General features: G+C 45.3%; 1 protein-coding gene across 1 annotated transcript; it reads right to left on the bottom strand.

Annotated features, from left to right (window-relative positions):
* Positions 1–44,885: 44,885 nt before the first annotated feature.
* Positions 44,886–136,431, bottom strand: LOC111141837 (breast carcinoma amplified sequence 1). Its single transcript, XM_022494673.1, has 12 exons — positions 136,241–136,431; positions 126,430–126,506; positions 124,031–124,109; positions 103,556–104,127; positions 83,139–83,297; positions 82,133–82,177; positions 74,994–75,170; positions 68,718–68,759; positions 60,825–60,998; positions 54,246–54,311; positions 48,843–49,112; positions 44,886–44,960 (listed from the first exon to the last, which is right to left on the bottom strand). The coding sequence occupies exons 2-12, from the start codon at positions 126,499–126,501 to the stop codon at positions 44,886–44,888; spliced, it is 1,731 nt and encodes a 576-aa protein (XP_022350381.1). The 5' UTR covers positions 126,502–126,506; positions 136,241–136,431.
* Between the last annotated feature and the right edge of the window lie 7,748 nt (positions 136,432–144,179).

Below are 144,179 nucleotides of genomic sequence, written 5' to 3'. Positions count from 1 at the left end.
TACTACACTGTCTCTAGGAGTTTGCCCATTCTGGGTGCTTCCTATAAGTGGAATCGTACAATATTTGTCCTTTTGTATCTGGCCTATTTCACTCAGCATAATGTTTTCAGGGTTCATCCACATAGTAGCGTGAATCAATTTCATTCTTTCTCCTTTTTATGCCTGAATAATATTCCGGTGTGTGGATAGTCATCTGCTGATGGAAATTTGGTTTGCGTCCATCTCTGGGCTCTTGTGAATAGTGCTGCTGCCGGCATTCATGTACCTGCATCTGTGAGTCCCGGCTTTCAGTCCCTTGGGCCAATGCCTAGAAGGGGAACTGCTGAGTCATATGTTAATTCTATGTTTAACTTTCTACCGTTTTCCACAGAGGCTACACCATTTTACATTCCAATAGCAGTAGACACACATTTCAATTTCTCAACATTTTCACCAACACTTGTTTCCTTTTCTTTCTTTTCTGTTCTTCTTCTTCTTCTTCTTTTTTTTAATAATAGCCATCCTAATGGGTGTGAAGTGGTATTTCATTGTGGTTTAGCTATAATTCCTTTTGATCTCATCCAAAGTAGATTATCCACTGCCTCTCACTCACTCTCCCACAGAACGCGGATCTTTACTTTCATGCTGTTATCACAGTGTGTCCTTCTGTTTGTTGAACGCTTGTCTTGCTGAGTGGCCCAGGACTTGGCAAACTCTGGCTTGAGGCTGTAGGTCAGAGCCAGCTGCTGTCTGTTTTTGTATGGCCCACAAGCTAAAAATGATTTGTTGCATTTTTGAACTGGTTTAAGGAATCAGAAGAATACTATGCCGTGAAATTTGGAAATCATATGAAATTCAGGCTTCGCTGTGCGTGCATGCCGCCGTTGGCACCCAGCCTTGGTGTCTACATATCGTCTGTCGTTGCTTTTGCACCACGAAAGCAAAGTTAAGAAGTTGCATCAGGACCTATGTGTTCTGTAAAGCCGAAAATATTCACTACCTGGCCTGTTTCTATGTAAAGAAAAGATTTGCCGACTCCTGAACTAGAGCCTGAGTGTAAGAACACTCACCCTACTCTGTCTACAACACTGGCCATGAATGTGATCTATATGGTCTACAACACGTGGTCCATCCTTCCACACCGACTCCAGACACAAAAATAAATTTGAGATGGGGCAGAGAACTGAATGTAAAAGCTGGAACTGGGAATCTTCTAGAAAACCTAGAAGGATATTTTGTAAACTCAGCTTAGACAAAGGTTTCTTAGGACACAAAAAGTACTAAGCATAAAATGAGAAAACTGGACAATATTAACATTTTAAAGTTCTGCTCATCCAAAGATACCACTAAGAAAATGGACAAGCCACAGATTGGGAAAAAAATTTGCCATCCATATATGTGATAAAGAAATATGCAGAATATACAAAGAACCCCTCAAATAATAAAAATATAAACACAGGGATGCCTGGGTGGCTCAGTCGGTTAAGCTTCTGTTTTCGGCTCAGGTCAGGATCCCAGGGTCCCGAGACTGAGTTCCACATTGGGCTCCTTGCTCGGCGAAGAGCCTGCTTCTCCCTCTCCCACTCCCCCTGCTTGTGAGCGCTCTCTCTCTCTGACAAATAAATAAAATCTCTTTAAAAAATACAACCTCTCCCATAAACACACACTTTTTTTTTTTTTAATGGGCAAAAGACTCAGTTCACAAAAGATGTAAGAATGGCCAATGAGTACATGAAAAGGTGTTTGACATCATTAGTCAACAGGGAAATTCAATTTAAAACCACAACAAAAACAATTTCACACACCTGAGAGGAGACAAAAAAGAAAAAGAAAAAGAAGAAAGAGTCAATATTGGTACTGGGGAAGCAACCCAAGACTTTACTGTGGTTCAGTTCTGTAATTCCTGAAGGGGAGAATTCTACTTTAGGTATTCCCCAGGAGGAATGAAAACAAAAGTCCACACAAAGACTTACACATGAATGTATACAGTGCCTTTATTCATAACAGCCACAAACTGGAAACAACCCAAATGCCATTAACAACAAAAAAGATTTTTTAAAATTAGGTAAATCCATATGATGGAATACTATTCAGTAATAAAATGAAATGAACGACGGATAGACCCAATGTGAATGGATCTCAGTTATGCAAAGTGGAAGAAAGCAGACCCAAACGAGCACATGCTGTCTGGGGCCATTTAGATGAAACTTTAGAAAAAAAAAAAATCAATCTAATCTATCAAGACCAGAAGCAGATCAGGACTTGCCTCATGGGCAGGATGGAGGGAGGTGCTTGGTATTGCCTAGAACAAGGCAGGGGAACTTTCTGGAATAATGAAACTATTCCCTACTTTGTTTTGGGTGGATGGTAATTACAGGGGTGCCTCTCATTGCCAAAACTCAGAACTAAACGCTTAAGATCATTGTATTGTATGTAGATGATGCTGCCATTTAAATAATGAGAGGGGAACAGAAGAAAAGTGGGAAGAGACCCCTTCGTAGATGCCCGGGTTCTGGGAGTCAGCCTCGCCTGCCCTCCCAGAGCCCAGTCCGATTTGCAAAGGAATATGAGAAACCACGGTGCCCCGATGTCTGTGAGTTAGAAATGCCCCGACGACTCATTTCCTGTTTTAACCAGAGCTCTCCCCTGAAGGAAGTAACAGCAATCATTCCTCCTCTGAGCCCTGAAGCTTGGAGTCCAGAAAGCCATTTCCCGGCTGCACAAAATGACAGCACCGTCCACTCAGCAGGGAACGGCTTCTGCTCTCCGTGGAAGCCCCTGGGGCCTCGGATCCACCACTTGTCTGTCTGACCGGCCGGAAGCCCGCTCCCTCCAGCATGCTGTGTAGAACCCCTGGAGTGAGCACAGGGGTCCCCACAAGAGGGGGAGGTGGAGAAGCAGAGGCAGAGGTGTCTCTAGTTTTATTCTCTAGAGGGCAAGTGAGGGAAAGCTGTCTTCACGAGGCAAGTTAAGACCCTTGAATTCCTTTGACTCCGAGGCCAGGGTCAGAATGTGCTTGCTCTGGGAGTTTCCGAGGCTGCGGTAGCACGTTATCTCCAAATGAGTGTCGTAAACAGTAACAACTTACCTTCCGGTGCTGGAGGTCAGGTGTCCAACCCAGGCCCCATCGGGCCAAAACCAAGGTGTCGGTAGGGCTGCGTTCCTTCTGGAGGTTCCAGGGGAGAATCCATCGCCTGGGCTTTTCCAGTTCAGAGGCTGCCTACCTTCTATGGCTCGCGGCCCTCTTCCCCATCTTACTGCCCTTGGAGCTCCTTGTGTCTTTCTTCTACAGTCACCACTGACCCCCATCCCCCGCCTGCTCTCCTGACCTCTCTCCCCCTTCTAAGGACCCTTACCACGATATGGAGCTCACCCGGATAATCCAGGGGATCATCTCCTTGCTTTAAAATCAGCTGAGAGCAAGCTTAGTTCCTTAATCTCAATTCCCCTTGCCGTTCCAGGTCACCGATGCCCAGGCTCTCTGGTTAGGAGAGCAACTGCCTCAAGGGAGCCATTATGCTGCCATCGAGTCTCCCTGATGTCCCAGCCCAACATTAACTCACAACCTCCTTTACTTTGTAAAATGGACCTGGACTGATAGTTTGGTTCTGAGATTTACAAGGTATATGGATAATGATAGCATCAACAACAGAGCGATAATAATGCTGACCACACGTGGTCACCACACATGGAGAAAATGCCATAAAACAGGCACAGGAGACACGGTCTCACTTGATCCTTCTAGCACCCCGAAGGAGTAGGCTGATATCATTATCCCCATTATAGATGGGGAAGCAGACCTGGGCAGTATAAATAACCAGCCCAAGATTGCCCCGCTTTTCATGGTGGACCCAAGTTTGGAACCCTGGTTTGTCTGACTCTAGAGTCTTTGGTCTAAATAGCAAATGTCTTAAGAGCAAACCTGTACTACGTCTCCAAGTTATTTATTTATTTTTTTCTGAGCAGAGATTTTATATGAGGATTAAAGAGAACATCTGTCCAATGCTGAGCCCATCAGAGAACCCCAACCATGGAACTTTTATAAGTAGCTCAAAGATGGTCTTGTTGCCTCTTTATGCCTTTCCTGTTCTTTCCTTCCTTCTTTCCTTCCTTCCTTCCATCCATCCATCCACCAATCCATCCATGGCATCTTTTAAAGAGGATGCAATCTGGTGTAATAGTGAAGATCTAGGCTTGACATTTAGGCTATTTGGGTTCAACTTGTAGTTTCAGCTGCTTCTGCATGGGCCCATGTCACCTCTATAAACCTTTCCCATTGTTAGAAATCGACATGGAATTATATCTACCTTACCAAGCTGTTGGGAGCATCCAACAATCAGGGATGCACACCACACAAGGTAAACTATCATGACTGAGCCACTCCTTCGAGTCCATTACTGAAGCAGGTGGTGCGAGTGGGGAAAGTATAACCTTTGTTCACAAGGATCTCTCTTTCTCTCTCTCTCTCTCTCTCTCACACACACACACACCCCAGTTAATGACATAAAGTGGGAAATTAGGAAGGATTCCAAACTGGAGCCTGAGACAGTAGATAACATGGTTCTAATTCATGGTTAGGAAATCCATGAAGGACGAGGTCAGCGTGTACTCAGAGAAAGGCAGGGCTCAGAAATAAAGAGCGCGGGGGTGAATCACTCATCCCATCGCTGCCTGCAGCCCTGGAAGAGGCCCTCGGCGTCCTGCGGGGCTATTTCCGTCACCAGATGTGGTCTAGCAGAGCACGTCTCCCACACAGCTGTCCACATATGAACTTTGCCATTTGCACCATATCTGGCCCCGGCTCGTCTAGTATTCCCTTCGCGTTTTTCTTTAAAACAATCTACTACCTATACTTAACCACGTTTATATAAAATGGAAACTTTGTGTCACTGTGTTAATGGAAAACTGATTTGCTGGCCAGGGATAGAAAGAAACTAAGAATGGATACATTGACTATTAAAAGTAATACATGATTTGTCCATACACCTCTTCCTGTTATTCTGTATCCTTCCTGTGGTTGGCATCAAACACTTCGGGAGACATCATTCTCGTGGAAGGAATGGAGGATTCTGCAGGATTGGATGCTTGGTGCCTAAGCTCTTGGCTTTGCCGTTTCTGACCGTTGAGATGGGCTGCTCATACAAAAAGTCACTATGACTGAGAAATGCCTGAGCCCAGCAGGAGCTCATTTAGTTCCCACAAAGTTCCCATAATGATGTATCGTTATTGAGGTTGTATCTATGAGGAAACCAAGTCACAGAGAGAGGAAGTGGCTTTGCCCAGTCACCCGTCCCCTGCCTGGAAGAGCAGGAATGTGAGCCTGAGCCCATCTGAGTACAAACTCTTGACTGGGGCACAAAACTGTGCACAACTCTGTGGGCTAGCCTCCATCCATGGGGTCGAGAACAATCAAAGTAGCAAACGCTTAAGAAGATGCACTGGGGGAAAGGAAGGGAGGATATTAAATCGGCACTTAGCATGGACCAGACTCCCTCCAAACACTCTTTCTGTGTTAATTCATCTCCTCTTCATAGCTGACTTGTGATGGAGGTCTTATTACGGTTCCCATTTTACAAATGAGAATGTTGAGGCACAGAACCTTTGATTGACTTGGAACTGGTAAATGGTGAAGCTGGATTGGAACCCAACAGGTCTGGCTGCGGAGCCTGCGTCTGCACAACCGATAAAGGCATCGTACAGATGGCATGGCGGTTTATGTCATCACCTTTGATGGTTTCCCCACTGCAACTGAACACTTACCAATCGGCCCCAGGTCTTATCTAGCCTCTGCCAAGCCACACCTTGCTTTATTTCCTCTTTGAGATGGAATTCAGATGACCCTCGCCTTCTAAGAAATTAACCTCATTTCTGCAAGGTGCTCATTCATTCAGTCCTCTAACCGACATCTTGGAAGCATCATGCCCGCTCTATGCCAGGAGCTGGGCCATGAGTCCAGAAACAAGAAAGCGGTCATGCGTGATGCTCAGATGGGCTCAGTCACGCAGACCTGGGACCAACGTCCACGGCCAGAGTGCTTCAGCCGTGGGACTTTTGGTATAAAACCTTCTGAGAATCTGTTTCCTCATCTGTAAAATAAATTACTACAACTACCCATAACTTCTTTTTCCCCATCATTTACTTTTTGGAGAAAAATTTTTGGGTGAGGGTTTATGTAAGAATACCTCCTTAATTCATTTCATTCCGTTGAGTAGAGGGTGTTGTGATCATTTTCATATGTTTCTGTTTGTTTGCTGATTGTAAAAGTAACCCAGGCTCGAAATCTTATGTCTCAAAGCTTAAGGGCCAGTTGCATTTTGCAAGCCAGATTTTTTTTTTTTCAGATTTTAGAAGTGTTTTATTTATACTGAATATAAAATTAACCGTTTAATACTTCAGAGAATTGCATGAATATTCTCAACATCTGAGATCATTAAGAGCCTCACATACACCCAGAGGAGTCCAGATTTACCATCAAATAAGCCTTGTGGATTCTGAAATTGCGGGTGAGGGATTATGAATGAGACCCATACATGGTGTAGTAGAAAATTTGGAAAAACACAGTCAAGTACTAAAAATAATCATGTTTATAAGAGATAACTACTGAAATTTCCATGTACCTTTTCTTTTTTTTTTTAAATTAATTTATTTATTTTAGAGAGAGAGAGAAAACACACATGGGCGGGGGGATGGAACAGAGGGAAAGGGAGAGAGAAAGCAGAAGTTTTCCCCCACTGAGTTCAAAGCCTGACCCAGACCTGGATCTCCAGACCTTGAGATCACAACCTGAGCGGAAATCAAGAGTTAAAAGTTTAACCAACCGAGACATCCAGGTGTCCTTCCACGGATCTTTTCTAATTTATTGAATTATTCAAGAGTATTATCAAACACCTATTAGATGCTCCCGGCTAATGGTTCTCAGTTAGAGGTGACTTTGTCACCCAAGGGTCATTTGGCAATAACTGGAGACATTTTGGTTGTCATAACTGGGGAGTGGGCGGGGGGAGGGGCACCACTGGCATCTCTTGAGGAGAAGTCCTCCCTAGAAGTCCTCCCTAGCAGAGGCTGCCACATACCCTGCAATGAACAGGACCCCGCAACAGAGAATGCCCCAAGCCCAAATGTCAGTAGGGCCATGACTGAGAAGCCCTGGTCCAGGTTCTGGGCATAGAGCAATAAACAAAACAATAAAAAAATTAATGTTTACTTTGCATTTATAAAATATATACACACAAGCAGATATATGTGATTTAAAAATTTGGTATTTTTCACTATACAGCTTTTTACTTAAAATTGCTTCATAAACAGTTTGCGATATTATCAAAAATTCTTCAAACACATGAGTTTTATGCCTGTAATACATTCTTTGAGAAAGAGGTAAACATTTTTTTTTAGCAATTTCTTTCTTTTTTATTTTTTTAAAAGATTTATTTATTTATCAGAGGGGAGCGGCAGGCAGAGGGAGAAGGAAAAGCAGGCTCCCCACTGAACAAGGAACCAGTTCTGGGGCTTGATCCCAGGACCCCGGGATCATGACCTGAGCAGAAGGCAGACACTTAACCACCTGAGTCACCCAGGTGTCCCTAGCCATTCCTTTCTATTAAAATAGATTTCCCCCCATTTTTTCCTGTTATTTAAAAAAAATACCATGATGGATAGCCTTGCATCAACATGTCTGATTAGTCCATTAGATTCTAAGGCTTGGGGCTCATTCTAGAGGCAAGGAGATCGAATCAAAGGGGTACACACTTAAAAGTCAGCCTTGACGTACATGGTGAAATTTCTTTGCAAAGAGGCTGTCCCAGTCGTACTTGGTGTAAACGTTTACATTTAAAAATCAGGCGTCTTAAGGTGTTGAATAACAGAGCTAGTTCAAGCTAGCAATAACACTTCTAGAAAATTCTGTAACTGGAAGAGGCCTTCAGAAAGTGGAGAATATAGTTGGTTGGGTTCAACTTCTATTTGCCATTTGAACCTGAGTGGATCAGACGTACTTCCTCTCAGTCAGTCCCATGGTACTCATTGTATTTTAATCATCCCAGAATGCAAACAGATTGGATACCGTTCAAAGACTGAGTGGCAAAACATAATTAAGAAGTGACTGACTTATGGGAAAAGGTGAAAAGAGCTCCGGGTCTGAAAGCCATGCTGTAGAAACCCCTGGAAGGTGGGGGTGGGGGTGGGGAATCACCATTTCCAAGCATGGACATTCAGTAAATAAAAGGGGAGGAGAGGAACTTCTGGTGAGGGGCAGGGGTTCACAGGGTAATGAGATCTACTTGAACAATGCGAATTCCACAGTGAAATCTCCAGAGGAAACTTCCCTGTGATTCTCAAGAAGAATAATCTGTCAAGGAAATGATAGAATTCCTTTACAAGAGTTAGTAGGTAAACCGGCAAGGGAATGCCGGCCCATCAGATAATGGGATTTCGTTCTCTGGAGGGTGTTGCATGAGAACTCAGCAAACCCGGTAAGATTCTCCCTTCCTCGGGAGGTGAATGAGGGCACACAGCGTCCGTCGGCTGTAAGTCGCAGTTGAGCGGAGAACCTGGATTTGAAGGGAAGAAGACTCACATTTTTATCTGAGACTGAACACCAGCCCAGCACCAACAAAAAGCTCATCTTTTTTTTTTTTTTTTTTCTTCTGTGAAGAGACGGATCATAAATGTTTTTGGCTGTGTGGCCCTCCAGGCTGCGCCAACTGCTGAGCTCCGCCTTAGTTGGCCGAAAGCAGTCATTCACAGTGCGTAAATAAAGTGCACGGCTGTGTTTCAACAAAACTTTATTTACAAAACCAGACAGTGCTCAGGGATTGTGACTTGCCTACCCCTGAAGCAGCGTTAAGAAATAAGGAGATGTGGGTTCGAATCCCGTTTCTACCCCCTACAGGCCGTGTAACCCCAGGCAAGTTAATTGACTTTTTCGAACGCGGCTTTTCCTGACCCTGAAAAGCAGTTAATTGGAGTATGTACCTTATGAATTTGTTCTCGGAATACAATAGAACAATGCCTGAATAATGTTGAGTGTGGGCCTAAGCACACAGAAGTTTTGTAATCAGCGCAGGAGAAGAAAAAATAATTTTGCTAAGGTCTTTATTCCCTGGTATTTAAGTTTGTGTAAATGTTTTCTCCAAAAGCCACCACCTCCTGAAGTTCATTTTATTTATTTATTCAGATTTTATTTATTAATTCATCAGAGAGAGAGAGAGAGAGAGAGCACAAGCAGGGGGAGAAGCAGAGGCAGAGGGAGAAGCAGACTCCCCCGTGAGCAGGGAGCACGATGAGGGCCTCGATCCCGGGACCCGGGAATCATGAGCTGAGCCGAAGGCAGACGCTTGACAGATGGAGTCACTCGGGCACCCCAGTTCATTTCATTTAATACGTGTCCCAGTTGCCTACACATGTGGTGGGTGATTGTCCTGTGGGATCCCGGTGCCCGTGCCTTGGCACCTCGTGGGGGACTGCCTTGTAGGGTCTCTCAGAGCAGGAGTGGGGACGAGGATTGGGGATCCATGGTTTAGCCAGGGAAAGCAGCCAGGAGAAGGGGAGCCGGAGAAGCAGGACAGGGCAGGGAGGATGCTATGCGGGGCTTTTTCTCAAGTGGAGTCCAGCTTCGGCCTGACCCCACGGGGAGCCCTGGAACATATATGGTGCCACAGCGTTAGTCTTACCTGTAGGCCAAGGGGCCGGCCTTGCACACTCAGGACAGTGGGGTACTGGCTGTCCTCATGAAGGGTGAGGAGCTCAGGTTACGTAGAAGTCTGTGTGTTCTGAGGTCATGCCCTAAGCCACCCAGGAAGCATCGCTGGCTTATAGAAAGAGGGAGGAGGGCAGGGCCAGGCTGGCTAAGTCATCATCTGTCACTGCAGAGACAAATTGTTTAGCTTAGAGGCTGAGCCCAGGAATGGTAAGGACCTTGACGGTGATGTTCTCATTCTGTAGGCACAGGAAATGGCTGCTTTCCCGGTGACCTGTGGCATTTCCTTTGCCCAGAGGAGCGAGTGGCCTCATGCAGATGACCCAGCGCTGGGCTTGGCACGGTGGCCCTAACGTCACAGTTAGCACCTGCTGGGGGTTTTGGCCTCTCGTGGGAGTGGCGTCCGATTCTGGCTCTGCCACTTGACCCATGAGACCCTGAGCCGATGACTCAGCCGCCCTCAGCTTTTAGTTTCCTCATCTATAAAATGGGAATGGGATTGTGTCTTGATTCATAGGGGTTTTGTGAGGATTAGAGTTCATGTTTGTAAAATAGTTCAAATTAATGTTTACTACAGGGTAACTTTTTTTTTTTCCTTTTTCACCTTGTTGTGGTGGTGTGTTTTGTTTGTTTCATTTTTGTTTCTGGTTTTTTGGTTTTTGTTTTTCAAGAAGCAGCATGTTCTGGTGGGCTCCCTGTCCAGTGTGTGACTTCGGATTTTTGCCATATCTGTTACCACCTGTCCTATTACGCATTAAATATACATGAACTGTCTCTTAAAAAAATAAAAACCCTTTAAACACTATACACTTGTACAGAAGACCCGTGTGACAATGGTTCAGGTGAACTAGTGCCTGGCACGCGTCAGGTTTGCGGTAAATGAGACCTATTAACACCATTAACACTGACATTGAATGGCTGCTAGTTCTGTATCCTACCCGAGAACTTGCATTAACCCGTTTCATTCCTTCCTTTTAGAATCAACTTTTTGGCATTCCCTCCGCTGAATGAGGTCCTATTTTTGCTCCTGCGTGAGCTCATGGCGTGTTCCTATAGTGGCTTTCTTGGCTAGGAATTTCATACATAATATCAGGGGATTTTTCCCCCCCTTTTAAATATCTCAGGCTCTGACAGATTACAAGGAAGTGGTTACTCAGAGCGGAGTGCTCACGACTGATTACAGGGAGCAGTGGAAATCCCCCTTCCTTGCCTAAAATAACTGGACCTGGAACACGACAATATAAGCTTTGTCCAGGCTTGAAACAATATCCTTTCCAAGTGGATTTTGTACGGAAATACTCACCAGTCTATGGTGGTAGTTCTCACTGACGGGCTAGAAAAAGGTTAGTCATTCTGTGTTCCATAGCTAAAAGGGCCATTGTTAGTAACGATGAGTCCCAGAGGAGTGAAATTCAAGTAAGTGGACATGGTCATATTGGATTCACCCGTCTTCTCCCTGCCCCTCATCTCATTCGATCTCTTTACTCTCACAAAAATCTAATTCCAGAAATAGACACGCTCTCCGTTTATTCAATTACTTTTATTGCAAGTCTGTTGGTGACAACCTTCCCCTGGACACTCCCAGGCAGATTCTGGGAAAACGAGAGAAGGAAATGCCCAGGTCCTGGTGGCAGAGCAGAGTTCAGAGTGGCTGAGTCAGGACGAATGTCTGTGAGTTCAAATTCCACAGCGATTTTGAAGCCATGCCTCGCGTTGGGTCAGAAAGCCCGTAACTAGAATGAGGGCAGGTGTCCAGCCTGCATCTGACTCAGGGTGAAGAGATGTGGGATTTGCTTTGGAGGAACAGCCTAACTTTGCAAGGCTATTCTGACTCTTGTAGGTTAAAAAAAAAGAGAGAGAGAGACGGGGCAAGATCTTGAGGAATGCTTCACTGTCTGCTTTTTAGAAGTTGTATGTGTTATCGCTTACTAAAATTCATTTGAGGCTAAGAGGAAAAGGGGGCAAGAATCAAAATGGGAAGCCATAAAAAAACGCTTTTTTGTTTTTTTAAGTTCCAAGAAATTTTATGATTGCTGGTCATATTAGCCAGTGTTAAGATTTTTCTCCAGGCCTGAACTCGTGGCCTGTGATTTATGGAGACGGAGAACCCACGTCAGTGGAGATTTCCTTCTAAAGGAAGAAAGGGGGCAGAGTGTAAAGGTCATTTGGGCTCCCTGCTCCCATCCTGGCTGAGGTCTCTATAGGTCGACACTCTCCACGCAACTCAGGGAGGGTCCCCCTCCCACAGGCTGGGGGTGGGGGTGGGGTGGGGGGGGCCGGGAATGTGGATTTACTCCTTCCACCACGTGAGGTCCAGCGACTGGGGTGGTGGTGGGGTGACTTTGGAGCTCACTCAAGACTTTTCTCTTTTTTGCCTCTCCTCTCAATTTTTCTCACCAGTGTCTCATTTGCACATTGAATTTACATGACACCCAACTCTGCAGTCCCAGGCTTGGCCAGGGGTAGGAACAGGAGAGAGAGAAAAACAGTCATGTTGGAGATGCTGGCAATGCTTGTCAGTTCTCCAAGGAGCTTGAGCTGCGAGGACATGCCTGCTCCTTCCTTAGGAGGGAGAACCCTCTTGTTCCCTAGTGCGGAAACACGGTCTACAAATTCATGTTTTTTTCAGACCAGGGTGCCTAAATGTACACCCACTAGTGTACCTGGTGTTCAAAGTAATAGTCATCTCTGCGGTCCAGAATGACCTGACACGAATGCCTAGGGAAACATGGAGAAGAGCTGTCACGGCAGCCTGGTTTGTAGTCACAGAATGCGTTCTGGGTTGCGTATGGACCCCAAGCATAGTCAGTGGCATTCGTACCTGGGACTTTTGTTCGGACCAAAGGGAAAAACTGTGTTTGTGTGTATGTGTGTTTCCTTTGGACTCAGAGTCCATGAGATTCATCTCCGCCTGAAGCTACAGATGACAGCTTCGCTGTACTCACATGGAGAGAGCGTACCTGGAAATAATGCCAACATAAAGGAAAAGAAAGCCAAGAAGTGGAGAACGGTGTGCTCCTGGATCCAGCTATGCCTGAAGTCAGCAGTAAATTTGGATGCTTCGGTTACATAAGATGATAATTTCCTTTGTAATTCTTCTTTTTTTTCTAAAGATTTTATTTATTTATTCGACAGAGAGAGATATCACAAGTAGGCAGAGAGGCAGGCAGAGAGATAGGGGGAAGCAGGCTCCCCGCTGAGCAGAGAGCCCGATGCAGGGCTCGATCCCAGTACCCTGAGACCATGACCTGAGCTGAAGGCAGAGCCTTAACCCACTGAGCCACCCAGGTGCCCCCCTTTGTAATTCTTAAACCAAGTTGAGTTACATCGCTGTCACTTGCCACGAAGGTAGTCTTGGCTATGACGTCAACCCTCTTCCGATGTGAACTCTAAGTAGACAGGTAAATACTCATCTCGGTTAATGACCACACTTTGCGCGAGACAAATCCTCTAATCCAAGACTCAAGTGCTTACTCTCATCTATGCTCAAGGGTAGACTTTGATTTTAAGGAATCGGTCTGCTTCAGCGGTCGATGCTTTTTCCAAGGGGAATCAAAAATCTATTCTAATTGCTATTGAAGAAGCATTTATGGCATAATTTGGGATCAGTCCATGCTACCAAGCGTTGGTATCTGTGATGAGTTCCAAGCATTTCTTTAATCATTAGTTTTTATACAGAAGTGGAAACCCACCCTCTCCCTCTGAGTCACTGGTTGGCTAATCGTTCTTCCCCCCTCCCTTTGAGATGGCCCCTGGCTTGCATGCTAAGTTTATGACAAGCACCTACTCCCAGACCTCTGTCCTTAATGAGCCTCTGTGTAAGGCTCTGGTGTGTGGGCTGTGGTCCCCGGAGTCCCGTGATCTCTGGTATCCCCAGGTACCCATTTCTCGTGGCTGCCCACTGAGTGAGCGGGGATTTCGCCATCAGGGGCAGAAGCCCGGGACTTGTTTTGCTCGCAGCGCTGATGCTGCTTGCCAAGTCATATCCGGAACGGCGTGCAACCAGGGACAGAGCTGAGCTGCCTAGAGATGCAAAAGGAAAAGTTTGTAAAGCTCGTTGCATCCCCTTCCTCCTGTTAGAGCTTGTGCCTCACAGGACTCTCCCTCTCTCGGTCTTCCAGAGAGCTGTGTGCCTCCAGACAGGAGGCGGGTGGGGGATCTATCTGGAAGAATGCAGACACTAAACAGGGAGAGGGCCCAGGACCGCACAGAAGCAGAGAGAGACCCGGGTGGTGCCTGGTTGATGAGGTTTCTGGCATCTCAGGAAATAAAAATGAAGAATTGCCAAAAAAGAGGGTTACCAAAAAGTGTGGGATTTTTTTTTCAGCATTTGCATTGAATGAAATGAGACCTTGAACACACACGCATGCGCGCACACACACACACGCATTACCGGTCACTGTAATGATATCACGCTTTATACAGGATTGTAAGATTTATAAGGCATATATTACCTTAAGTGCCCCACAGGCAACATGATCTGTGGATGGGACTGAGAGGCCTGTGATCTTCTTAGAGACGGCATCAGAAGGGCAACACAAGGATTAGGCCAAATCCCCCCGAGCCCCTCATTGCCAGCCCCACTGCATGACATTAAAATTAATTTAAAAAAATGATTAAGTTGTGTCTTGTGTCTCCTGTCTTCTTAGACCTGGGAGTGAAGGTCATAGAACCATTACTTGACATTCAATGCCTGCTCTGTGGCTTTGCTGGGACCCGCTGTGGGGTCTTGGGGAAGTCACTACCTCTCTGGATTTCCCCATCTATAAAAATGCAAGTGTTGGTTGATGACCTTGCAAGTTCCTCCTAAAACTGCATGCTTATACCAGTTCCATGTGGACAGTCTATGTCCTCGCAGTATAGTGGCGGGCACCAAAAAAATAGCAAAAATGACTCCACCCAGCTCTCTGTCGTTTCGGAAAGGGAGCTTACATACTCTATGGGGCTGGGTAGTGGATGGAAATAGGGAGGTGGGAAGTGTACGTGTGTGTGTGTGTGTGTGTGTGTGTGTGTGTGTGTTGACAGTCAGCGAAAATGACAAGTGTACAATGCTACGGTGAATGCCTGGAGCATGACAGAGTGATGAAAAGGGAGAGCGAGTGGACTGGAAGTCTCTGGACACTAATAGAGGATGTGTGCAGAGGTGGGTCGGGGGCTCAGGGGCAGAAAGGCCCAGTGGAAACAGGAACTGACCCCCTGGCGGGTCAAGAATAAGAGAAAGGAGAGACGAGGAAGGAGAGAATACCAACCAATGACCAGAAGTGCCATCAGCCAGGTCTAGATTTGAATCCAGACTCAAACCACTTACCAGCTGGGGGACCTCACGTCCTCCCGCCAGTGTAATCCTTAGCCTCCTCATCTAGAGCGGGGGAGGGGCATAAGAAGCTCTGCCCTGTGGAGTGAAATGGAATAATGTCTCCAAAAGGCCCCGCCCAGAACCTGCCCCACTGCTAAACGTCTCACCTGTCATTAGCACAGTGCTTGCTCATACCAACGGAGCACCTGCCCAGTGCTGCTTCCTGTGGGTGACTTCCCCTCTCACCTCCTCCAGACAAGCCCAGGAGGCAGGCACTAGTATGATCCCATTTGATGGAGGAAGAGGCTGAGATAAGGCATCAAGCCGAGGTATGAAGGTTAGTCATCATTACTTCTCCCCTGGTAACACCGGAGGGGGTTACGATGAGCGAGCCCTATAACAGGGAGGTCAGCCTCGACAGGCAACCGTACTGAGGCTGGGACTTACTTGGCGGTGCAAAGAGAAGAAATACTACCTTTGACAAAAGTGCATCCTGTTTCATCCAACACGCAGAGTATCGTATGGGCGTGTAATTTACACACGACGCAATCGACCAATGGATCTTGTTTTGAATTCTGACAAATACATATACAGCCTTGCAACCATTACCAAAACCATGACAATTACTGATTGGCTTTGCCTCTGTAATTCTGCCCTGCCTAGAATTTCACATAAATGGAATCGTATCCTTCCTTCACTGAACGTGTTTTTGAGATTCACCCATGTTCTTGAGGCTATTAGTAACCCCTTCCCTTATACTGCTGAGTAATATTCCGTCACAGGAATGGACCACAATTTGTTTATTTACTTACCAGTTGATAAACATTTGGGTTACTTCTAGTTTTTTAGCTTTTATGAACACAGCTGACATGAATGATTGAACACAAGATACTGTGTAGACGTGTGTTTTAATTCTCCCGGGTAACGCCTCCGAGGGCGATTGGGGGTTGTATGCTGCACGTTTCACTTGGGAACGCACCAGATTGTTTGACCAAGTGGCTACACCATTTTGCGTTCCCACCAGCATTGCACGAAAGTTCCAATTGCTCCACATCCTTGCCAGCAGCTGTATTATCAATTTTTAAAATTTTAGCCATCTTAGTGGGTGTGTGGTAATAATTCATCGTGGTTTTACTGGGCATTTCCCTAGTGGCTGACAATCCTGAGTACCCGTGCGTGTCCTTATTTGATATCCTTATGTCTCTCTTTGTGAAGCGGTCTGTTTAAATATTTTGCCCATTTAAAAAAATTGTTTGTCTTCTTACTGAGTCATAAGGTGTTCTTTATATATTCTAGACACAAGTTTTCTATCAGATATATGCTTTGCAAATATTTTGCCCATTTTTGACTTGCTTGTTCATTTTCTTAAGTGTCTTTTGAAAATTTAATGGTTTTAATTTTATGAGAACTAATTTATCCATTTTTTTTCTTTCATATGGATGATCTTGTATCTTAAATATTTGCCTACCCCAAAGTCACGAAGATTTTTTTTGCCTGTGTTCCTCTAGGAGTCTTAGAGGTTTAGCTCTCTCATCTAGGTCTGTTAGCTCTATAGCCCATTTCAAATTAATATTTTAGGTCTACTGTGAGGAAATGGTCACGTTTCATTATTTTTGCATATGGATATCCAGTTGTTCCAGATCATTTATGGAAAAGACGACCATTTTCCCATTAAATTAACTCGGTAGCTGTTTACAAAATCAACTGATCATTTTTGTGTGGGTATATTTCTGGATGTTCCATTGACTATATATCGATCTTTACAGCAATCATGCCCCGTCCTGATTACTGTAGATCTGTGGAAAGTCTTGAACTCTGGTAGCTGAAGTCTTCCACCTTTTTTTCCCCCAACATTCATTTATAGAGCACCAACTATGTTTCCAGTCCTGCTCATTTGTTCTGATTCATTCAAGAAATAGTTCTGGAGCATTTATTAGGCGCCAGGCTTGGCTTTAGGTGCTGGGGCTCCGTAGTGATAAAAATAGATACATTCCTCACTCTCGTGGAGTTTATAATCTATTGGGGGTTGAGGGTGGGGGATTTTGAATGATAATCAGAACAATACACATTTCATTTTTCAAATTCATCTATTCATACATATATTAGTCAGATACTCTGTGTGTGTGTGTGTGTGTGTGTGTGTGTGTGTGTGAGATCAGACAGCAGCAAATACCATCAACAAAAATAAAGCAAAGGAAGGAGGGGCGTGGGGAGGGGAGGCTGTCTGAGGACAAGAGTTGACCATAACCCCACAGCAGCGAGAACTTGAGCCAAACCACACATGCTCCTGGGGGCAGAAGGGTAAAGACATGCCCAGAGCCTGAAACAGAGCGGGAAACGCTCACATGAGGTTTCTGCATTCTGCAGAGAAGAAACAACCTAAGTTAAAAAAAAAAAAAAAATCCACTTCGTGGTCATTTCTATGAACAAAATAAATGGAATGAGCCAGATGGCAGTTGAGTTGAGATTGAAACAAGGAGGGGCAGGCAGTGATGGGAGGCCCAGGACAACAGCTTTCAGGAGAGAGAAGAGCAGGAGTGAGTCATTCAGAAGAAGTCCGACAGATAAACAGACACTGAGTGCCTGCAGGGAAAAGCTTCCATTCTGTTCTAAGGGGCACGGGACACCAGTGGGAAGCTTTCAGGTTGGCATGGACAAGATGGATTTTTGTTTGGAGAGAGTTGTGACTTGGTGGCCCGAGTCTCGTACATTTCTTCAGTCCTGCGAACCTGTTGGGGTGTGGCTGTGCCGTCTGGTGGCTTCCTGGAAAGCCCCTAAACTGGGAGAATTCATGAAAGGTGTTCAAGGATAGATGTACTTCACAGTGTGACTGTTGCATTGCCCCAGGTGCAGACAGGAACTCTTCATTTTATTAGAATGAGGAGTGAATTTTGACAGGTGCCGTGTGTGTGTGTGTGTGTGTGTGTGTGTGTGTGTGTGTGTGTTTGGAATTCTTAATCTTGATGAGTCATGAAGTATATTTCCACATTCGGTTCCTGTTTACTGTTTATATTCTCTCTCTGTCCCCAGCTTTCAAAACGTTTTTTATTTGAAAATAATTCCAAATGTACCCAAAAAACTGCAATATGGAACGATATGAAGACCTACTTGCACACCCTTTACCAGATGTGCCTGCTAATGTTTTACCCCGTTTGCTTGACTGTCTGCATGCTCTCCTCCATTCCAGACACACATACACAAACACGAATAATTTATCTGTTTTCAGAATCCCCTGTGGTTGTTATACACATCATGGTCCTCGACCCTCAAACACCCCGGGTTGAGTTCCTATTTGCTAAGCATGGAGATAGTCCCCTACCCACCCCAGGACAGTTAACTTCACACATTTATTCTGATGTACAACTGATCTTTGATCTAATTTATCATCCATATTCCCATTTTATCTGTTAACCTTACGATTTTTTTTTTTTTTTTGACAGAGCAAGAGAGAACACAAGTAGGCAGAAAGGCAGGCAGAGAAAGCGGGGGAAGCAAGCTCCCTGCTGAGCAGAGAGGCCAATGCGGGCCTCGATCCCAGGACGCTGAGATCATGACCTGAGCAGAAGACAGAGGCTTAACCCACTGAGCCACCCAGGCGCCCCTTACATGATTTTTTTTTAAAAAAAGATTATTTATTTATTTATTTGACAAAGAGAGATCACAAGTAGGCAGAGAGAGGGGGAAGCAGGCTCCCTGCCATGCAGAGAGGCCAATGCGGGGCTCGATCCCAGGACCCTGGGATGATGACCTGAGCTGAAGGCAGAGGCTTTAACCCACTGAGCCACCCAGGCGCCCCCCCCTTACATGATTTTTAATAGCATTCTCCCCTCCGGCATAGGTACAGTCCATACACAAGATTTAGGTTTTATTTTTATTTTATTTTTTTAGCCTTCTTTAAACCTGGAACATTTCCACAGCTTTTCTGTGTCTTTTTGGTGACATTAGCATTTTTGAAAAGAAGACCCCCCCCTCCTCTGTCCCTTGCCCCGTTATAATAGAATGTTCCTCATTTTGTGTTTGTCTAATGGTTCCTCGTGGTTAGGTACAGGCTACGCATTCCGGTCTTGCAATGTGAGGCCTACGGGATGTCATCTACTTCTTAGTTTATCACCTCCAGAGGCAAACGATGTCTCTCTGTCTGTCACTAGGAACGTTAAATACCTCCAGCCTTTTATCCAGTGTTTGTGAGTGACATGGAGTGGGAGGGAAGAAGAAAGTTTAAAAAAAACAAGGAGGCTTATGACTCAGCGCTAGTTAAGTTCCTGTATCATCTGTGTCGCTGACTTAACTACCCAGAGCAAGGTTTTGTATAATCACGAGGGGCGAGCATGCGCGTGCACACACACGCAAATGCACACATGCACACGTATGTGCGCACACATCGAAGCTGAGTTCTAGCTTTGCCTTTTTTTTTTTTTTTTTAGCTGACCAACAAAATTCTGTTGTCAGCCCATGGAGCACTGGGAGAAATAATGGGGAGAGATTTTGAAATTCTGAATTAAGGCTTCACCTATAATTATGGCTTCTTAATTCTTTGGCGCTTAAAGGATTCAGTGCTATGGTGAGGACGTTCGTAGGTACCAGCTAAGCATATGCATTCGCTTAAAGCAGTGGTTTTCAGCCCTGGCGCTTCATTAAATTCTCCTGGGTGCACTTACCACCCACTGCTGCTTGGACCCTGCCCCAGATCCACTGAATCAGAATCCCGAGGGTAGGGTGCAGGGAAGGAAGGATTTTTCAAGCTCTGTAGGAGTTTTTAGTGTCCTATCAAGGTGAAGAACTGCCAGCTTGAAGGTCCGACGCCAGTGCTTTGGTGATCCCCAGTCTTTGATTTTTGGTTAACTGCTCCCTTAAATAGCCAAAGGACATCGAGCACTTACCCACATCAGGGACAGTCACAGATTCCGTGCTCATCGCGTCCGTTTTCTCTTCCATAGGTGAAAAGCTCCCTGACTTTCCTTCGGCTAACTACCATCCCCACTTCGAGCTCCTTTGGTTGTGGGGGTGGACCCTGAATCCTGACTTCAGGAATGGCCACTGATTTCTAGGCTTGGCAAATCGGATCGATTCACAAATGGTCCTAGTCGGTCTGATGGGGCTGGAGTGAGACTTTTGCTGGAATTATCGATAAGGAAGTGTTCTAGTTCTGCTGGTGTGTAAAAGTGAGAGATTGTAAATGTGAAGTCACCAGGGACTGCTACAGAAAAAGAACCCACCCAAGAGTGAAGCCAACACAGAAGAAAGCAGGAAGAGACCACCCTGGTGAGTATATGGCTCCGACCTCCCAGTCTGGATCAAGCCATGCCTGAAGCTATCAATCCTCATTCTTTAAGTTCTCTGAGTCAACAAATTCCTATTTTGCTTAAGTCAGTTTGAGGTTTAAGAAGCAGGTGAGAAAAATCTCAGCTATAAAGACATGGTAACTTGCCCTGAGAGTGAAAGTTATCAGAGGCAAGAAAGCCTTATAGAAGGAAAGCTCAGATCCTGGTTCTCCCGCCTGGGACAGTGGGATGTCCCAATCACAGACTCCCCAGGCTCCAGCTTCCTCCTCAGTGGGGCAGAGGTGGGATAATGGGGTTGGCTCCACAGTGTTGCCTCAGAATTCAATGGCATAGCTTGCCATGGTCCTGTGCGGTGGATGCCGGTTGATGCCAGTTTTAGAAGCCTGTGTAAAATTCGAGAAGACATTTGGGAAGTTGCTGGAGCAGGAGATATGGGTTTCTCAAATGAAAACTGCCTCTTTTGGCCATTGCCTCATCCGCTCTGTTTGGGTCATGTGTGAGCAGGACGTGGGCAGGAGGATTGAGCCCTTCCTGGCAAGGCCATTTTCTGGACTCTGTGTTCCCCACCCTTCTCCCATCCCCCAATTTAGGCAGAAGCCTATTCTCCTTCATTGCTGTCCTTGTCACATGGTGCATACCCTCTGTCCTAGCCCTTCCCCACCTGTCCTGCTGTGGACCTAGAGCGATAGGGTGATGCATAATCCAATACCTGGTGGCAGCTTGAGCCCTAACAATTGGCAGAGCTCCCTAAGAAGCCCTAATGTCCCAGTGGGGTCCTCTTCCTAGTCGCAATGATGTTCCAGAGAAAAAAGTATGAAACCATAAAATGGAAATACAGTTTTTGAAATGATACCCAACATTATAGGCTCTGATGAAATTATTTTCTTTGGAGATGCTCCCTTTCTTTCTTGGGGAGGTGAAGCCCTTCTCTGCTAGTGCCTCAATGGGGCGATCAGTCGTGGATGGAGAACCCCCACGCTGGCTTGTGCACCCAGCACGGCCAACACACCTGCCACCTCATCAGCTTAGTAACCCCGCAGGCGGGGGCCACTCCGCGACCTGTTTTCCAGATGAAGAAGTGGAGACTCTCTTAATCTTCTTTCGAACTGTATCCATCGATCCGTCCACCCATCTATCCATCTGTCCTTCTGTCCACCCATCCATTTATCTATCTATCATCTATATTATCTATGTATCTTTGTCTCTTACCCCTGACTTTGAACTTACTCAGGTCTGTTGTGTTTTCTGTAGAGTGACCTTATTTATCACCCATCTCGACACTTTGGGGAAGGAAAGGAGGCACGGTTCGTATTTAGGCTTACCCTGGCGATGCCTGGGCACCCTGGGATGTGCGGGGTGGGGCGAGGGGTGGTGGTCGGGCATTTCTCCCCAGTCCTTGTCTCATCACAAGGGCCCTATAAAGGCGTGTTGAGTGTGTTTTATCAACGGTCTCAGAAGGGGTGATAAGGAGAGCTCGCCTGTTTCATTCAAAGAGAAACTGACCTACGGAACAATGGCGTACAAAAGTCACAGAGAGGAAGTCACAGGTGAGAGGGGGCCAACCCTCTCCCACAGGATTCCTGGGTTCAGGTGACACAAAGCTCCACCAGCAAGCATTGGTGTGCAGAAGGTGAGCTCCAGGCCTCCTAGAGGGAGCTTGTGGCAAAGAAATAATAGAATAGTAGTAGCTGGTGTTCGCGGAACCCATGCCATGTGCCTTCTTCAGGCCTTGTCTTACTCACTCCTTAAGGAGCGTGCGGTGATTACAGAAAAGGAAAATGCAGGTGGCCAGGACAAACGGCCGCTGTGTCCCAGCCACGGAGCTGAGAGCCCGCACGTGCTTGTCTGTTTCCCAAAAGGTACCCCGGAGTCACGCAGGCGTTTGCCACTTAGACAGCCCTTCATAAAGTTTCCTGAAAATCTGAAGAGCCATGAACACCCATTTAGGAATGAGCTTTCGGATCTCATAAGCCATGTTCGGTGCACCAAGACAGGCAAAGGAAGTAACCCAAACCGGTACCTTGGCTCAGCACCTCACCCCTCGGCTACACACAAACGCATCCCGGATTCTGCGCAGTGAGGAGTTCGCAGCCCTGAAGAGCAGGAGCGGGAACGGAACCAGCTGGGACTTCAACCCCCTTCCGTAGGGGCAGGGACTGCAGCAGGAGGAGGAGGGGCAGCGAGGGGAGGAGGAGGAAGGGGAGGAGGAAGAAGGGGATGAATGGGAGGAGGGGGAGGGGGAGAAGGAGGAGGGGGCAGGGGGAGAGAGAAAGAGAGAAGGAAACAGACTAAGAGAGAAAGGGTGAGACAGGCATGGGGTGCCGACTGAGGGCGAGGAGAGGGGAGGCTGAGCCAGCGGTGGGAGAGCCCCTGCTGCTCCCTGCAGACACCCCTGCGCAGCCACCACCATTTTGTGGCCTGGCAGGTGTTTGAGATGCAGGGCAGTGTCAGGGCCCCGCGAAGAGCAAGGCCCCTATCGGGGTGCTCCTCCGGGGGCGGCCCTCTAGCAGGGCAGGCCTGACCCGCTGGGCGGCACAGATCGTGTCTGACACAGTTTAGACCTCCCTTCTGGAGAGTTCTGCAAAATGGTGTCTGCCGTGTTGACACTGGCTGCGGCTGCGTCCCCAACCCCCTGTCCGGGAGCGTGTGAATCCCTAACGAGCTGGCTGCATGCCCGAGCGGCTCTGATCTCCCAGTTTGGACGACTTATCCTTAAGGTGACCTGTATGAGCTGGCACCTCGGATTGCTGCTCACCAAAAAAAAAAAAATTAAATAAATAAATAAATAAATAAAAATAAAGTCTCACTGGAAGAAGAAGAAAAAAATCCCTAATGATTGTGTAAATATTCCTCACCCAGAACATTAAGCTGCGGCGCCCTCTGCTGGGCGAGGCGGGCAGGGGCGCACCGGACCGAGGGGAGCAGGCTCGGAGGGAAAGCCTTATCCTTTTCTGGACCCGTGGGCATCCTTCGGGGCACAGGGGCCAATCCGAACGCCTTCAGGCAGGCGAAATCAGAAACAAAACTGAAACTGCTTTCAAGTAAATCACTCGCTTGAGGAGAACTGACCATTTCTTCTCCTGCACTCTCCCCCCTCCCCCTTTACTAATACTGGTGGATTTGACGGGTGGGAAGGGAAAAATAATGAAAAAAGGCAGGGGGATTGCTGACACTGCCAGCTTTTCCGGCAAGACACAGGGTTCTGGATCTCAGAGAAGTCCTTGCAAGCACAGTGGCCAAGTTCATTGTCATTGTTCAATTTCTCTTTCCAGCCAGGTCCCTCTGGGTGTGAAAGAGGGAGCTATTCATGCTACGCGTCATTCAAGAATGTTCAAGGCAAGTCCGATGATCAGTTCAGTGCTGTGCACAAAAGAACTTTCCACAATGACAAAAATGTCGTAGATGTCTGCTGTCCGATATGGTAACCACTAGCCTCAGAGATGTGGCCAGTGCGAACGAGGAGATGAATTTGCAGCTTCTTTTTAAATAGTTGCATGTGTCTAGTGGCTAGTGTGTTGGATAGTAGAGCTCCAATTGTATTATTCCTAGGCCGAGACACTGGATGACAGCAGAAAAGGTCCTCAAGGCACAAGACTTGCTGAGAGAGACCCTCAATAAAAATTTCTTGAATAAATGAAAACTCAGTAATCAAGTCATTTGTGATTTGTGGAGCTATCTTGAGTGTATGAAGGAAACAAAGATTCAGAAAGAATCCAGAATGTCCATGGGAGTGCATTCACACTCAGTCAATAAGAATTTGTTGGACAAATAAAAAGTCGATAATCAAAGTCCCTGAGCTCCGTCTCCACGGTGGTGAAAATTCAGACCACTTTTTGGAGTCTTCCGGGAACTTCAAGAAACACAGCTTCTCTGGAGAGAGCCAAGGCATGTGGCCTTGGGATCAGCTGTTGGGAAGATTATTTGCTACTTGCTTCCAGTGTTTTCCCAGTAGTATCCTGAAAGCCAGCAAGTGTCTTCCTGGTCAGAAAAAGACCTCTTTCATTTGGGGTTTCACCGGCAACTTTTGAAATTTCTCCAGTTGTCTCCTGGTGCTATAGATTTGGAAAGAGACATTTTTGTTTCTAATTATAAATGCCTGGGTGATGTCATTCAGTCCCCAAACACCCAGTGGGGCTCTGCTGAATACAGAGAGACAGTACGCTAACAAGTTATCTGGAGGTGTCAGGAAGAAATGATGAAAAACAGTACAGTTTGGGGAAAGGTTTTCCAGCCTGCTTTCTGGTTTTAGCAACTGCACTGGAAAAGATAAGATACATATGGCTTTTATAAGGAGGCAGTGGGATCTCCAGGGGACATGAGGTAGGAGAACAGAATCAGGCTGAAAACATCCAATCATCACATATTCACTGAGAAACAGATTACAGTATAGCAAAGGAAGCTCTTTAAGGAAGGGCTCCTACACGGACCGTTGGGGCAAAGATTCAACGGGCTCTGGGACAACTTGACTTCAGCTGGATGGTATTTGAATAATCTGCCAGAGCGAAAACAGATATAGAACACACTGTCACATTTAGCGTTGAAACTCTCGGTTTGACTGAGTAATGCTCAGCCATGCCCGGAGGTCAGGCCTACACTCACTCAGAAACAAGTGGGGAATTGAAGCAATTACGCCGATATCCACAGACAGAGCTACTGGCCAGGGCTGCATCCCTGCTATCGCCCGGAAACAGTAACGCTATTATGAGCCTTTTGCGAATTGCAGAGTTATCTTGAATTTATTAAGGAAAGGAGATTACAGAAAACTCCAGAATGTCAATGGGAGTGCTTTCAAGTTGAGTCACCCAGAGTGAAGTGGGAAATTGAGGGCCTCCCACCACCGAAAGGAACATCTTGCTTTCAGCCAAAGTGGAAATCTACATTTGGGTTTAAATTTTTCAGTTGGCTCAGTTCTCCACGATCACTGCTTATTATATGCACAGTTGATAAATTTCATGTTGAATTGCATCTGGGCCAGGAGACAAAAAATGGTAAAAGCACATAAAAGTTTCAAGGTACTATGAATAAAGTAATATTATATACAGTTATCGCTGAATCGGACCCTGCCTGTGATTTTTGGTGGGCTAGCCAGTGGGAGAAATTGCTCACCCCTCAGCTGGTTCAAAATAGTTGTTTTTTTTTTTTTTTTTTTAAGATTTTATTTATTTATTTGACAGAGATCACAGGTAGGCAGAGAGGCAGGCAGAGAGAGAGGAGGAAGCAGGCTCCCTGCTGAGCAGAGAACCCGATGCGGGGCTCGATCCCAGGACCCTGGGATCATGACCTGAGCCAAAGGCAGAGGCTTTAACCCACTGAGCCACCCAGGCGCCCCTCAAAATAGTTTTGAATGGAATATCGTTTACCTACCTGAAGGAGTAAACTTAATGCCAGCTGCTTAAATAAGATTATTTTTCCCATTCAGTATGACACCCAGAGGTAGGTGGCTGCTGGTGTTGGTGTGGTATGGATTTTAAGACCAAACTTTTTGGTCTTTTTCTAATGGTCACATGGCTTTTCAGGGAGCAGAAAAGAGATCACCTGAGTCTCCACCTCCCCTCAGCTTTAAGGAGCTTCTTGGGAAGGCCGCGGGATGGCTGACGGCATCTCATGGGCCAGAGGCATGTTAAATGGCTAAGTCCAGGCACAGAAGAGTCTGGGAAATGTAGTTTTTAAAGCTGATGTTTTTAAAGCCCTCCTCCCACCCCTCGCATTAAAGTCGGTAAAAAGAAGGGAGAACGCATGTGGGGTAGGCTTGACAGCTTCAAAGAATCTTAAAACAAAATGAACAAATTAAAAAAAAATTTTTTTTCCAGTTTTACAAAAATAATCCTAACTCCACAGTCTTTATGAAAGATTTTTATTTATAATTACCAGGTAGCAAAATGACGACCGTGCTATTATTAGCTATGTACACCAAGAAAGGAAGTGAGTGAGTTCAGGGGTGTGTGTGTGTGTGTGTGTGTGTGTGTGTGTGTGTGCCTGTTCTCCATGAGGGCAAGCAGCTTTCTTCCTGCACGATCGTCCACACTGTTCTCCTGGGAGGTAAATGAATTAGGTGTGACTTTGTCCATCAGCAGCCCAGTCTTCCTCCATTAGAATCCGAGGCTGAGTGGGGATACCCCTGAGAACTATAAAGAGCTTCAGGAGGAGTTTCTTAAACCTGAAACACACTGTCTAGGGCAAGTTCAACTTCATTAGTGATTTGAAGAGAGATTTATTGAGCTAAAGGGAAGCCCTCTCTGAACAGAGTGTGTCTATCTTGATTTAAGTAACTAAAGCTGTCACACCATTGAGCGGCAGTTAGGTTCAGGTCTGAAACAATTTCTTGGTGAGTCAGCCGTTATTAGTGGTGGGAAAAAGAAAGGGGGTGAAGGGTAGGGCTGAGAGGTGAGGCTGGGGGTGGGCAGAGGGGCCAGACATGCCAGGTCCGATGTGCCCATTAACAGTTGAATTTTAGCCTGTGGCTCGGGGGTTGCAAACTCCTTCCGGGACAGGTAGTACATGGGTGCCTGAGGCTGGCTGCGGAAATGGGAAGGGAGCAAAGCTGTCCCACCGCAACGGTCACTACTGGGCTCCGACCAGTTGCTTCCGTGGGAGGCGGCAGACCCAGCTCTGCCAGCCAGTCAGATCTTTCAGGAAAAGCCCAATATCTGAATATTTATATGAACTTGAATTTGATAGTGCTGGGTCACATTTCATGATGCTGGGGCAAGGGTGGACAAAATGTGGCCTCAGTGAGCAACTTGGCTTTATGGGCATTATGGCCTCAGTCGGGTTGTCTGAGCAGAGAGGAGACCTCTTCCTCCTCCTATCTTTCCATTAGCCATGCTGAGAATGTTCTAGAATGCAGAGGAGGGTTTGTGCAAAGGCAGGGGCAGGGAGATATCAACTGAAGGCAGGAGAGCTAGCTAGATGCTCTAGTCACAGCTGAGATGTGACTTGGCGAGTGTTGGAATTAAGGGACTGGCAGTGAGGACAGAGGGGTAGGCTAAATTCTGGAACAATTTCTCAGGCAGCCTCAGAGCATTTAGTGACTGAGTGGGTAAGGGACAGGCCCCAGACAGGAAAGGGGGGATTTGTGGAACAGAGTGATTTTGTTAAAGGCAGAAGTTGCGTCTGGCATTTTGACAGCAGAATGTGTCCCACAGGTATGTTTTGTGGGCCACACGGGCTTAAAATTTCTTTTATATTAATTTCCAGCTCGTAGAAAATAAGAGTATTTACATACGAATCTAGATTTCTGATTTCTCTTGAAAAAAAAAAAAAAACACCTGAGATTATTCAACGTAGATTCCAATAACACAACCACCACTGGCACTGGGCTGGAGTTGGGGCTGGTCGGGGGAGCTGCATGGACTCCCCCATGTTTGTTTTACCTGCCTGGCACCTCGAAGTGTTTGAGTCTGTGACCCCTGAGGGACGGAGCTGTGCAATTTGTAGAACATACAAGGTCACTCAGGGAGAGCGAGAGGTGATGCGTTCCAGGCCACGAGCACATTTCAGGACAGCCAAACGAACATCGCGAAGGGTATTTAGAAAACATAGACAGGGAGGACGAGGATGCACAGGGAAGAAGTGGGATAAGGAACCGAAGAGGCATCTTGGCTACACAATGTCACCTAAGAGCCTATAGTAGAGGAGCGCCTGGGTGGCTCAGCCTTCAGCTCGGGTCATGATCTCAGGGTCCTGAGATCGAGCCCCATGTTGGGCTCTCTGCTCAGTGGGGAGCCTGCTTCCCCCTCTCCCTCTGCCTGCCACTCCCCCTTGCTCTCTCTCTCTCTCAAATAATTAAATAAAACCTTAAAAAAAGAAAGAGTAGAAGGCTTGAAACAGGGTCTTGCTAAAAGGTGTGCTGCCAACTTGGAGAGGTCATTTGTCAACACCTAGTAATGTTGAAAGGGAAACGGGCACACTCCATGGCCTGGGGGTCTAATTCCCTGTCCCAGAGTCACAAAATTCCCACACAAGTGTACAGAGAGATGGTAGAAGCTCTCAGTTGCGTCGTTGTTTGTTATAGTGAAGAACCAGGAACAACTTCAGTGACCATCAGTACACTTCCAGGGAAATAAACCACAGTCCGTGGTGACCCAAGGAATAATTAAAAAGATAAGATGTGTTAGAAAAACAATCCACAGTGTGTACTCTCTCTGGGTCTGTGGATAGAAGTAAGATCTGAAGCCTCTGGTCACACTGATGTTCCCAGATGTCCTTGTTGAAGGAAAAAGCTTCCAAGATCGGAGATAAGTACTTAAAGGGAATCTCCCTTTATCTTGAAGTTGTTAATTATTTTCACCAGAAACATGCATTTCTGTATCACTCACACAATTAAAAATTAGTTGAGAGCACAAGACAATGCTGCGGCATTTTGCAAGGACTGTCTTAGCAGAGCAGTAGAAGTGGAAAAAATGACAACATCTTGAGGAGTAAATGGGGGGTACAGGGGCAGAAACTGCCACAGAGGGCTACCGAAATGCTCGGATCGGGGAAAGGAGCAAGGGAACGTTTTGTTGGTTCGCGTTTAAGTGGGATGACCAAAAAGCTTGATAAAAGGACATTTTAGCTTCTCCTTCTGGGGCCTGGCCACTACAGGAGAGCATGGTGTTTACTTCTGAGCAAAGATCACACCTGGAATTTGCATCTTGACTCTTCCGATTAGAAAGGTCTAGAAGGATTGTGATGGGAAATCAAAATGGTTTCATTGTGTAGGATCACAATACCCATATAAAGGCAAAATATTCATATGGGGATAAAGTTGCTTGAAATAGGATACAAAAGAATGTCCATTTGATTAAATGTTACAGTCATCAGTGGGGGCAGACTATTAGGTAGTCATTAAAAATCGTCTTTTCTGGGCACCTGGGTGGCTCAGTCTGGTAAGTGTCTGCCTTTGGCTCAGGTCATGATCTTGCCGTCCTGGGATCGAGCCCCCCCATCGGGCTCCCTGCTCAGCAGGGGGAATCTGCTTCTGCCTCTCCCTCTGTGATCTCTTTCGCTCTCACTCTCTTTCAAAAAATAGATAATATCTTTATAAAAAATCATATTTTCTATGTTTTTAATTTTTAAAACATTGGGCAATGCTGGTCATGCAATGTTTGATTTAAAAAATGCATGCTACAGAACTTTCTGTCCAGTCGCCCTTACAAAACTAAGGATATAGGCATAAGGAAAAAAGAAGGAAAACATTCAGTTGTCAACAGTGCTCTTCTCTAGGTGAAGGGGAAGTGGGTGATTTTAATTTTTGTGCATTTCTGTGGATAGGACCATTTTCTCCCCCAAAACATGATTGCTTGCCTAATTCCCCAAAGGAACTGCTTTTAAAACTGTGGTTTGAAAATCATTTAAAGGGAAGAGAGCCAAGGAAGGATTCCTGTTTGGCAAGGGATCAGGCAAGCAGGCCCTAAGCAGGCTTTTGGAGACATTTTTTTTCCCCTTTTACCCAAATGTCAAATGTCAAGCTTCCACATAGTGTGAGAGGACCTAAAACGATCAACTTCCCCAACGTGGGACGACAAATGTCAACTCCTCCCCACTCCCAACCAAAGGCCTGTTGTGTGTTCTTAACCCTCAAAGAGAAAACACAGAGCTCAGTGGGCTGGGATGCGAGCTGGCAACCGAGGGCTGACCCTGAGCCAGTTCTGTGAAGAGAGAAGAAGGCCGGTCCTCTCCCTCACGCTGGGCCCCCTCACGTCCCCCAACATGGCAGGAAGCAGCAGGGCCCCATGATGAATCTTGCAAACGCCACACATCTGACACACCCCTATGCAATCCCTGCTCTCTCTGAACAGCTCTGTGGCTTCCAGAAAATTCTATAACTTCTTTGTACTTCAGTTTTCTCCCATGTGGGAAGGGGATGAAGATTCCCCACCTCAGTGGGTTCCTCTGAAGACGCACTGGAACTCGGGGCAACTGTGTAGCGATCACTGAGTCGGTGGTTTTATTCTCAGGGTTATCTGATTTTATGTTCTTCTCACGCTACCTTAGGGCCCTAATTCAGGGGATAGAGTCAAAAAAGGCCAGTTTGGGGAGAAAGACCCTCTTTTTAACCCTCTGGTGTTTCTGTGACAATCCCAGACTGGTATCCATTTGGGGGCAATGAGCACATCGGTGAAGCACCATTGCCTTCAGGTAAGTGTGTCCACGCTGCCTTTCAGGCGCGTGCCTGGAGGTCACATAGAAGAGATCATCCTGTCATGTTTCCTTCAAGTAAGTCCTGCAAACAGCCATTTCTCACCTCCTCTCCAGCAACCATGCTGATTGAAGCTGACATCTTCTTTCCAGAAGCCATGGCAATGGCCTGCTCCATGGCTCTCTGCATTCATTCTTACTATTTCCAGTGAACTTTGGGATCAACCAAAATAAGAGAAGAACCAATCTGGAGAGAGGACTGGTACTCGTGGAGCCAGGGGTTTTGGAGGCTGGAACCCTTGGGCCTGAGGCCTGCCCGGGTCAGTTAGTTACTAACTTACGTACCAGCCAAGGAGCAGAGCTGCTTTCACACCCATGGCTGCCTGGAGACCCCATGAAGGACCCCACAGAGGACCACCAAGCTTGCAGTCGCCCATCACTGCTCTGAGACGGGAGCCCCTATGGCTGTCTCTGCCTTATGAGGTGAGTGCCTCTAAGTCAAATCGAGGGTTGCGATTCACCTAACCACCGCCCCCCCACGCTTCCCCAGCACAAGGAGGGAGACATTTGTCACCCAACACGCCATCTGATGTTGGAGCTGCTGCTTCAGGAGACATGTGCCTACCTGAAAATCTTTTTCTGCCGCTTTCTAAAGCCAATTTTTGGATGCACCAGAGGTCCGATGAGATTTCTTCTGACGTATATCTACAAAGGGTGAGTTTGTTACTATTATTTGACAAAAACATCCAAATATTCATATCTTCTATTGATATGCTGGCAGAGTTGTGGGTTTTGTATCTTTTTTTTTTTTTTTTTGGAAAGAGCGAAAAGTGGTTCTTCAAAATGGTAACAGGGTCACCACAAGATTTCATCATCTCAAGGAATTCATTTTATTACCACCGAAACTTATGGAAGGAATCCCATTTTGGTTTCATCTTTGGGGGCTCCTTTCTTAGTTAACTCAAAGGGTGAGTTTGGAATGTTCAACTCGGTATGCTGTGATTCTCTGAAGACATTTTTACCAAAAACGGCAAAATGCTATATAGAGAGCTGGTCACTGGGGTGATGTCTGAAGAGTGTGGTCTGCAGTAATTCTCCAAACAGGACAGAGAAAGAGAAGTGGCTTATCCAGCACTTGCCCATGGAGGGGATGAAAGTTCTAGGAGCCATAAAGACTGCAGCTTATGAAAAAAACTTAAAAGAATGTATATGATATAATTACAATCATTATCTTATGTACTAAATTAGGTATGCAAAGCATAAAACAAAGTAGTTGGCTTTGACTTGAACAGTCAGACAATCTGTATCCAATATTGATCATCTGCTGTAAGCCAGACACTTTCAAAACAATGACATAATCGGGACGCCTGGGTGGCTCAGTGGGTTTAAAGCCTCTGCCTTCAGCTCAGGTCGTGATCTCAGGGTCCTGGAATCGAGCCCCACATCGGGCTCTCTGCTCACCAGGGAGCCTGCTTCCTCCTCTCTCTCTCTCTGCCTGCCTCTCTGCCTACTTGTGATCTCTGTCTATCAAATAAATAAATAAAAATCTTTAAAAAAATGACATAATCAATATAAAAAAATATTTGAAGCTACCATGATTGAGTTGGGGAGATGGGATTATGACAGACTCTTTCACTATTATTCTCTCCTAACATTTTTTTAAAATGCTGTGATTTCATAATTTCAAAAAAGGAAAGGAATATTTGAAACAGCAGAATGACGAAGTTGCAAATGCTAATTTTGTGAGCTTAATCCCAAGAACTGCTCTGAGCAGGCTGTGAATAGTATCTGTTTTACCTCTGTAATGATGGTATTATCAGTAACATCACTCCCACTTTACAGTAAAGAAATTGAGACACAATGTTTCATATCCGGTCCAATGTCTTGAAGCTAATTGGAAGGAGAACTGAGTTCCAGAATGTTCTTAATTACTACTTCAAATATATCACACGAGGCTACATAATGCAATTATGTGTGGGATTTCCCAAAGTATATCCTTGATACTTGGCTTTTGGAGAGAGTGCCTCCTCACCTATACCGGAGTGTTCTCTGCTTTTCTTCTTTATCTCTTTCCCAGACCCAGACTCACAGATGATACTCAATCAGCAGATGCATAAACCAATCCATCTCTGATAAGAGAGGCCAGGAATTGGGCTGTCCACTTCATTTCTCAGAAGCGTCTGTCAACCTTGTGGGATTTTTATGGAGTTTTTTCTGTACGTCTGACATTCCAAACTGAAACAGATGATGCCAGCCCAGTTCCTAAGAGAAGCAAACACTTAAACTGAGAAGACAGTGATAAAAACAGGAAATAACTTCACCCTGGGAATATTCCAGAAACCAAGTTTGAATAATTCCTTCATGTTCAGTTGAATACAGGTTGACTCCCAGGTTGACTCACTCATATAAATACTCCTGACTATGTTATGACTGTTAAACACACACACACACACACACACACACACACACACACACACGCACACCCTTGTCTTTCCAAAATGCTAACTATGCCGCATGAATCAGTCATTCTGGACTTTAGAGCACTGGGTTCTTCATCATCAACCTTAACTCCTCTCTTGTCATCCTCACATCCAGTCCAGCAGCAAACCCTGCCCCAGCCACCCACCTTCTAAATTTGAGACCTACTCTACAGGCCAGCACATGTCCACTTGGGTAAATGTTCCATGTACACTTGAAAAAGAATATATATTCTGCAGTCATCAGTTGCTTTGTTCTGTAAGTGTCAGTTAAGTGTGTTAAATAGTATTGGTCAAAATCTTTCTATTCCTACTGATTTATTGTTGTTGGCTTGTCCGTTAGTTACTGATAGAAGAATGTCAAAGCCCACCACTATGATTGTGAATTTCTCTATTTCTCCTTTTAGATCTGGTGGTTTCTGCCTTATACACATTGAAGCTGTATTAGCAAGTGTTTCTAGACTTAAAATTGTTCTATCTTCCAGTGGGACTGACCCTTTTCATTATAAAATTCATTTTCTTTATTGTACTGCTCTCACCTTAAAATCAATTTCATCTGATAGTAGAGTAACTAGTCAACTTTCTTTTGATTACTGTGTGCATACAGTATCTTTTCCCATCTTTTATTTTTATCCTGTCTGTATGCTCATATTTAAAGATTATCTCTTGGAAGCAGAAAATAGTTGGGTTTTGTTTTGTTTTGTTTTGTTTTGTTTGTTCATTTAGTATGACAATCTCTTTTCATGTGAACATTTAGTCCATTTACATTTAATGTAATTATTAACACATTACTAACATAATACTAATGCATTACTAGCTGTTTCATTCAGTTCCATCTGTTGTGAGTTCCATTTTCTTTATTATGAACTTTTACATTAATGACATCTTTTTAAGGTCATTCTCCTCTCTATTAGCTTGTTACTTGTATATTTTCTTTTGTTGCTATCTTGCAGATTACAGGGATGATCTTTGTCTTATTGTAGTTTAATAAAATTCCTGCTTTTAACACTTCTCTGGCAATGCAAGAAAATTAGGACCTGTTTAATTCCCTTTTCCTACTGCAAATATCAATTCTAGTTATATTTTAAACCTGGCAAGACATGATTATTATCTTTTAATGCAGTCAGTATTCATTTAGATTTGCCAACAATTTCTTCTGTTGCTGCTCTTTATCCTTTCTTAAAATTTTAGTCTTCCTTCTGAGATTTTCTTCTTTTTTCCTAAAGGACTTTCCTTTGTCTTTCTTTTAGGTAAAGTCTGCTGGTAATGTATTCACTCAGTTTTTGTCTGAAAATATGTTTATTTCATCTTAAATTTTGATGGATATTTTTACTAGGTGTAGGATTATAGGTTGGTAGTTATTTTCTTTCAGCTCTTAATTTTTTTTTAAAGGGTTTTATCTTTTGGCTTCCATCAGTTCTACTGAAAAGTCAACTGCCAGTCTCCTTGTTGTTTTCCATTGAAGTGGAGCACTGTGTCTCCATTTTTGGATGCCTTCGTACCATTTTTTTTTTTTTTTTTTGGTCTAGCTTTTGTAGTTGTTCTAATAGGTGAGATAGGTCTGCAACTAACTATCTGGACATTTTTCCAGAAAGAAATTTTACATATTAAATGGCTATGGCCTTCCCGAGATAATGCTAAAGCTAGCAGCTGGAGGTTGAGGGAATGAGAGGTGATCAGAGAGAGAGAGAAGTTAATATAGAAGGAGTAATTCTACTTAAGAGGAGTGGACCCCAGGAGATTAGCAGGAGTCTGGGAGCAAAGGACATTTATAGGGGACAGAATGGTACTTTCTGAGAATAAACGGCCCCAGAGCCTGAGAGAGTATAATATCCAATATTACATTTTATATTTTTCTTTATTATGTTGTACTTCCCTGAAATAACTGAGATTTAGAGAATTTAATCAACATGTCTAATCTCAGGCAGCTAGTACACTACTAAGATCTGAACCCATGCCAGCAGACTCCAGAGCTCATGGGCTTTTAACCAATAAACTACACTAAAGACCAGAGACTTCTAAACTCTTCTGATTATAAACCATAGTAAGAAACACATCATGAATTTATATGCACATATTCATAATAAAAACTAACCTTTCACTAATCAATATTATCCATATTACCTGTAATACATCATGAAATACTCTATCCTCTCCTCTCCTATCTTATTCTTTCCCATTCCATTCTACTCTGTGCCATTCCATTTCATCCCATCCCGTTCTGTTTACTGGATTGATGTTAATGGGTTGGTCTTCCATTTCGGATAAAAATCACTGCTAAAGACAATGACTTTTACTTTAAGAATTAATAAAGTACACAGCTCTGATTTGCTGGGGAAAGTCCCAAGAGCGAGAAGGAAGCACAAAGAAGCCACCTACATTATCGTTGCAGAGATTTTAACAACAGAACAACTTTGGGGGTCATCCATTTCAAATTCTCTGGTGGGCAGCCTCCAATAGGTATGTTAACTCTCAGCTAGCATTGAGCAAGTGGGATGTTATTTTGCCTGTTCGGGAGCCCATCTTAGTCCTTTCTACACAGCACAGGGCAGAACAGGCGCTCAGCAAATGTTTGTTGCCTGAGTCAAATAAAGGGTCACGGGGGATGCATCTCAGAGTTTTCTCTGTTCTCATGTTCCCTATTCATCCCTGAATGAAGAGGCCTATGACATCTCACTCTGGGTCGGAGTCAACAGTAAAAGAATCTCCTAGAAAGATCACTTCCCCCAACTTGCTGTCTTAGTCGGCTGTGGCACCAAGGGATTAAAGAAACATTCCCCACCCCCTTTCCCCTCCAGAATTTCCTGTCCTGTCTTGTGGTTGATTTAAAATATTTCAACTCCCACCTCCCTCTTTCTCACCATTTCTTCTTCACGGCTAAAGAGGCTATACATTTGCAAAGGAAATGATTAAGCAAATCCAAAGATCTTGGCCAGGGACCTGGTTTTTCAAGGCCCTCGTTTTGGAGAGCTGAAGAAATCTGTGTGAGGAAGGGTTTGCACATAAGTTTTTAGCCTTAGTCAGGACTGGTGCATAATTTCCTGTTTTTATATCCTCAAAACTGCTAAGCTCCTTGTGAACAACTGGCCAGCACAGATAGGGAGGCGGGTGTGGGGGTTGCGGGGAGAGGGCTGGGAGGGGAGGAGAGAGCTATTCCTCCTTCAGTTCTGGCACAACTTCAGTGAAAGTGGAAAGTTTTGGGTTTTTATTTTTTTGGTTTTTTTTTTTTTTAAGGCAATGAAATAGAGACTAGAGGCAGATTCTAGGCATTGAAGTCAAGCCTTTGAGTGGTAAAGAGGGGAAGAAACAAGTTTGAGCAGGAATTTTAATGGGCTGCCAGGTACTCAAGGAGCAGTTGAATCTCAAAATGTCCCGTTGAGCACAAGCATGTTGTAGGCACTCATGTGCCAGGCACAGTGCTAACTGCTTTGCGTGGAATATATCGTTAGACCCGCCTCGCGACGCCGTGTGGTAGATTCCGTTGTCATCCTCCATTGTATGGACACCACAGTGACGTTGAAGAAGTTAGGTGACTTCATGTCGCTGGGACCATCACATACATGTTCACTTGTCTAATTCCAGGGTTGGCTTGGGGCCCTGACAACGTTGCTTTCTGATGTTAGTTTTCTCTCTAAGCCAGGCTTTAGGCTGTGTTGGGCATTTAGTTGCCCATTGGTTTTTAGTGTTCCCCTTCCAATTTCATTTCCCAGGTTCCATTGCCAACTGGCTTCGGGTTAGGTTCAGAGAGCAGGGGGCGCTGCCACCAAGCTATTTTTCCTATACTCTCCCATCAGCGGAGAGGTAGTGCTTCCCCCCCTCTGGACCCCAGGTCCCCTCTGGACCCCAGCTACCCTCGGGCAGGCTCCCCCAGCCCCATGTGGTGCTCCACTTTCCACACGGTGTCCACCTCCCCTGGCACTGGTAACATGACCTCTTTTTGTCTGTCTGGCCCCGTTGGTATTGCCGTTTCCTTCTGTGTCCCGTCTCTTGGGTGGTCTCCTCGTTGTGTGCCTACTTTTTTCCCTCACCCAGCACCTATGAATTCCCCTCTATTAAACTACTTGGCATAAGGACCCTAAGTGAGATACAGATGTTTGTGCGGTAGACACAGACCCTGAGACGAGAACTTGGATGCAGGTAGTTTGTTTGGGACGTGATCCCAGGAAGCGCAAAGGAGGGAGAGTGTGTTCATAAGAATGTCACTGCTGCGGGCAGCTAGGATTCAGTCGTGCCGGGGACCGTGTGGGAGCATTTAGAAGACACCTCAAAATCGTCCCTCTGAGGGGTGGGGGAGCTGAGATATTTATCTGCCATCTCCTCCTTGGTTGAAGGTTGTCCCTAGGGGCGTAAAATTTTAGGTATTTCCAGAACGCCCTACATGTGGGCTGAATGAGTTCCCACAGCCCCTGGAGAAAGCCACTGAGAAGAAAAGCCAATAGTGGAGGGATCTTTGAGGTGGGAGCTCTCAGTGCTGTATGTGACCTCTGGAGTGAGCGGAAGAGAAATGAGGTGGGGCATCCACAGCATCCGCTACGGTGGCCAACTGGTTAATATATATTTTTTAAAGATTTTATTTATTTATTTGTCAGAGAGAGGGGGAGCACACAAGCAGGGGGAGCGGCAGGCAGGGGGAGAAGCAGGCTCCCGCTGAGCAAGGAGCCCGATGTGGGACTCGATCCCAGGACCCCAGGATCATGACCTGAGCTGAAGGCAGTCGTCCAACAGACTGAACCACCCAGGAGTCCCCAAACTGCTTAATATTACAAGATAGAACCGAGGGAAACCAAAGGCATACTCGAGTCTATTCCCCAGGAACTTCACTTTAGAATGAGAGGACATCAAGGAAAATCAACATTTTCTTTTTCTTCTGTCTTCCTTCTTATCTTTTTTCTTGGATGAGCCAGTCAGCTAACTGGTTGCCAGAATGGAGAGGGCCTGGCACACAGTTTAATCCTAAAGACTGGGTGGCCCTTGGGCCCATGAAAGTGAAGACATGTGTTCCACCTCGGGCAGATGTCCGTGTCCTCAGCCCCTTCTACTTACCAGGCACTATCCTTACAAGCTATAAATGCGTTGTCTCGCTCACTCTTCTCAGCAACGCTCTGAATTAAGTTCTGTTATTATTCCCATTCTGCAGAGGAACAAATTAAGGCTTTCTACGTGAAATATCTCGCTCATGATCTCCCAGCCTTGGGTCATAGGTGTGGATCGTCTGGGTGGATCGGGGGCCAGATTCCAAACCTACATTTGTGACACTTGGAAATGGGCGTTTAAACATTCTCGTAGGGACCAGTGCCAGTTAGAGGTTTTATCTGAGTGGGTATTTCTTATACTTTTAAAAGAGGCTTAAGAAGAAAATGATTATACTTTGTATTACCTACTAGATAGTTCAGCTCACTCAATGAGAATTAGTTGAATTGAGTTTATGTTAGATCTTACCTGCAGCCGAAATACAGATGGGACTCTGCCACCCTTCGGCTCAGATCTTTTTTTTCCTACTTCTCAGGAGAAGTTCGAACTTCTTACTGTGGGCTCCTTACTTCATGTCCTTGATGATCTGGTCTGCGCCTCCTTTCCAGCCTCCACCATCTTTTCTGTCCTCCCCATAGCCTCCCTCTGACCATGTTGAACAACTTGCCATTCTCTCGGTAGACCCTGGGCTTTGGCACTTCCTATTCTGCTGGGAACAACTTTGGCCAACTCTTCATCATTCCTTATGAGTTAGCTCAACTGTCACCACCTCCAATGGCCAGCCTCCATCCCCTGTAGTCTTGTAGCAGTGCCTTCCTCTGAGTTCCACAACACCCTACATTCACTTATCATACGTTATATTATTATTGTCCTTTTGCCTGCCCGTCTTTCCCACAGGCAAGAAAACATGCCAGTAAGAGCTTAGGTTGGGTTTCAGCCTTGGCTCTTGAACAACATTGCCCTTGAACAACATTGCTTCTCCTCTCTGAACCTTAATTTCCTCATCTGTAGAATGGGCAGTAAGCAAGGTAATTTACGTGGCGCACAATGGCTGGCTTGTAGTAGGTCCAGTGCTGGCTATGTATCTTCAGGGCTGGTCTTCTTCAACGGATCATCAGGGGAGTGATAGCTCTACCTAGACCAGTGCTTTTCAAATTGTCTGCCTCAGAACCACCTGGAGGGTTTGCTAAAACACACATTACTGGGCTCCACCTTGAGTTTTTGATCCAGTGGGTCTGGAGTCGGGCTTGAGAATTCTCATGTCTTAATTAGTTCTCAGGTGATGCCAATGCTGATTGGCCACACCCTGAGAACCACTAGGCGAGGCAGCTGGGGAGGGTGGGTGTCTGATTAAAGTGACTGAACACTTACTTGGTGCTGAGATAAACTCATACTAGAGCATAAGGCGACCCCTCACCAGTGGATGTGGCCACAGAGTTTCTACTAATACAACCATTCAGCCAAGATTTGTTGAGCATCTACTGTGTCCAGACATTGTGCTAAATATTCATGACAGAGCAGTGAGGGACACAGACAAGAAAGTCCCCGACGTTGATGAGCTCAGTCTAAGGGCCCTGTTTTGGAGAGGGGGGCTTCCACAGCTGGTCTGAGGAACTGCTAACTTTAAAGACACTGATGTCAAAAATTGCCTTGCTATTTATTGCATCATTGTAGTTGCCTCTAAATAATTGATTTTGCCAAAAGGATACATCAAAACTGATTATGGTAATCCCATAATCCCCTTGTCTGGAACTGTAGCCATCCACTGGCACTGGTCTTAGGGTGAAGTCAGCCCACAGAACATGGCAGGGCAGAGTCTGGAGAATCAGAGCCAGGCTGTGATATAACATCTGTTCAATGACATGATAAATCTCCCTATAGTTATTACGATTTTTACTAGCCAATTGGAGTAGGAGTTTTCTGCTATGGTGCTGAAGTTTCCCTATGACATAACAGCTCTCCTTTACGAAGTGCTTATGATGTGCCAGCCACTGGTTCCACGAAGTAGGCACAATTACTGTCCCGTTGTTTAGGAGGAAACTGAGAGCAACGTTAAGTCGCTTGCCTGCTAGTTGGGTGCAGAGACGTGAGAGGTAAGGCTAAGTTATGGAGCATGAAGAGCCGGTGAGGGGAACGTAAATCAATGCTTGGCCGTGATACCAACCTAAATAGTTTACAATCACACTGTCCTTCCTTAAGCTTCTTCCAAGCCTAAGCTGATAAGAATGGAAGAACCAACCAACTGACTTTGTCTTGGGCGGGCAGACTGGGAATTGTGGAAGGCAGTTGACTTGCCCAGGCTGACCCCCTCTTGTTCTAGTTCTCCTCATTAAACTTGACTACTTTCTACAAGTCAATCAACAAACACATTCTTAAGAGCTTTTTTGGCCTAACCTCCCGGTTAGGGAGTGAGGAAATAGGGCTTGGCTGGAGATGGGAGTGGCACCCTAGGTCCTAGAACTCCCCCATGTGGCCAGATTTCAACAAAACATCCTCCAAGGAGAGTCAATCCCTTAAGCCATGAACTCCTTCAATGGCAACCATTGCCAGAAATGCAGCTGGGGGCCATTTTGTCAAGAAGTGCTCCTTTGGAGAGAGAGAGAGAAAAAAAAGGCATACAGGTGCGTGAGTGCCTGTGCCCTCGTAATAAAATACAACAAAGGCGGTAATTAAGTTCAGTTAGAGGTACACAGCTTTGAATTAGACGACGTATTCAGAAAGTGTTCTATAAATTGCTAAGGGCGAGAATGTGAGGCATATTATAGTTATCCTTACATCTGTGAAATCCGCACCCGATGTCTGCTTTGGCCAATTAAAGGGCCAGGGGAGGGGGATGCTAAAATGAGCAGCTTTCTGGGGGGCGGGGTGGGGGGGGGGAAAGGAAACAGAGCCGCAAGGGTTAAGCTCTCCAGAACACCGATTTATGCAAAGGGCTGGATCCCAACCGGCTTTCAGGCCTGCGCTAAGATCTGAATTACAAATTTACAGAATTTGCTGCTCAGTAAGTAATTTCTTTTCTCCCTAATGGAGCCCGTAATTTCCAGTGGGCCAGGGGCACCGTGTGTTCAGTGATGGAGTGAGGAAGATCTAGACTGTGGAGAAGCCTGATTGCTACTCACGGTGCAACGGCCTTTTAAGAAGGCTTCAAAAGGGAGCTTGGGAGGCTGGTTAAAACCAGCCCTTACCTTCCTTACCATTCTGCAAAGCGCATGCCCTCTGCCTGCAACTTGGGTGAGTCGATCCCTGAAATTGTTCTCCTTTCCAAAATGTTCTTTACAGCAGGAAGGCTAGTTGATTTTCTTGTTTAGGGTTTAAGATCCACATGGGAGTGTTTGACATAAGAAATGACATTTGTCAGGCCCGGGTTGTGGAAATGAGCTCCCTTCTGGGGGGGGGAGTGCGGCGGGGGCGGGGGGAAGCACTGTGCGAAGGAACTAACAGGCCATAAATTCCAGGCTCTTGGAGTCTCATTTAATGGGGCCCCCTTGCATCTGGACCGTTTGCAAACAAATAAGGGCAGTCCAGCTCAAGTGTGTGTGTGTGTGTGTGTGTGTGTGTGTGTGTGTGTGTGTGTTGAAATCCCAGATAATTTGCTTAAAGAGCAGGGGATGCAACAAAAGCTGAAGAACTTAACTTTCTTTCTCCTTTTCCCTTCCTTTTGGGCATTTCTGGAGGTATGCCTCCCCTTCCCTAGACGATGAATTCGCGAGGGACCTCATGGGCTGCTGAGTACAAGCGCGCTTTTGAATGGATGCTTTTATGGATATCAGTCCAAAAGTCACCATCGGCTGGAACTGGAAAGCAGAGTTTTGTTTTTGCTTCTCCCCCCAGGGGCGGCCGGTTCAGCTCAAAAGCTCAATTCTTGGAAGGGCCACTTCTTCTTGACACCGGAGAAGACACCTCTTCCTGTGCACCTAAAAATAAAAAATAAATGAATAAATGAGTTTGTAAATTTTTAACGAGACCCCCCCGGCCCCCTCCCGCAGGCCATAATTCCCTTTCAGCTGCAAGGCCGGCTTCGTGTTTCCGTGTACTCGGCCTTGCCATCCAAGTGGCCTTTCTGGGCTCCATATTTGGAGGAACTTCAGTCCCTGGACACTTTTGAGACTCAAGAGCTTTGTAGAGCTCACTCGGGGGGAGTTTCTGCTCTTTTTTTTTTTTTTGACAGGAGTTCAGCGGGAGACATGGAAATTAGTATTGACTGTAAATGCATCAGGAATGAGCTCCCAGCTAAAAAACAAAAACAAACAAACAAAAAAACCCCAAAAAACAAAATCAAACAACAAACCCTCAAAACTTGAAGATGAGGGTTTATCGTGGTTCTGAGGCTACAGCTAGCTTTCCAATCCCCCAGATAAGTCATTGTCTGAGTCTGCTCAGGCTTAAGTTTTCTTGCCTTTAAAAACATCGACAACAACGACAACCCCAAGCAATTTCATTCAAAGCTTGCTCTCTTTTTTGGCCAGGGCACTATGGAACCGTTACAGAAAGTGTTGGCTGTGCAGAGAGGTTCTCAGCAAAGAACATCATTGAAAATATTTTTTAAAATATTTTTTTTCCGGGGAGTTGGGGGATGGGAGGGCTTCTTCTGCATTTAGTGACTCAGTCCTGCCTGGAGGCGTTTCTCATCAGGGCCAAAAGCCCCTGTGCCCAGTGAGGTGAAACTTGCAAATGAAACTGTCACCTTTCTCAATGGACTAGTATGGCCCAGAGCTCACCAAAGGTCACACAAGGCGACCCCCCCTGGTGCTCGGGGACAAAGGAATGAGCAGCTGCCTGGTTTTCTTGAATCCGTCCCCTGCTCCCTGATGGTGTTGGTGGAGGAAAGTCACCCGGCCAGTAAGGGCTTCCCCAAAGGATTTTTTCCCTGATGCATGCCAAGTTAAGCATTCAGACCGGAAGTGGCATGAAGTCATTCTCAGCTGAGTGAGCCACAGACACTGATCTCCAGGTTTGAGCAGCAGGTCTGAAGCAGCTAAGGAAAGGGCCTCTGATCTTTATCTGAAACCTAGCATTGGGCCATCCAAGCTGGGAGCTAGCAGACCCCCGCCACAACGGGCCCCCCACATCTGGTTTTTCAGGGATACCATCGTTTTCCTGAACACCTTTTCCAAATGTCTTTTTGTTTCTTTTGCCAAAGCCATGGTTTTATTTACTTAATGTGAAAACTTGTCAGAAGACCGAATTCAGTGTTTATGTCAGATCATTGTGTGATGGATTTTTACAAGCTAGCGTGTATGTGCGGATCTATTTGTATGCGTATGCATTTGAATGTGCATGCATTTATTCTCGTATGTAATATGTTGAGTATGGATGTGTAAATACATTTCTCCACTTCTACATGTAAAGTACATTTATATGTATGGACGTGTTCCTTACGTCGGTGTAAACACATTAGCTGCATATCATGTGTCTATCTATCGTGGACATGACCCAGGCACACATTCTCTAGCTACCCACCTCCCAGCGCAGTGGGAGCACCTTGCCTGTCCCACCACTTCCCAGGGTGTGCGGGAACTCAGCAACAGGGGTACAAGGGCCGGCTCCCCTTGGCTCAAGGTCCACCCGAGTGGAAGGTGCAAGTCCTGCTCCAGCGCCACCTAGGGGCTCACGATGAAACTCAACTCCCCTGAGGCCAATCCTCATTCAGCAACCTCCCTGCCCTGTGGGTCGATTCCTCTCTCCACCCGAAGTCCTCCTCCGGCTTATCACAGGCTCCAGAATCTCTGCCTCAGGCTCTGCCCTAGGCAGCCTGGGCTCAGGCAGTACTTTTATATAAGTGCCCGTGTAGCTATGCAAATATACGTGCACCCATTTCTAGGGCACGTGCCCATATACACGGAAATCTAGGAGCATCTGGGAGGGAGGCCAAGATGGAGGAAGAAGACTGATGTTATTCTGTGGACAATAAAGCTGTCTCAGAGAGTACAAGAGCCCTGCTTTAAAAGTTGAAAATTAAAAGATGCTTTAGATGTAAATGTATTTTTTTTATTAAATCGGAAAAAGAAAGATACAGCATACATGGTATCAGTCAATCATATGCTACTTTGAATTACATTTTAATAGACTCAAGGTCCTATTTACTCCTCTGTACACGTATTAAGAAAACCTCGGGTATTTGAATAATCTTCCAGAAATTTTTATTAACTGGGGTTATGGGGAGGGTTTTATCAGAAAACATCCTGAGAACATTAGGAAATTACAGACAGACTTGAGATAAGTGTCAGACAGAACAGAGGAAGCAAGCCCCTCCGCCATCTGAGAAGCATTAATAATGTGAGATCGCAGAGACCAAATCTTTGTTAGGGCTACGGGATGCAGGATTAAAATGGAGACCTCAGTGCCCCCTTGTGTTGCAAAGTAGACTTGCAACTTCGTTCACTCGTTCTGCTTTTTTTTTTTTTTTTTCTTTTTTTGAAGTTGTAATCCTTGCCCTCCTCACTGAGTTTCAAACAGCAATTGTTTCCCCAAATCATTTCAAACCCTCTGCGGTCAATCTTTTCCTTTCTCATCAATAACTTTCAAAGACCCTATTCGACAAGCAAAGTTATTCATTCCTTTTTCATTTCCCACACGTTCCATTCCAGGAAATTGGCAACCCCCCCCCGCTCCAGAGCCCATGCTGTCCCTCCTCGAAATGTGAACTTAAACGGATTTTTGTCTCTCCTCTTTGAGTGTAGAGGATGAGCGTGTATTTCCTACAAAGCTTAATTCCTTCCAGCCGGCATCCTTCTTCTGCAACTTACTTGCCCCTGCCATTTCACATAACTTACTGAGAATGCCTCCCTCCGCCTGCTCCACCCCTGCCTGGCAACCATCAAGTCTCCCGACCTGACTGGTTCACCGGCTAAACCATCTTGACGACTCTTTCCCGGAAAAGATTGGACCAGAGACGTAAATAATACACCTCAATATACAACAGCTCAGGCTTAATTTGTAGGCAGAATTTCATTGGATGGCCATTAAAAGAAAACTATGTACACGGAGTGGGCTCGGGGAGGAAATGGAGTAGGGAGCAGACTTCTCGCTGGCAGGACAACTTGGTGGGAACTGTAGTGATTTGTTTACTTGGATTTGCCAACCGGTCCGATGGATACGGGGTCTGTTTGCACTTGGGCGTCCGACATCCGCTTTGGTCCCTGGAGAAAAATATAAAGAAGTTGCACCCTAATGAAAGTCTGAAATATCATGAGCGGTGACGCCATTTATCTCGCACTTACTCCGTGCCAGGTCCTATGTTAAACAAACAGACCCTTCTGCATGAGTGGGGGATGAAAGAAAGGTCTCCCACCAGATGTGGGATGCAATGCCCAGTTCTATCGCTTTCTGGCTCTGTGACAACTTGGAGGAATGACTTAACTCTTTGAACTCAGTTTCTTCATCTTTCCAGTGGGGGAGATACAACTTATCTCAGAGGCCTGCTCCAAGGTAAAGCGAGTCCCCCTTCTGGCCCCCATGAGGCATGGATTTTGGTGATCAGAGGCATTGAGGTCACCTCCGTCCTGCCTACGGTCTCAGGACTGCCCTTCGCCAGGCCAAGCTCACCCTCGTCTGGTCCTCTCGCCGGCCCAGTGAGACAGGCAGTGATGATTAGCTCAGTTGTACAGATGTGCAAACAGGCTCTAAGAGAAGTCAGGACCGGCTTATGGAGCGTAGGACGGGACCCCCTGACTTAGAATCGGAACCTCAGAGCACCTGCTCTCCAGGCTCCAGCCTGGGCCTTGTCCACTCTTTCCAAGCCCTGCCTCGGGTCAGCCTGTGCCCAGTGGACAGGGCCAAAGGTGACAGGCAGGGGAATAAAGAATAGGCCCTATCTTCTTTCTGATCTCCGTTCCTCTGTAAAACGGACTCCTAGCACTACTTGAGCGCGTCAGGGATCCACGGCAGTGGGACAGATGAGGGCACCATCGAGTGGGTGATTCTTGGGCAAAAGAGGGGGTGGGGAAAATACTCCTCCACCAATCAGAGCCCCATGTTGATCAAATAGCTGTTTCCATAGACACATTTATGTGTATGTCTATACACACATGCACATACACACGAGACGTTCTGACATTTCCTTTGTCAATCGAGTCCCTCTGCTCAAAAGCCAAATGCTTGCAAACAGTGCCCCTTGATGAGTTCTAAAGGTTTCCTTCCAGTTCTTTTCAGACGCAGCACGAAATGCCAAGGAGGCTGCCCCCATTAGAATCCAGGCAGCACGACGAAGGAGCGGAGAAGGAAGGAGCCGAGCAGAGAGGACCGCTCCTGGAGGGCAAAGATGAAGCAGGGATGGGCAGGCAGTGAATCTGGGAACCGACTGGGGCAGACGGCCTTGGGCAGGGAGAAAGGGAGGTGGCATGCAGACAGAGGGAGGATGAATTGCAGGGAGAGGAGTCCCACATGGGTTTAGGTGATAGCAATGTGGGCCAATGTCCCAACTGGGGACAACTGCTGGGGGTCAGGCTCCAGTCCAAACGCAAGGTCCCGGAGTATTTGCCGGGGAAATGGTAGCGTGTACTACGGAATTCCTGCTTCATGTCTGGTACTGGACCCCTGAGGACACACATTCACTTGATTTCCCAGGAACCCTAGACTGGTTGCTGTCCTTATCACCTCAGCTTTGCACAGGGGCAACCTGAGGCTCCGAGGGGTTAAGTGACTAACCCAAGGTCACACAGCTAGGAAGTGGTAGGTCCAGGACTCCAGGGAAGCTGTCCAAATTCACAGCACAGGCTCCTGGGCACTGCTCTGTTCTTTCTACTGCCCTAGGTGCTATGTGGTCACCTCTGGGCTTCTCAGCTCTGGCCCCACTGACACTCTGGGCTCCCCCACCCCCATCTATCAAAGGTCACTGATACCCATAGATATTCAGGGACAGGGACAATCAGGAATGCCCCATTAGTTTAGGGCAGTTTGCCTCATGTACCTGCCCCAGGACTATCACACTGAAGGTTAACTACAGCCCCATGGCTGTTCTGTGCACTGTGGGACATTTATCAACACCCCTGGTCTCTACCCACAATGTCCCCACAGCACCTACTCCCCGTAGTGACCATCAGAATGGTCTCTGGACATTGCCGAGTGTCTCCTGCATAGAAAATCACGGGTTCAGAACTACTGGATGAGAGCCATCCTGTTTGCTCCAGGGATTTCGTGGGTAAAGAGATATACAGAGAACATTCCATGAGCCTCTGACCAAAAAATTAAATAAAACAAATAAAATAAAACCCAGAAAACAACAAAAAACCACCATGAAAGTGGGGAACTCACTGGGCCCATGAGCTCAGCATCTTTCCAGAACAGCACCCTCCCCACGCGGTACACCACCCCAGACACTGTGGCTTGGCAGGGAATGGTTTGACCAGAACTTTGGGCAAAAAAAAAAAAAAATGCACAGTCAGTTTGGAACTGTCTAGAAAAGGATTTACACTCCTCTCCAAGGAATTAGAGCAGAGAATGGGGACAAATTTTCCAACTAAACCACTCAAAGCATGATCGGTCTTTTAGGCTCCCTCTTCCCCCTCACTGCCTTGATGGTCGGTCTCCGGTCTTCATCATCTCTTAAAACCCGGAGAGGGCTTAAAACCTAGAGCCTTGGGAGTGGGAGAGGGGCTCTGTACCAGTGCTTCCCATTTCCAAACAGCCTCAAACTATGACTTCAAGCACTGTCTTACCCTGAGGTTCCATACCCGTACTCAGACACGCAGATGAGATGGACTACGATGCCGTCCATCCATAACATAAACACGGACCCCAAGAGCCTGCATTTCTAACAGGTTCCCATAGATGCTGTCTGGAGACCAGCCTTGGGCCCAGGGGAACCATCGTACTCCCCCGCCTCCATCCATCAGAGTCACTAATACCTACAGGTGTTCAGTGACGGGGACAATCAGGGAGCGATCAATTGCTTTACGGTCGCTCGCTTCGTGTTCCTGCCTCAGTGTTCCTGCCTCAGCTCCATCACAGCCTGCCGCTAACCCCAGCTAACCCCAGTCCCGTGGCGACTGTCCCTGTGATTTCCTTGTCCTGCGCTATGGGTCAAGCCACCTCCCCCGGGGCCTAGGTATGACTTGACCCGTTTCTCCTAGTGGAGACTTGACCTCCTTGCTTAAGTTTTGATTAATGACCTTCAGACTCTCCTCATTTGCTAGGATCGATACTATCCCAAATATAAGAAGACAGTTTCCGGTGCCGTATTTCACTCCATCCACTCCTTTCTTCATTCAACAGACCCTGCTTTGCTGTCAGTTACGCTCCAGCCCCGCACTGGGGAGGACAGCACGTCTGCTCATGGCACTATGGTTGGTCGCTGCGCTCCCAAAGCTGCCAGTCCAGGGGAGGAGACAGAGAAGAACCCCCCCCCACACACACACATAACCCGGAGGTTAATTAACTGTTGAATGTCTGGGCTCCCCTCACCCTGGACCAGGCCTCTCTGGAAGGCAGGAGCTAATTTTTAGTAACCTCTGTATACCCACCACCCAAGGTCATGTTCAGAGCAGCTTCCTGATTTAAACACTTCAAGGCTCCCTTTGGCCACAGACAAACACGGATGTTCCCTATCTTCACCTGTTCTTGCCACCTTGCCTCTGTCCTCCTGTGCTCTCTTCCCGCTGGATGATTTCACTTCTGTGCTGTCTCTCCACTGCTGGGACTCACTGGGCCTTCAGGCCTCCCCTTGCCTCCTCCTCCACAGGCTCATTTGAGGCCTCACCTTGGACGTGATCTCTGCGGAGAAGCTTCCCCCCGATACTCCTTTCAACCCCCCCTGGGGGCTCCCTCACACCTGCCTTCTGCCTCCCTGCTCTTGGTCCACTCAGTATCCCTGCCCCCAGCCATCCGCACCTGAGTGCCCCCCTCCCCCCGCCAGTGGCGAGTTCTCTGCCCACGCTGCTCTCTGAGCCTAGCCCAGGCCCTGCCAGACAGCCCGAGCTCCATCAGTATTTCCTTGACCAAGGTCCAGGCCAGTCCCACCTTGAAGGCGGGAACCACATTCCTGGCCCAAGAGCCCAGAAAGAAGAGACCAACAATCCACCTACCAGGCCCTTGAAGAAGCCCCCGAGGGACTGTCGCCGCTTCTCCTGCCTCTTATGGGGCTTGTCCCCATTCTGCAGCGAGTTCGCCTCGCCCGCGGCCGGTGCCGCACACTGGGCCGGTTCTTTGGCTTCCTGCTTGTGGCTCTTCTGCTTGTTCCCCTCAGCCGCCACCTTCTTGTCCTTGGAGGAACCCTCTTTGCCCTTCTGGCCTGCTCCCGCCGGCTCCGGCTCCGGCTCCGGGGGTGTGACAGCCTTCCCCGGTGAGTCCGAGGTCTGCGGCAAAGTCAAACAAAATGTGTGTTTAGGGGCTGGAAGACCACGCTCGATAGCAGGGGACTAAGTATGTCAGAACGGAGGCATTCAAATGTTGGATGGGGTCTACCTTCATGAGTCTTGGATGGAATGAAAAAAAAAATAAGAAAAAGGTGCAAATACTTACGATGGTTCAAGGTCCCAGTAGGAGACATTTATATGTTTATCTAATAATTAATTTATTTATGTTTTCCTACTCAACATTCTTCTCTCCTTCTTCTAGGACTAGAACTTGGGTTTTCCTTGGAGAATTACACTTTTCTCTCCTTTATTCACCGTGGGTTCAGACAAATTAATTCCGCCCCTGGACAAAGGCACAGGACTCAGACCTGGCCGGTCAGAGCTGTGCACGTGATCGGGCTGCTGTGATGGGTTCAGGCTGGCTGGACACAGATAAAAACTGAGCTAATGCCAGAACCTTGCTAAACCACCCGAGAGAGATCTGTCCACCCTCCACTGGATTCCAAACCATGAAGATAAAAGCCTGGAGCTTCCAGAGCCAGCACCATTTTCAGGAAAAACCTGCTTGAAAAGGAAGATATTAGAGAGAAAAGCAGAGCTGAGAGATGAGAGAGAGAGGGAGAAAGAACCCAGATGCTGATAGCCTCACATATGCCCCTGGATCTAGCTGTTCCTGAAGCCCTTTTGTGCTTAAGCCAGCTTCAAGAGGGTTTCTCCCGCTTAACAACCACATGTGATTCTTTTCCTGGGGATGCTTAGTCTTTTTTTCATGGTTATGTCTACCTTAGATTCTGGTGTGAAACTCTTCTTTTGTCTGTAAAACAGTGGTGAGAGAACATAAGTGTTTTAAGTTTTGAATGTACATCTTTCACGCTGAAGAGAGATTTTTGCAATCCTACCTGGTTCCTACAGTTTGGAAGGATGAAGCTATACAATCCAAAATTCTAGAAAATTCTAGGTAAATTACAGATAACAAAATCTGTAAAAGCCTTTCCTCCATAATTTACTTGAACTGAAATTATGGTAGGGGCCAGAGACAGATTAAATAAAAACATGACCAAGGCCAGGGGTAAAAATAATCACAGAGACTTATTTCCCCAGTCGGAAAAGCAATGTAAGACATATGTCCCTCGTGTAAGAAAAACACCAGTTCAAGCAATTCTGGCTTTGATGTTGGGGAGAAAACTGGAGTGGCGGGGAGAATTGTGGTGAACTGTCACCTGCCCTGTCCAAAGGGGTAACAGCTGCTCAGGGCCAGCCAAGACCCTGTGTAGGATTACAACCCCAGTGCCGTCCAGTCTTCTATTTTTCGCATAGAAACATGAAAACAGCCACAACACCAGTAGCCCCATGGGCCACATTTGACCCACCGAATATATGTTTATAACTTCTGATTTGTAAAAGTGATAGATTGTTCCTGAGTGAAAAAGTTCCTCAGATAAAGTTGCAGTCTGATGGAGAAAACAATACGCAAAGAACTATCATTTCTCATCAGTATCAATATAACCCTTAGAAATAAGCAAGAAGACAGAAGATTCCCCAGTCCCAAGAGTCTCCTGAGGGCAGAATTCCTTGGAGAAAGGAAACATCCGAAACCGAGTCACCCCAAGAAGCTGTCCTGTCACCGCCCGCTGAATATTTCCATCAGACCCTGGCTGCCAAAGTTGTAGCAAATGCGAAGTAAGATACAGAAGCCCAAATGCTACAGAGAGCGGAGAGTAGATATCCCTGTACAGTGAGACAGAAACCCCCACCATTATGCTCTTCAGAAAGACCACAGGCCATTTGAACATCCTGTTGACTGTTCTTTTTTACATAGAAGATGGTAAGATCTAGTTATTTGTTAAGGGCTTTTTGTTTGTGGTCAAAAGAGCAGGGCGTGGCTCTGGTTCCATCACATCCTTGCTGTATGATCTGGAATAAGTCATTTGCTCTCTCAGCTTCCTCATCTGTGTGGACGCAACAAAGACATCGTACCTCATGGTGGTCTGAGGATAAAAGTAGCCAATCACGGAAAGCCTGTATCACATGGTGTCTGGCCCATGGGAAAGACCAAACATCGGGAGACCTGTCTTCTAGTTGGGTCTGGGAGAGAGGGGGTTCCACGACATGCAACTTAACTTTAAAACAACAAAGTCTCAGGCAAACTGGGAAGAGTTGGTCATCCTGCCCCAACATTGTCCACAGCGAATCTTTCTGACAGATTCTTTCTGTGTGGAGCTGAGAGCCAGGTACAGACGAAGGGCTCAGGTAATACTTGTTAAATCGAGTGTCCCTGTTCCTCTCCAACCTTATCTTTTATCCCTTTCCACTCTGTTCCTTCTGCTCTAGACACATGGCCTCCCCTTCTTCCACGAACAAGCTTATTCTCAAAAAAAGGGGCTTCACATTCACTGTTAACTTCTCAGTGTGCTCACAGGGTTTGACAGGATTGCTGCTTTTTTCTTTCAAGTCTCAGCTCCGATGTTGCCTCCTTGGAGACTCAGTCCCTGGTTAGACGGTCTAAAGAAGCCCGACTCCTCTCTGACAAAACACCGCTGTGTTTTCTTTATGTTTGCCTTAATCTTGGGGATTTCTTGGCTCACTTGAGAGTGTTCCGCCCGCCTCCCTCTGCTGGAGGGGGAGCTCCGGAGAACAAAACTCTTCTGTCTTCCGTGGCTTCATTCCCAGCACCTCATCTGACACATAGTAAGTCTCCACCTAAATGGGCTGAATGAATGGCCAGCAACTCGCCTTCCAGATGTTTCTACACTATTTTCCTCAGCAAATCACTGTGAGGTGGGGAGGGAGAAGGGCCCACACATCAATAGCTTTCACAGGACATTGATTTTTTTTTTTTTTCCCCAGGAGGAGAGCTTTCAATGGATCAGCTCCATTTACCACAGGGTTACGCCATGCTATTAGGCTTAAATGTTCTTCTTAATGGCTTAGAAACTAACTTCTGAGAATAACAGATGGCTGGTTCCTTATATTCAGAGTAAGCTAAGAATCTAAAACTGTGTGATGATTGCTTTATCATGAAATGTAGATGATTTAAAAATATTTGCTTAAGATTTGACTCTGTCTCAGAATTTATAACAAAAATTATTCTCATCCAAATCATCTGAGTGTATCCTCCCCTAGAACCCAGTGATGCTGGCAGAAAGCTGGAGGACAAGGTCATGGGAACATCCTGTTTGATTCAGACCTTGGAAGCATACCTTAGACCAGGGGGTGCCCGAGGCTGCTTCTCCTGGAATCATCAACCAAGATTTTTATAACCCTGAGAGGGCGAATTAGAAAGGAACAGAGACTGTCTCTTCCCACCCCCAAAATGAAAATAAACATTTATCGTATCTCCAAGATTACACACCCATCTCAAGTCTGGATCCAGGGCTCTCTAATGGATTCTCAGAACACTCCTCGGTAAGTGTAAATGGAATGAAATTTCTAGCTCAATCAGATTTTCACTGACTTCACTTCCATTTCAGAATCGCTAAGGTGACTGGCATCCCTGTTTCACATTCAGATCCCAGACAAAATGTACAATGATATTTAGATGTTTCGTACTGAATAAAGTAAATTTATCTTATTTCCAAGGTAGTGAACTTCAGGATTTTGGGTTCAGAAGTGGTCGAGAGAATGGGTTGGGGGGTGAGCATAGTCAGAAGTTGAAAAAGAAAAACAAAAATAATTTGAATGTAGCAAAAAGCAACATATTCCCTGTTGAAATATATGGTCTAATTCAATTATTATAGAAATAGAAATATAATAAATTATTTATAATCATTGCTGTCCATTTGTGTGCTATGAACAATACACTAGTGTGGTAATTTCCTATCAGTAGCATAACAGTAATAGTAACAAACTAATAGCCACCTCTATGGCTTCCTATGTGGAAGCCCCAAACCGTAGTGTGAAAGTATTTGGAGTAAGAAAGTAATTACGGTAAATTGAGGTCATAGGTTGGGATCCTCATCCAATAGGATTAGTGTCCTTATAAGAGCCGCCATGGGAAGACATAACAGAAAGCAGCTGTAGGAAAACCAGGAAGAGAGCTCTCCTTGCCAGGAACCACGCTAGCATCCTTAGAAAACTGTGAGAAAATAAATTTCTGTTGTTAAACCATTGAGTCTGTGGTCGTTTGTACGGCGGCCCGTGTGGCTTCCATAGCAACTAACATTTACTGCGGTACTAGGGTCTGCGGTACAGGACTGTTCCAGGGGGCTTTACATGTGTTGACATATAAAGTAGGACAATGCCACGAAGCAGTACTTTTCCTAGCTCCATTGTAGAGATGAGGAAACTGAGGCATAGAGAGATTTGGTCAGCTGCTTTTAATCACACAGATAAAAAGGAGTGGAGCCAGGGTTCGAATACGGGTGGTCTGAGCCTGCAACTCATGTTCTTAACCAGTTCTCTGTATCGCAAACATCAGTAGAAGAATATTTGAGGACACTTTTGTGAAGCTATATTTCTAAGTTAAGAAAGCACGCAGGTTATAAAATAGGGTGTTGGGCATGAGATGATCCCATTAAAAAAAAGATTTGTGTCGTTATAACAATGTCATAGCTGGGTTTCTTTAGAATGGAGAAAATAATGGAAAAAAAACCCATGGGATCCCATATCTTTCACCCCCCTCCTTTTTTTTTTTTTTTTTTCAAGAAAGAGCTCCAACTGTATGCCAGGCACTATGCAATGTGATAGAAAAATCAAAGAGCCTCCTCCCTTGCTCCACAGATGCCCCAGACACGGAAAGGAATGGGGTAAAGGAAGCATAATTAATAGACAAATGACTTGTTACAATGTATGATCAATTCCACAAAGTAAAAGAACAAGATGCACTGATGATGGACAGAAGTAGAACATCTGTTGGAGGAGGTGACATTTAGCCCAAGACCTGAAGGATAGGAAGGGATTTGCCAGGTGGAGAAGAGGGAAAAACATTTGTTAAATATGAAAAAGCCAAGAAACTCAAGCTTGTTCATGCATATATCTGCAGAGTCCAAGATAGTGCCTAGCATACAGCAGGTGCTTAACCCAGAGATGGTAAATGATTGTCTGTGGCTGAGAATTGCACTGGCAACTAAGCTGGAAAGAAGTGAGAACATGCAAGCTCAACCCACCACCGAACAGATCTCACAGGTCACTTACTTGATAGCTGGAGTCCTTCCCATTTACTTCTTCTGAGTGGGTGATCCCTCCATCCCCTTTCACTGACTAAAATAACAAACAGACAATGGCCTTTCAGCTACCATGAGCACAGCAACATGGAGAACGCACAGGGAATTCTGAAATGGATGACCTCAGTCATTCATGATTGAGATTCAGGGTCGAGACAAATGGAAGACCAGCTAGAAACATATTACTCACGAGATACACAATTTCCATGTGGTTTGTAACCAGAGTCCGATTATAGTCAAGTGTTGGCTTCCCCAAATAACAGCAACAATGGAACTCTTAAACCCTGGGATTAGGTAATCCTGGGATAAAGAAATGGTGACCAAAATGCCAATGTTGGAACCAGGAGGTGGTGGGATGTGTTGAATGCATGAATAGTTAAACCATTGGTAGACTTCCATTGGTAACATTTAAGGTGGTGGATGTTTCCTTGTATTTTTTTTTCTCCTCACAGAGAGGTGGGGTTTGTTGAATATCCCATATTTTTCTTTTTAGTGACTGCTGTGGCCCATGGCATCAGTGATAGGGCTGGAAGGGTTGAAATCACAGCTTTGGCTCCTGAAAGCATACGCTCAGCAAAGGGTTCTTAAATTGTGATCCCAGGGCCATAGCCTCAGCATCACTTGGGAGTTTGTTAGAAATACCATTTCTTGAGAACCACGCCAGATCCACTGAATCAGAAACTCCCAGGGGCGGCTGGGGAGCGAGGCTGAGCAACAAGCCCTCCAGGTGATTCTGAAGCACACTTGAGTTGAAGCATCACTTTTTAAAGCTAATCGGCATAGACAAAGGCAGACCAATATTGGGGTCTGCTGTCTCAACTGTCAATTCAGTAATGCTCTGTGCCCGATGCTTGATAAAGTACCTGAGAAATTTGGCAATTAATTGTCCAGTTCTTAGCAACAATGTTGCCTCGGGTTTAATTCCCACGTATTTGGTCATTGTTTATCGTCTCCTCCTCACTAGCTGGCCTCTGGGTAGTGCTGAGGGGCAAAACCAGCCAAACAAACATACAAAATGGTTTTTTAAGCTAAACCTGAATGGAGATCAAGGGGCATGCATGGCCCCTGGGGCCACCTTCCTGTCCCAGAGAGAGAGAGATTTTTAACTTCCCTTTAGTGGTTTCAATTTGATATCCGTTAGGTCCTCTGCCCGTTTAAGGTTGCAGTCTGTTTTCTTCCCCTCCCTGTCTTTTCGAGCCCTTGGAGAAGAATTTGGATTGAATCAGAGGCTTTCTTGGCAGTGGTGATCTAGGTTAGTTTCCTGAAAACAGCCCCTCCGGCTACCAGGGAGATCAATGCAAAGAAGTTCAACTTCTTCTTTAAAAAAGAGACTATCTCAAGCTTTTCTAGGATTTTCCTCTGTTACTCATTTTGAGGTACAAAAAGCTGTATGTGTGCAAAGATAACTGCGAGCTGAGTTTAGACTAAGGCTCTTATAAAGTCCCTCCCTCCCTTCCTCTCTTTGTTTTCTTTCGATCACTCTCTCGTCTTTGCGTCTTTGCGGAGTCCTCTTTCAGAAACCAAGTCAAATAGTTCATGTTGGGCTTTGTATTCAAAGGACCAAAACCACAGAAGCTCATTTTCTCCAGCTGTCAAAAATCAAGTTCCTGTTTAAAGAAACCCAGATTTTTTTTTTTCAGGGACTACCTAATACCCTAAAGAATAATCTGAAGGCTACAAGGAAGGAATTTCAGAGGTTTTCTAGTTCAATACTGAGCAACTTACTTCCAAGGGCTTATTTTTATTCAGGAGAGCAAAAGGTGAAGCATCTCAGGGCATCCAGCCGGCAGTGCTGGGTTGGAATCCGGTTGTGACATCTAAGCTTTGCGTGTTTCTAAAGCCATTTTTATTTCTTTTATTGTGTCACGTATTCCGATAGCTTGATACTCTGAGGAGCATTTGAACCCTCTCCAACGTGTATCACTTAGATATTCAAAGTTCTGGTGGAAATGTTGGGTGGGCATTCGCATTCCTTTGAAAGGACTGCAGGGTATTTTTGGCGGAGATCTAATCCAACCGAAGTTGCGATTTAAAAGAAGAATTGGGAAGATACTTTCAATTATCTTTCTTTCTTCCTCTGGGTCTTCTGCGTTGTTCTACATGGGCCAGCCTTGCTTGAGAACATTTAGAAAAAGAAAGTGCAGGGTTGTTTACTAGGTCAGCCTCACTGTTACACAAATCCAAGGAAATGGACCTGCTAGAAATTTCCAGAATCAACCAAGGCTATGGGTCCAACCTTTGTGTTTTACCAAGATGCCCAACTGAAACAGAACTGGACCGTCAGACAAAACGACACAATCAAGGCAAATCTCATTTTAGTGACAAGTAAATTCAGAAAACATCCCTCCCAGCTTTACGTAAGTCATGTATTAATTCTCCTCTCTCTTGCCTCGTTGTAATTTCAGGGACTTCAGCTGAGCACCGGAAACACTACCAGGAGAATCACAAAAATGGAGTTTGGGCTGTTCTACCTCCACGTACCCTCAAGGAAAACCAGCTGCTGGGAGCCCAGAAAGGCACAGTCACGTCTAAGTACAGGCGTGAGCTTTAACAGCAAAACGCACCGGAGTCTGAGTGATGGTGCTGCCATTTACCAGCTCTGTGACCCTGAGCGGGTCACTTCAGTACCCTGAGTCTTCATGCCCTCTCTGCACGGTGGGGGCAGGGATGTGTTGTTGGGGTTTTTAGGCTAATAAATGAGCTAAGGCATGCACTAGGCTAGCACGGTGCTGGCCAGGCCACTGGCACGTGATACATAAACACTAGCTATTATCATCATTACTGTAATTATTAACTGAGAGTGCCAAGTGACCACAGAATCCCCTGCCAGGGTAGAAAGGAAAGCAAATTGCTCTGGAGACCGGAATTGCTCAAAGAAATGTGATTTTCAGAAACCTTCTGAAGAGCAACTCTGCGTTCATAGTCAGGACTCGGGGCAGAACAGGAGATGGAGAACTTGAGCTAGAAGATCCCTGTTCTTGTTTTTTTCTTTTACGATCACCATAATAAACCATCCTCCTTTTTCCTCCAGATGGCACATATCAATCGGTTTTATTAGATTTATAGATTGAAGGTAAGCAACGGAAGACTCTGATTTCCTGGCTCCATCCTCATTTGGATCTTATATTTGCCCAATATTAAAGCTCACAGTCCTTTTCTGTGCCTGAGAACATTATTCCAACAAAAAGCTTCTTACAAAATGAATGGTCTAAGGAAAGAGACAGGAGGAGGATTAAATGAAACAGTAGGCAACAATGGTTCGGAGGAGGAAAGCACTTTTTAAGTACAGGGTGTTATTAATATTGACAAATTATAAACCTATATCTGTATTTCTATCTACCACCGTACGGTTTCATCTGCCTACCTGGTTTGTGGGCACATGAATAGAGTTCTCCACCTACTCACTTGATAAAAATACACTAGCACTTCAAATATCCAATTTCTTGACATACACTTGAATTAATACATATAAGAATCTTTTTCTATTTAGGGCATGACAGATGCCTTAGCAATTATTTTGAAGATCTATAGAAGCCCATAGCATTTTTGTGAAGTGGTAGATCTATGTGTGTCCGATGCCATATGAGGATGTGGGGACTCTATTTTTTTCCTGAAATACACTTATTTTTCCTGAAAGGAGATTATTTGCAAAATGACAATCTTTCCACTTCTATTTTTTATGAGAGGTTAATTTCTGGAAAGAAAAAGATCTCTTTGGAAATAAATTGGGCAATGCATTTATTATTTTTTTAAAATATGCAACTGTGAGTCATATTGCCATGGGACAGCAAAATATGTTTTCGGAGAGAAATTTAAGAGAGACCAAGGTGAAGAGGAAGGAAATCAATGATGATGAATGGAGACATTGATCCCAAAACAAGGTTAATGCATTTGCAGTTGAGTTTCCTCTTCTATTAAGTTGATTATTTTGAAAAGAACTATATTTTGCTAACAATATCTAAAATCAATTTGGAACGTCCACTTATTTGGCTCAAAAAATAAAAAAGGAAAAGCTCAGTGATGAGTTGGATGTTGTCTCAAGTTTCAAGCTCTGAGAGGAGGATTTGGTTTGGTTTGATCTTCTCCCGCATAAATCCAGACTTTAAATTCTTTTGGAAGTCATGGTATGTGACTCGAAGTGTTTCCTGAAGACAAAGGTTGCAGCCGACTCCAGGATCGCACACTGGGGAATGGTAGCACGTGTGCGCAAAGGCAGGTGTGCAAGAATGTTCGTCAGGTTCGCGAGTGAAGGACCTGAGATCCTGCGCTTGGGACCCATGGTGTGTGCTCACTGCATATGGCCTAGAGTTAAAAGTAAACATGTTTTCCTCATTGAGTTTTATTTTCTGTGAAGACAGGGCCACATCTACTTATTGTTATATCCCAATGTATGGAATACAACGGGTATTCAGTAATCATTTGTTGAAAAAACGACCAAATGAAGTGCAACGGGTTGGAAACAAATCCAGTTTCCATCAATCCCAGTATGATAAATCCAGAGGATGTGATTCCATGGTTGTTAAAAAGAATGGGGTGGGCCGTATCAGGGATACACCACCACCAAATGCCCACAGGCATAGGGCCAGTGACATAAACAAGTGAGCTGGGTGTGACAACATGGAGTCGTGGGATCAGTGATGAAATGGAAGACCCACGTTTTCTGTGTATTTGAACTATTCACAATGGTAATATATTGTTATAATGAAAACAAAACAGACTGCAAGACAAGAATCACGACGGTATCTGGAATTTTTAGGGAAAATCCTCTACATCATGGGAGCTTTAGAGTTTGAACATTAATAGAGGGCAATCATGGTCAAGCTCCCAGGCGCAACCCTTTCTATGGATGGTACATAATTAGAATGATGGCCATTGTAGACCTGATGCTACGAATGCACTGAGGATTGCTTCAGAAAGATGTGTCCCCTTGCACCTCCATCCCTATCCCATGGAGATTCAATTATAAAGGACTCTTTTGTTTCCAACTCATTCCCCTAACTGTTCAGAGGAACCTGTTTCTATTGCTAGAAAATATCCCCCAGAAGCCTCTAAAGGATAGCTCTGGAGGTGAACTGAAGTAATCTGGGACCTCATTAGAATTCAAGGATTTGAATTGAAAGGATGCAGTGGGTCGTTTAGACTTCGTTCGTGCTTTATTTGGAGGCTCTTGCATTCTCTTGTCTTTAAGTGAAGAAGTCTCAGGTTGGTTATTTGGAAGAGAAAGTCGTACTATTTGCTAGGTTGCTGGGGAGGGGGGTGGTACTCTCAGCTCCAGCCAGAAATGGGGAAGTTGGATCACTCTCACTGTCATGATGAGTTATTTGGGGATGCCATTTGTAATGTAGTTGGGTTGCCAGAAAGAGGCCAAATGTTCTTTTCTTTCCTGACATTGTGTAAAAATTGGTTGAAAAATCTCAGATCTTGATCCCCATTTTCGGTGCCAAATGGCAGAGTTAAGGACCAGGAACATAGATGGGGCCCCAGCCATGCAGGCTGCTCACTACTGACTCTACACTTTCTACTCCCCGAGAGTCCAATGACAAAAGAAAATGATTCCTGTTGACAGTGTCTAAGAGAGTCATTTCTTATATGCCTCAGCTCCCACTGGCAAGGGTTTTATGTTATGTTGTGTGGTGGACTAGAAAGAATTCCTTACCGGGCAGAGCCTGTGAAACCAGAGGGCTGCTTTCTCAAAGGATTAAATTCCCAAATACTCCTGAAAATAATGGTGCACTATAATGAAATTCTTGTTTTTCATTAAAAGAGAATTAAACCGATGACCTTTTGCATGGGCTTTTGCTTTTTGTCTTCCAACCACGTTGGGTTTTGTTGCATTATATTATTTAAGTTCTTGGATGCTTTGTTATTTAATGTACATGACACTTCAGAGACACCAAAAAACATCTGCCCACATTCTTTACATTTTATGCAAGCTAAAAGCATGGCAAATTCACCAACTGACTTATACACAATTAGAAAATTATGTTGTCACTTTATAATTGGAATTATTTTTAGATTGGCTTTGTCCAAGTTTGTGTCACTCACACATCACTTCCAGAATTTTTCCAACATCAATATATATAACTTGGCCTATTTCTTACCTAGTCCTTTAAACAATGCCTTATGTTCTTTATGTAAATAAATGTATTCTCAAAGGAAACTGCATGTCATTACCATAATGAGAAAAACAATATCATTTGCCATACACAGAAGGAAACTTTAAAAATAAATTAAATTGAAAGCGAGCAATATTAACTTCTGCGTGGATGCTGCTGTGTGCCACAGCTCAGGACCTAAGATCAGCTCTTTCCTTGTTAAAAAGGGAGTTAGCAGGAGTTAAGGAAAGATTAAGGAGCATTAGCAATAAATTGAGACTTGCACTGTGAACGAGTCAGGAGGAGGAAAGGGAATAATCTCCCTGCACAGGACTGATGACCCATGCATCCCTCTACCCCCTACAGTTACATCTCACCCCACCTGACACAGGTCCTTCACTCTCAGAAGCTGATCTGGGGATTCCAGCTTTCCCTGCTGGGAGCAGAGGGCTTACCATTTGTCTGAGAAACGTCATCAGGAGGGTTCTTGGTGGTTTGCATTCTTCTCTTTTGAGTCTTACTTCTGTGGGTTCGGGGGTGGCATCTCCTCCTTCGTTGAGATCCACCGTTTGTAAGGTTGAGTCTACTTCCTCCGACTTTACAACCTCTACTGGTGATTCACACACCACCTGGATTATTTTGCCAGGTAATAAGACAGTGAAAAGAAAAACACACACGTTCCCCAAAACAGGCTTTATAAAGTAGGGGGAGTCCTGGTGGCCCCCGTGTCCATGTGCTACAGGTGTGACCCAATGATCATTTCTACACAGGCACATCTTTGAGAAGGATGCAAAGTGTGCTTTCAAACAGCCAATTTCTAAAAAAAAATGCCAAATATGCTGACTTGGAAGTAGCAAAAACCGTGCTCCACAAGGTACAAGGCTGAAATAGGAAGTCCTTCCAGGGGACAGCAGGCTCCTCCCATTTCCGTTCCAGGAGCCCCGCCTCTTTGGCCTGCCATCAAGGCGACTTACCCCAGGCCTGTATAAAAATCAGGAGTCGTTATTTCCTTAAAGGTCCAGCCTTAGAGTCGGTGACAACGACACCTTCTGCTGCATGCCCTAAGATCCCCCACAACTGGGAAGACCTGTCCTCTTTGTGGAAAAGATAGTGTGAAGTCCACGCTGAATTTCACAGACGGGACCTCCTCCTTGACTTACTTCCCACCCCACCCCAGGGCCAGTGTTTTGCCTTTGTTTCTTAATTGAAGTTCAGAGGAAAACGGCACTTGGCAAGAAAACCATGGCGAAGTTCCTGACGGCCCCCAGCAACATACCTGGTGAGCTTAGAACCCGCTAAAGGTCTGTCAGGGAGAAGGGATGGCCAGTAATGGGGGGTTTGGATGGAAGGGTCCAGTTCACCTGCACTCTGATTTCAAATTCTGTTCTTTTGCATTGCCTCCCTCCATTTGTGCTGTGCCCCAGTCACATCTGGACTGGTTCCTGCTTTGCACTGATTTCTGCAACAGATTTAATTGGCCTGGAGAAGGCTCCAAAATTTGTTTCCTCAGACAAGGGCTGGCAAACGACAACCAAATCTGTCCCAGACTCTGTTTTAGCACAACCCCGAGCAAAGAATGGATTTTACATTTTTTTTAAAGGGCTGCAAAATGTTTTTAAAAGATGAAAGACAGGCAACGGAGACAACGTGTGGCCTGTTAAGTCTGAAACATTTACTACCCAGCTCTTTGGATGATACGTTTGTCATCCTCTGCCTCAGATGAAGGCACTCTAGAGCCAAAGGCATCTTTGCATTTGTCTTTGCTGGTGCCAGACCCCCCAGCTTCCTCTGCATCTCGTTCTTGCCAACAGGGAGTGGGGGAAGGGAGCTTAGGTATTTCCAGAAACACCTGTAGGCCTGTGGAGAAATTATTTTCCTTTCCTTCATGCAGAATATGCCATTGGCTTGCACATGATCCCAGTGATCAAAATCGAGAAGGACCCTTGATTTCTGTATTGTCAAGCAAAGCAGGAAGGTGCCCATTAACAAATCAATGTAAGGGATCACATCAAAATATGGCAACTAAATCACAGCCGTCTCTCCCCACCTTCCATTTTATAACCTATTGACAGGACTTCTAGCATCTTCCCTTTGACGATAAAGACCTAGGCTGGGGAGTCATTCACTCAAAAGTCCAAAGGCGGCGAAGAAGGCATGTAAGATCAGCAGAGACTGACCAGAAGACCCAAAGGAGTGGTAGCGGCTATAGTGGACAAGTGGAGTTGTCCCATCTAAAGAAGAAAAACACTGGACCGCAGGTGTTTGTGGGAGGGCTTCTCCTGCTGTGGGCTGCCAGGCTCTGACCCAGCCCATCTTGGGAAACCAGGCTGAGACTGAAGCCAGGTGACATACTGGGGACTGGTGGTCATACACGATCATGGATTCCCACATGTGGGCCTGATTCAGTTCAGTTGCATTTCTGAAAAAAGGTTTCTGCCCCCAGAATCCAGGGGTCAGCCTGAAATGCAGGCAAATCTGACATAGAGTTCATGAGAGCAGCCTGCAGCTCTAGCCTGCCTGGCCCTGTGTCTCCACTCCAGCCCTTACGGAGGCTCTAGACCAAGGTCTCTACTCAACATCTCTGTACGTGGGTGTTCTCAATTCTCGATCCAGACAGTGTACATATCAGAAGGTTGTTTGCAGAATTAAATCAGGCAGTGCACATAAAGTTCTTAGAACAGTGTCTGACCCATAACAATGACTCAGTTAATACCAGTGTTGTTAATTGTGCTATTATGAGAGCTGTTTTTTCCCATGGGCCTGAATTATGAGGAATCACCTGACATGAGCATGCCCACTTTTTAGAGATTCTATTAATAACTACCTCTTGCTATGTCTGACCTCATGCAAGGTATTTTTAATATGTTATCTCAGGGAATAGTTACTGAATTATTAAAGAGTTCAGAGTAATTAACATTATCCCTATTCTAGAGACAAAAAATCTGAATGAGTGAATGACTTGGCCAAAGTCATAGCACAGGTAAGTAGCCATTTCAGGGAGGATGGAGTTGTGTACCAGTAACTGAATACTTAATAGTGACTTTACTAGTAATGATACAGAACAACAAGTTTGCGAGTAGGAAGTTTTAGGATTGGTTCAATGGCTCCACAATGTCCTTAAGAACCCGGGCTCCTTCTATCCTTTGGCTCTGGGAATGATGGGCTTTCATCCTTTTATTTGTTACCTCATGGATATAAAATAGCTGCCATGGTTCCAGGCATCACATCCTCAACCTAATGTCTTAAAAAAGGGAGGTTGGCCATAGCAAAAAGTTTGTTTCAAATGAAATTCTGTATTTTGATTTCCTACCTCAGCATACATCTCACAGGCCAGAAGTGGTCACATCCTTACTCCCCAATTATTGTTGAAAAAAATGGGATATTTACTTTAGACTAATCATGGTCAGATACTTTGGGGGGTGTGGTAGTTGCCAACCTTGCCTAAGATCAAGGGGAGAAGGGTGGAGAAACAGAAAATAGCCCTTAGGTAGGTAAATGGCCAGAGTCTGACTCATTGAATCTAGGTTCAGAATTATTCTGTCTTTGAAGCAGCAAGAGCTTTTTTCTGTCTTTTTTTATATGCAAGAGCCTGGAGGGAAAATTACATAATAAAATGATCAGACTGTGTGGCAGTAACTTCATCAATCAATTTTTTGATTGTCAATGGTTTTCTTGCTGGTCCTTTAAAAATCTGAGTGGTGTCAACTCATAAATCCTAGCCAGAGTCCATTCTTCAAAACACAACTATTTCAGTAGGAAAAAAAAAAAAAAAAAAAAAAAAAAAAAAAAGCCTGGTGTTGGGGGGACTTCTAGAGACACCCATTAACTTTGAAGTCAGGCCAAGAAATTAGCTTTCAGCAGCCAAGGAAAATCCACTGATTTCCAGTGTGGAAATCCAGAAGTATTTGAGCTGAGTTAGGAGCTGATTTGTATATACAGACATAGAATTTGATTTTTATTTGGATAGTTTTCTGACATCCTTCCAGGCTAGGCTTTTGGAAAAAGTCACTTCCTATTTAGAATATAGAACTATATCTGCACATTTTAATTTTGGGTATGATGGATATAACGAAAATCAGATTTGTGCTATCCTTTAGAATCAAATCCCCCTGGCTTGATTTCAGGAGGGGATATTATACATTGAGTGAAGATGGCTAGTATGTTTAACACAGACAATACATTAGAGCAAAAGTTTTCACTTTCTTTTGCCTCAAATATTGTACCATATTTACTCTTGGAATTTGGATTATACAGTTTTCACTGGAACTGTGAGTTCTGAAAATCGATTTATAGCAAAATAGATGTCCTCCACCTACACTGCCCCCATAACACACAATATTGATATTAACAGTTTTCACTTTGGAATCTTTTAAAGACGCTGTCTGATTTGATTTAGAACATGATTATTTGATTACAAAGACCTGGGAAAGATTTTATTTTTCAATCTAGTCACTATTCTCCCTCATTCTCTTTATGGACCCCCAGTTGTGTGTTGGGAGAACAACCCTCTTTAACCTTAAGCCCACGTGACAGGAAAAATTTGCTTGAGCAGATCTAAGCGAATCCACGTGGTCAAGCTCCTTGGCCATATGGAGTTTGGGGATGGGAGTTTGCTGCAGAATGTATTACTTTCCCAATTTTTCACTCTGGCTTCCTATAAAGGGATCATACATCTGGGCCCACTGCTGGGTGACTTGGTTTGGTGAATGTAACATGAGCAGACACGCCGTAAAGCGGGACTGAGCGGAAGCTCTCCGAGCCATCTCATGGTTCACCCCAGCCCTCTCCTCTCTCTTGTCACAACAATTGCATGTCCTTGTTGAAGGGGGTGTTTTTCTCAGTCTAGATCTCAGCAGGAAGGAGCCACTTGGATCAACCAGAACCAGCCTATGGCTGCCATGTAGCATGAGTGAGGAAAAGAAGGATCTTTGCTGTTGAAAGCCAATGCAGCATGGGACCTGGATGTTACCACAACACAGCCCGATAAGAGATGACTCGTAGAGCCTGGGAACCCATGTAAGTCTGGGAAAGAGAACTGACTCCACGCCGGCAGAGTTTCCACTGGCCCAGTCTCTCCCTGACTCTGGACTGTGTGGTGGGGTGTGAGAAGAAATGTAACCAGGCCAGGAAGGCTGAGTCACAAGGAAGTCCTACATCAAGACTGATTTGAAAGCAATGCTACTTCCCAGTGAGGAGTGCCAATAAATTAAATCTAGGTTGGGCTGAGTTTCCTTTCACTGGCAACTGTGAGGTTACTTACTCAGGTAAAGAACAGAAGTACCTTTTCCTTCAACGTGTAGGTCATTGGTAAGGAAAGATTTTTCACTCCATGCGTTAGAACATTAACTTAAGCAATGGCCAAAATTTCAGCAGAATGATTCAGTAGTTGTTGTAGTAGGTCTTATTTCTGATAGCACCAGAAGCACATGCTAGAAAAAGCACTAAACTTCTGTGGGTCTCCAAAGCCTTGCTTTTCTCTTCATGAAAAACTTTGAGAAATGTGGAAGTCACTCTGTCTTTTGCTTTGCATTGGATGATAGATAGGTTATAGAAACTGATGGTAGAGAAATTAAAAAATAAAGAAACCCAACCATATTTTAGCCAGAGGAGCTAGTTAAAGGACTCTTATAATATGATTACTAACACCTAATGGTCCTGCTTGGAGGTTTAGAGTACTATGCATTGTTTTATTAATTAATGCCATCTCTCTTATTTGGGAGGAGGAGGAAATTAAGCTAATTATTTGACACATGCCTTGACTCCATGTGGGCACTGAGTCAGCTGACAGATGTGTAATTTCACAATATTATATATATAATATATAATTATAAATATGTGTGTGTGTGTGTGTGTATAAAATCACTGATCTCTGGGAAGCACTTAATCATCTTGTTACAACTCCTGTGCCTTAACAGAGACCACAGGGACGGCAGACTTCCTGCCAAGGGCCCTGTCCCCACTACTCTACTCTGCCACTGAGGCAGAAAAGCAGCCATAGGTGATATGCAAATGAATGAGTATGGCTGTGTTCTAATAAAACTTTATTCATAAACACTGAAATGTAACATTTGTGTGGTTTTTTTAAAACAGATATTCTTATTTTATTTATTTATTTACTGACTTATTTATTTATTTTGAAAGAGTGAGAGTGCATGAGCATGGAAGGGGTGGGGAGGGGTTGAGGGTGAGGGAGAGAGAATCCTAAGCAGACTCCACGCCCTGCATCGAGCCCGATGTGGGGCTCCGTCTCACTAACCTGAGACCATGACCTCAGTTGACATTAAGAGTCAGGACACTTAGCTGAGCCACCCCAGGTGTCCCAAATCTGTGTAATTTTCATATGCCCTGCAATATCATTCTTCTTTAAATTTTTTTCATCATTCAAAATGTAAAAACCATTTTTAGCTCATGGGCCATGGGGACACGGACAATGGGCTGGAATTGGCATGTGAGCTGCCGTGTGCTGTGCCCTGAATGAATTCTTCATGTTTCAGGCACTGAAGTATACACGTTACATGCCTTGTTCATTTAATTCTCACGAGAACCCTAAGGGGTAGGTAATATTATTGTGGCCATTTAAGAGAGGAGTAAACTGAGGTCCCAGAAGTGGCACAGCCTGGGGATGATGGGCCCAGAATCAGTACTTTTAGCCTCATGCCCTCCAACAAACAGGCTCCTAGACAATGAAATGTTGGAGCTTCCAAACAGAAAGGTTACTTATAGGGCTAAGTACTTTAAAGCCATCTTGAGAACGCTTCTTTATTGAGAAAATACTTTGAGAAATACTTGAGAAAATACTCTGCTTTCTTTGGTATCTTTATCAGCTTTTTGTTCTCTTTTGGCATCAGTAATTATAACTCTGGTTCACATTTATGTTTCTGTTCTGAACGTCACATTAGAAAAGGAGATACTTGCTCTTTGTCTGTCAAAGGTGACCTCTGCATGCTAGCGTGCGAGCTGCGAGGTGTTCCTCAGACAGGCAACTGCCCACAAACATCCAAGAACAAGTTTCTCTTCAGAAAACCCAGAACCTCCAAGCTACCTGATGCTTCAGACTTCACTAGAAGCTTTTAAATTTGAAGTTCACAGGAAAAAGACTCAGAGTTGCTGCTTACTGGTTGCTGAAATAGGCTTTGACTCTGTAGAAAAGAGCCGGTAAATTCATGAGAATTTTCGGGAATTATGAAAGACCTGAGCTTCGCTGAGCTATTGAGTTTGAGTCAAAAGAGAGGGGAAGGGGGAAGGAAGGAAGGCAAGAAGGAGAGAAGGAGAGGAAGGCGAGGAAAGAGAGGAAGGAGAGAAAGGAAGGAAGAAGGAAAGGCAGGTGGGTGAGTGGGAGGGTGGGTGAGGGGGCAGGGAGGGGGGAGGGAAAGAAAACACTTACAACAACAAAAAAGCAGATCTGGAAGATCTTTCTCCTAACAAGAATTATAACATAGCCATTCTGATTTTCATTCCATATCACAGGCAACACTTCTGGAATGTACTTGGATACTCAACATCGGTTCAAGGCCAGCAATTAAATAAAAATGAAAACACAAGCCCTGTCCAAGGCTAGCAAACAAGAGACACCTAGAAAGAGCCAAACATATTTTACTTTGGCAAAATGATCATGATCATTTTCTTTCTTAAGGAGCTGTGAACTCACTTGTCCCCGCTCACAAAATTTTCCAAAAAGACTACACTTCTTTCAGAACCAGAACTGCTGACTCAGGAGGACAACTGATTTATCTCCCTGCAAAATGTGTTGGAAAACTATTTTTGACATGCCTCTACCAAGCCATCCCCTCCCGATGTGAACACACGGTCTTGAAAGTTTGGACAGTGAGGCTCAACCTACGTCTGTCAGGTGTAGATCCAAGAAGGCAGCTCTCCTGCCCAAGACCGACAGTCTCAACACGGAGCTCGGCAAGATGCTCTCGTGCTTGACGCCATAACCTGCCCTGGGTGCCACCCACAGTTAGTAGAGAATCTGGGTTGCCATGGAAATAGAGGTGAACGAGTAGTCGAGATGGAGGAGCCCAGCGTGCAGCATCATTGCCCCTTAAGGATGTGTGAGTGTGTTCTTATGTTTGGTAGACTCTTTCAGCCTTTAAATGAGAACAAATGGTAAAGACTCTTGCTCTGATTTTGTCTTTAGTTTGCATGGATTCAAGAGGTGTTACAAATCTTCACCCAGCATCATTCCCCATTGGCCCCCGATCACGTGAAGGGATGAAAGAGTCTACGGCAGACGGGAGACATTGGCACATGCAAGAACACGGGCCCCGGAGCTGGAATGCCCCATGCGTGGTCCAGCATGCAGAAGATGAGCACGGAATGGTTCTGCCATTTAACGCATCACTTACATTCTCCTCTGCACCTGCGGGGACTGAGTCCTCTTTAACTGACTAAAGGGGAGATAAAAACAAAAGTAAGAGTCAGGATGTTACCCCCAAAAAAGGAGAGTTAGTTGGGCTCGCAGGTCTCCGGTGCCATTCTTGAACATGGAATTTCTTACACATACCTGGTTCCAAAACGAACTTGAAGGAGGCTTATGGGAAAGTAAACAGTACAGCAAGATAGTATAAAAAGTTCTGTATTTTTTAACATGCAACGAAGGGAAAATAAACACCCAGATGCAGCCCAGGACACGAATGGAGTGAGGAGAAGGGGTTGCTACAGAAAACACAAACCACAGTCTGGGCTGTGGGTCAGCGAAGTGTTTGCCCTAACATTCTCTAGTTGCTGAGGAAAAGAGGGAAAAGGATTGATCACGCAGGCCACCGTCACTGGTAGGTAAAAGCGAATGAGCTGCTCAGGAAAATTCTGGCAGAAAGTCCAGAGAAGTCCATCTGTGGTACTCATAGGGCAAAGAGGCACCCAGGTCAGGAGCTGGGTCTTTAGCCTTATCCCAACCACAGCGCAGTGGCCTGCATCAGAAGCTGCTTCCTACATCGGCCGTCCATATGGGTCAATGTCATCATGGCCAAGATCAATCTGGTAAAAACCCTCCTCTGGAGGCCCAGAGAGCTGGGGTCCAATACACCCAACTTCAAACACTGTTCCTCCTTACAGTAATCCTGGCATTCACAGTCCTGCCTCAGATTAGGAGAGCAATTGGCCCAATGCTATCAAAGGTCAACGCCACCACCATCATATCAGTCTGCTAAGCTTCAACCTTGGAGCTCATCGTTGCGGTTGTTCTTAAATCTGGTGGGGGAGGGGTGGCGTTTATAGACCGCTTTGAGACTCAACTCACTTGACAGATCTGGACTCTCATCCCAGAAAAACAAACACAAACAAAATATTTTGCAAATAATTTTAGGGTGTCCATAGACCATCTCTTGGATTCCAGTCTAGGAGCTCTTTTTTATATTCATTCTGTTCCAAGTCCTGTGTTTGTTTTTACCTTTAAAACATGCAGAAGGAGGGAAGAAAGGAATCAACATTCACAAATACGTCTCCTGCGTTGTGCAAACGGCTTGTATACCCATAGAGACATTGTATATGCAGGTGCTTCGTAGACCTCCTCTCACTGAAAGTGGCCAAAAGCGGTAAGGATGGTGATCCTTGTTTACACAGGGAAAAATGGAGATACAGAGAGCTAAAGTCCCTTGTTCAGGGTGGTGCAGCTAGAAAGTGGTGGAGATGGTTCTGAGAGCCAAGTTTTCCCCCTGCTGTGATGATTTCAAGGGTCAGAAACACACCTTTTAATAATAGTGTGAGCTTCTCTCTCTGCAACCAGACTTGCTTTCTCTCTAGATGAGATTTGCAGCTTGGACCATTCATCAACAGTATCTCCATTGAACCCATTCTTTGAGCCAAGTCTGGATCTCACATGTTATGTGTTCCAGCACCCAGCGTGGTTTCCACGCTCAAACCACAATGACAAATGAAGGCCTCGGGCAGCTTCTGCCTTTTCTCCTTTTGTTTCCCAGCTAGTAGAAAGTCTACAAGCAGAGGATGAGAGGCACCTGGGAGCAGTCCGACAGGTCCTGGGTGATAGATAAGCTCTCAGATAGAAGGCAGAGGATCAATGATTCCACATCGGAAATACGCCCGGGAAAGAAGTCTCAGAGACTAGAATGAAACTTGCACAGCTCACTTCAAAGGAGACCAGAGAGGACTGTCAAGTGCAAGTCCCACCTCAGCAGACCGAAAGGTGTTTATTGGATTCTTAAATATCCAGCCAGAAGAACCTACTCAGGTGTGAGGCTAATCAGGAAACACCCAGACAGCAGGATTCCCATTCAAATCTCAAAACCAGAAACTTCTGATCTTCGGTGCACCCGCCATCTGGCTGTTCCCCGCTCAGTCTACAAACTGTCCAGCCTCATTCATGATAACAACAGAAAACCCAGTTTGAAACTGAAGGATCCCTTTCGGGCATCTATATTGCTGAGAATGAGGACCCAAGCACAGCCCCTGAAACACACCAGTCTCAACTTGCACAGAGAGTGTTCCCGTCCTTTGAAGAGCACATTCAAAAAAGAATGTTTCTTTAAAATACTGTCACATGGTAGCACTTAAGCCAACAGACATCCCGTTGCTAGTGGGTCTTCTGGAAGCATCATTTGATCATGTGACAGCTGTTCTGCATTCACTGATTTCACAGTGGCCCTAAGACCTTTCCTCAAGCCTAAACATTTCAGCCCGCCTTTCAAGTGCTTCCAGAATGGTCCGGCCATATGACAGACTTTCTTAACCAGGATTCTCAGGGATTCTGAGATCAAATATAGGAATCTGTACTTGAAACAGATGATTCAGGAGGATTTTTAAAGTTCTCTAAGTCTGTTTTGCCCTACACCGACTGCTGCTTTTTTTCAGACACGCATAGCCTTGTGTAACTTGCTCCCCACACATGAACACTGGATTCCAACATCCTTGTCCTGAAACGGGGCTCGTCACTTCGCATTCATTTTTCCACTCCATCCTCCCAGCAGTCACAAAAGGTGGCTGTCACTGCCCACTTCCAGAGCTGAGGAACGCAAGGCTTAGAGGATTCAAGTGACCCAATCACAACCAAACAGCCAGGGGCTGTCAGAGCTGAGAGCGGATGGCGTGTCTTGTGGCTTCCGCATGCCCGCTGTTTCCCACGGCATCACGTGTGTCCTCCGAGGGAAAGCAGGCAAGGCACTACTATGAAGATAGTCCAGATGCATCATTTACAAGTTGTGTGCGCGCCCATGCATGCGTACACACCTGCAAGTGCAGGCGTGTGTATCTCCCCTGTTCCTTCCAACGGACTTCAGGTGTTTCGATAGTGGGATAAGTGAGTCTCAGACTCGTTTTGTACCTCGGGTGCTGTTGACGCCAGACGCCACACATGGATATTTAGATCCGACCCGGCAACAGTTCACACCTAAAGAAATGATAAAACTGTTCGCTGAGCACTTACTACGTCTGAGGGTCTCTCTGTTACAGGTAGTGGATTGGCATAACAACGCGGCAGGAGAAACGGGTCCCTAGTTACACAAAAGAAAACAGAGGCTTCAGGGGGTTCTGGAATCTGTCCAAGGCTATGCAGTCTGATCTTTCTGATTCTGTCTGCTATGCAAGACCTGCCGCACACCAGAATTTTCCGAGATCATCTATTCCAACCCTTTCCTTCAACAGATGAAGAAAAAGAAACTCAATCAGGTTGAGTAACTTTTGTGAGGCCACAGAGCAAAGGGCACCCCCCAAAGAACCCAGAACAATAAGGGACACGTAGGTGGTCTAGGTACCTGGATTTTAAACACTTTAAGGCAAATATACCATCATTTAAAATTAATTTTCTGAAAGGTTACTTGTGTTACTTTTGTTTTATAATAAGAACAACTTCAGCAATCAAGACTATAAATCACAATAACTTATCATTTCATATGCATAGCACATTAGGGGGGACATTTTATTCCTGATGTTCATATTGTAGATGTATACACATTAAAGTCAGTTTGTTTCAAAGCTTCCCAGTCAAAAGAGGAGAAGAAAGAGAGCTTGGGTTAGTGGAAAAATCAAAATTTTCTAGCATTTCTCTTTTTCTTCCCAAAATTTTTACAACAGTGATTTTATAACCAAAGCTTATCTAATTTAAAGTAAAGAAAACGAAGGTCGTTTGTTTTCCACTAGCACGTAAGTCCCCCCGGAGAATGTAAGCTACAGAAGAGCAGCGATCTGGCCGCTGCTCTCTCTTCCATGCATCAGCACAAAGCATTCGGTGCAAAACAACTGCGCACAAAGGAGACTGAAAATATTCTTGCACAAGTGAATCATCCCTATTTTACTTCCACAGAGAGTTGTTCTTTCTGATTGGGTGGGAGAAGGAAAAGCAAGATTTACGAGTGATTTGGGTTTTCGCTTCTCTTCATTATTTTTATAATTGATTAAAGAAATAAAGCCAGATAACAGTGAAAAAGAAAAAAAACAGCGAGACTGAACTCTATGATATCAGTCCATTAGGGGGAAGAACGTCAAGGGTTCTTGTTTTTTTTCTCAATGGAAATAGCTTGAATTTCAAAGAGGAACGAATACATGCCTTATAGACCCCAACGATGAGGGCAGATGAGGTATTTGAGGCTGAGTGGCTTAGAAGCTTCCCCAGACTGGAGGGCATGGAGAAATGAAGACGCAGCCCTTGTGAGCAGTTAGAGTGGCCACACCGCCCAGCACAAACGAGACGAGTGACAAAGGTCGGAAGGCCCATTCGTTGGCCACTTTTTGTACAGTGTTAGGGATTTTGCAGGGATGATTTCATCGACTCTTCATTGCTAGGATGAGATGCTATTATTATCTATATTTTACAAATTAGGAAACCGAGGCAGTTCTTTGAGGCTCATTGTCCAACGCCCAACTTTTAAACCTTCCCTAAGCATTCCTCGAACTGGAGTCATTTGCCAGGCTCTGATAAGGTTTTGGCCACATTCCATGTACCATCTGTGGCTGCTACGGGTGTGCTGCTCCGATTTCACTGCTGGAAGGACAGCCCCCGACCCGCATCCCTGGGCATCTGCTGCGGAGTGAATGCTGAGACCAAGCCCCTGCTGCCTGCTCCCAGGCAACGGCCGAGCACGCAGGGTACTGGGCCGTTCTTACGCAACACGGGACCCCTGTGGCCAAGCTCTGCTCTGGGATTCGCCGTTGGCCCAGTACCACCCCTAGTCTGTGGCTTTCCCAACCTTCTCCTCCTTCCTTCCCTGTCTCCCTTCTGCCATGTCAGCCCCCCACTGTGGTCTGAGGCCTCTCTCTACCTCCTCCTGTCCCACCCCCTTATCCTTCAGGGTGTTTTCCTCCAATAAATCTATTGCACATCAGTTCTGTCGCGTGTCCCTCCTCGGAGGATCCGAATTTATGATACACACTAAAGATCAGTAACATTATTCCTTTTAATTGGATTACTTTTTAAACTATTCCTTTTAATTGGATTACTTTTTAAACTAAATATAGACTCACCTTGGGCAAAATATATATTAAATCTTGAGTTTAATGAGCTTTAGCTCAGTTTTTCTAAAGCATTTTAAATATATATAATTTTTAAAGTAAATGATGTTTGAATGTGGGTTGCCTAGTCATCTTCCTGGCCGTCAATATGCACACATGATTCACTTGGGAAATTTCCCCTACAATATATTGCTGATAAAAAGTTTTTAAAAATAAGTAATTGGTGGTTGGGAAGGAAGGAGGATTAGGACAGAATGCCAAATGACATCACCCAAAGTTTTCATTAAGTACTGGAGTTTGTGTTTTGGGCAGAACCCAGAAGGAAGATTTCTGTACGACAGAAAGCCAACAGAAAAGGGTTCCAGAAATCCAGCTGGATTCTGGACCAAAGAACAAAGTGAACACTGTAGCGGTATCTGTATTTCTGGCCTGCCTTGCACTACGTGCTAAGTGGCATGGGTGTTTTGATGAAATTCCTAATTTGATTTTTTTTTTTCAGCTCTATGACTTATATTCCCCTCTCTCACCCACGACATCTTGCTCATCTTTTGGCCACATTTAAAAGAGGCAAGAGTTCTGAACATGTGTGGCAACCGGGCTGTGCTCAGCAATGATGATCAAGGCCTAGCTCGCAGGCTGACTCAGTCCCACCCACCGCACTGCGCTCCCTTGTGAGCCACCAGAATTCTAGAGGGAAGAAAATGAGACACTGTTTTGAGTGCTCCTATCACAGAGCACGGTGTGTGCTCGCCCTGGTGGTGAATGGTAGACACCTCATTTTTCCAAAAGCAGAGTGAGCTTTAGTGGTTCATAATGACTGATTCTATCTTGCTGAGGGAAAGAGAGTGGCGCCCAGAGGTGGTTCAGCTTGCTGGTGGGGACAGTGGTCAGAGGAATCCAGAGTACTAAGCCATTTTGGAAAGAAAATGAAATCACGAAATATCACGACTGTCTGTCATGAACCGAAGAAACTCCAAGAATGAAAAAATCGACTTATTTCCTTGTCTTTCCCATGAAACACATGCTTCTCACACCATAGACACTTCATTCTTCCCAGGAGTAAATTACAAGGTTTCAGCTCAATGGCTAGTTGAGTCATTTGGTGGGGGGGGGGGGGAAATAAACTCTGTACTTGGTGAGCACAGGGGTGACCCCAAATGAAATAATTTCTCCAGTCACCCTAGCCCCAACTATACTCCACAAGTCTTGAAAATGGGACTTACCTTTTTCCAGAATAGTTTGCCCAGAGGCAGAGAGCTGGGTCCCCCCTTTTCCTTGGCAGTTTCTTTTGCAGTATCGGTGGATGGAGGGTTCTTAGCTGCCCCTCTGGTCTCCTGGGAGATAAAGTTTGCTTTGTCTGACTTGACATCAGATGAAGTGGCAGGTGACTTTTCAGCACCCTAGAGAGTTAAAAAAAAAAATTAAAATGACCTCTGGATTTCAAAAGTGTGAGATCTCTTTTTTAATAAGCCTACGCTGGGATTACACATGTTAATTTTCTTTTTTTATCATTTTCTGTCCTTGAAAAGATTCTATATGAATGCGGATTTGTGTTAAAATTTTGGGAAAAGTCAAGATAGTTTCTTTTTGCAAAAGAATACATTACGTTATATAAGTCATTAGGAATCAAGGTGCTGGTAAGAGGCACATTCCTGTGAGAAAGTTAGTTTATACTGAGGCCACTGGTCTTCAAATGGTTTTGATGATGTTCCCATCAGTGAAAACAGTTTGAATATGTACCTCCAATACGTGTGCATTTGCTTATATTATACACGTACTATTTGACGAATCCAGTTGTGAAATTAAAAGAGGTTAAAATAAATGTAAGGGACATTGTCTCCAACTTTTAACTTTGATTTAATAATCACAATCAAAGATACCAGTGCCAGACACTGTTCTAAATGACTGAATGTTCTAACAGTAGTTCTATGAGGAAGGAGCTGATTATTACATTCATTTTACAGAGAAGGAAATTTTGGTCCCAGATGGTTAAAAAACTTTCCCACAACTACACTAATAAGGGGCCAGAGTTGACATCAAAATCCGGGGAATCTGACACCCAAACCCAAGGTCTTACCCCCTCCTCTATACTACACCGCCTCCAACAAACCAAAGTCTCCCCACTCCTTGTGCTACTGTACCCATCCAAGGAGAAAATATCTAAAAAAGTTTCACACTGGGAAGGTGATAATGACAAAAAGGCTGAGAAACACATCCACACTCATCGGTTTCATCGGGAAATGGGCCATCCTCTTCTCTTTGCGCTGGGAAAATACCCAGAGACTCTTAAAAAACATTGCAAAGAGATAACTGTATTATATATAGAATAATATAACTGTAATATATTAGTGTAATTGTTTGTCGAATATGTATCTTCCTGCCCAGATCATGAGCTTTGAGGGTAAGAGCCATTGCCTTGGACGCCATTACATCCGTAGCTCCCATCAGGACCAGGGTCCGCCACAAAGTAGGTATTAAATAAATAACTAAATAATTGTATGGAAAGAACCAGAGAGAAATGCCTACACAGGATCCTGCCACATTGTTGCTGCCCACCCTCCCCCTCCTTAGTGGGCTCTGGAGCCATAGACCACCTGCAGTCTTTTCTCCCTGCCCATCCATCTTTTCACTTCCCAAAGAAGTGCCCCAGGTGCTGTTCTGACAGCTGAATATTAATGCTCTTTGTCTGCATTGTGGAAGAGATCACAAAAACTCGGTATTTTCCGGAGTCAATCTCATGGATAGCGTTGCCAGATTTAGCCAACACTCTCAATAAAAAGAAGATAAGATAACCCTGATAATTTGAATTTCAGATCAAGGAAGAATAATTTTGAAGCCTAAGAATGTATATTCCTAGGATTGCCTGGGACATATTTATATTTATACTAAAAAGTTATTTGCTGTTTATCTGAAATCTGAATTTAAGGGAGTGTCTGTATTTTAACTGGCAACACTACCCATGAAATTCTAACATACTAGATTTGGAGATTGCGTATCAAATGACCTGACCTTCTTCCCTAGTTAAGTGTTCATCTTGTTTCACACTTGGGCGTGGAAGAGGGGAGCGGTTAGTTAGAGGTAAACATGACACCGAGGAATGGAAAACAATGAATGTGGGGCAGAGCTTAGGAATCACACAAGCCACCTACTAATATTTTAGTAGCCCTACAGAGAGGGTGGGCGACAAGAAAACCTGAGTGGGGAAACGTGCATTTCTGGGTATGACAGGAAAAATAAACAAATAAATAAATAAAAAATCCTAAAACAATGCCTTGCCTTGTGTGCGTGTTGTCATGTTCAGTGTTTGAGGAACATGTGAAAAAGTTTGATTCCGAAGCATAGCATGTGATTAAGCCAAGAGAGAAAGATCCAAATTCAGCAAAGAAAAGCTGACACTCTATTTATAACAAGAAGCTTATTCACTGATTAATTCCAGGACTCCCTATTCTTTTATACTAAGAAAAAAATTTTTTAAAGAAAATTTTCTTTTCATAGGAGGAAAAATGGAGATAAAGAGATGGGAATCTAGGAGTTGATCCCAATGGGTCCTCATTGTATTTTTTTCCTTCTTGAATTGCAAAACCAGAAGATGATGTTTTTATCCCTGAATTTGCTTGGATTTCCTCTTTTCTTTCCAAGGTTACAACGAAATTGAGAATGAACCACACACCTCCTCCAACCATGCAACTGTCTGTCTGGTCCGTGTTAATGGCCCTATTTTCCTATCTTTTTGGATGACAGAATCGTAAAGTGAGGTAAAAGGAGGTAAAAGCCAAAAAGCGCTAGCAAATTGCTGCACAAATGAGAACATTTGGGAATTATCTCCTTACTTTACATAAAAAGGCAAAACCTTACAGTCCAGAAAGGGGTGTCTCTTCTCCTTCTTCCCAGTATTTCCCCTGAATCCTATCTTTGCCCAAAACGTAACTCAGTGCCAGGATGTGAAGCCAGTGATCTGGGGGGACCTTAAGAATACAGAACATGGGCGCCTGGGTGGCTCAGTGGGTTGAGCCTTTGCCTTTGGCTCAGGTCATGATATCAGGGTCCTGGGATAGAGCACCACAACGGGCTGTCTGCTCGGCAGGGAGCCTGCTTCCTCCTCTCTCTCTGCCTACTTGTGATCTCTGCCTGTCAAATAAATAAATAAATAAATCTTAAAAAAAAAAAAAAAAGAATACAGAACATGGCTGGCCCCCTTTTTGTGGAGGAAAGAGATTCTGGAGGCATGAAACTTAGCTGTGCATAAGATGAATGCCACCGGAAAGGCAGGTACGAGAGGGAAGGTCATACACTTTGTAAACTTTCAAGACCCCCGACTCGCAGAAGCTCCAAGTGCATTTCTCTGCACGAGGTCCATGACACACTTACATGACCCTGTTACTGAATGGTCTCCCACATACAGTAGCACCACGTTTTAATCCTCAACCACCCCCTCTACGCAATCTCTATCCCTCCACCCCTGCTGTCTTTACAAAACAAATCAGCCTGTATGGAAATTCAAGAGTGGCTTCATAACACAGTTTGCTTATGCAAATATAGATTCAGCCGGGAGATCTTTCTATGGAGTTTTTACTTGCCTACACAATCCTGGGGCTATACATCCCACTGGGGAAGGTTTTTTTTTTTTTTTTTTTTTTTTTTCCTTAAGTTCATTCAACTTAGTGGAGAATGGCAGATATTTCAAACAAATGTCCAAGGATGCTGGCCCAATTCAAGGATCTTAACTGCTGGTTTCAGACAAACCCTGGTGTCTTCTTAGCCATTCAAAGAGAGAAAACTCCACAGCTGACTTCTATGTTGTCCTCACTTCCCAAGGGCATGGAGATAGAAATTGCTCTGCCTTCATTCATTGTTTTCTTGTGCTTGGGTTTTTATCTGGGATCAGTATGAGCTTAGTTAAGACTGAGAATGGGTGGAACAGACCACAGAAAGATAAGATGATTTTCTTGAGGTTAGAAGCGTATTTCCCAAAGTGTAGGAAGCATACCATTGGTGGTATCATATACAACTTTAGGTTGTGCTGAGATAAAACATTTAAAAAAAGACCATTAAAATGGAGAAAATACATTTCCCCCCCAATTCTCATCTAATCTTTTTAAGAACACTCAGGGGGAAAAGCTTAGTCTGGTCTTGGTACATCTTTAACATTTTTCTATTGCTGGCAAATTGCATTTTAATAAGGCTAGAAAGGCATTAGATTTGGAGCTTGACACAAACAAGGTAGCTAGAATACAATTTTTTTTTTTTGTGAGCCATATTCATGGTTAACTCTTTATGCAAAATGACTCGAGTTTTCCACACATCTGGTAATATAAAGTTTTCTTTAAATAGGAAATGAGTCCTTTTTAATATAAAAAGATCAACCAAATAATACTACATCTGACAAAAATGATGAAGATGGTATGCATGCTTCAGACATTTGAGAAACACTGAGTTAGAAGGATAATTTCAGAACCCTGGTCCACACTAGGAAGAAACTAGTCAGATGTTTATGAATAATTACAGAGACTTAAAAGAATCATTGAAATTTGGTTCACGTCATTTTTAATTCCCTTGAATGATCCCAATCACACCAGGCTGTCTTCCCCAAAGTAGAGCTGGAGGGACCCAGCACAGCCACGTGTACATATGGTGAAGACCAGGGTTCTTCTTCTTCTTTTTTTTTCTTTCTAATTTAACAAGATACAGACCTTATGCCTAAAGAATTTTCTAAATGCGAATCCTAGCCTGGGGCTATGCAGGTGCTTTTTCTTGACGCCTTTAGCTTGGCTCTCACAGGTCTTCTGTCCTGGTTGACCATCACAGACACTTTCTGCTTTGGATGCCTTTTGGGCAACAGCAGTCACAGCTTAGAACTTTGTTTTTAGACAAAATCCTTCTTTTTTCCCCTGTCATTTTTAAGTGCATTGAAACACTTTCACAATTAACTGCCACTTTCACGATCACCCCATCCCCAACCACAACGTTCACATCACGTGAATGTTTATCTTTTTTAAACTTTCAAAGACAATTTACTACCTGGTAGATTCCCAGACCATTTCCAGTACATGATTTTCAACAGGGCAACCTATTTAAGTGACCCAGATTAACGCAAGTCCATTTGCTAAAGACAAAGACAGGACATTAAGCTTGATTCGTATGATATAAAATATTCAGATAAAAAAAGGTAACTCCGCCCCTACTCGATAGTTTTAAAGATCGAAATACTCTTGTCACACGGGAAAGGAAAAGATACATGAAAACCATTTATTTTTGCATCCTGGAGTCAAAACAAACACTGTCTCCAGTGGCTTCTTTTCTCCAACCCATCTTTTATTCAGTGTTAGGAACTTCAGGGAAGCCATATCATCTGCAAAAATTTCAACTGACTTCTAGATGGATAGATCTCCCCGGCAAGAGAAGCGTCTACTGCGCGCCAGTCCGCTGAGCTGAAACAGCCCAGCCACAACCATTCAGAGTTGTCGACTCAAGTTACAAATGGTGGGGGATTTTGCATGGAGCGTGGAGTGTGTTCAAAATTGTCTGGGCCGGGGTGCCTGGGTGGCTCAGTGGGTTAAGCCTCTGCCTTTGGCTCAGGTCATGATCCCAGGGTCCTGGGATCAAGCCCCGCATCGGGCTCTCTGCTCAGCGGGGAGCCTGCTTCCTCCTCTCTCTCTGCCTGCCTCTCTGCCTACTTGTGATCTCTGTCTGTCAAATAAATAAATAAAAATCTTTAAAAAAAATTGTCTGGGCCAAATGGGAAGACGGACAAACAGTATATGTGTTTCGAAAGCAAGAATCCAAGAACTTTGGTAGAAAGGATGTTAAAAATGCAGGTTTGTGGAAAGAGGTCGGTTTGCGTATTAGACAACCTACATTCACAAAACCCTCTTCTGAGACTCAGCTCCACTGGCAGTGACCCTGACCTCTCTGGGCAGGGTAGTGAGATCTTATCAGCTAGGTTCGTGCAGTTGGGACCACATTCTGGGGGGTGGAGGGAGGAGTCTTGGTGCATGAGCAGCTAAGAGAATGAGCGCATCAGGTCACTTGGGAAGCCACACAACACACCCACGTACCCCACTGTTTATAGCCTATTGTGCTGACTGTGTGACTTCAAACAATGTAAGACATAGAATCAAAAAAGAAACATTTGGATCCAACTATTCATTGAACTTGACCCCAGCTGCCTTATAGCAAACGACTAATTTTATAGGAAAAAACATGTAGATGAGTCAGATAAATATTTTTTTTTCGAATGGAAGAAGAACATTCTAGAAGAAGCAATTGATACATTACAATTGTCATCATGGTGTCCAATACGTCTGGCAGTGATTATGGAAATAGTGATCGCCTGTATTTGAACAGAGTTCCACAGTTTGCCAGGCATTGTCACACTTTGCTTCAAAGCTGGGGTTGGAGACAGAATTTATTGCCCCGATTTTACAGATGTTGGATTCACATAGGTTCGGATCACGTCACACAGCTACCACATAGCAGGCCTGGAGCTCAAACGCAGGTCTTGAGACAAATTCTAGAATCCTTTTTGCAACCTGGTCCCTTCAAATATTGGTAACAGATGTATTGGGCTGGCCCAGCCATTTACTGGGTCCCAGCGTCTCTCAAAGCACCCTCAGTTATCAAAAGAAGGATGCAAGACATTTATCTGTCACCAAATTAAACTTTCCTCACGATTCCCGTGAAAGTTAAACCATGTGTTCCATTAGGGATAATCAGTTCTGTCAAGGGTAAAGGAAAACATCTCTAGGAAGTAGTTTTTCCAAATAAAATTTATTTTGAAGGGAATTGGTTGTATGTCTAGGATGACAGAGAAAAAATTCAGGCTCTCTAGGGCATCCTAACTCTAAACATTCCTTCCCTTGGCAAGCACCCAGTGGTGACTATTTGATTTCACCAACAATTGTCTTTGTGGAGATTTATTTTTTCCAAATTACATGAAAAACATGGAACGTATTTTTTAAAAGTCAAAAATAGAGCAGTTTACTTCTACTTTAAATTGTAATTCACCTCTTCCTCATTTCTAGTAGCTAATTTGTGCTATATTCCTATATTCCCTGGGTCTCTCCATGCACAGTTAAAAAGACCAACATGATATGTGGTTGTTAGTATTTCGTTCTTATTTTATATAAGAAATTGGTGATTGTGTCATTATTTATCCAGAGATAGCAAATATTTCAAGCTTTCCACTAAAATTTTCATCAAAATACCGCCGACACTAATGAAACACTTTAAAGACAATCTAACAGCACTGTGACATTGCTGAACACATACACACACACAAACTTCAAGAAACCAAGCAGCAGACACAAATCCAAATCCATTCCCATGCACAAATCCAAACAGGAACACACTTCAAACTACCTACCGTGTCTTCCAGATCTTTTTTTGTTTCAGTTTTGCTAGGTGAAACCTTAAAAGTTTAAGAAAACCAAATATTAAAAATCATAGCTATCTTTTTAGGGTGATTTGATTTCATAGAGACATCGTTTTTCAGGGGGTTGTTGCTGTTCAATCTGCAGGTAACGAATGTAATGAGAAGTCCTTTTCAGTACAAAAGCGTTCTACCAAGTTCGGTAGATAGCCATGGACTTCTGGATAATTTCTAGGTATAAACAAGTTTTTTTTTTTTTAAAAAGTCAGGGTTTATGATGAAATGCATCAGACCTTATACATTCACTAAGAGCTTGACCACCTTCAAAATTGTCTCCTGGAAGGCCAGAGACTTTCCATCACTCCTACCACTGATCCAAGCAAAGGCACACCACTTTGGTATTCGTGACATGTTCTGTTGACTGGTTTTCACTTTTTTGAGGCTAGTCTTGGGCTTTGGAAAGAACCCAAACACACTTGGAGCTGTCCATGTGATTAGTCATTCATTGATTCATTGATTCATTCAGCCCTCTCACAGGTCTGGCGTGGACCAGGCCATGGCTGCCTTGAGGAGTCAGAGACAAGCAAGCATTACAGGACATGGGTCCCTGCCTCTGGATAGGAATCGATTTCTACAGTTTTAGTTGCCATCTGAATGGCAAAACTGCTTTGATAGGTCGACAGCTCAAGGAGCTTTTTCTCTATGTTTATGTTCAATGACCATAAGACATGGGACCACGGGAGAGTTGTGTTGCAAAGTAGCTCACATAGTTCAGGCACCTGCTGTTTACCCCACAGTTCCCAGCTCTAAGGGCTCCATCACTGAAAGCTCCATGTGACCCAATTCCCTTGCAGAGCACGTCCCGTCCCTGTTCTCCAATGTTCCAGCCACACCATCATGATCCCCCCCGCCCAATACAATAGCAAATATATATTATTCTCGGAATTAACACAACTTTGGAGCGATGGGATTAAGGAAAGAAGGAGAAGCAACCACTCACCAGAGTTTTAAGGAAGCTCATGATGGAATTACTATTCTCGGTTGTATTTGTGGTCTGGGGGTCCTCCTTTGCAGTCTCCAGTTCTTCCGGGTTCCCGGGGACAGAGCAGCTCACGGTGGGGACCTGTTGTCTTTCTATCCCCTTGCTGTCCACTATGTCCTAGGTGTAAAAGAAGAGTTTTCCCCGTCGTCACTGGTTGAATGTGGACTCTCACAGTGATAATTTTTGCCTCGCATCCCTTTCTCCCTGACCCCCTAATTCCAGCCATACTTCTTCTGCCCACGGGTGTGCAGAACAATCAGGAGCTTATGAGAGTCCCTCTTCCTTCCCCTCCTCTGCTTTCTAACATATGCAGCATTTGCAGTCAGTTGGAGAGACATTGTTTGGAGCCAGAGGGTAACAAACATAGCAGTGCACGTTGCCTCCCGAACAAAACCCCCTTTCTCCCAATTCTACAAAGACATTGTGTATGATGCCAATATCTCTCAACTTTATGGTCACCTAGTCCAATGATCTGCACATTATCCCCAGAGATGCCTCCATCTGACTTCCCACAATCTCCAAGGTGTGAATCGTATCAACTTTTTAAAAGCACTTTTTTTTAAAGATTTATTGACCCATTTTTTAAAAAAGATTTTATTTATTTATTTGACAGATGGAGATCACAGAGAAGCAGGCAGAGAGAGAGGAGGAAGCAGGTTCCCTACTGAGCAGAGAGCCCGAGGCGGGGCTCGGTCCCAGGACCCTGGGATCATGACCTGAGCCGAAGGCAGAGGCTTTAACCCACTGAGCCACCCCGGCGCCCCTTATTGACCCATTTTAAAGAGAGACAGAGAGAGCGCAAGCAGCGGGAGGAGCAGAGGGCAAGGGAGACTCTCAGGTAGACTGTGCACTCAGCGCGGCACCTGATGCGGGGCTCGGTCTCACCTCTCCACGATCCCGACCTGAGCTGCAATCAGGAGTTGGGTGGTCAACTGACTGAGCTGCCCAGATGTCCCTGAAAGTATGATGTTTTAAAATAATAACTCTGTTTTGGGGATCTGGGAGTTTATCGGTACAAGGGATACGACACAGGAACTGATTTTCTTCTGACTCAGGCAGGAGGGTAGGAAGCCTTCCAAACCTGTGCTGCTCGCTCCATCTCTATGCTCACGACCCTGGGCTAAGCCAGGTTACTTCAAACCCATCCATTCTTCACTGACGTCTTTCTGGGTCTTGCCGTCCACAGCATCTATGTATCCCCTCCTCTGAGTTTCTATAACCCTGTTCTCGGTGCTCACTTGGCATGTGGGTTATGGGCCCAAGACTAGCCTAATGCCAGAGGCCAGGCCAGAATCCTCTGCATTAAAAATGGGGCTTTTGTGGAAGGGCTATAAAAATACAAACACCCATTTTGATGAATATTTGAAAAGGTAATAATGACACATGTATCCCGAGGGTTCCCTCAGCCCCAGCACTCTTTCCAAAGGGAGAGCTGCCTCTCATGAAATGTCTTATAAAGGTCTGGAACTTTGTAAAACTAAAAGCAGCTAAGAGACATGGACTTAAAAATCTTGTTAGGTTTTCTAGCAAATTCCAGGCAAAAACTGTTTGTGTTGGAGGAGATGCTCTTTTAATAAACAGGTTCTAGGGGTGCCTGGGTGGCTCAGTTAGTGAAGTGTCTGCCTTTAGCTCAGGTCATGATCTCAGGGTCCTGGGATAGAGCCCTGCATTGTGCTCTCTGCTCAGCGGGGAGTCTGCTTCTCCCTCTCTCTCTGCCTGTCCCTCTGCTTGTACTTTCTCTCTCTCTGTGTGTGTGTGTGTGTGTGTGTGTGTGTGTGTCAAAAAATAAATAAAATCTTAAAAAAAAACCCAGGCTTTTATATGAATTAAAAAAAATTTTTTTTATTCCAGGTATATTTCAGCTCCACGATGTTAAGGGGGAAGGATGGCTGAACATCCTGTTTACAGCCGATGAGGGCTGGTATACCCACAGGTGTGCGCACACACAAAGTTATTGTTCCAGTGTGCTTTAGAAAAATATTCCCAGCATCAAACCTTCGGTACTATGGATATTTTTGCGTAGGTGAAGCTGAGTACAAAGAACATTTGAAATAAAATTTGAAATTAAAAAAAAATTACATAATAACCAAACAGGTGTTTTGGAAGAGGAGCCATCATGAAAGCAGTAACAGGAATAAATCTCACTGAGAAATGTTGCACTGGGTCTGACTTACAGTGTGGCCTAGGACAAAGCCATCACTTGTTTCCTCATCTGCGTTCAGTAGCTATGGGGGTGGGGGGAGTTGGACTAGACCCAAACTGCAGAGAGACCACAGGTGTCAGCCTGGGCTCTGGGGCCGCCTCCTAGAGCGGTTGGGGCAGTAAAGGGGAGAGTCCACGTACAGGACTCAGGACAAGCCATAGCATCTGGTAAGCTTCCCATGAATGCTCGCTATTCTACAAGGCCTCCCTCTGCGGCCAGTCTGTAGTGGACACAGGCTGGGAGGGAGGACAGTCCTCTGAGTAAAAGACAAGTGAGTCCCTCTGGCCCATGGACGCCTATTTGGATGGCACATTGGAACGAACCATATGGGCAGTGGTTAAGCCAATGCCCCTGCCCAGACCCTGCTCAGACCAACTGAATGAGACTTTCTGGAGGTCTACAGAGTCCCGGGGGATTGCAGGATGCCCCAGGGCTGAGAACAACCAGAGTCAAGAGGAGGGAAGACCTGAGGACAAAGCAGCGTTGCCCTTGGCCATGGAGCCTGTCACAGGGAGATGGGTGGAGGTGGGGGAGGGGTTTTAGCCAGAGATAAGAGCATGAAAAATGTAGAGAAGATGAGGAGGGAAGAGGGCTGGGGAAGGTTTGGGGTGAGGTTATTTAGTTCAACTATGGTGGAGGGGCTATGGCAGTCATGGTGGTTAGGGATATGCCACCCTGAGCAGGATTGAGGACATGCAGAGTGCCCGCTTAAGGAACAGGGGCTGTGGAAGGTTTTGGGCTGGAGCAGCCTTGCTGTCCCTCACCACAGGGGTGGGGAGCAGGCAATGAGACTCAAGGGCAGCAGAAAGTAGAGAGTTCCCGCAGGGAAATTTAAGGCAGAGAAGGCACATCTCCGTCCCAGAGGACGTCTGTGGTTGCCTGCAATGCAAAAAATGCAAAGAGTCAAGAGAGGACAATGGCACCAAAAGGCAAAAAAACTAGAACTCTTGTCTCTCCATCCCTCCTCCCCAGATGCACACACCTGGGGGCAGAGGAGAAGTAGAAGGGAAAATCCTACCCCCTCCAGATGGTAAGTCCAAGGTTGCATCACAGCTTGATCCCAGAAAAAAACTGGGATGAATGTTAAAATGGATATGAGATGGAAGTTTTTTTTTTTTTTTAATTTTTAAAGATTTTATTTATTTATTTGTCAGGGAGAGAGAGTGCACACGAATGAGCATAAGCAAGGGGAGCAGCAGGCAGCGGGAGAAGCAGGCTCTCCGCTGAGCAGGGAGCCCCATGTGGGACTTGATTCCAGGACCCTGGGGTCATGACCTGAGCCAAAGGCAGAAGCTCAACCAACTGAGCCACCCAGCCACCCCAAGATTGAAGTTTTAAAATTGGACTGGACTTTTGAATCCCTGGAATGTCTGGGATTGCCTGTGATACCAAAAGAATTAGGAAAGAAACTATCAGGTGTCTACCAGGCACATGACATGGACCAAGTCACTGGGCATAGAGCAGGGACTGAGACACACAGTGCCTTGTCCTCAGAGAGCTGACCTTCTAGCAGCAGAGCAAAGCAAAACCAAACAAAAATACAGATGAACCAATAAATGTAACTTATGCCTCAAGCAGTGACGATTGCAAGACAACAAATGAACACGAGGGAACAGAGGGTGATTTGGTGCTGGGTGAAGTCCTCCAGGAACGGACATGTGGGGACGGGGGAGGAATCTTTTCTGGAAGGCCCCTGACGTCCAGGCTGGGTCAGCTGCTCTGAGGCCCTCTGGCCCCACAGCCCATGGGCTCCCAGTGTTCCTCACAGGGAGGGGAAGGGCCTGGTTCTAGGCCATGGCCAGCTCCCGGACGGGCGATTCCTGCGGGGGGCAAGAGGCAATGATTATCTCTGTGATCCCAGATTAGACACGCAGGGACATTTATTGAACTTCCTGGAAATAAGTGGTGGTCCTTGGGGGACCGACAGGGAAATCCTGCCACAGTGGCTATCCTCTGAGGAAGCAGATAACGATTAGTACCTCTTTACCCAGGACAAAGCACTCTGAGTGGGGGATACATGGTTGGACAGGACTCCAGGAACAGAGGAGACCTCCAACTCCCTCCTCTGCCCCATGGCATCGTCTCCTGACATCCCTGAAGACTCTGACTTCTGCCTCCCTGAGTTCCCAGGTGCAGCTGGGTCGCAAGTCTCGGCTAACGGGAGGGTGAGCCCCTCCTGCCCAGTGCACAGAGGTTGTGGGTCTGCCGGGGGGACCTTCACCAGTGAGAGCTTTATGGACTTTCCATTGAAATCCTCACTTTGAACTTGAGCCCTTTCCTTGAACTGTTTTTTTTTTTTTTTTCTTCTTAGACTGACTTTTAAAGAGAACATGACTTCTGGTTCCAGAAAGATGGAGAATATGACGTTTCCTTATCCTCCTAGTAAGCACAATGGGAAGTCCCTGCTTTCTCTCCGCCTGGTGGAGAGAAGACAGACCAGCTAGGAAATGGAGACACCCTGGGGAGGGGAGGGCCCTGGGGTTTCTTCTTGCCTCATAGATCCTAGACTTGGAAATGGAGGAGCCAGCAACCTGCAAATAAGAGCAGCCACTGAGCAAAAAGGTGCTGACAAGGAGGCAGAAAAACTAGATCGCTCACACATGGCTTGCTGGTGGGCAGCAATGGCACAGCCTGTGTGGAAAAGGGTTTGCCAGTTTCTTGACAAACGAAATACACAACCACAATACAACCCAGCAATTGCAATATCCTGGGCTTTTTTTTCACCAGTGAAATGAAGACATATATTCACAGAAACACCTGCACATGAAAGTTTATAGCAACTTTGTTTGTAATAGCCCCAAACCAGAAACAACCAAATGTGTTTCAAGGGATGAATGGCTAGACAAAATGTGATCTCTCGGTAGCAGAGAATAGTATGCAGCAATAAAAAAGGAAGGAAAGGAACAATTTGTATTGATAGACTTAATGACCTCAATGAGCCTCCAGAAAATTCTGCTGGAGGAAAGAAGCCTGTCCAAAGAGTGTACAGACTGCGTGACTCCATTTATATACCGTTGTTGAAAAGACCTAACTATTGAAACGGAGAAGAGATGGGGGTTTGCCAGAAGTTGGGAAAGAGGGTGGAGCTGTAAGGGAAGTGGAGGTACGGAGAGGAGGGCAGCATGAAGTGGACATGTTCTCCATGGGACCATATCAATGTCAATATCCTGATTGTGATATTGTATCATAGTTTTGCAAGATGTTACCGCTGAGGGATCCTGGATAAAGGGATTTCTTTGTATCATCTCTTACAACCACATGTGAATCTACAATAATTTCAAGATTAAAAATTAAAAAAAAATCATTTGAGGATAGTTCTGGAAGATAAGAATGAAGAATCAATGAAAAGTCCAACAATTCTGGAATAGGTCAATAAATTTGTACATGGTATTTGCGTATGAGATTAACCTCTAGGCCACATTAACCTACATTTCTACATGTAGGAATGACACATTCCATGTGATGGGATATTCTGCAGCCACGAATTCTTTGAGGAAAGTATAACGAGCAAAAAAGATCAATGATAATAATCATGACCAACCTTTATGTGTCAGGCCCTGCTAAACTAGTTAAAAAGGCCTCATGCAATTCTTTTTTTTTTTTTTTTAAGATTTATTTACTTATTTATTTGTCAGGGAGAAAGAGAGAGAAAAGGTGGGGAGAGGGAAAGAAAGAGATCATGAACGGGGGGAGGGGTAGAGGGAGAAGCAGACTCCCCACTGACCAGGGAACCCGATGTGGGGCTTGATCCCAGGACCCCGGGATCATGACCTGAACCGAAGGCAGATGCCTAACTGATTGAGCCACCCAGGTGTCCCAAAAGTCTTCATGTAATTCTTACAAGGATTCCGTGAAGTATGTACTATATGCAGTTTTAGGGTTTTTTGGTTTTTTACTGATGAATAAATCGATGCATGAGAAGGATAGATAACTTGCATATGGTTGTAGAGTAGAACTGGAATTTGACTCCAGACCCAAATTATTTCCAAGGCAAAAAGCATGTACGCTCCATGCTGCCTGACCCCTGCCAACTCCCTTCCTTCAGGTGTTTGCTCAAAACCAAGAGTTGTTCTATTTTAATTTCTCTTGTCTCTATTCTTCTTCCCTGCTATATGACACATATTATCCCGGGACGTATAGGAATTTAGGGTATGATAAAGAGGACACCTCAAATCTATTCAAAGCGGAGGACTATTTAATCAAACATACAGGGACCAGGTGGTCATGTGAAAGCAAATCAACTTGGTGCCCTAAGTCAATCCTACAGAAGAACAAAATCCAAATGGATAAAAACTCTAGAAGAAAACACGAGAAAAATATTTATATTTTATAATTTTGGATGGAGAAGACTTTTGTAACTGTGACTCAAAATCCGAACACCATTAAAGGAAAGATCGAGAGAAAAAAATACAAGTCCGAAAGTTTGGAAACGTTCCATTGGGAGGCTGGTTTGAGAACCAAGCAGTCTTGTTTACTGCTGTTCAGAATGTAAATTAGTTTAGTCCCGATTGAGGGCAATTTGGCATTATCTACCAAAATTTTTAAAAAAGAACAGACTCTTTTATCTAGTGATTCCGCTTCTAAGCATTGACTCTCAACTTCAAGTCACACACGTGTGAAAAACCAAACTCATGAAGTTGTTTACTGTGGGGCACTAGCAAATGTTGGGAAACCAGCCCAATGTCATTGTTTGGGTCCAGAAAAACTAGATCTTGGAACACTCACACAACGGAATAGTACATGAGTGTTAGAAATGAGGAAGCTGTACAGGTATTGAAATAGTGTTGTCTGAAAAAAAAAAAAAGCATGGACTAGAACTGAGTGTATATTATATCATCTTCTGTGTAAAAAAAAAAAAGGAATAAAAATTTATGCTTGCATTTGCTTATGTATGTCCAGAGAGATCCTGGAAGGATGCACTTAAAAATGCAACCGGTAATTATCTACTGGGGATGGCATTGGTAGACAGGTAGACCATTTTTAGAATTTCTTAATTTGAGCCAGGTATTATGTATAAAAATCAAAATTAAAACAAAATGTAGGCGACTAATTCCAAATTTTAAAAAACTCCCAGAGGGCGAAACTAAATACAGTTGGAAAGATGATGCCTTACATATTGAGTTATTTGTAGAATGATCTTTGTTCCTAACTACAAATATGTCTTTGCTATTCTCATCAGGCCTCCAGATCATGCTCAATGAACAGAAATTTTAGACTGAAGCAAAAACACTTCCCAGGAAATATCTGGGAACTTCTTTGATACAAACAGGTGTTCATGGTGTCAGCTTGTTTTCCATCTGTGTGGGAGAAGCCTATTTTCCCCCCTTGCTGTTGGCTTCAAAGGGCAAACAGACAGGGACACTAGTTAAGTGATCACAATTTGTCATGTTGAAAAATAATGCTGCCTTATCGTAATTTGATTGTCTATAATAAAACCCATATGGAACTTCTGGCACCTTCCTTCAACTGTGAATTATCAACTGGATCTCGGCCTCTTCAAGCAATGTCTACATTGTTAAAGTGAAAACACAAGGCATGAAAGCCTTGTCTGGAGCTATTAGTGATAAATGTCTCCCTCATCTAGGTTTCTTCACTGATGGTGTGTCCCTGGTTTCGGTTTGAATCATTGCACCGAGAATCAGCTCCTAGCTTACAGTTGAACATAAGAAAATTTGTCCGAAGAACACTGAATGGTCCAGAAACCCATTACTCCATTCCTTTCCATCTGTTAGGAATTTGAGCCACATACTGCCCGGGGATAAAAGGGAAAGCGCTGTTTCCTCTCCCACTTGGATACCCCAGGGGCACAAAGGGCATCGTGTGCTAGGCAGCAGTGGTCTCCAGACTGTCTTCCTCTGAAAGTCCCATCACCTGCACGGAGCCATTGTCAGATTGAGGGAGAAAAATGGAATTTGGTTAATTCTTGAAGATAGAATTCATCTTCCTATTTGCCCAGAAGGGAAAGGAAATTAATAAACAAGAAAGGAACTCCAAAACCAAAGTCTCCTAAAACTGTTCTGGGGGACCTTCAAAATTCCCTGCCTAGGGGCGCCTGGGTGGCTCAGTGGGTTAAAGCCTCTGCCTTCGGCTTGGGTCATGATCCCAGGGTCCTGGGATCGAGCTCCGCATCGGGCTCTCTGCTCTGCCGGGAGCCTGCTTCCTCCTCTCTCTCTCTCTCTCTGCCTGCCTCTCTGCCTGCTTGTGATCTCTGTCTGTCAAATAAATAAATAAAATCTTACAAAAAAAAAAAAAAACCTCCCTGCCTACATATCTGTTTCCTACGTTACATATAATACATTTACTTTGTTTTCCCATGGAGCTCAAAACCATCTAAGGAGAGTTGGTCAAGTTGGTCACTGTAGCTAATTTTTATTTTCCCCACTCTTCCCGCCCAAATTCACACCGGCTGATAAAAAGGCATCCACGTTGTTTAAGCTCAGGGCAAAAATAGGGAAAGAACACAGCGCCCAAGAAATGCCAGTTATGGAAGGCTTCAAAGATCACCCGTCCACAGCCAAATTCCTCTTTCTCATCCCCTACTGGAGATTACTACACATCGGTTCCAAGTGTATTTAAAGATCCAGTGTTATTTCTGAACAGGAACTTGCCATCCTAGTTCTGGATTGCACAGTTCCGGGAATTCCGGTCAAGAAAAAAAGAACTTGTGGAAACTGTTATTAGCAGCCTCATGGCTGGCCACCAGGGATGCCGCAAGCCTTACAGCGCACTCTGCTGGAAGGACCTGGACATTACCTGGATTGCCGCTTGCCCTTTAACTCAGCCTGGCAGGGCCCTGTGCCTGCTGCTTTTATAAAACGGAAAGAAAGGGATGAGCAAAGAAGAAAAACGTAACTGGCACCCATTATTCCATTACTCCACTACTGAAAACGACTGCTATCGATAATGTGTAATTTGGGGGGTACCTGGGTGGCTCAGTGGGTTAAGCCTCTGCCTTCGGCTTGGGTCATGATCTCAGGGTCCTGGGATGGAGCCCCGCATCAGGCTCTCTGCTCAGCGGGGAGCCTGCTTCCCCCCTCTCTCTGCCTGTTGCTCTGCCTACTTGTGATCTCTTCCTCTCTGTCAAATAAATAAATAAATAAAATCTTAAAAAAAAAAAAAACAACGTGTAATTTTTCATTCCACGCCCCTCTTTGGGTTCCAAAAGAATGTGTATGTGTGGGCCAGCGGGCAGAAGATTTTTCCCTACAAGGATCCTTCTTGTTTTGAGCCCTGCTCTTCTCCTGTAACACTGTCTTCACAGGTCACTCCTTCCAGGTCTGTGTTATGCTGGCTTATGATGTCCGGTGTAAGGGAGTCCCGTAATCAACAGAACAGCTACCTTATTGGACTGTTTTAATCTTCCCAACTTTCCTCTTACAGACATCTCTGGAATGAAAAAAAAAAGCCTTGTAGATAAAATTTTGCCCATTTTCTCAATAAATTACTAGATGTCAAGTGGCTTGTTCAAAAAGCACATTATTCGAGACAGCTGACGTGCCATCGTTGAGACAAGCTTCCTAATTAAGAAATTACCAAAGACTTCAGAGGGCAATACAAATAACATAAAAACACTGAAAAGCGAAACCTATCTTTTCTTTGTCTTCTGGCGTGTTTCCTAAGAGGGCAACCTAAGCTGCGTGACACAGATCTAAAAATGTTCTACTTACCCATTTTCCCTCCTATTTTTGGAAGAGAGGCAACAGTGTTCATTTCATCTGCTTATTCTAGTTGAAATAGACTGGGCTGGACCAGCTCATCTGGTCTGAACGCTCTTTATTGTAAATCGTAAGATCATCACCCACTTTAACACTCTGCAGACCTAACCTCGGGGTATTAAGAACGCGTCTCGGGGCTCGGCACCTATCCGAGGTAGGTAGGGCCTCATTAATCTATGGGGTTGACGGACGCAGAGATGTTGTATTTATAAGATTAAATAAAGCAGTTGTTCATTGTGGTGGGAGTTGGAAGGGGGTAAAGGAATCTATCAAAGAAAGCAATTCACACTCGCTTCCTGCCGGTAAGGTTTTCCATGTTCTCTCTCAGAGCTCGTCCACTTGCAGGGTGAGCTTGTCAACTTGATTCCCAACAGCAAGTGAAATGTGGGTAGAGAACTAAGCACTGAAATGTGCTTTTCTTGCCTCTTGGTTTTGCTTTACTTTTGCAGCAGTCAGTGCTTCGGGACGCCTTCTCCACGCCCACTCTGTAGGATGTGAAATGGAAAAATACAGTTGCTGTGGGCAAAGAGTGGGTGGAGAGTGGTTCCTGGGGCGAGTCCCGTTGGGCAGAAAGGATTTGTGGAAGACTCTTCTAACATGGGCAAGCTCGAGAGTGATCATGGCCTTTCACACTTACTAGAGGGAAAATATCCAGTTTTTTAAAAAAGTCCTTCAAAATATAAAAGCTAATGACCCATAGCCTAGAATATGTTGGTCATCTGTTTAACAAACACTTCTCAGTAGCGAGAAAACGGTTTTGCAGGCTGCCAAAATTAGGCTGCAGACCTTCTAAGAATCGTTTGGCTTCGTACAGAAAAAGAAAAGAAAAAGTCCCATCCTTTTCCCTGAATTTGTAGGTTAGACCGAACTCCTTGGACCTGCCCCCTGCCCACTTAGTTATCTGCTACCTCTCCACTCTACTTTCTCCCTGATGATTTCATTCATAGCACTTCGTTTTATTTATTTGTTCTTTCTCTTTTTAAAGATTTTATTTATTTATTTATTTATTTATTTATTTATTTATTTATTTTATTTGGACAGAGAGAGTGGGAGGAGGGGCAGAGGTGGGGGGAGAGGGAGAATTTCAAGCAGACTCTGCACTCCCCCAATGCGGGGCTCAAGTTCATGACCCTGAGATCATGACCTGAGCTGAAACCAAGAGTCAGATGCTTAACCGACCGAGCCACCCAGGCGCCCCTGTTTGTTTATTTTCTTATTTATTGTTGCTTTCTTCATTGGAATGAAAGCTTTCATGAGGTACATCATTCTATCCCTAAAATCATTCCTGGCACAAAGAAAGTCCTCAGATGTTTGTTGAATGAATACATGAGCACATTCAAGCCTCTTATTTATTGTTTGACACCTGCCAGCAGATTAACTCTCAGGCTGGATTTGTAGTTTAGTAACCAGATGGTCCCCTATGTAGCGTCAAATTGTGATAAATGTAGGAAGGAAGCAAAGTGGTCTGTGATGGAGATATTTCACTTCACTCGCAACCTTGCTGCAAAAAAATAATCACGCACGTGTTGAAGTGAAGGACAACCCCCATGCCACACTGTTGGGAACAAGGGAGGAGTGGGGACCGGAGGAGCTAGAGAGAGAATGCCCCATTCCAAGGGTCAGCCACAACTCACATCCTGTCCAGGATGAAACTTCCCACTTTCCAGAAACATCTGAAACCTGGAACTGTATTGGAATTTTATAATTTTAAGATATTGTCAACTTTGTTCATTTTAAAACAGTATTCATCAATTAAAATATTAAAACACTGAAGTTCAAATAAAATCTATCTGTGGTTTGCCGCATCCTGCAAGAGGCCGTTTTCCAACTTGGGTCTACACGCCTAGCTCAACGTTTCCAAGTACAGTCCCTCAGAAGCTACGCCCAACTGGTTAGGCGGCTAGTAGTTTTATGGGTAATTAAGTCTGAGAAATGCTCTGTTAAACAAAGCAAAGTAAAGCCGTAGAACTTCTCAGGCCCTAAGGAGGCTGAATCCACTGTGAATCTTCAGTAGAGAAGATAAGGCAAGTTTTATTTTCTGAAACATTTTGATGGTGAGCCCTGTTTCGAGGTGGATCTTGTTGGACTGATGTTCCACAGAATTAGCTAATGTCCCAAAGTATTAGCTTCAGACATTTTTTTAAAAATGCAAGATGTTTCAAAAGGTTTCAAATATTTCCTCTTCTGGAACTTATAGGCACAGGGGCTAAGCGTGTGGGCACTGGTGATGAATTCCAGCTCTCTTGCTTTCTAGCCGTAGGGCCTCATGAAAGTTACTTCAACTGTCTGTGAGTTAGCAAATGCTCAATAAATTAGGGCTGTTATTAGAGCCTTGCAGGGAGGGACTCAGACTGGATAGCACCAACGGGAAAGTAAACTCAAAATTTATTTTGCATATTCATTGCAAAACACCATTCACTTGATATTCAACCATGATGATCAACACCATAACATGCTAGAGACTGAATTAAAAATACCAAGGGGCTCCTGGGTGGCTCAGTTAAGCCTCTGACTCTTGGTTTCAGCTCAGGTCATGATCCTGGGGTCTTGAGATGGAGCCCTCCATCGGGCTCTTCACTTGGCACGGAGTCTGCTTGTCCCTTTCACTCTGCTCCACCCCCCATCCCCCACCACCCTCATGCTCTCTCTATATATCCCTCTTTCTAAATAAATCAATAAAACCTTTAAAAAATACCAAATAAATGATACAGATATATGATTCGGCAGACTTTAGCTCACCGAAGGCATCTGTATCATTCATACATTTTGAAGTCATTTTCTTTTTAAAGTTGCGTTAAGCAGAGCTGATAGCGAGAATATATTCCAAGATTCTTTGCAAGGTCGTAATATGATTTGTACCATCTTTATTCTTGTCAAGTTCATCTATTGAACATCAACTGTATGCCAGGCAGTGTACCAGGCACTGGGAATACTTAGTTGCTTAAGACACAGCCACATCCCTCAAGATCGCGGTCTCTGTACGTGAGAAGGGTGATTATGGTAGAAGAAAATTTTTTGAACTTCATGTTGTGACCATTAGTATATTAGAAAGTAATTCAGTGGGTCAAAACCAGCATTAAAAACATCAAACATGGGGTGCCTGGGTGGCTCAGTGGGTTGGGCCTCTGCCTTCAGCTTGGGTCATGATGTTGGGGTCCTGGGATCGAGCCCCACATCGGGCTCTCTGCTTGGCAGGGAGCCTGCTTCCTCCTCTCTCTCTCTGCCTGCCTCTTTGCTTACTTGTGATCTCTCCCCCTCTGTCAAATAAATAAATAAAATCTTAAAAAAAATCAAACATGATAGAACAGAAAAGAATACAAAATACTAATGTGTGTTCCACGCTGTGAAAACAGCAGTGTTCTGTGAATTCTTTGTTGCATTCATGGGCATGTCTACCAGACCAAGATATAAAATCTATTTCTTACTGTGGGCCATAGTCAAATTAGACAGTTGTGCAGTGAGTAAGTTCAAGTAAATTACCATAGGAGTTGGGGATACTGGAACAGCCTCTGCAGTTTCATGTACTCAGTGATTTCCTGATATAAACTTGGATAGAAAAAATATATCTGGTTTCCATCCATAACATACCATCTTTGCTAGCAGAGTCTGCTTTCTACCAAAGAAACTTGACAAGCCCTCCTTGGACCTTGACACAGATATGCAACTGAATTTACAACAGAGAACTCTTAGGAAACTCCTTTTCCCTTTAAAAGGACACTATGACCATGGAGGTACCCTACTTGGAACTCTGGGGGCCACATGGAAACCACAGGTGGCCGAACCTGTGAACTGCGCCAACAATTCGCAGCAGGCCCTGGAGACTGACTTGTCCTGGAGTATGAAGATGTTGAACCAACGTAAACCCCCTAGCTCTAGAATTCTCATCATGCTCAAGAAATAATGCTTTCTCCTCATTAACTATGCCACTAGTGATTGGGTGGGTTTTTGTTTTTTTTTACTTGCAGCCAAAGGTGCCCTAAATGATAGCTACCCAAACTCCATCACGTAGGAAGATCATTTTATCTAGTTTTTTCTTTATTGCTCACTTTCTGAGAACTTAGAAAATATACTGTTTTATTTAGCATCATTACTATTGACTGCCTGTATCATCCTCTGACCTTACAATCCCGCCTCAGGAAGGCAGTATCTTCCTTTTCTGGATGAAAACACAAGGTTTTGAAATGACTGAGTGTCCTGGGTTTTGGCAACTCATGAATCTTGATTATGGTTTTGCCATTAACTTAGCTGTGTGGTCTTGGGCAAGTAACTTAACTTCTCTGAGCTCTAGCTCCCTCATCTGTTAAATGGCAATAAAGGGGCGCCTGGGTGGCTCAGTGGGTTGGGCCTCTGCCTTCGGCTCAGGTCATGATCTCAGGGTCCTGGGATCGAGTCCCACATCAGGCTCTCTGCTCAGCGGGGAGCCTGCTTCCCCCTCTCCCTCTGCCTGCCTCTCTGCCTACTTGTGATCTCTCTTTCTCTGCCAAATAAATAAATAAAAATCTTTAATAAATAAATAAATAAATGGCAATAAAAACACCTGCCTTCTTGTGTTGTTAGAAGAATCAAAGCAGGTAAAATATGCAAAGTGATTACTACAGAGTCTATGAATAATGAATTATTAAAAAGTGAGGCAATTATCATTATTTGAAGAATCTGGACTCGGCCCTGGATCCCTTGGGCTCTTAACACTTGGACATCATCTCTGCTGCTGAAAATAGTTCATATCAAACGTTTCTTATACTGAATCCATATAATTTACAAAAATTACAGTATCATAGCTAAAAACCTTGCTTACTTCATAATTTGCACAATTTAGAACAGTTTCCCTCCCTACTGACAAAGTCTTTTGGGTGGATAATTCTCTTTACCTCTTGGAATGGCATGGCCTTGAGGCCATAAGGTAGACAAAACAAAATAAAAACACAGCTTAAAATTCACTTGGCTCTCTAACATGGGAATTAGGTGACTTTTAAATTTTTTGAATTTTAACTTGTTACTTCCAATGTTGTACATCCTAACTCCTTAAAAACAATTAAATAACAATTTCCTCAAACAAATAATTCACTCTCACCTAGTCACAACCCTACTGCACAAATTTCAACAATTTGGTAAAAATATAATGTTGAGCATGGAAAGTATGGGCTTGGGGGATGGGCAATTCTCTTTAGCTATGTAGGCTGGTGTCAGTGACTTGGCTTCCCTAAAGCTTAGATTTCTTCCTCTGTAAAATGGTAAAGATTACAGGAATCCTACTTAAGTTTTGATGTTTCGATAAGATGCTTCCTTCAAAGCAATTTTGTTACTGAATCTGACTTAACATAGAGCATAAATAACATATTGGAGGATTCATGTCACCAGAAACCACCCAGAAGTTGGGACATCCGGTCAGCCTCATGGAGAACTTGGCACTTGAAGGTGAAGTGAATTTTTGGTAAAGAGAGAAAGAGAGAGACAGGTGGAAAAAATGTGGGGAAGCAGGTGGCATCGAGCAGGTCACATGGGGAGAATTCTGACTGGGTACATTCAAGGGAATAGTGGAAAATACAGTTGGAAACACAGAGAAAAGCTGGTGGAGACCCTTGAATGTCAGACTAAGGAACAATGGCTTGTAGGCAAGGGCACTGAACTTCTATTCTTTCTCAAGTAATTTTATAACTTCTGCCTCTTTTCTTTCTTTCCTTTAATCCATCAGGACTTTCTGACTTTGGTTATGTAGCTTTCAAATTAAACCCAACTGTGCTATCTCAGTGAGCTTTGACTAAGGACTACAGAAGACCAGAGTAAAAAGACAAAAATATTGATTAATGCCGGGGGTGGCGGTGGACCATGATACTAATAATAGCTAAATACTCTTTTTCTCAAAATGCAACATCTTGGTGCTAAGTTCTCTACATGGCTAATCTCTTTTAACTGTGGCAAGTGTGAATAATGGGAAAATGTGCTCAGCACTATTGATATCCCCATTTTACAGAAGAAAAAACCGAGGCTCAGAAAGGTTTAGTTACTTGTCCAAGGTCACACAGCCAGTAGGCAGCAGAGGCCGAGTTGAAACCTACTTGACTACAATGCTTATGTTTTAATTCCCTACTTTTCACCATGTAGGATTCTAGAAATCCTGGTTCTTGAATTCCATTTCTACCACTAATAGCAGTGGCAGGGTGGAGTTGCCATTTAGTGAGATGAGGAAGCCTGTGGATGACACGGGTAGGCATGCTGTTGCTTGCTGTGAGGTGTGGGAGAGGAGCCCGGTGTTGCCCATGCTGGGCGAACCTTCGAATGGAGATGTCGAAATTTAAGTACCCATGTCAAGAGGCGGCTGGATACTTAAGGCTCGACTTTCGGGGTGGGCCTAGGCCACAGACATGAATTTGGGACTTGTCAGCCGGTAGCTGTATATTTAACCCTTGGGACAGGGGGCGTCTCTGTGGAAGGAAGTGCCGTCAGAGAAGATGTCTAAGAATGAAAGTCTGGGGAACTCCGAGGTTTAGAGGATAAGATCCAGTAAAGGAGATTAAGGAACTGCGGGCAGTGTTGGGGGGAGGGACCAGGTGAGGAAGGGTGTCTGATGTGACTGGCAAGGCCAGTGGGACAGGACTGACACACAAGGGGTTTGGCAGCCACGATGAGGGGTGGGGAGGTGCGACGTCATGGCCACTTTGACATGAACAGTTTTTGTGGAGGATAAAAGCCTGAATGAAGTGAGTTCCAGAGAGAAAAGGACACAAGGAAGCAAAACCACGGAGTCTCTTTCTTAATATCTATAGCCAGAATGAATCTGAGGTTTGACGTCACTTCTCACCACACATCCCTTGAACAAATCTCGTCTCTTGATATTAAAATGATATGATTTTTGAAGGACTAGATTGTGATTTATCTTTTACATGCTTTGCCAAGGTTGGTGTTTAAATAACAGTTGGAGAATTTGGTTAAACTTTTAAAGAAAGGCATATTTCTTGTTTAAATCTCCTGAATCTGTGGTAACAGGTTAAGCACCACCCCCCAACCCCCCTTCAAAAGACCCTTCTGGAATTATTGGTTGGCAACAGATATATAGTGTTTGGTTTCTTGGTTAATGGATAAAGATCAAATTCTCATTATAGGACCTTTTTTTTTTTTTTTTTTTTTTGCAATGAATCTCTTAAATGCATATCTTATAACTCTGGTCCAATTGTTGAGGGGCTAGAAAAATTAAAAAAAAAAAAATCTCGTCGTCCCTGCCAACACGTTGGTTTGTGTGAATCACAGCTCAGTGAAACCTTTCAGGCATATAATTTATCTTTTCTTTGGCCTATGTAGTAAATGCTTCATTTGTTCATGAATTCTGGCCTTGTTTTAATTATGCTATGCTCTGAATGTAGTTTTATGAGGCACAAAAATAAGATTGTCATTCTGAAAACACAGAAGATTTGTGTGCTTCTCCCAGAATGAAATGGTGGCATCTTTCTCCCAATTCACAGCTCTGCAGGTTTGTGGTTGGAATTCCAATCCAGGAAGAAGCATGCAGTGAGACTGGGGGAAAAGGTTTGTGGGGTGGGAGGGCAGGGACAGCTGACACGGCTAAGCCCAACACATAATCTACACTGAGAATCCCGAATCAATACACTGACGGCCATTTATGCATAACGCGGGACTCCCACCAAGAAAGCCACTGATGGAGAAGTTTTGTTCGTGTTACTTTCTGAGGGCTGGATTCCCTCATTATGCTCATGGAAGAATTGATTCCTCCCCCTCCCCCGCCCAATACAGACCATGCAGCCGGTGGTCGGATGAGACATCTCAATAATCAGAAGGCTGTTTTCAAGACCTTTGCAGATAGATGGATTTGAGTATCCGCACGTTCACAGAATAAAGGAGACATAAATGACTACCTCCTGGTTTTCCGTGTTTTATATGTGTATAGTGCAGCGTGGGCCCTCAATACTCAGATTCAGTGATATGCCACTAAAAACATGGGCATCTGTAGTATAACAAAACCAGATGCAAACCTCATTGGTGAATCTGAGGGAGTCAACTCACTTTTTTCAAAAGAGGTAAGTTCCAACTCGTGTGTCTTCTGGGAGGTCCCTGTGACTTTCAAATATCATGGGCTAGACTCTACCAGATACTTGCCATGCTCCCAGCATAAGCCTCCATCTTCTGAATCAAATCTCATTTTGGAACTCATTCCACTCAAATTCAGGTGCTGGTCCTAAGAGCCTTTCATAAAAAAGCTGAGTGGATAAATTCCAACTCTAAAGTGTCCTGCACTTTTCTTAGACTAGGAATGGATTGGTTGCCTTGGACTTTTATGGTTAAAAAGGTTCAAGGGTCAGGTATCAGATCCTAAACTGGTTTTCTTAATTAAGGTGGGGGGATTTGGAGGAGTCACTAGACACCTGCCCCACAACGGGCAAAGCTCAGTCCTTCATCCTCTTCCCATAAATAACTCCATCTTTTCCTGACTCGGGCAATGGGTTGGCTTTGGATGCCCAAGTGAAGGGAACATGTCTTTATTCAAAGTCATAACTTTCAAATGGCCTTAGGAACCAGGACCAATAATAGAACTCAGGAGTTTCTGCTCAGAGTCAAGCAGTAAATCGTTTCTCACATATTCATGAATATTGATGACTAGTTTCTAGCCCCAAGACAAGTAACTTTCCAGGTCCAGGTCTATACGTTTGCTGGAAGGTTCCCTGAGCCAGCGAAGCCAATTCTCTTTGTATCTGCAGCACTCAGCCTCCCCACGGAGAGCACTTGGCACCTCGCACAAGAATCTCAGGGGTTTTGTACCTCTTCTCTGGTAGGACCACAAAGTCCCTGAGGACAAGGGCTCTGTCATGGCCATCCCTTTAGCCTTGTCTCACCTGTAGCTGGCAGGGTCACACTCAGTAAGACGTGATGCCCAGATGCGTTTGAAGACCTACTTTGAATTATGCAGAAAGCTCTTCAGTTGGCCCTCAGCTGGAGCATTCGGGGAAGCGGCCATTTGAAGGATAGTTTTTTAAACTTTTGAAAGAGAATCTGAAAATCAGTTCTTGGCATAGAAATTCACAGAAGCAGCAAGAATGCTGATAGTAAGAACCTGAACACACACGCCTGACTGTCTTTCCCCAGTTGTAACTGTCCAGAATGTTGAACTATTTCCTAACATTTAAAATATAATTCTCGGGGCACCTGGATGGCTCAGTGGGTTAAGCCTCTGCCTTCGGCTCAGGTCATGATCTCAAGGTCCTGGAATTGAGCCCCACATCGGGCTCTCTGCTCAGTAGGGAGCCTGCTTCCCCCTCTCTCTCTGCCTGCCTCTCTGTCTACTTGTGATCTCTGTCAAATAAACAAATAAATCTTTAAAAAAATAAAATTAAATATAATTCTCGACACCCTCCTGGGTACATTAAAACCACAGACTAACATGAGAATCGCTTTCATTAAGGAGGATGTTATATGTAGTGTTTAGTACAGAGCCCGGTATACTGTAAGTGCTCAATAAAAGACACCCAGTGCTATTAGCAACAGGGCAGTGCAATTAGTTGTTATTTAGACAAATAAATTAGCAGCCATGATATAGAACCCCGTAATGAAAAACTGAGCCCAACTAATTTTTTCCTGCTTCTAACCTTACTGCTGACTGCATTCCCAAATTTTGGAAAAATACTGTTATTTAAAAGCCCAATGACTAAAAAAACCAAGTACCTTAAAATACAGTATAACAACTTTTATTTCCTTTTTCATTCAAGGAGTTCCTTTCTCAGCCCACATACAAACAAACTCTCTCAAGATAAAAAGCCAACACTCTTTTTTAAGATCAAAAGAACCTGCCTTTCTTTGTGCAGGGGGGGAAAAGAAAGGAGCTGATTCCGGACACCTCCTTAAAAAAAAAAATCTAGTTTTTACAAAGATATGACTCCAGCTTGCTGGAAAATAATTAGTACATAAAAGAGCCTGCCCAGAGCTATAAAAGCTCTTTATTTAAACCCACACTTTGGTGCAAAAGATAGTTAAAGATCAATCCAGGCTATTAAAAAGAAGAAATGAAATGTATTCCAACAAAAGCCTATAAACACACGGAATGGGGAACAACCTACTGAGACCAGGCAGGGTAGTGAAGTCTTTCAGGTACCATTTTTATTCTTCTAATGCCTTTCCCTGCAGACTCCATTGATCATAAACGTAATCTGTCTTCCTCTACCTTTGATAAATGGAAGGACGAATTCATCTGTATGTAACTCACCTCCTCTCTTCTTTTACATAAAACAGATGTCACAGCTGTTACTGCTCTGCAAACAGATGTTTCCACCCACAGAAACATGGGGGACACTCCACCACAATGTGCTATTTGTTCTAGAGGGGTCGACGGCTTGAGACCTTGTCGGGGCCGCTTGGTGACTGTAGAGCGATGGAGGTGCCTTTGTCTCAGCCCCTTAGAGCCCCCCTCCCAGAGCTGGTGTTCACAAAACGGATCGCCCCTGTCCAGCACTTACCGTCTCTGCAGGGACATCATCAGATGGCCTGGACAATCCGGAAACCTCTTGGGCTTGGTCTTGACACTCTGCACCCTTGGCTTCCTGGTGGCTGTCGGCTGGTGCCTTTTCCCGTCCCTTGTCCAGTTTGAAGAGTTTGTCCAAGAAGCTGGAGTCCCTAGGCTTGGAGGGGGCCGCTCCTCCCGACTCAGGTGGGGCAGGCGCCGGTCCCCCAGCGGCAGAGAAGCCTCCGTCCCCGGCCGGGCTCTGGCCTGGGGTTTTATGTGGGTCGTGCCCCAGTGCAGCTGCCACCGGAAGTGCCACGCTCTCACTTGGTTCTTTGTTTCCTGGAGCGTTACTGGAGCTGACATCAAGCTTCACTGATCCAGTGGATGAATCCGTGGCTTGGTCTCCAGTACGTCCTGGTACAGGCCGCGAGAGTGTCAAGAAAAAACGAGATTTAGCAGCTGGTGCCTCGAGTTTGGCCTCTTTCCCAAGATTCTTTCCGTTGGCATCTGCAACAGCGCTGATCTCCATTGTCTTGGGGGAAGAAGTGGCCACATTATCCTCCTTGACACTTATTCCCAAGTCGACTGTGAACACAAACATAAACAACGGTTATTCAACCCGGCGAGGAAATGCCAGGATGGATAATGGACTCCAGACGTTTGATACACAGAGGCCATGATGAAGCGGGGGCTCTGCGGCTGTCCGCTCACTCTGCGAAGCAGAACTGGGTTATCTAGAACTCTGACCCTGCTCTTCTTGCGAGAGAGGAACTGGGGCGGGGGGTTAGCGAGGAGGAGAGCCGGTTGGCGGAAGTCACACCCCAGGCACCGTACTAGTGACACTCGTGTTACTTCTCCGGTGGCAGGTTTGGAGGAATCTCCCGAGAAGTAAATCGTCATGATTTCACTGCGGAGGCAGCGTGGACTCTGGAGCTAGAACAAGGCTTCTCCACCTTGGGACTATGGACGTTTGGGGCAGGATCATTCTTTGCTGTGCCTCAGCCCCTAGATTAGCTGCGTCCCTGGCCTCAGCCCAGTAGATGTCAGTGCCCACCCATGCCCCCACATTGTGACAATCCAAAATGCCTCCAGACACTGCCCTATGTCCCCTGGGGTGGCAGGGGAGGGGGGAAAAATCACTCACATGAGAGAACCACTGAGCTAAATTGTCTCTTTGAATCTGAGTTACTTAACAGTCTTGTGCCTCAAGTTTCTGGCAAAGTGAGGCAAATGGTAGAACTTACCTCCTAATTTTGTGATGCAGATTCCATGAGTTAAGGTCAGCTGTTATCATGACCCACAAGTGACAAAAGTGGCTGCCACAGGGCTTGGTCCCGGTCTGCACAGCTGCTGGGTGAGCTGCTAAGTCGCAGAGTCTGGTTTTGGACAGATACCTGACCCCGACCTTTGTGCTCTGCCTTACCATCTGGCCTATGTTAGCCTAGATTTTGGGGATGGTGAGGGGAGATCCCATGTTGAAGGCTGGAAGGGAAAGCAAGCGTCCACACAGGACAGCAAATTAGACCTCAGGGGGGCATGGAGTCAGAAGCGTAGAGTAGGGTCCAGAGCTGCGTGAGGACGTGGGCTCCTCCTCCTCCGGGGAGGGGCCGGCTTCCAGCATCCCGCTGTTTCTGCTTGGACCTCTGCCTGGGTCTCATTGAACTGCTTTTCTTTCCCAGGTGCCTTTTATAAAGCAGGGCGATATTCAGGAAAAAAGGAGAGACCACGAATTTTGGAATGAAAGTTAAAGATCAAGATTCTCTGCTGATAAACTATGTGACCTTGGTCAAGTCACCAAAAATCTTTGAACCTCCTTGTACGGAAGATGGGAATTGACAGATAGCGTGATTATCTTTAAGGATTCTCCCACAGCGTTGCCAGCTTTGTGTTTTGCTTTATACAGCTGTAGCCAGGCGCTTTTATTTTTTATTTTTTTTAAAAGATTTTATTTATTTGTGTGTGAGAGAGAGGGAGCAGAGAGAGCGAGCCCAAGAGGTGGGGAGGGGCAGAGGGAGAGGGAGAAGTAGACTCCCTGCTGAGCAGAGAGCCAGACATGGGATTTGATTCGGGATCATGGCTTCACCGACTGAGTTGCCCCATAGTCAGTTACTTTTAAAATACGTTTACAGGAAGACAGAGAAACTGACAAAAAGAGAAAGGGGGAGAATCTTTTGGTCTGCTCATATAGCTCAATAATACGTGTGAAACACACATACACACACACACTTTTATTAGCAGTTGTTTTTGCCAAACTCTGGTAACTCGCAGTGTCTAGAGTCAGGAACAAACAAAAAGGAGAGACAGGAAAGGGAGAGCTGGACCCCTGTCCGGTGGTCATCACTGAGGAGCACAGAAGGGACAGTCCACAGGCCAGTGACAAGCACTAGGGGTTCTTTACAATCTCAGATCCCAAGGAAGTCACCCCGTAGGAGCATCGGGTATGCCCACCAGCTCTTCCTCTCCCTTTCCCCATGCTCCAGAATTCATAATCGTGGTAAACCTTGTACTCAGGGAGAGAAGGCGGGAGGGAGAGCGGGAATAAGGGAGTTAGACGGATGTGTCAGGTGCCAAGTAAGCCAGTAGGCAGCTGAAGCATCACAGTGAATATAAATGAATCGTGGGGACAGTCCATGCCAGGAGAAGAGGAAACAGTTGACAAAAAGGCAGAGACTGAGATTCGAAACAAGGAAGAGCTTTTCAAAATGCCAAGAGCATCCACCAATCTCTTTCTCCTTTTCCTCCCTTCCTTACTCTCCAGCCAGGAACCGAAAGAGCTAGTGGTAAGAGCGTTACACTCAGAGAGAAAGTCTTTGGGGGGAAAAAAAAATCTTCCCAAGGACAGACTTTTAAAATCAAGGTTAAAATTGGCTCCTATCATTATAGTAGTTTCAGGTGTACAACGTAGTAATCATTCAATACTGGTATACACTATGAAGTGACCGCCACAGGAAGTCTGGTTACCATATGTCACCCCTTCACCCTGCTGAACCCCCTCCCAGCCCTCTTGACTCCTCTGATAACCACCACTCTGCTCTCTGTACCTCTAAGTCTTGTTTTGTTTGTTCATTTGTTTTGCTTTTTACATTCCACATACAGTGAAATCACATGGCATTTGTCTCTCTCTTGACTTATTTCACCTAACACAGTATCTTCAAGGTCCATCCACATTTTTGCAAATGGCAAGATTTTCTTCTTTTTTATGGCCAAGTAGTATTCCAATATATCTCTATCTATCTATCCACACACATACATACACACATATATATATAGTCTTCCCCTTTCCCCTTCAGATTTTCACCAACACTTTTTATTTCCTGTTGGGTTTTTGTTTTTTTTTTTATTAGTCATTCTGACAGATGCGAGGTGATATCCTAGGGTGGTTTGTATTTGAATTTCCCTAATAATTAGTAATGCTGAACAACTTTTCATGTGCCTGTTGGCCATCTGTATATCTTCCTTGGAAAATGTCTATATATTTAGATTCTCTGTCCATTTTTAAATCAGATTTTTGTTGTTGTTGTTGCTATCGAGTTGGGTTCTTCATACCTTTTGGATATTAATCCCTTATTGGATAAATGATTTATAAATACTTTCTTCTATTCAGTGGGTTGCTTTTTCATTGTGCTGATGGTTTCCTTTGCTGTGCAGAAGCTTTTTAGTTTGATGTAGTCTCTAAACGAACTTTTTTTTTTTTTAAGATTTTATTTCTTTATTTGACAGAGATCACAAGCAGGCAAAGAGGCAGGCAAAGAGAGAAGGGGAAGCAGGCTCCCCGCTGAGCAGAGAGCCCAATGCGGGCTTGATTCCCGGACCCTGGGATCATGATCTGAGCCAAAGGCAGAGGCCTCAACCCACTGAGCCACCCAGGTGCCCCAGACTTTTTTTTTTAAGGGCCCAATATATTATTTGAATAAAGGATAAATTCTTTTCATCCAGGTATCTAGACTAGCCCTCAAATGCATTTAGAAATTACAGCAGATGCAAACTTTACCTTTTGATATTAGAGAATGGAGAAAGTATTTCTAATAACTTGTACGAACTAGGACTTTCTAGATGGGACATTCCATAATAATGAAGGTCTGTCCTCCAAACTTGGGTGAGTGCATACTCAAGTCCAACACCCAGAGATTCTATTTCCTTTGCTAAAATGCTTACCTCCTACGTGGGCACATGATCTAGGCTAGACTAATTCTGTGGCTTTTGCTGAACCCATTAGAACAGAGTTACACTCTTTATGTTTGGGCTGGCAAATCAGTGGGAGTGCATCTGTAAGTGGTGGACTTGGCCGTCACATTCACAGTGCGTGCCCGAGAACAAACTCAGATGAAAGCAGAGCCAAAAGATTGAGGGAGCAAATAGCCAGTGATAGAATTTAAATGCCTGGATCCAGCTATGCCTGAAGCTGACATTTACCATTATATGGCCAACAGATTTTTTTTTTTTTCATTTTTGCCAGTTTAAATTAAGTACATACTCAGTGATTTGGAGAGAATTTTATGGAATTGGCCAGTATCCATTTCACTTGTCAAGTAATAGCAAACAATCCTCTTCCTGGGAAGCTGTCTCCAGGCTCTTCAAGTCTGTCTAGGAGGAAGTCAGTATGGGAGGAAGGAGGGTAAAGAGAATGAAACAGGAGGAAGTAAGTTAGTAGAAGCTAGATAGAAAAGCCACCAATGCTTTGCCTTCACAATAAAAGTGAAAGGAAAATATCCACTTCAGGAAACAGATTACAACTTTTGAGACCTTCAACAAACATTAGAAATGAGATACGTCCTAAAACATCGACTTAAATGGACACGCATGCATACATGCACGCACATGCACACACATACTCACACACACCCGATCTGTGAATGAATAGGAAGAAAACCCATTGGAGTTACAAGTTTTATAATCTTGCAAAGATGAATATTGTATACATGCCTTCCTCACGTTATTACAGAAAGAATTTAAAAGTTCCTTCAGGATGATGGGAACCAAGCTTTCAGTTACTATGAACAATCTTGAGAGAAGTTCATCTTGAATCTGGTTGCAATAAAAAGCTTTCTCATAAAGCAGACACACAGACGATATACCAAAGAGATTTTACTTTCCATGAAAAAAAATGTGTAAGAGTTTAAGGGAGATAAAAAGGAATCAAGTGAGAATGCAAACGACAGCTCCCAAATATGTGAGAGCGTTGAAAATTTTGATCTTCTTAGTGCAGAAAATCTATTTTGTATTATGTGTGTGGCTTTTTAAGAGAAAGTCATCACAGGCAGACCTGTGATTGAGAACTTATCTCCAGCGGCATTTTGGTGTCATTTTTAGAACCTCGGTTTGACTCTCGAATATGAAATACAGATGGTCCTTGACTTACAGTGCTGGGACTTGTGTTTTTTGGCCTTACAAAGTGCAAAAGTGATACTCATTCAGCAGAAACTGTATGAGGAATTCCGAATTTGGATCTTTTTCTGGGCCAGCGATATGCGGGGCGACCCCCTCTAGTGATGCTGGGTCTTGACAGCTCCCAGCAGGGTCAACAATAGGTGCGCTGACAACCATCTGTATCCTTACAGCCATTCTGTCTCTCCCTTTCAGTGCAACATGCAGTATATTTCATGAACCTGCCATAGTCAACACTTTATTACCAAATGGGCTTTGTGTTACATGATGTTGCCCAACCGTAGGCTAGTGGAAGTGCTCTAGGCATGTTTAAGGTAGGCTAGGTTTCGTAGGTTATAGTAAATTTATTTGTATTTTTGTATATTTTATATATTTATATATTTTATTTATATAGTAAATATATGTATATGTATATATGTATAGTAAATATATTTTCTTCTTTTTTTTTAAGATTTTATTTATTTGAGAGAGAGAGAGAGAGAAAGCATGAGTGGGAGGGGGACAGGGGCAGAGGGAGAGGAAGAGGGAGAGGGAGAAGCAGACTTCCTGCTGAGCAGGGATCCTGACATGGGACTCAATCCCAGGACTCTGGGACCATGACCTGAGCTGAAGGCAGACACTGAACCTACTGAGCCACCCAGGTGCCCATAAATCCACTTCCAACATACAATGGACTTATCAGGAAGTAACCCCATCCCAAGTAGAGGAAGATCTGTCTGGGATCTGGCTGAATTATTTTGTATCTCTATGCCTCAATTTTCTTATAAAATGGGCAAGAAAATAACAATGCCTTCTTCAAAGGATCATTATGAGGATCAAATGAAATGTTTCCTACAAGGTGCTTACTGCTTGTGGGTATGTGGTGAGTTCTTGAGAAAAATTAGTGGGGCTTTTTTTCATTCTATCAATATATTATTACTATAATTACTATTTTATATCTCTAAACATAAGTCACAAGGAAAAAAATATTCTGATGGTTTAACCTATACATTTGAGTGCTCCGGAAAGACTTTTAAAAATAGTAATGATATGAATTAATTTATCTTCAAAAATCTAAGAATCTGGGCCAGAGAAGATTCAGGAATGTTTCCTACTCTCTAAGTATCAGGTATTCTCAGTCAGAGCAAGCTGCTTCCTCAGAGTTCTACTGTATATTTTAAACACACACACACAAAGTCTCTATTACAATATTTAGAAATTTTGAGGAAGGATTATCCTTTGGTTGTTGTGTTTTTTTTCCCATGTGGCAAAGTTCAAATTTTCACTTAGTACAACTGTTCATTCACTGAATGTTTCCCACGTGCCAGGCATTACTGTAAATGCTGTCTGTAACAAGAAGCATTTTATTTATATATTACAGCAAATGTATACACTGGGTACTATCACCACTCCCATTTTACAGGTGGGAAAATTGAGGCTCTGAGCAGGAAAGTCACCTTTCAGACATCATCCTGCTCTTAAGTGGTGAAGTCAGGACTGGAACCCATGTTTGCCCGATTCCAAAGCTCAAACCCTTCACATTTTGTCATTGAAGCAAGAACAGAAGAGAGGGAGAGAACAAAGCAGACAAAGTTTGGTTAACGGAGTTAGTGGATCTTCAAGAAACTATGCACAAGAGAAAAAAGAAGAAAAAAAACGTGTTTTCTCACATCTGGGAGCAACTGGTGTGTGATTTTGTTTTGTTTTAAATAAGAGTTAGATCATGTCATTCATCTGCATAAAACTATCCAAAGATGGCTTCACTCCAATTAAAATGAAGCCAGAACTCTACCATGCCCAACATGGTAGAGCCTGAGCTCAGCCCAGGTTCTTCCTCTTAATACACCAACCTCATTCCCACCTGAAGCTCTCTGTACTAGCTGTTCTTTCCACCTGGGAATTCCTCCCCTCCAATCTTTCCATGGCTAGCTTGTTGTCATTCAAGCCTCAGGTCAGGACTTCCCTGACCACCCTTTCTAAAGTCACCCTCCCACTCACCCCCATTTCTTCTTTGGGTTCAGCAGTGCCTTCCCTGGTCTCTGAAATTGTCTCATTAATTCATTTTGCTTCTCCTCCATTAGAAAGTAAGCCCAAGTATACCGACACCTGGTCTGTCTTGATGACAGCTGTGTCCCTAGGGCCTCCAATGGTGCTTGGCACATAACAGGATTAAGTCAGGGAAAAGTAAGGCAGAAGTCCAGAGTCTGGGGCATAGCAAGTGCCCAGGGACCCTGACTATAATAATGGTGAGAGTAGCAACCCTTGTAGTAACTGGTGATGGCAGAGGCGGTGTTCTTTCTTCTAACAGTCCATTATCCAAATCCTCCTAGTTCTTAGGGTTAAAGAGAGAAGCAGAGGCCACGATCATAATTTCATTTACAAAGGAAGTGTCTGCTTATAAAAGTTATTTCCCACTCATACATCCCTTCCTGTGCCACTCCGGCCTGTGTGTCAATATCCCAACCCATCCGGAGAAAGGACAAGTAGGCCGGAAATGTAATGCACATAATTTGCAAAGGGAATTGCAAACCTTGCAGAAGACACAGGAGTTTGCTGAGTCATGGAAAGTACTGCTCAGATCACACACGTGGCTCTTGTCGAGTGAGAATCTGGCAGAGTTCAAAGAGTTCACAGAAGAAGACAGGAAGGTAGAAGGGAAACTAGGTGATGACCCACTAAGCTCTTCAAAAGAGAATTATATTTGAATATCAAAGGATTATAGTAGGCCCTTGGGAAAACTGATGAAGACCTCAAAAAGTTTTACAAAAAAGACCCTTCTGAGGTCCTGCTGCAGGAGTCAAATGACACATCAAACAACTGTGGCTTTCTGTGTTGTGCAAATGCATTTGTTGTTTCTAGGTCTTGAAACAAGGATTCATGTAGCAGATACTTAGAGCATGGAGGAAGATGTTAGATTTGGAAATTTCACAGATTGATCAGATTACATGCTTTTCATCTCAATATGAAATAGCCATGATGTCTTGGCCAAGAAATTCCAGCATAAATAAAAGAAAGGGGCATCTTAGAGCTGAAAGTTCTTGACTATCAGCTTGATACAACACGTGTGCGCATCTAGCAATGGAAATGCTGGGTTTTAATGTTGGGTTCCAACATCATGTGGCCAAAAGGTAATTGTTCACCCTGTGCTCTCTCAAAAGTCAACAGCGATTTGCTAGTCACTGTGGGGTGAGACTACATTAGTGGACCTCACCATTCCCACTCTCCTTTCCGCTCACAGATTTCCCGTCATTCATGTGCTGCAGAAGTCTGGAACGTACAAAGAGAATTCAAGCACTAAGCCACCATTGCTCCAATGGGAGCCAATATTGTCACTCAAAGACACATTCAATGTTCGATTTTTTTTCTCAACTTGATTATAATACACATTTAACATCTGTTTACTACCCCCAAACAATTATCTCTTAATTCTTTTCTTTTTCTGTATGGATCTTCCACCCTCATGGCAAGATAACTAGCATCTGTGACCCCGCATGGCTTGTCAAGCTTGGTTCACGTTCATATAGATACATACGAGCATCCCAGACACAGGTACACAAGGGTTGTGTTTGTGCTTCTTGGTTTTTACAAAAATTGGATCAGATTAGATATAGTTTTTTTTAATTGCTTTTATCTATCATTGTTACGGATCGAATGTTCATGACCCTACGAAGTTCATAACTACAAATCCTAACCCCTAGGCTGGTGGTATTAGGAGGTGGGGCCTTTGGGAGATTAGGACATGAGGGTGGAACCCTCATGAATGGAATTAGTGCCCTTATAAAAGAGGCTCCAGAGAGCTCCCTTACTCCTTCCACTGCTTGAGGACTCAGTGTAAAGGTGGCCATCTATGAACCAGGAAGAAGTTTTACTAGACAACAAATCTGCCCCAGTCTCTGGTATTTTTGTTAAAGCCACCTGAATGAACTGGCAATCACAGTTATTCCTCTCAGTCAATATGTCTGAATCTATCTTTTTTTTTTTTTTTAAGTAGTCTCCATGCTCTGCATGGAGCCCAAAGTGGGGCTTGAACTCACGACCCTAAGATCAAGACCTGAGCTGAGATCAGATGCTTAACTAGCTGAGCCACCCAGGTACCCCATCTTATTTTTTTAAATAACTGCATAATATTCCTTAGTATGCATATACCAAAAGATATTTAAGCCATTGCCTTAATCAACGACCATTCTGGTAGTTCCCAAGTAATTGTTTCCTTTTCTATTACAAACAATGCTGAGATAAACTTCTGTGTTCAAAAATCCTAAACTAGTGCTTTTTTTTCTATGAAACAGAGGCACAGATGTGCAGCTGCTACACCCAAATCAATGTGCATTTAATTTCTAAAAAGAGACACTGCCAGATTTCTTTCCTAGAAAGGGCAATAGTGATGCACATTTCCAGCAGCAGTGTGATAGTGTGGCTTTCTCCCACCCCCAAGGGTGGCGGGGATGGGAAACAGCAAGAACATTGATCAGATACACAACATGAAAGACATCTTAAGTGGTAAAAACATACCAGGGGAGGTCACGTCTTATTCTGTCCGTGCCCTCTAAGGACAAGAACACCAAGGATAAGCCTTGGACATGGAGAGTAGGGTAGGTGGAATTTGTGCTCCATAGAACACTACTGGAGAGTGACAATTATTAGTTTGGGACTCCGGGGACTAGGAGTAGCCAGCCAGAAAGCACTATGAGACAAGAGGCTCAGGGGAGACGGACGGGGAAAAGCAGCCAAATCAAGAAGACATGATATCCTCCAGAGTTGACACATGAATGATCAGTGAGGACACAGAAAGATGCTCAACCTCAAGGGCCATTAGGAAAAGGCAACCAAAACCACTACACGGCACCGCTTCACACCCAGCAGGATGGCCATGATGAGAAAGACCAACCATCAGCAGTGTTGGCGAGGATGCGGACCTAACAGAACCCTCCTGTGTTGGGGGGTGGCGGGAAGGCAACAGGGCAGAGATGTCTGGAAAGCAGTTTAGCAGCTCCTCCTGCTGGATGACCCAGTAATTCCAGCCCTGGATACGCAGCCGAGAGAATGAAAACGCATGCCCAGGTGAGGACCTGTACACAAATGTTCACAGCAGCACTATTCACGAGAGCTGAAGGACTGGAAGCAGCCCAAACGTCCAGCAGTCAACGGAGGAATGGATAGCCAAGACCTGGCCTATCCAGGCGGTGGAGCTGTATTCAGCCACAGGAAAAAATAAAGCATGGCGACACGCTGTGACATGGGTGAACTTGAAAACAAGGCGCTGAGAGAATCCGGGTATAAAATACCATACATTGCAGGATTCTAATTACATGACATATCCAGAAGGGGCGGACGTCTCTCTGTAGTGACAGACAGCAGATTAGTGGTCGCCAGGGGCTGGGGGTAGGGGCTGCAGGGAATGACTGAGCCTGCCCCCCGAGTCTCGGGTTGGGTGATGAAAACATTCTGGGGATAGTGGGGATGTGGTTTGTACTACCTCGTGAATATACTCAAAAGAACTGAACTGCATACTTTAAAAGGATGAATTTTGTGGTAGGAGAGTTAGATGTGATTTTGGAAAAGGAAGACATTGTATAAACATCCAATGGGGGGAATGGGGTGGGGAAAGGAACACCAAAGGTGAGCACGCAGTTAAGAGGAAAGGCACACAGCTGGCTTTTAAGCATATGGAAGGATGCTCAACATCATGAACAGTTAAATATGGCCAAAATTAGGAGAGCTAGCTTTCCATCTATCAAACTGGTGAAAAGGGAGATATTTAGTAACCTAGCAGGGAGGGAATAGAAGAACAGCCCCCATATATCATTGGTGGCAGTGTATTTTGGCAATCTCTGGGGAGAGGAATTTAGTGATATATACCAAAATTTAAAAGTTCACAAGCCCTGTGAACTCTAATTTCTAATCATAGAATATTATCCTATAAATATAATTGCACCGAGTCAGAAAGACACAGAACAGATACACGCTATTTGCTGGGCCACTGTACCCCTGAGAAAAGACTAGAAGCTTATCGATAGGGGCCTGGTTAAATAAATTATCACATGCCCATCCAGTGAAACCCTCCACACGTTATCATTCTCCAAATCACCTAGTAAGGGAAAAAAGCCAGGTCCAACTGTGTGTATAGAATGTTCCCATTCGTTTTAAAAACGTGGTGCTGAGAAGCAGAGCAGCAGGTTTTAACATGTGCCCAGGTAGAACACGTCTGGCCTAAGAAAGGGTAAAGAATACTTGCCTCTAAGGAAGGAAATGGGAAGCACTCAGGGTGGGGATGTTTTTCCTGTCTTAAACCTTATTATGCGTACTGTTGGGAATGTTTAAATGGATAGGTACTAAGGCCCGCACCTTCCCATGTCACTTAAACATGTACAAATAATGAAAAGAAAAAAATAGCTGGAAAGGAGAGGTCTAGAATGGGATTTAAGGCGGACCGAAGGAACAGTTGGCCTATTTCCGCTTAGCCTGGCGCAGGCCGGGCAGTGACAGTGGGGACTGTCACTAATGAGCCGGTGCCTGTGATGGAGGCTTCACCAAGCCGAGTGGGCGCTGCGTCCTGGAGTGAGGGCATGACCCAGGGGGCGTCTCCATATTCCACAATCTGACCCTCTGCTCAGCAAACTTGGACCCCCCCCCAACTTTTTAAGTCACCTGGAGTTGATGTATCCCTCAGAGGTCATTTTAAAAAGAGATCATGAATGAAGCATATAGGCGACTTCAAAAGGGGACACAACTATTGGGGCTCTCTTACCACGAGGTCCCTCCCTGGTGACAACATATACCGGAGTGCATTGTCAAGGGCAAGAGGCCTGGTGGGTCCAGAAACCAAGCAAGCAAACCGTTAAGACTTAATTAGCTAAAGGATCTAAATGTTTACTTTCTTCAAGCTGGGATCACCTAAAGGTGATGATGACTTTTTTTTTTTAACGTTATTTTTGTTGAGAGATGAAAAGTAGGGAGAACAATTTTACATTATCAGGGTGGTCAACTATGAGATCTGCTGAAAGGGCCGGCATGGTGTTCGTCCAGCACAATGTTTAGGGGTTGTTTTGTTTTGTTTTCTTTTGTTTTGAATAGGGAAATGTCATCTGAAAATTCTCAAGTGGGGCTTTCACTGAAATAGCTGATTATCCGCTCGGGGCTTTTGGCAGGGCCTCTGGGCTCAGAGCTGAGAACTGGTTCTACATCGCAGCTTTTGTGCCTATGAATGGAGCCGGACTCGGCTTGAGTTTCCAGTCCTCTCGTTCTCAGAAACACGTGGCCTCTGAGGTCTTCTCTGCACAGAGCACATCTCACCCACTGATCTGCTGTTTTAATTGTTAAACTCCCAGAAATGTTTAGGGCAGCTTACCATTTCCTTGGTCTCCCTGATTTATTATTATTATTATTATTATTTTATTTTGGGGCAGGGCAAGTGTTGGCAAATTCCTCCCAGTGTGGTAAAAGGATATGAAGAGAAAGTCTTTTGAAAAGTCTGCTGTAGGGGTGCCTGGGTGGCTCAGAGGATTAAAGCTTCTGCTTTTGGCTTAGGTCATGATCCCAGGGTGCTGGGATTGAGCCCCACATTGGGCTCTCTGCTCCTCAGAGAGCCTGCTTCCTCCTCTCTCTCCGTGCCTGCCTCTCTTGCCTACTTGTAATCTCTGTTTGTCAAATAAATAAATAAAATCTTAAAAAAAAAAAAAAAGAAAGAAAAAGAAAAGTCTGCTGTAGGATTAGAACTGTGATGGAAGCCAGTTATGGTGTTTCATGATCTGGTTAAAATGCACCCTGGGGAAGAGAAATGAAATAATGTACAGCTGCCCCATGACCATCCTGTTTCTCATTTTGCTGTTTGTCACGCTTTCCCTGGGTCTCTCTTGGGCTCTCCTGGCCTCCCTCAGAGAGGGACAAGTTAATATCGCTCATGCTCCTGAAACCATGTCGGATGTCTGCACGTGCTGAGCAGAATATGGCGTCCGGGCTTCTTCTCAGTCCAGAAAGGTAAAGAACAAGTTGTGTTTTACTCAACAGAAGCTGCTGGAAATCCGACTGTATGTATCCTAGAACATAATGCTGTGTCCAGGGTGTCAGCCAGGGTAGGGACAAAAAAGTCTTGGAAGAATTTAAAACAGAAATACCAATGTTTTATTTTTGAAAAAAAAAAAAAATGTGAATAAAGAATTTTCTATGTGAGTGCCCTCCCAGTGGTTCCCAACCATGGCTGAACATGAGTAGCTTTCAAGTAGCCCAGGGAAACTTGAAAAAAGATTTCTGCCTGGGTCTTACCCACTAGAGCTTCTGATTTACTGATTCTAAGATTCTAAGTGGGGTCTGGTAATGGGATTAAAAAAAAAAAAAAGTCCTCCCAGTGATTCTAATGTGGATTAAAAATTAGGCACCACCCCTATTTCCAGGAACAGACATTGTTGTAATGGCCATCTTTTATCGTTTCAGGCACCAAGTGAAGGGATTTGCAAGCGTGATCTTGTTTTCTCTTCATAACACCATGAGGTGGGGAAGTGAAGTCTCTTGCTTAAGCTCTCGCAACTGTGAAGAGGTGAAGGGAGGCGGCAGATCTAAGCAGTTTACCCAGAAGCGCTCACTCTGGCCATACTTAGTAGAGCCCCCCCCGCCCCCCCGCGCCATCTGGAAGATACTATCTAAAATGCGAAGGATAAAAAGGTTGTGCAAGAGGTTCACTGCAATGTTGTTTGGAATGGAGAGAAAGAAAAACAGAAAAATGAATGCCCACCCTCTGAGTAATGGCTGAACGAAGGCTAACACATCCACACCTTAAGACAGTTTGTGGCTGTCCAGTAACAATAAATTAAACGCTGTACCTGTTGAGCTAGAGGGAAGTACACGCTTGTGTAGCCCAGGGGTCTGTCCTGGGCTGGACTGAATGGACATGTGGGGACTAGCTGGGCATTCCTCTCTTTCTTGTCACCTGGCTTCTTGGTGGGACCAGCCGGGCAGTCTCAGAGCACTCGCACTGACCCCGTGGTTAGCTTAGCCCAAAGCTAGTGCTGCAAGAGACAAAGGCAGAGCCTACAGGGCTCCTTAAGGCTTGGCCTTGGAATTCATGTGTCATCCTTCCCACTCTGTATCAGGGGTTATGGAGGTCAGCCGGGATTCCATGGGAATCCATGGGAAGACCACAATAGGGAAACACGGATTATTTGGGGAGCGGGGGAGGAAGGGATGTGCCCATCTGGAGACCGTCTACTATAATAGTGTAATAGGATAATTTTATCCAACAGAAATTCTCCCCTGGAGTTTTCGGTGAGAAAAACGGCACTAAGGATTAGACTTCTCAGGGCATACCTGCAAGGGGGCGGAGGGGCAAGGAGCGTGGGGTCACCCGGGGGTGCCAGTTTTCGGAAGTTGCGGCCATGCACTGAGAGGCGGGACCGTGCAATGCTGGGGAAGGAGAAAGGGAAGTGTCTGCGTGGATGCGGCATAGGAGCAGGGTTTCAGGTGCACAGCTGAGCCCAGAGAGCTGGTGGGGTGAGAGGACATATGGCAAGGCTATGGGACAAGAGGGAAAAGGAATGTTTGAAAGTGAGCTCGATCCCCTTGCCGCTTGTGAAAGGCCTGAGCTGTAAGTCTTCGAGACCGACGCTGAGCAGGCGCCGCGGATGGTCCCCCCAGCAGCCAATCCTCCCCAGCGCGCTGTTCTCCGCTTACTGAGGGGAGATGGGGGCGGTCCTAGCATCCCCTGCGCTGGTGTGGCCACGTGACCTAGTCCTGGCCAATGAGATGAAGAGGATGCCTGCTGGCACGCAGGGCCTTCTGGGAAAGAGCTCCCATTCTGTCCCAATCAAAGGGGGGAAGGGCGGAAAGTGGTGGCGCATGTTGGCCTTCCTCTTCCTGTTTTTGGATCGGTTCACATGGGGACGTGGTGATGTTGGGCCCACATTCTCACATCTCGGGTAGCTCTGATTTTTGGTACTGGGGCTCCCATTGCACTTCGCCCAAGCGTCACTATTGGCAAATGCTTCTGTTCTCGTTATGTCAGCGCATGGGCAGGGACAGGTGGCTCAAGTACGAATTTTCAGCCCCATAAAATGATTGCACTGATTTTATTTTTTTAAAGCAAAATTAGGCAATTCTTCTTTTTGGGAACAATTGACTGGGAACAGAAAGGGAAGCCATATATTTTATATATATATATATATATATATATATATATATACACACACATATATGTATATATATATACACACACACACATACACATATATACGTGTGTGTGTATATATATATGTATTTTTTTTTAGGATTTTATTTATTTATTTGACAGAGAGAGAGATCACAAGTAGGCAGAGAGGCAGGCAGGAGAGGGGGAAGCAGGCTCCCTGCCCAGCAGAGAGCCCTATGCGGGGCTCCATCCCAGGACCCTGGGACCATGACCTGAGCCGAAAGCAGAGGCTTTAACCCACTGAGCCACCCAGGCGCCCCTGAGCTGTTTATATTTTAGAAACTTTGTATCCAGGTGAAGCAGAGACAGTCTCCTGTTTCTGGAAAATGCTGTGTTCTGGTCGCCTGCGTTAGTCTCTGCCATCCAATAGCATTAAGGACTGAACAGTGGTTTTGTTTTTGTTTTTGTTTTTTTAGAGTGAGAACTAATGTCATAGATTTGATAGAAAGGAGTCAAAGAAGGAGAAAATGAGGCATTTTTATTTTTCCAAAGATCAGTGAGGTTCTAGGCATAAATAAACAAGTGGGAAAGTCTCAGATCGTCGGAGGACATGACAGGGAAAGCCAGAGATAAAGGACAGGCAGCTCATCAGGCTCTACATCTAGTTTGCTTGTCTCCTGTATTTCAACCCATTTACCCTGTGCCAGCCACTGTTCTGCACCTCCCACCAAAGCTAATATTATTATTACTCCCATTTTATAGATGACTCTCTGAGAACACAGATTCTTTGCCAAGGTTCCACAGCTGGTAGGTAGCAGAGCTGGGACCTCAGCCCAGGTCCGTTAGATTCCAAAGTATGAGTGCACTCACATGGTTTTCTATTGCTGTTAGAACAAATCGCCCCAATTGTGGTGACTCAGAATTACACAAATATATTATCCTACAGTTCTGAAGGTCAGACATCGAAAATGCATCAGCTTCTGGAAACTCTAGAGGAACATCTCTCCCTTGCTCTTTACAGCTTGGAGGGGACCCCTGCGTTCCTTGGCTCAGGGTCCCTTCCTTCCTGTCAAGGCCAGCATTGCAAAATCTTCTCATCTGTTTCTCCTTCTGTGATGTCTGCTTCTATCCCTCTCTTTTCCCCCAGGTTCCCCCTTAGAAGGTCCCTTGAGAGCACATTGGACCCACCCGGAGATAAAAACTATGCTAGAGATAATCCAGTGAACGTCAAACTGTAGTGACAGTCTTTATGAGCATCAACATTAAATCCAAGCCAGCACAAGTAACTTTCTCCATGTGTTTACCACCTGCCAGGCACTCTTCTAAGTATTCCACATGTATCAACTCATTTCAGCCTCATGATGATCTTAGAAGCTTGGTTCTACCAGGAATGAATATTGTTCCCATTTTGCAAATGAAAGGACAGAGGCCCAGAAATTTCCAGAAGCTCACAGGACAGAGCCATAGTTCGAGTCCCGCATCCTGGCTTTTTACCCTTCCTTCCTACTGCCATCCCTGCTTCTTAATAAGCCCTCCCAGGAAACGTTCCTGCAGGGTGATGAACTGTTGAATCGTCATAGGGAAAATATAGATAAAAAGAAGGAACACAGTCACCCAGAATCCCACTTATCTCTTTCTCTTGTGACTTTTCTCTATGGGCATACGTATATGTACACCCCACCAGAGACGAACACAGAGACTTCTGCCAAAAGAATCAAAAAACCCCCAGAATCCTACTTTTATACCCCCTTAAAAACTGCATTGGATATTATAACTTAGTTAATAATCTGGGGAAAAAAACAGCAAGATGGTAATAATAGGCTGCTTTCCTCATTAAATGGGATAATCACTCCGAAGCAAGTTGCAGAGGACTCAAGTTGTCAGTGAATGACAGGCAGAATTCTGACCTCAGAGGATTAATCTAAACTCTTTACATATTCTCCAGCGGGTGCCAGATAAGTTGAAAGCAAAGCTGTGGGGGACTAGAGCTAAATGCAAGGAACCTATGACTCACCAAAATGCGATTCTCTGTTTCCCTTGTCATGCGTCAGTATTCAAACAGCAATATGCTATTCCAGACTGTCGTCCTGTATTTCTGTAACCTGTTTTTCTCCTTTTAGGAATTCCTTCCATATATATATAATTTATTAATTGTATGTGTGTGTGTGTGTGTGTGTGTGTGTGTGTGTGTGTATTTATATAGATATATATGTAGATGTTGGGGAAGAAAGGAGGGAAAAAAATAGAAAAGGAAGGAGAGAGGGACCAAGGGAGGGAGAAAGGAAGGGCCTTTCTCAATTCCCAACCCTACGTTCTTTTGTTCTTCCTACACACTCCTTGCCTTTGTGCCCTATACTACAAATAGGGGAATGATCGTATAATTATGATAGAGAAAGAGGTTTCTCTATGATAGAGAAAGAGGCGTATTATATTCTCAATGCCTCTCAATTTCCTGAGAACAAACATCTACAGTTTGTAAATTATATAAATGGTATGATTCTCATTTCAAAGCCTGTGCATCTCAATGGCCAGCTTTTACCCCATCATCAAAGGCTGTTGCTGTAAATACATACATTTGGTGTACATCAAAGTATAAGTTTGACCCACAGGGTTTAAAGGAAGGAAAACTTGGGGCCTTTTCTCATCCAGTGACTGCCAGTCCTGGCGGTGTGTCAGAATCCTCCAGAAGGCTCCCCACCTTAGCTTATTGTAGATAGAACCTATGGGAGGGGCCCTGCATTCTAAGCTTTTAATAAACTCCTCAGGAATGATACTGTGATATAGAAAAGAAATACCTATTTGGTCTTCGTCCCCATTCCTGGCACAGGCCGCCTAAAACTTATCATATAAATGATAAGAGCCATGAAGACGTCTTTTGTTATTCATAACAAGCCAGCCCCTTTTAACTACCTCGGAGTTTATGTTAATGAGGTGACTTTGGAAAGCCCCTAAGGATGGGGGCCCAGGTTGCCAGGGGAACCAGGCTTGTGATTAGAGGGTTGGAACTTTCAGCCCCATCCCCCATCTCTGGGGAGGGGAGAGTGGCTGGATATTGAGTTCCATCACCGATGGCCAATGACTTAATCAATCATGCCTGTGTAATAGAGCATGCACAAAAATCCCTACAGTACAGGGTTCAGAGAGCTGGCTGCAGGGAGGGTGGGCCACGGAAGCTCCATATCAACCCTCCCGCCCCCGCTCCCAAACCCAGGAGCCCTCCTACCTTGCCCTATGCCTCCCTTCCCTCTGGCTGTGGCTGAGTTTTATCCTTTTATAATGAACTGGTCATCTAGAAAGTCAACAGTTCTCCCGAGGTCTGTGAGCCATTCCAGCAAATGAAAGAACCTGAGTGGGGCTCATGGGGATCTCTGATTTGTGCACGTAAGCAGAGCACCCACTGCGTGTGAAAGCGGGAGGCAGTCTTAAGGGACTGAGGCTTCAGCCTGTGGGGGCTGATGTTACCTTTAGGTCGACAGAGTCAGAACTCCATTGAGATGGAGGACACCCAGAAGCATCACAGAATTGCTTGGTATGGAAAGCCCACACATTTGGTGTCCAGTGTGGTGTGTGTAGTAGAATATAAAGAAAGGAGTTTTCCCCTAATGCTAGGGCGTTCTAAAACCTCTAGAACCAATAATAGGACTCATTTCCTCATTGCTCAGAAGAAGAAACTGAAACCCAGAAACTTACATGCAAATGACAGCAACCGTAATCATAAAATAATAGTGATAGCTGATACATGGAGCACTTACTATATGGCAGGCACTGAAATAGGTGTTTTATTAAATCTGATACTTATGTTGTAGGTACTATTGCTATCCCACTTTACAGACAAGGAGAATGAGGTCCAGAGAGCTTAAGTAACTTGCTTAAGGACACACAGCTGGTAGGTGGAAAGCCAGCAGGTGGATTCCAGAGTTACCCCTGACCACTTCTTCTTCTTATAGAAGTTTATATACATGTCCTCCGCAAAGTAGAACCCAGCCACTTTTGATGCACTGAATTTATAGTCTTCTAATGCAGGACAAAACAAAATAGATAAGTGTATCATCCCATTTTAAAACTGGCCTTGTGTAGGGAAGATTCTGTTTCCTTGTCTACTTCACCAGTTTCTGTAGAGTTCCTAAGTGCTGGGTAACACGTAGATGTTTGATGGACAGGCTCCTTTAATCCTCTCGGGAATTGTGTGAGCCCGGAGCCCGGCATGTGGCTCCATCCCAGACCCTGAGATCATGACCTTAGCAGAAGGCAGACGCTTAACCGCCTGAGCCACCCTGGTGCCCCGCAGAGCAGGGACTTTAACCTCAGTCTGTCCAGCTCCAAATGCCAAGCTCTTAGTGTTTCACTCTTTTGCTTTTGTCTTATCTGCTGGAGATCTTGCCCTCTTCCAGCGGTTACGCATACTCAGAAGCAATGGGTGCTGCTCGGAGTCGAACTGTAACCCCCAGTGCCTGTGACTTCGTTTGGAAACAGGGTTTTTGCCAATGACCACGTTAGGATGAGGTCAGTTAGGATGGACACCAACCCAATATGACTATGTCCCTATAGAAAGGACATGCGACACACAAACAGATGTGCACAGAGAGGACAGCATCTGGAAACCACGGAACAACTGAGACTCTCGGGAGCTCAGACAGGGGCAGAGAACAGGTTCCTGCTTGCGATGCTCAGAAGAGCTCAGGAGGTGCTTTTCTCTCCTACCTACCCACTGCCCCGCTGGCTCATGGTCTGTACCTTCATTTCTGTGTCTGTGGTTTTCCTTTTTAATACAGCTGAATATAGTCCAAAGAAAAGACCTGTGGCCTCCAGCACTGTGAGACAACACATTTCTGCTGTGTAAGTCGCCCTGTTTGTGACACTGTCCCAGTGGCCCCAGGACACTAACACTAACGTTTTCAAAGCGAGCCTTTGGCTTCAAGCCTTGCGTTCTCTTTTCACCATACACAGGATCGGCAGACCCTTCCCCACCCCCCGAGGAGCAGCCCACTTCCCCAGCGTGGCACTGACCTTCGCCATGGAATGGAATGTCACAGGTCGATATCATCACCGGCGTCCCGTTTTGACCACACTCACACTCAGGCGCTCCCTGCAACAGAATATGCGGCAATTCGTAGTCAGGTGTTTGGGGAAAATCAGAACTCAAGGAAAAACCTCAAGGCCACAGGGTGCATCACCAAATTAAACTTAAAGGCTATGTTTCTGGAAACTACTCAGCTTCCCATCATGCCTCAGGGAACTGAGTAAACCATTCATCTCAGGGAGCCCCACGAACACAGGCAGGATGGACCCCATTGCGCAGTGAGACGCCCAGCTGACAGGGATGCTCATCTAATCAGTGGGGAGAGAGAATTGGACGCGCCGATCCCTGAGTCCCGGGAGGTTAACCACATGCCACCCTCCCAAAAACACAGTGTCGTCCTCAGCCCAGCCCTTAGTCAACAAACTTGTCAAATACAGGAAGTTCACCGTGGCTTTCCTTCTGCTCCACACCCTCTCCCTCCCTCCTCACCGTTGGAACCTTTGTTCCAGTTTCCTGCCCTGATTATTTTTATTCTTGACATTGGCTGCAGAAATTTAAGAAGCTTATATACGTATATATATGCGTATGTACGTATGTACATATTCACACAGAAAGGAAAATGTTCCACAGAGAGAATGTCTGTTACATAATGCTATTTTAGTAATAAGGCCATCTAAATGTTACCACCAATAGCTGACACTAATTGGATATTGATTATGTGCTAAGTACTCTGCACACCATATCGTATTTTGCGAATAGCATCGGTAGGGTAGTATCGTTGAATAAATGCCCAGAGAGAAAACCACAGTCTGATGGCACTCCTGAAGGTGGGAACCTTGTGGGAGGGACACAGAAGACTTTTCTTTTTTTTAGGTTTTTGTAATGGTCTTAAGGGTTTAAAATAAGCCTGCGTTCTTGCATCTATCGTTAACCCTCCCAAGAAATCACGACAAGGAAACTTCCAACCTGTGTGACTGTTTGGTCCCGAGCTCATGACCGGCATCCCCTTTGGGGCAATCCTGGGTGTGCCAATTTGATTTCTTTGGCTCCCAGAGTTTTTATTTTCAAGTCTTTGGGAATTAGTTGCCGGTGTTTAAAAAGCAGGAGAGCTCACGAACCCTGTTTTCCAACTGCTAATTACAAACCGGACTGGGAACATCTGGTTGGTTTCTGTCGCCAGAGCTCACCATTTGCCCACGGACCCTTGGTCTCCCGTCCCCTGAAGGTAACTGCCCCCGCTTCCCTCCCTTCTGTCACTGCCCCCTGCAGAGCCCCCGGAGGCCAGAGGCTCCCAGATGAGGAGTCACTTGGGAGCTTGAGGGACTGCTGAAGCCCAAGCCACCCCACCCTCCAGGCTGCGTCTCAGTTGCTGTCAGGTGGGACCAGGCAGCGGGAGTCTGTCTGCAAAGCTTCCCAGACGATGGACTCAGCGCTCAGGCTTGACACCCACTCTGCAGGCACCGGAGTTTTGAGCCCATTTCTTCAAACCCAGCCTTCTATTCTGAGCAGGAATTCTCCGTTGATACGATCGATATTAGTTCGTAGGGGGTTATAAACCTCCTACGGGGGTTTCCATGATCACGGACGGGGTTCCAAGTGTTCAGTGGCATGGATTGCAGCAGTGCAGGCTCTCGGCCACTTGGTGGTAGGAGATCTAAGGAGCGGCGCTGGGGTGTCCCTGGCCTCAGCCCTCCAGCGCAGTCTCCTAAAAGAAGCGTTCCTAAGCCGGTAGAGCCCCCTGCCCGCTGCACTGAAGACGCCGCTGCCTGCCCTCACTGCCACCCTCATTCTGGTCTAACTGGTCTACGGAGCTACTCCGGCCAGGGATCCCCATGTGGAGCCGAGGCTGTGAGCTGCTGGCCCGAGCCTGGGGTTTCCCATCCTCAGCACCACTGACGCTGGGGGCCAGATCATCCCCTGTTCTGGGGGCTGCCCTGTGCACTGCTTAGCAGCATCTCTGGACTCTACCCGCTAGATCAGGAGCCCTGAGCTGTGACAATCCAAAATGTCTCCAGACACTGGTGGAGTAGGGGGGAATGGGAGGGGGGTAGGCAAAATCACCCACAGCTGAGAACCACCTGGCTGTAGGGCCCAAACTGGCCCCATACGATGAACCTGGGAGGTCCTTGAAGACCCTGTTTGCATAGACTCCCAGCCTTGTAATTTGGGATTCGGGAAGTCTTAGGCGAGGCCTTGGAGCCTGCATCTTTAACAAGCTCCTGGATGGATGCGGAGCTTTGACTACAATGGAGGAATCCCTGGGAACAGCAGCACGTCGTCAGTAATGTCTGTGTGATGAGCACCGAACAGGCCATTCACTCTGCGGTCACCCCCGAATCTAGCTGCTGGTCAGTCGCGAATGACCCCGTGACCCTAACTATACTACCTTGTTAGCTTCTGCCTCCAGTTCGTTCTCTTGGTCTTCAGCTCTTTGCGGGACACTCATTTGGTTACCCATTGTTCCTGCAATGGAGAAGAAAAGAGATAAAGAGAGGGAAGAATTAAAACAAGAATCTTATTCCCGCCTATGAAGCTAAGTGTCGTGAACGGGCAGGTTACTGCGGGTGTTATCACCGCAAGCCCAAGTTAGCTCAATTGTTCGTATTTATTTTGGGGGATGAGAAAAGGTTTGGGACTCCTATATTCAGTAGAGTTTAAGTCCAATGCAACCCCAGTTTTCAACTGCTGGGAGGAAATCGTTATCATCATGAAAAACATATTCAGTATAGATAACATTTTTTTTTTCTCTTTTAGCCCAGCACAGCTATCGTATCAAAGAAATGTTAGAATGTAGATAATTAAAATAATACTTATAATTTTTAGTATTCTCTAATTGTCAAACTAAAGACCCCTTGTTAAAACTCCTCATGGCACTGGCTTTTGGTTTGTTTGCTTTTGTTTTTCATAGCTAGCAATTAGAGGTACTTATAATGATATATTTATAATTAAATATAGAGCTAAAGCCTGGTGGGTAGGTACTAAAGTCTGGTGGGTAGGTAGTAAGTCCATCGGCTTGATAGTTTAATAGTTTGATACTTTGATAGTTCAGCTCAGCATGGTACAGTGGTTGGGAGCACAGAATCTGAGCAAGACAACCTAGCCTTGACCCCCTCCCTCTGCTTCTCCTTGCTGTGTGTCTTTGCGCAAGTTAACGAGGCTCTCTGTGCCTCACAGGCCTGCTACACGACTCAGTGATGAATGCTTGTGGTAGTGTGATAAGGAAAGTGGTAAGAACAACGTCTGGCTCGGTATAAGTGATAGATTAAGTGCTTGTTAAACCAAACACATAGGATTTCATGCAATGAGCCTAAGTAAATCCGTGATATAACAGGGGCCGGGCTATGGGTAGGTAGGTAGGATGGATGGTTCTGGGTTGAAGGAACAATGAGTCCAGACTGGGAGGGCAAAACAGAACATTTAGCTTCTGTGTCCCTTCCCCGATACGCTGTGAGCATCATGAGGCCGGGACTGTCTCTTTCCCTGCTGTTGTCTCTTCTGTCCTCAATGCAGTGTTTCCATTTATCAGATCTAATTATCAGTTAGTGGTGAGAGGAGGGGATAATCATTGATAGCTTACCCTACCCCACCCCCCCACACCCCCAGCTAGGCATGTGCCCACATCATTACTTAGCCTCTCGAGAGCCTTGTTTTAATAATAATGATAAAAGTCAACAATTATGTAGCACGTCCTCAGTCCCAGCACTGAGTCCCCAAGCACGCTCCCGGAGTTGGTTTACTGAGCCCCACAGCACCCCTGTGAAACGGGTGTTGCCATCACTTCGTTCTAGATATGAGGAAGCTGAGGCCGAATCACTTTCCAAAGGTCATCCCCGTAGTGATGGCAGAGGCAAGATTCAAACAGGCTGCTTGGGCTCCTGACCCCTGGGATGTTCTGCATAGTACTACCTCCCTTTCGAGAGGAGGGAATTAGGTTCCCAAAACTCACCCAAGAGAGACATCCGGGAAATGCAGAGTGAGGGTTTGACCCAGAGGATGCCTGGTCTCAGAAGCAGGGCTCTTTCAGACATCCCCGAGACCTGCTGCCTTGAGACCTAAAAGTTTCTTTTTACACACAAATAATGTATGTTTGGGGAGCGGCAGGCTCATCAGCTCTGGGAGCTTTCAGAATAGAAGCCAGCACTTTTGATTTCTGGTTGAAAGCCACCTGTGCATCTCTAAGGACTCCCATGGAGTTCTGGCCCACAGGGTATGAGGTTTCATGCCCTGGTAACAGACACACTGAGTCATCAGATACTTCAGAGGCCAAAAAAGGGTCATAGGTCTCACGAAATGCTCTCTTGGGAGAATTTGATCGATAACAGGATCTGGGGATGTTATGTGTTTTCTCATCATACCAGGTAATAAAACTGAGCACCTGCTAACACATACAGGACTTTAGTGAATTTGCATGGCTTCCTACTTACAAAATCCATGCCATGCGTAGTTACAAGAGACCACCACTTCCATCTATAAACAGGGCATCGTGCACATCGCGTTGAATCCTCAAGACTGGGGTGGAGGAGCAACAGCGGTGGCCAAACCCAGCCCGCTGCCTAGTTCAGTGTGGCCGGAGAGCTAAGAACAGGCTGTACATTTATAAATGGTTGGAAAAAAATCAGAGGAAGAACCACGGATTATGACACAGGAAGCTTACACGCACTCCAAATTTCCATATCTATCCGTGGATTCTATCCGGAGACAGCCACGCCCACTCATTCGCATCTTGTCAACAAGGGGCTGCTTTCACGCTACAGAGGCGGAGTTACATAGTTCCAGCAGAGATTACACGGTCTATAAAGCCTACGATATTCACTATCTAGCCTTTTCCAGAATGTTTATCAATCGCTGCTGGAGATCACTCTGAGTGATATATACCTAGTTTGCAAAGAAAGGGGTTCATGGAGCTGAGAGACAAAGTGTTGGCGGTAGTTAGACTGACCTGGATTTGAACCCGCTGTGTATAAAAATTAAGACGACACCTCTAACAACCACAGGCGTGACAAAATAGGAACAACAACAACGAAATTGGTGAGTGATCACCATGTGTTGAGCAGCTATTCAAAGGGCTTTACTTATAATAAACTTGTTGACTCCTTGCAGCAAATCAGTAAGGCAGTCGTATCATTATTCCAATTTTATGGACAAGGAAACTGAGGTCAGTGGGTGAGATGCCTTGACCAAAGCCACGCACAAGGATAGACACACAGATTATGTCACCACCTGAGCCCAGCTTTTAACAAAATTACAAATGAGTCACCAAGGGGTCTGCAGATTTTTCAAGTTCTTCTTATTCAATGCAGATTCAGTCCAATCTGGGGGCTACTTTCAAAAAATGTCTGAGGTCATGATGTGAGCAGGCTGGAGAATGTTTCCTCCCAAGGAGCTAGGGCTCCCTTTTCCTGATAATTGCACATTTGAAGTAGCATTTGAAGTAGGCTCTTCGCAAATTCAGGGCCAAGTGGATGGAAAGAAGGACCCTGCATTTGCCGTCTTTTGCAGGGAGAGAACCTGGGTTCAGATAATACTGCTTCCCACCCACAGTCACAACACAGGTGTTGTGAAATTGTTCCAGCTCTTCCTTAGGATTTTGTAAAGAAGAGGATTTACAGGGACAAACACAAAAGGTTCCTGCCACCTATTGGCCGTCGTCAGTATCAGCAGAAATGAATACAGTCAGTCTCCAAGGCGAGGTCAGACTTTTGGGAGGGCAAGGGGAACAATTTCACATTTAGCAATTACATCTTCTGTTAAAAGCTGGCTCGAGCAGGGCAAGTCCTCCCCTGCTCTAAAGATAGTACAGCTAGGGGCGCCTGGGTGGCTCAGTGGGTTAAACCTCTGCTTTCAGCTCAGGTCATGATCCGGGGTCCTGGGATCGAGACCCGCATCGGGCTCTCTGCTCAGTGGGGAGCCTGCTTCTCCCTCTCTCACTCCCCCTGCTTGTGTTCCTTCTGTTCACTGTCTCTCTCTCTCTCTCTGTCAAATCAATCAATCAATAAATCTTGAAAAAAAAAAAAGATAGTACAGCTAATAAAACAATCATGATAATCACATCTGATGTGTCGGGAGAGCCAGCCCTGTGCCAGCCCAGTGCTGAACACTCTAGGTAAAGAGCCACGTGGCACATAGGATAAGGATGGGAGTGAGCCAGGGCAAGTTACTGAGCCTCGAAGGGCCTCAGCTTCCTCTTCTGTAAAATGGGGATAACAGGGGTACCTGGGTGGCTCAGTCAGTCAAGTGTCCGCCTTCAGTTCAGGTTATGATCTTAGGGTTCTGGGATGGACCCCCAGCATCAGGCTTCCTGCTAAGTGGAGGGTCTGCTTCTCCCTCTCCCTCTACCCCTCCTCCCCACTTACATTCATTCTCTCTCTCTCTCTCTCAAATAAATAAAATCTTTAAACAAAAATTCTAAAAATGGGGATGACACTAGGACCAACCTTAAGAGGTTGTTGCAAGAATTGAATGAGTTATTCTGTGCGAGGTGTGGGGAAGAGAGCGTGGCTCACAGTGGGCGCCGCGCCCACGGAAGCCATGATTACAGTTATCACCATTACATCCAAGTGTATTTGCAGGCAGTTTCCCCCAAAGCTCTCTGATCGTGGGAATCAGCTAAGGAACCCGGCACCACCTCTGATTCTCAACATTCTCTCACCAAAAAGTCGGGTTGGAGCCCTGGATCTGTATTTTTAGTAAAGGCACAGGGCAGTCTCATAATCAGGTACATACAGAGAGTACCACAATGGTGAGCGTCTGTCCAGGATGTCCTGGGAAAGAAGGTGTTCAGGGGTGCAGGACTTTCATGCTAAAAACCAGGAAAGCACGTCCCCCACCCCCCCACCACCAAGGGGAAAGTAGGATGAGCTGAGCTCCCTATAACCCAGCTCAAGGACTCTGGGACGTGAGGCCTCTTTACCCCCAGTTAATGGATAGCAAAACTGAGGCTCAGGTGGTTCAGACAACAACTCCTTTCTGGGCTGGGGTTTTCTCCGGTGTCCAAAAAATGTGAAAAATTAATCAGATCAGGAGTTTTTCCATCAGGAAAGCTGTATTCATTTGAAAGAACCAGTTTTTAGTTGGAAAACAAAAAAACCAACAAAAACGGAAAAAAACAAAAACACATTTGAAGGTAATGCCCTTTCTTTAGTGAACCAATGGTGTGAGTTGTTTTGTTTTTAATGACCTATTCTGACATTAAACACCAGCCAGGCCATATGGTGGGGCATTTTGTTTTTGAAATTGGACTCATGTTGGAGCCCTTAGCATTTTGAGAACGTGGGGTCAGTCTTTGCGAGAGGTCGTTGGGATAGAAAATTCTTTTAGTTCTCCACCTCCGCTGTGTCCTTGAGGCCACAATCAGTGGGTGCAGGAGACACAGGGGGGGACTTAAATCCCCGTGCCCTGGCCCCAGCTGGACCCAATCCCTCAGATTTTCCAGGCTGGAGCCCGTGGCACCAGTACGTTTTCATGATCTCCAGGTGATCTCTGTGACAGCCAGGGCCTCTGTTTTGGACACTTCGGGGTGTGGAAGCTTCCCCTGGGCGAGGGATCTCCCCCAGATGTTGCCTAACCTGACACACAGAACACGGATTCTCAGATGGAGGAAGGGCCTCTGCCTTCGGGCCCCATAATCATCATCAGCTTAGGCATCTGAAATGCCCCCCAAACTTGCCAGGGCCATCTTTGTGGGTCCTTTGTGCTGTCAGCCTGCAAATGCCGGGGAACCTGGGCCTCCAGCTGCCCTTCCCTGAGAATGGGTGTGCAGGGCACCGTGGCTCCAGCCAGCCCCACTCTTCCAAGTGAGGACCGTATTGCCCTCTAGGAGACATTTCTGAGGGTCACAACTCAGGGCCGGGGGGCTGCTGCTGGCGCCCAGTGAGCAGAGACCAGAGACGCTGCTGAACATCGTGCAGGGCACAGGACAGCCCCCAGCAGAGAATGACTTGCCCCCAAATGCGACCAGCGTGGAAGTAGTGGGATCTGGCTCTAGGGGCTGGACTTGGTAGTTTTCTCCTTGCACTTATGGCCCAGTGTTCCCTAGTGACCTACGTTTCTGAGGAGCTGCTGGGGGTCTAGTCCCTGGTGGTGAAACAGAGTAGCCCTCTGTCCTGACTCACACCAGCTGTGGGCATAGCTTCGGCCCCCATTCTGTACGGGTGAGGGGTGAGGGGTGGAGGAAAGATGGCAGCAGGTTCGTCCTCACCGCGTTTAGTCCTGCGGTTCATGTACAGCAGCGAAGGACTGACGATTAGCCATTATAATAGGGGCCACATCAAATGTGCTGTGCCTTCAGAATCATAATAGCTCGTATCTCCACAGCATCCACTCTCTATGCTGGACCCTTCCCCGAGTGCTGTCTTATATGGGTATATCACGTCCTCCCAAGAGCCCCACGAGGCACGCATTTATATCTTCCCATCCTACAGATGCCAAACCTGCTGCAGGAAGCTGACGCTCCTTGCCTAAGATTGTGCTATGGACTGACCTGCTTCTCCCTCCAGATTCGCATGGTGGAGCCCTAACTGCCGCTGTGTCCAGAGACACGGTCCCTAAGGAAGTCAGTAAGGTTAGAGGAGGTTAGCGGGGTGGGGCCCTGATCTCAGAGGATTAGCGTCTTTGGAAGAGGGGACCCCGAGAGAGCTTGCTCATTCTCCGCCATGTGAGGCCGCAGCGAGAGGACAGCAGAGTGAGAGAGGCAGGAAAAGAGGCCCCACCAGGATCAGAGTCTGCCACGACCTTCATCATGGACTTCCAGCCTCCAGAGCTGTCAGAAAATACATATCTGTTGTTTAAGTCACCAAGCCTACGGCGTTTTTGTTAAAACGGCAGGAGCTGACGAATACAGGTTATCTGCTGGTAACTGGTAACTCAGGCTTTAACCCTTGGCAGCCGGCTTCCGCAGCTCAAACTCTTAACTTTTTCCTTCTTACCTTCTACTGTGTCCTCTGCCGTTTAAGTTATACTCTTATTTTATTAAATGTTTCTATGTAATGTGATACACTATAGAATATAAAATATTGCGTAGCTGTCTGTGCAATAAGAAATGAAAATCACACCCAGTCAAGGAGTGTGGTCTGATCTACAGTCAGTGCACACTTGAGGAGGGACACGCAACCGGAGGGTCATCAGCAATCTTTGGGCAAAGATTTAGCACAAGGGCTTGGCAGTAGTCAGTTGAGAAAACGTTAGTCCTTCCTAATACTATTTATTTCTCTTACGAATGTTATGATCCCATTAGCTCTGTGGTGTGTTCCCTGGGAGAATTAGTCAGCCCGGAAGTGGTCCTCGAACTCCTCCCTCCTCTTTCACACAAGTGGTTGGTGTTTAGGTCACCTCCTTGCAGTGAGAGGTTAACTATAAGCCCCCCTCCAGGGAACAGAGTCAACCCTAAACACGGGACATGCTGCCCGGGAGAAAGCATTTCTGAAAGCTGCCTTCCAGCAAGGAGCTAAAGGACTGCCCAGTGGGGAGGGGAGGTTCTCAAACAGTGGTGACAGGATTAGTCACCAAGTAAGCAGAAACACCTTAGATCAACGCCATGGAATGTAGGCAAGCTGTGGGTCCTCCCTACCACCCAGTTGAGGGCCCTGCCAACAGAGTCATCTGGCGCACCCAGCAGAGCAAGCTCTCTGCCCCCCGACTCCAAAGGGAAGATCAAATGAGTAAAGAGACCAGACCTGCTCTGCCAGGTCCCATGACCCTGCGTCTCCTTGTGTTCCCCAGCACAGTGCTGGGAGCGGTAGACACTCTGAGGGCCTCCAACGTACGGTGGTACAGGTTGCCTCCTGCACAAGGGGGCACATGAGGACTGAAATCCATCCTTCGCTGTGCTCCCCAAGCCCTGTGCCGTAGAATGGACCATGTGGGTCCAGGAGAAGAGGTCCCCTTATCAGAATCACAACGGGTGTTTCAGGAACACTCGGTAGTTGATATCTTGCTATGGGAATGCTCAAGTTATGTGCGTATAAATGGTGGATGTGCCTAGAAGGCTTAGAGCTTACTCTCTTACTCTTCGTGTCCCCAAGCATCTTCCAGCTAGTCGTGCAGTGGGTAGCATTATCTGAAGGCTCCCTCTGAGCCAGGCAGGGCCAGAGAGGCCCCCAGGTACAAAATGCAAGCAGCCACTCCCTCTTTCCAAGTGCAGAATCTGCGCTTGGAAATGAGCGTCCCCTCCCCCAGCCCTGGATTTTGCCCTCCGGTGCTTTGCTTGCTATACATCCTAGTCCTGGCCCTGGGGCGAGGAACTTTACTTTCCTTGTCTCCGTTTTTCCTTAGAGCACCCCATGGTTCCGCCACTACACAGATAAGCAAACTGAGGCGCAGGGAGGCATTCCCCTCGCCTCCAGAGTGCACACCCGGCGAGGACAGGTGCAAGGCGGGTCCTGCTTTCTTTAATGGACGTTGGTGATTAAATGTATAAATAAGAGTAACTCCCACCCTCTCCGCCTCCCCTGCCCCAGATCAGAAAGCCCGAAGGAGGCAGAGCAGGGGTCGATCCTGGCTCCGGTGCGTCGGGCTGTCACGTCCATAACTATTCCCAGTACCGGGCAACGGTAAGAGGAGCTACCAGCAGTGCGACCGTCAGCACGTGTCCCTCCAGCAGGACAGAGGAGACCCGTCCCTCAGTGTGAGCATCTGCTGTCTTGGGAAACCGGCCAGGATGGGTCCCGACGGGCCGTTGGCTCTCCAGAAGCACAGGACTTCTTGGTAAAAAGACAACCAACTGTTCCCGAGTTTCAGAAACCTTGCAAAAAAAAGAATTCTCCATGACTGGGACTTGGCCTTGTGTCCCTTACTCCCCCTTTAGTAGAAAACGACTTTAGCACACTCCTCTCTTGGCTACTTTGGGGGCAAACCAGGACAAATACACCCCAGGCCTGAAGCCAGCGGTGTCTCAGCAGGCACCCCCGTGGATGGTGGGTGCATCAGGCACTCGCCTCTCATGCAAAATTTAAGGGGGAGCCGGAAAACTCAAGCCATCAAGACGAAGATTATATTTTTAACACAGCATTTAAAAAAACCCAGTCATGCTCTTACTGAACCTGTCTTTACTTAACCTGTTATTTTGTTCCTTGTGGATGTTTTGGCATTAATTTTATTTTTTAAATATTGCTTTAAAATATAATTTATCTTGGGGCACCCGGGTGGCTCAGTTGGTTAAGCATCCAATTATTGATTTCAGCTCAGGTCATGATCTCAGGGTTGTGAGATCGAGCCCTGTGTCAGGTTCCTGCTCAAGATTCTTTCTCCCTCTCTTCCTGCCCCTACACCCCCCAAATATATATATATATATATATAATTTATCTGGATGACTGAGTTTCTTGGTGTCTCTTAAATTCTGCACACCCGTGCGTGCCTCACTCCCTTCACTCGAATCCCAAATGGGCTGGATCTCAGCTCCATTCTGGGAGACCTGGGAGACCTGGAAGTTCTCCCCACTGGCCCTGCCTCCTCTCCCAGAGGTCAGGCAGAGGTGATGACGACGACAGAAACAAAAGCCAGCATTTATCAGTGCACAGGTGTCTGCTTGGATCTCAACACTAGAGGAAAGGAAGCCCAGGGAGGAGAAGTAACCCACCCCAGGACGCGCAGCCAGCCCGAGGCATCTGGCCCCAGGACACCCACCCTCTCATCACCTTGACGCTTCAAGGCAGGAAGGAATTTCAGAGGGCAATGCCAACTTCTGGAGTCCCGCCTCTGGGATTTGATCCCAGCACCCACCTCGAAGGACAGCTTTGAATGTTAAATAAGACAGTTTAGGTAAATAACCAGATTCATACAAGGAGTCCTTCTTCCCTTCTTCTCCACATCCTTAGACCATGCCCCTTGGCAGAGACTCAAAGTCAGCTTTCCTATAGGGGACTCTTGTCCTGACAATGGTCCCCAAATCCCATAGCATACCTCTTTGTCTGCTGATTTCTTACCCCAGGTTACACTTGAGATGGCTCTCCCTCGTTCCAAGCAAACCGGAGCTCTTTCTGTTCCTTTACAGCTGACACCACCCACACGGTCACACAATCTTTCTATAACACATTTGGTACGGCTATCTCTGGATTCATTTCGCAGACGGCGAAACTGAGGCTCACACACACCCAAGGCCACACAGTCAATCAGTGGCAGAGCCGGGGTTGAACTCAATCCTCGATGCCCGGCGTCTAGATTTCGCTGCCAACCACAAACAAGCCTAATCTGGAAGCTGTTACCTGTCGAGCCCCTGGCGGGAGTGTCTGCAGTCCCCTGGAGTCCCCTGGAGCTGCTCCTGCTCGGGGTGCCTTGTCTCCAGCAGGTGCAACCCAGAGCCAGGCAGGCGGCTGAGCCCGGCTCCCTGCCCTTTGCTTCCTCCTCCGGAGCCTGCTGGCTGAACACACAGAGCAGGGCAAACACTGGTCTGGGGGAGGCCCTCCTCCCCAGGGATCCTCCCACAGAAGCAGGTTCTCTTCCTGGCTGCAGGAGCTTTTCTCACCTCTCCAATCAGAACCCAGCACCTGATTTCTCCTGCACGAAGGCCTGCCTGGCACCCCAAGCATCCTGGCCGGCACCCCCTCTCCCCTGCACCTGCTCGGGTTGACCTGGGTTGCTGATTCCCTTCCCCAGGAACCACGGGCCATGGCCCAAGCTGGGAAAACACGTTCTCTAAGGTTTTGCAGTTCTGTCTGCCTTTCACCTTCATTTCTTCTAGAACACCACCTCCACGCCCACCTCGTTGGAAGGAACGAGCATCTCACCCACCGCGCCGGCCCCAGGCACAGAAACATCCCTCCCAGCGGGCTTTGGACACGGGAAAGCAGGTAATCTAAGGGTGGCTTATTGTTCTGAAGACCGAGGATGGCATGGAAAAGGACATTCTTTTTCTCCGCAGGCTAGAAATTCAAGATAGCCTGCTGAATTAACTGAATTTCAGCAGGGGTATTTATTAAAGTGTCTCACAAGGGCATATGTAATACAGGATGGGAGCATCAGTTAAAAATAGCAAAAGAGGGGCACCTGGGTGGCTCAGTGGGTTAAGCGACTGCCTTCGGCCTAGGTCATGATCTCAGGGTCCTGGGATCGAGCCCCTCATCGGGCTCTCTGCTCAGCCGGGAGCCTGCTTCTCCCTCTCTCTCTGCCTGCCTCTCTGCCTACTTGTGATCTTTCTCTTTGTCAGATAAATAAATAAAATCTTTAAAAAATATAAAAAAAAATAAAAAAATTGCAGTGACATTGGAAATTTAAAAAAATAACAAAAGAAGAGGGACAGTAAGAGTGAATACATCGATGTGTGCATTCAGGATCAGAAATAAATATTCAGGTGGATTTACAGGCTTGCTGTGATGGCTTCACAGATGTGGCTTTGAGCTTCCTAACAGCCAATGCAAAAAGAGAAACATGGCAAATACTATTCAGTGTTCTTGGGAAAACACACAGGAGAAATGCGAACTAATAATTATTGTGGCTTTATTCATTAATGTGCTCACCCAAGCGCCCATTTCGATCAACTACTTGCTGAGCACCAGGCTATATATAGCCCTGGGCTTAAACTGGGGAGGAACCGTGTCCCCGCCCCACTCTAGGCTCACTGCAATTGAACATAGAGTTCTACAAACAAACATAGAATTACAGAGTGTGATCCTCATCATGAAACAAAGCCAAGACTGCAGAGAGAGAGAGAGAACCAGGGAGAGCCAGAGAAAGCCCCTTTCAGAGAGCAACATTTCAGGGACAGGCAAACTATTTAAACGGATAGTGAATTCACAATCGGACACCCCACAACGAAGGCAGTAAACTCAGTTCTAGCTCGGCGCTGGATCTTTAAATCTGGAATGTAATAAATGCAATTATTAAGCATCTGCCACGCACGCACACAGGGCCAGCATCATCACAGAGGCAGTCTGCCCCAGGGGCTCATGAGCTTGGGCTCCGGGCCTGGGTTCAGATCGTGACTCTGATCGACGTCGGGCTATGTGATGGCAAGCAGCCACTTTGCCCCCTGTCTCTGTTGGCCCCCCTCCTCTGTGAGCAACCTTGGGTTTGTTTTGTGCTTATCTTTGTACCCCCGATCCTAGCGCTGGGCAAAATGAGATGGGCGCCTTCCGGCCACAAAGCAGGTGCTCGACAAGTCCTTCTCGTTTGGACCGGCTCACGCGCAGTCGTTGTGACAGTAACTGCCGTGTGGACAACGTCTTACTCTTTGGGGGTAGGAACGACCCAGGCCATTAAGGGTCATTATCTGTGTGGGACGCTTAACAGCATGTCTGGCATATTGTAGCCCCTGGTCGATGTTAACTTCATAGCAGTGGGGGCAGGGCTGGCTCTGGGATTTACAGGAGCCAGTGAGAAAGGAAAATGCAGAGCCCCTTGTTCTCGAAGCAGGGAAAGTACTATTTGAGGTGCTAAAGTATAAAGCACTTTCAGGGGCACCTGCGTGGCTCAGTGGGTTGAGAATCTGCCTTTGGCTCAGGTCACGGTCTCAGGGTCCAGGGATCGAGTCCCAAATCGGGCTCCTTGCTCAGCGGGGAGTCTGCTTCTCCCTCTCCCTCTGCCTGCCGCTCCCCCTGCTTGTGCTCTTTCTCCCTCTCTCTGTCAGATAAATAAAATCCTAAAATATATATATAAAGCATTTTCCTTTTTTCCATATTCTCTCTCTCTTGGCTTCTTAGGTATTTCCTTTGCTATTCAAAGTTGTTCTAAGTAAGGAAGAATTAAAATGTTAAATTATTCATGAATTTTACCATTCATCTGAATACTGTGCAACATGGGTTTAAATGCAGTGCGTTCACGGGCAGAATCCCGAGAATCCCACGACATATTCGTAGCTTGTGCAAGCGTTTATATCTCATTCTTAGAGTAAATGTCACACAAACATAGTGGAGCTAACTTTACTTTTAGATACTCACACACTCGACCAACATTCTCCACCTTCAGTTCGTTGGTGAGTAAGGAAGGGTTAAAAGGAAAAGCTGCGGACCACCCCAGCTCTCCCTTTCCGTGACATCATTTTCAGCCCTTGGCTGTTGTAGGGAGGTGACGTGAGGAAGAAAGGATAGGGCAGAGTTCTTTGGTTATTCATGTTTTCAAGAATGTGTTGCCTTCTTTGTGCACTTGAAACGATTTCCGATTTGAAGAAAGCATGACTTCTCAGGGCTGTGAGCGTCCCTACACACTCAGCTGTAGGTATAACACACTGTAGGTCACCCACCCACCCACCCTGGGTCCCTCTGGGGTTCTTTGCCTGTGGGGCGTCACGGATGCTATGTGTGAGCAGGACACGATGGACTGGGGGGTGTGCACCGTGCATGACTTCTCTGCTCACAGATATGCCTCAGGGACCGTCAGCTTTTTTTCTTTTTTTAAATTTTATTTATTTATTTGGCAGACAGAGATCACAAGTAGGCAGAGAGGCAGGCAGAGAGCGAGGAGGAAGCAGGCTCCCTGCTGAGCAGAGAGCCCGATGCTGGGCTTGATCTCAGGACCCTGAGATCATGACCGGGGCTGAAGGCAGAGGCTTTAACCCACCGAGCCACCCAGGTGCCCCGACCATCAGCTTTTTAAAAAAGACTTTCCCTTTTTTCAGAGAACTCATATCCCTCCAGCGCACAGCCTCTGCCGTGATCGCAGCCCCACCAGAGTGGGACATCTTTTACAACTTGATGAACCTACGCGGACACATCATAATCACACCAAGTCCGTAGTTCACGCTAGAGTTCCTTCTGGGGTTATCCATTCTATGGGATTGGGCAAATGTATAATGACACGGGGCGGCTCTTGTACCCCACAGAGTAACACCACTGCCCGAAAGGTCCTCTGTGCTCTGCCTATGCAATCCTCCTCTCCCCCAGCCCTGGGAAACCAGTAATTTTTTTAACATCCCATCCTTTTTCCTGTTTCAGTGTCGTATATTGGGTTCATACAAGATGTAGCCTTTTCAGACTGACGTCTCTCAGTAATCTACGTTTAAGTTTCCTCCATGCCTTTCACGGCTTGATAGTTCGTATCTTCTTATGCTGAATAACATAATAGTAATAGTATTCATCTGCTAAGGACCTCTCGATTATTCTCAAGTTTTGGCCATTGTGAAAAGAGCTGCTGTAAACATCGATGCGCAGGCGTTCGCGTGGACATACATTTTCAACTCCTCTGGGCAAACGCCAAGGAGCACAAACGCTGGGCCCTCTGGTCAGGGCGTGTTTTGTTTTACAAGAAGTCACCGCATTGCCTCGCTGAACATCCAGGCCACTTTGCTTCCCCAGTGCCAGTTGCTGCCCATCCTGGCCGGCGTGGAGTACCGTCGGGGAGCGGGTCTGGCTGTTCTCGCTTCCCCAGTACAAGTTCAAAGACAAAATTATTCAAGAATTTCAAAACGGGGACTACAGACCATTCACCCAAGCTCAGGGCCCTGTCTGGAGGGAGGTAGCCGCCGGTGCTCGGAAACACGAACGTTCTGGTGGAAGAATTCACTTCCTAGTGTCCACACTGCAGGAACTCACGAAGAAAAGAGTTTCTCTTGGCCCTACAGACATTAGGTGGTGTTCGCCATCAACATCTCCTGACTCGGTTTGCTTCTTCATCTTCTCACTGTACAGTCTCCACCCCTCAGCAAATATTGACAGACTCACCAAGTTGTCAGAGATCCCACTGCTTTCCCGGAATCTGGATTGCAGTCGGTCGCTGTGTCACAAAGGGTCCCCTGGAAATCTGAATCTTCTCCAGCACCCCACGGGGACCCCTCCCGAGCCAGCCTTGCCAACAATCCGTCCTCCTATGTGCAGGCCCCCGTGTCACGCGGAGCCCGCGTCAGCTGTGTTTATGATCACTGAGCCAGGGGTCCTGCCCGCCCACCCTGCTTTGGCTGAGCCAGAAAAATCCAATATGCACTTTTGTTTTTTTGTACCCCCCCCATCATTGGATATTTTTCAGATCTTTTTCTTATACGTTAACCAGTGCGTTCTTTTTAATCTTCACCCAACAAGTTTCTATTTGGGTAAGGAGGAAACAGGCTCGGAGAAGAGGAATGTCTCAGAGTCTGCGCGGAGGTCAAAGCCATGGGAGGGACAGCACAGCCCGGAGAGGCCACTGAGAAAGCACCTGAATCTTCACGAAGTAGCAAGGAAATCAAACCCTGTGAGACCCCCCACAATTTCAGGCATTGGGTTCTTTCCTTTCGTCATGACAATGAATGGCTTCCGTGCTAAATCGTGTTCTTGGGGGTGGCAAGAGGAGAGGATTCTCTCTTCTGCTGCTTTTCTGGCATGTTCCAAGTCTTCCTTATGGTGAACCTAGGATAAAACAAAACTGCAGACCCTGCGAGGTTGCTGAAGGGCTCTGCTGCAGGGGGATGTCGGTCAGAAAGCTGTTTTAAATTAGAAGCGTCTGTAAATACTCCTGCAGGGAGAGTTGGAAATATGGGATGATGAGGTGCGAATAATTTTCCCTCATCGCGTGGACTCTCAGGAGGTTTTCCTTCTCGCAGCGAATGAAGTAAGAGGTGGTAAACACAGACCCGAGGAAAGGCAAGGTCTGTCTTGTTTTCTCTTCCTGCTTACAGGAAAGGGGGCGGGAATTCCTGAGCAGCCCTGATAGGAAACATCCTTGATTTTTCCTCGCTGCATGAGAGCAAACGTGAGCTACGAGACGGAAGCCGACTGGAGATTTCTTTCTGTGGGGCTTCCAGAACGGAGAGAAGGTTATTGTGCCAGAGAGACCCAGATGGCTGCTGTGCTCACTAAGGCTCTGGGGCTGTCATGGGCCTTTGCGACCCCAGGACCTGTGACCCCTCACCCTGGTCTTAAATGATGGGTGTGGATTTCCATGTCAAATATTTCACTTGATCAGTATTAACACTTCAGATGCAAGACGGTTTTCTCAAGGCATAATATCCATGTTTTCCTCTCCCTTTCTTGATTCATAAGCTTATTCTCATCACCAGAGCGAACGGCACAGGAGCCTGATTTGCGGATTTGCCTAGGACCGGTGGAAAGCATTCTCCCAGCAAGGGGAGCGGAGAGCTGAATGCCAGCTGTGCAGCCTTCATCTTTTCTTCCTGTGCCTGTTCGCGTCAGATCAGCCCGGGGTCATGGTCATCGACAATGTGTGGATGTGCAGAGCCGACATGAGATGAAGCAAGTGTTCAGAGGGTCTCTTTACGGAGGCTCGAGAGGCAAACAGAGGGACCGGTTCTCATCCCAACTCGGGCATGGACAACCGTGTGGTTGAGGTGCCCTGCCCAGACCACCCCTCCAGGACCAACGGCACATTCCCCAGCTTCTGGAAGGGTTGGCTGTAGATAGCTCTTTCTCTTTCTGGGACTCACTCTCTCCCCACACCTTGTTCCTTCCTGTGGCAGTCAGCCTCCAAGGACTTGTTGGTATAGAGATAAAGACCTGTTCCACCTGCTTCAATGGGGGGCAGCTGTCAAGAGTTGACTTAGCGGGAAGCTCCCCAGCTGACCGAGAGCACGGTGAGACCAGACAGCACGGTCTGCCTCCTGCTGCCCAGCCCTGCTTCCTTCTGTCCCTCTCGGGTGATTCAGAGCAGCATTCCTGCGTGAATTCCCATCTCAGAATCTGCTACCCGTGGGACCAGTCTATGATGACGGCCTTGAGAAAGTTCATTTTTTTTACATTGAGATGCCCATGAGAAAAACAGAATAATTCAAAATGTCATCTAAAAAATGGAAACAAACAACAACAACAAAAATGGAGTTAGCCGTCCTAGGCCACCTCCCTAGAATGACCCACTTGCTTGTGTAGGATTTAGATGGTGATTCCCAAAGTGTGGTCCAGGAATTCATGGATATCCTTGACCCTCTCAAGGAGCCCGAGAAGTCACACAGTCTTCATTATAATACTGACAGCCTTTTTGTCTTTTCCACTCTCGTCCCCTCACAGGTGCAGAGAGAACAAGAAGTTCATTGATAAGGTTTTAGATTTCGCCCTGCAACTGATTTTCAGGAGCTATCCCTTGTCAAGTGTAGGATCACGGTGCACTTTATAACTTGAAAAGACTATTAAAATACTTCTTCCTCTTCTAAGTGCAGAACTGTATGGGGCTGGATTTTGTTCATGTACTTGAACCCAAACAACTTACAGAAACATACGGAACGCAGGAGCGGATATGAGAATCCAGCTGTCTTCCATTAGGGCGGAAATTAAAGAGATTTGCCAAAATGGAGAATGTTCTCTATTTTTGCAAATCTGTTTAATATGTCAATACTATATTTTCAATATGGTATTTCAAATATTTCATATTTTTAAATATGTCAATACCATATTTTTGCTTCCCCCCCTTCTTTGGAATAAACCAAATAGATTAATTGGAAATTATTGGGAAAAAATAGGTATTTTTCATCAAAATGTTATTTTTGTTAACACAGAATGAGTTTATTATTGTTATTATTTTAAAACGAAATAATATTTTAAAAGTTTTAGTTTTAGGGTTTTTTTTTTAAGATTTTATTTACTTATTTGACAGACAGAGATCACAAGTAGGCAGAGAGGCAGGCAGAGAGAGAGGAGGAAGCAGGCTCCCTGCTGAGCAGAGAGTCCAATGCCGGGCTCCATCCCAGGACCCTGAGATCATGACCTGAGCCGAAGGCAGAGGCTTTAACCCGCTGAGCCATCCAGGCACCCCTAAAACTTTTAGTTTTAATTTCTAATATGGTTAACATTGATAGCTCTAACTGAAATGAATAAAAGCATATTGGGGTCCCCAAGAATTTCTAACCGTGTGAGGAGTTCTAAAGATCAAAATTTAAAATACTGCTCCTTTTCTCCCCCTCATTGCAGAAGGAATAGATGTTCTTATTGAAGATACAGGGAGCAACATGTGAAAGACATAAGTCTATAATCCTATCACTGAGAAATATTCTCTCTTTTAGTATTTCTCTTCTTTCATATCAATATCACACATATATTAGAGATTCTGAAATACTGTTTTGAAGTCAACATCTTGTTTGCTTGTTTACCCTTCTATACCACGCCAAATACATCATCCAAAATAGGGCCAGGGGTCCCTTTGAGTGGCTGTGCCACAGATGAATCAACCATCTGGCCATGTTGGACATTTAAATGTTTGACACGTGACATGTTCTGCCGTTATAAACACAGCAGAGGGATGAACACCTTTGTAGCAACATTAATGCAGACTTGTTCTGGAATTTTCTCTCAG

This window comes from Enhydra lutris, unplaced genomic scaffold, assembly GCF_002288905.1.
Source record: "Enhydra lutris kenyoni isolate GAN:26980312 unplaced genomic scaffold, ASM228890v2 scaffoldscaffold6, whole genome shotgun sequence".
Classification (NCBI taxonomy): Eukaryota; Metazoa; Chordata; class Mammalia; order Carnivora; family Mustelidae; genus Enhydra; species Enhydra lutris.
Note: the sequence above shows the minus strand (reverse complement) of the source record. Positions and strands in the feature narration are given on the sequence as shown.

Excerpts from the sequence above, each read along its gene's own strand:
- LOC111141837 (XM_022494673.1), bottom strand. The coding sequence starts at position 126,501 with ATGGGTAACCAAATGAGTGTCCCGCAAAGAGCTGAAGACCAAGAGAAC. Across the intron at positions 82,178-83,138 it reads TGAGCTTCCTTAAAACTCTG|GTTTCACCTAGCAAAACTGA; the intron begins GTGAGTGGTTGC and ends TAAACTTTTAAG. Across the intron at positions 44,961-48,842 it reads GGGGCTTCTTCAAGGGCCTG|GGACCAAAGCGGATGTCGGA; the intron begins GTAGGTGGATTG and ends ATTTTTCTCCAG.